Source organism: Xenopus laevis, chromosome 7L, assembly GCF_017654675.1.
Source record: "Xenopus laevis strain J_2021 chromosome 7L, Xenopus_laevis_v10.1, whole genome shotgun sequence".
Classification (NCBI taxonomy): Eukaryota; Metazoa; Chordata; class Amphibia; order Anura; family Pipidae; genus Xenopus; species Xenopus laevis.
In genome coordinates this window covers 94,746,448-94,890,626 of record NC_054383.1, presented here as the reverse complement: position 1 = coordinate 94,890,626, position 144,179 = coordinate 94,746,448, and the positions used below count along the sequence as shown (strand labels likewise).

Below are 144,179 nucleotides of genomic sequence, written 5' to 3'. Positions count from 1 at the left end.
GGCTACCAGAGGATGTACAAACGGCGGAGGCCAAACGGCTCCTTATTGAGCTCTTCAACGAGTTATTGGGCCAGGATAAAACTACTGATATCCCGATTGACCGCTTCCACAGAGTGGCGAGAGGAAGGCCGGGTAAGCCAAGAGACATCCTCTGCTGTTTACACAGCTTTACCACCAAGGAACAGATTTTGTCTAAGGCAAGGGACATTAAGAACATGAAAATTGAGGAGGATAACATCGAGCTTTTTCAGGATTTGGCACCCTCCACTGTTAACCAAAGACGGTTATTAAAAGAGGTGACGGGCAGGCTCCGAGATAGAAATATCCCGTACAAATGGGGTTTTCCGTTCTCCTTAATAGCCAGACACAACGGGAAGAGCCAACTACTACGAGAACCTGATGAAGGTGAGAACTTTTTTCGCAGTCTGGGGCTACCTCCGGTAGACCTATCGGATTGGGCTCGTTACGTCTATGGACCACAGCTACAAGACCAGCAAGAAGACCAGCCACGTGAGGGTTAATTTTCCCCTATGCTAAAGGTAGGATCCATACCGTTGCCTGGAATCATCGTTTGCCACATGTAACAATGATAGCACGGGACAGCAGTTACTTTTTCCCCCCCTTTTTTTTTTTTTTTTTTTTTCTCGGAGTTGACGATTCTTGGCTGGAATGGTTGATCACTCCTTTCCCTTCCCGCCATTTGGCCACTTCTGTGATCCGGGCTTTTTGCTTCAGGTGGGAGTGACTCATCGCTACTGGGAGTGTTTAGTATTTTGCTTCTTATCTTGGACAACTCCGCTGACGCACCCCGGAAGACAAAATTCTTTTGCCAGTACAGAATTTGGACTGTTCGGTTTCGCCATATGCTCTGGGGACTCTCCCACTGAACTTGCACGGCATTTCAAACTTTGGATGACGTCGTGGATGGGTTCGCATTATTTGTTTTATGAGTCATGTCAATTTTTGTTTTTTTTAAATGTCATTGTTGTGATAGCCAGAATATCTGCCTGCTATTCCTAATTCCCTCCCCCCCCCTTTTTTTTTTTTTTTTTTTTTGCCGCTCCCAGGCCATGGTATAGTGAAGGATATTAATGTCATTAGGCACAAAGTTTGAAGCCTCCTACACTGCTATTGTTATGCTTGTTACGATTATTTTATATCTTTCAATGTCCATTTGTTTCTGCTTTCTCGTTTAAGTTCCTGTTCCACAAATTTGCAGTTCTGATATTTCAGCGGACTATACAGGGCCTTTCCCCTGCACTATTCACTCTATATCGTACATTAACGGTTATGCATATTGCTAAGTTATCTATAAACGAGAAAACAGACAGGCTGTCAATATGATCTTTTGGCCTTTGACTTGTATTATACGGGTAAACGTCGCTCCCGCTTACAGGCATTTCCAGGTCCCGGGGCGGGACTCACGTTACTGTTGCCTGTCTCCCGCCACCTCCCCTCATACTACTCACTTTACATTGTGGGCTACCCCGGAGTGTATTGCACCGGGTGATAGCAGAGTCTTTTTTTTCACCTTTTCCGGCTAGAGTTAGCCACAACACCCCCCTGTATTTTTGTCTTTGTTATTTTCCTGGTTTCTTGCTCCCCCCCCTCCGATTATGATTGAGACTAAGGGTAGTGGCATTCAGGCTTTGGGCATGAATAGTTCGGTGCACTCTATAAACGTTGTCTCCATAAATGCTAATGGCTTGAATTCTCCCCAAAAACGGATTCTCTTGTCAGCGGAATTAAGAAAGCATAGAACCCATGTTGCATTTGTGCAAGAAACTCATTTTAAAAGGGGCCATGTCCCCAAATGGAATAACAGATATTATCCTGAGTTCTATGCTAGTGCCCCCCAGGACACAAAAACTAGAGGTGTAGCCATATTGTTCTCAAAAGGTCTGAACCTCGCAGTTGAGGATACCAAAGTGGACACTAAAGGTAGATTTGTCTTTGTTAAAGGTCGTATTGGCCAACGCTTATACACATTTGCAACGGTTTATCTTCCCAATACTGACCAGTATAGGGAACTCCTGCGCATTACTCAGGTCTTACAACAATTTATGGAAGGGATCCTTGTCCTTGGAGGAGACTTTAATGTCCCCATGGACCCTCTCCTGGATTGTTCAACAGGGAAAACCAGTACTGCACGGGCTATATGTTTAAAAATCAAACAACAGCTACATGACTTATTGTTAGTTGACGTGTGGCGAACTCAACATATTCAGGAAAGAGACTTCACGTATTATTCCGCTAGACATAATTCATACACACGTATTGATTATTTGTTTGTTTCTCAGTATGCTTTAACAGAAATACAGCATAGTCGCATCCATCTTAGAACGTTTTCTGACCATGCGGCAGTCTCTGTTAACATTGTAATACCAACCTCTTCCAAACCATACTCCACTTGGAGATTTAACGAATCATTTTTACGGGACCCAACTATAGTGAAAGAAATTGCTACGAACATACAAAATTATTTTAAGACAAATGCCACATCAGACGTCTCACCCACAATATGTTGGGAAGCACACAAATGTGTGATACGTGGCTCCATTATTGAGATTGGTTCTAGACTTAAAAAAGCACGGAATCATCAGATCGAACAATTGTTGTCTCGAATCAAACTTTTAGATACTCAGCACAAGCATTCATTGGCCCAACAAACTGCGCTGGAACTTGCTGAAGCTAGGGCGGAGTTAGGGGGCTTACTTAATGCGTATACTAACAGAATACAAACGCTGATCAAACATACATATTACGAACACGGCAACAAATGCGGCAGGTTGCTTGCTAATGCCTTGAGACAAAAACTTGCCAAAAATTATATCCCCAAAATTAAAACGACCACTGGTAAGATAGAGTTTGTTAGTGAGAAAATAGCGAAAGAATTTGAAGCATTCTTTACTAAAGTTTATCAAACTGACCGGAATCCCCATAACACAGGTAGTGCTTACCATAACTTAGCCACCACTTTTTTGACTCAACAAAATTTACCCAAATTGTCTCGGGACATTAGCCAACAGCTGGAGGCAAATATCACTCTGGAAGAGTTACAGGCAGCCATCTCCTCTTCCCCAACCGGCAAGAGCCCAGGACCTGATGGGTTCCCAATGTCCTATTACAAAGAGTTCCAACATATCTTGTCCCCCCACTTATGCAACTCCTTTAATGCCTTACAAACGGATGCTGCGTTCAGCCCCCAATCATTAGAGGCGCAAATAACTCTTTTACTTAAGCCTGGCAAAGATCCATCTGACCCGGGCAGTTACCGGCCGATCTCGTTGATAAACAATGACGTGAAATTGCTAGCCAAAATTATAATGAAAAGAATGCAGCAGGTGTTGGAAAAATTGATAGATCCAGAACAAGTCGGTTTTGTGCCTAACAGGGAAGCCAGGGACAACACTAACAGATTAATAAACTTACTGTACCATGCACAGACACGCTCTAAACAACTACTCCTGCTTTCCACGGACGCAGAAAAAGCGTTTGATCGCGTTAATTGGAAATTCATGTTTGATACCTTGAGACATTATGGTTTTGGACCCAACCTCCTTAACTGGATTCAGGCCCTTTATAACAATCCCACAGCTAAGGTGAAAGTCAATAATATCCTATCCGAACCCATTCTTATCAAAAATGGTACACGTCAGGGCTGCCCCCTTTCCCCCACGCTGTTTATCTTGACCCTTGAACCTCTACTGCATGCGATTAGAAATAACCAGGACATTACGGGACTTCAGATTGGTACCAGGCATCATAAAACGGCGGCTTATGCTGACGACCTGTTATTCGTCATAACAAACCCTATCATTTCAATTCCGAATCTTAATAATGTCTTATCCAAGTACGGGGCTGTGAGCAACTTTAAAATAAACCACAATAAATCGTATGCCCTTAACATCTCCGTACCTGGTAGGACGATACAAGGATTGTCCCTGAACTTCCCTTACAAATGGGCGTCTCATAGTATCACTTATCTAGGTCTTGCACTTACAAAAGATTACAACAACTGGGGCGAATTAAATTGCTCGAATCTATACAAGAAAGTAGACTCAGACTTGAAACGTTGGAAACTTAACACGCTTTCATGGTTCGGCCGCATAAATGTCGTGAAAATGAATATTCTTCCCAGACTGTTGTATCTTTTTCAGGCTCTCCCACTCAAATATCCTAAAGGGTGGATTGATAAATTTCAAGCATCCATCACGAGATTTGTTTGGTCGGATAAGCACCCCAGACTGGGCAGGCATATCCTCACTAGACCTAAAAGATTGGGAGGGACTGCATTGCCGGACCTACATAAGTACTATAAGGCAGCTATCTTGAATAGGGTTTTAGATTGGTCTCATCATTTGGATAATAAATTGTGGATCGAAATAGAGCAGCAGGCTACCTCAACGCACCTCTTACATCTCCCATGGATCACTAAGATCAATAGACGAATTCTGACTAAGGGTCATCCACTTTTGGTTAATACTTTGGAGATATGGGACTCTCTTGATAAAAAACAATTTGGCATCACTACACAACCCTCTACTCTAACCCCGGTCACCAACAACCCGGCCTTTCCGCCCGCTATGGATAAAGACCAATTTAAACATTGGCTAGTAGATGGCCATCTACAGATTATACACCTACTGGATAAGGGTAAACTGGTCTCGAAAGAGAGAATTGCGGAGCTCCGGCCTCTCACCCCACTCCAACACTTACAATACGGCCAGCTTCAGCATTTCTATAACACTTTAGGTGGGGACAGAATATTTAGCAGGAAAATTTCGGATTTTGAGAAGTTATGTCACGTTAGTACACCACCTAAACATACCCTTTCGGCTATCTACAAAAATCTAATAGATGACTGTCAGCTAGAGGAGCAATTATTTATTAAGAAGTGGACTAGAGAACTGAATCTGACGTTGACAGGGGATGAATCGGCAGACATGGTTAACACTTTAATGAGAAGCTCCAGATGTACCAGAATTCAGGAACTTAATTATAAAATCCTAACTAATTGGTATTATACACCTTCCAGGTTGCACAGAATGTTCCCGAACGCTACCTGTATATGTTGGAGATGTAAGGGTGGGGTTGGTACTATGTTACATGTCTTCTGGTCATGCCCATTGATAGTACAATATTGGAGGCAAGTGCTCCAATTGTGTTCTCATTTTGCTTGTGGCAGAGATCTGAATGATCCCTCATTTACCTTGTTATTTCACATGTCTCCTGAAGACAGGATGCATTTCACTAACTCAGCCCTTCCTCACTTGTTGAACGCGGCCAAACTTCTGATTCCCAGACACTGGAACACCCAGCAGGTACCGACAATCAGGGACTGGATTAGTACAGTGAATGAAATTCAACAATTTGAGGAACGGTCCGCTCGCACGGAAAAGCAATTTAGGGAATACTCTGCCCAGTGGATATCATGGATTTTATTTAAAAGCGAACAGGAGTATAAACAACACCTATTATGAAATAACCTGAACAGGATGTTTAGTATGGTACACGATGCACAAAATGCATAATATCACTACCCTTGGAGCTGTCTTGATTGCCCTTTCCTCGCTCTTCCCCTCCCACCCCCTGTATCCCCCATTGTGTGACATGGTTGTTGTTATATTGTTTACTTGAATGAGCGACACTTGTACGTGCGTAAATTGTTCTTGATGGTACTAAACTATGTTGCAATATAATGTTGTATGACCTTGTGTTTAACGAATAAACATATATTTGAAAGAATTGGCCATTCTATTACATACTACCACCCCTTTAAAAAATGTACTTTTATAAGAAACTGCCATTGCAAAACACGATAAACAAAGAAATCTTGGTTTTTTTTCTGTCCCCGGCTTCATTGTAGGTCTTTCTTAAACAGACTCCTCTTGTGAAACCAGAAATACACAGGTCTGTTCTCCATAGGAACAGAATTTGTGCGGCAGTAACGAGCCATGGGAAGGAACGATACACTTCCAGATGTGTCTTTTGCTATTTCCGGAGCACAGTATTCTAATTAAAACTCAACAGGAGCATGGGCTGCCTGGAAAGTATTTGATTAGCTGGTGCAGCCCCAAAACCTTCATGTGGTATAGATCTAAAGTAGGAAAGAAAAAGTGACAGTTCTCAACTGCCAGCCACGACTCCCAGCATCCTCGGCTCCCGGAGCTTGTTAGAAGTTGTACTTCACAAAAGATGGAGGGTCACAATTTTATCACTCATCTCTTAATATCTTTCAGATCTGAGTGGAACGTAGAATAAGTATATTTAGATCAGTGCCAGTGCATCGCCAAATTCTGTAGCTTGCGAGGATGCCCATTGGTTACGGCAGTAGAAGGGTTAAAAAGAAAGAAATATTAATGTCAACAGGAAATGATTGTCTTTGCTTATTACATCCCCTGTGTGTATTTTAGTTGGAACAATGTCAAGTCTAAAGGCATCTGCCATGCAAACATGAAGCTGAGACTTTTAACTTGCAGTCACAAACATCCACAGATTTTCTACTATAGGTATGGGATCTATTATTGGGAATCCGCAGATTTTCTACTACAGGTATGGGATCTATTATCAGCAGTGATGGGGACGAATTTGTCCCGTTTCACCACGAATTTCGCAAATTTCCAGTGAAATCCTCGAAACATCGATTTTGACGCCTACAACATTTCGCCGTCGTCAAAATTACGTCAGTGTCAAAAAAACATTGACACCGGCGGCGAAAACGTCGACAGCGTCAACATTTTCTGGCGCCGAAACGGGCAAAATTGCGCCTGACGAATAAATTCGCCCATCACTAATTATCGAGAATCCACAGATTTTCTAGTACAGGTACGGGATCTATTATCAGGAATCCGCAGATTTTCTACTACAGGTATGGGATCTATTATGGGTAGTGATGGGCAAATTTGTACTGTTTCATTTCGCTGCGAATTTCTCAAATTTCACGTGAAATTCTTGAAACTGGCAAAAAATTTGCGAATCGCCAGCGTCAAAATTGGCGCAGGCATCGAAAAAACTTTGACACCGGCATCTAAACCATCAACGGCGTCAACATTTTTTGGTGCCGGCGGATTTTTGCGGCAAATTCGCAAATTTATTTGCCGGCTGCAAAACAGGCAAATTTGGTATGGGATCTATTATCGGGAATCCTCAGATTTTCTACTACAGGTACGGGATCTATTATCGGGAATCCGCAGATTTTCTAGTACAGGTAAGGGATCTATTATCGGGAATACTCAGATTTTCTAGTACAGGTACGGTCTATTATCGGGAATCCGCAGATTTTCTAGTACAGGTATGGGATCTATTATCGGGAATCCACAGATTTTCTACTACAGGTATGGGATCTATTATCGGGAATCCGCAGATTTTCTAGTACAGGTATGGGATCTATTATTGGGAATCCGCTAATTTTCTAGTACAGGTATGGGATCTATTATCAGGAATCCGCAGATTTTCTACAACAGGTATGGGATCTATTATCGGGAATCCGCAGATTTTCTAGTACAGGTATGGGATCTATTATCGGGAATCCGCTAATTTTCTAGTACAGGTACGGGATCTATTATCGGGAATCCGCAGATTTTCTAGTACAGGTACGTGATCTATTATCGGGAATCCGCTGATTTTCTAGTACAGGTATGGCATCTATTATCGGGAATGTTTGGGAGCTGGGATTTTCTGGATAAGGGTTTTTTTTATCAGTTTTAGTCTACTAAAAAACATTCAAACATAAAAAAAAATAATGGGAATGTTTTGCTATCAATGTGTTTTTTTATGCTAGCTGTGTGAACATATCTTATAATTACAGAGAAAAAAAAACAAAACCGCCAAAAATTAAGGCATTTGCCTACAGTTCTATAATATATATATATATATATATAATATCAAAACAGGGGGGTTGTGGGAGCACTCTAAAGGCTTTAAAGTATATATATAAGTATAATAAATGCTATTGCATATGTACCCAAAACAGGGGTTATTTTGTTACAAAGTTATGATCATAAAATTGATAAGCCACCATACCACGTCAAGGTAAACCCCGAATGGCGGTCCCTAACTTGTTTTATATTTTATGTGCATTTTAGCATTACCTGTAATCAATGTCCGTTGAACGCTGTTTTTTCACTGAGGGCTAAATCCTCCCCAGCCAGTAATCAGGCTTTTAAAGGAGAGATATTCCCCAAACAAACGCCCAATTTTAAAAGCATAGGATCACCACTAATTCAAAGGGGGGGTATGGGGTGCTACAACCACTGAAGCTATGCCACAGCTCCTGGCGAAATATACAATATCAAAACAGGGGGGTTGTGGGAGCACTCTAAAGGCTTTAAAGTATATATATAAGTATAATAAATGCTATTGCATATGTACCCAAAACAGGGGTTATTTTGTTACAAAGTTATGATCATAAAATTGATAAGCCACCATACCACGTCAAGGTAAACCCCGAATGGCGGTCCCTAACTTGTTTTATATTTTATGTGCATTTTAGCATTACCTGTAATCAATGTCCGTTGAACGCTGTTTTTTCCCTGAGGGCTAAATCCTCCCCAGCCAGCAATCAGGCTTTTAAAGGAGAGATATTCCCAAAACAAACGCCCAATTTTAAAAGCATATATATATATATATATATATATATGAAATGGCATTCCCTTGTTCTGGACGTTTGTGCAATTGTTAGATCCCATAGCTGCACTGCAGGAATTGTGTTAAGATCTTAATTGATGCTTTTGCTGTATGGTGCCATGTTGTGTAGACAAGATTCTTCCTGTTAAACATCATCTTTGTAGTACTTGCCGGAGGATCAACAAGTGGCCTTGAAAGCCTATCATAGTATCTACTCATAATAAGACATAGCTGGTTGTAAACAAGATGAATGGCATGAGAGCTCAGTTTAGTACAACACATTGCATTCAGTGAAAAGAAAAAGCTTCATAAGTCCTTCACATTTGTCTCCCCCATGAAGGTTCTACAAGTACCCAAACAACCTCCTTTCTTCTGCAGTGTGCCTCAGTATTCCTCTTCCCTGGGACTATTTCATACAATTGTTTTGTTCTAAATGGAAAACAAGAGAATTAAAAAAAAAAAGAAATAGAACACATGGTGTGACGCTAACACAAATGATGTCGTGATACTTCTAATATAATCGTTTCCCCATTGGAGACTGGGTTTCAATGTTCTTGCAGGAAAATTTGACTCTGTGAAACCGTAAGTCAGAAAAGGAGACACATCAGTAACAGCAAAGACTTATTTACTATATAGTAATGGCACCGAGACATTTACATTTATATACATGAAAAAAAGCGTTGCCATATTTCTTGCTTAAAGTGACTGCGGGTGTGACAGGGCACTTTATTTGCTTTGCCCCCACCAGTAACATTACTGGCCCAACACAGAATGTCAAGCAGTAGGCAAAGAGGGGCAGAATTCACCTACAAAATCAACATTTGATGGGGGTAGTAACTGTTTAACTAAAGTAACTGTTTAAGTATGGAAATGGTGATAGAGCTCTAGCAACCAATACCTACAGAATGCTTCTAATCCCTTGACATGTTTTCAAAACCCCAGACATAAAAGTAAGGTCACACCTGGAGATTCGGGGAGATTAAGTAGCCCTTCGACTAATCGCCTCTTCTTTCGGGCGACTAATCTCCTCAAACAGCTTCTGCCTGCTATAATGAAAAAACACCTGCGCCGTTGCACTCACGGCGATTCGTTTTCCGAAGTTGCCTCACGAGGAAACTTCGGGCGACTATGGAAAAACGAAGCGCGGTTAGTGAGTGCCACTACGCAGGTGTTTTTTCATTATAGCTGGCAGAAGACAGGGGGAAGCCGTTCGGGGAGATGAGTTGCCCGAAAGAAGAGGCGCCGGGCGACTAAATCTCCCCGAATCTCCAGGTGTGATCGTACCCTAAAGCTCCACAGCCATAAATGAGTGAACACTACCCCCTGCTCTGCCAGTTAACACCTGACACCAACTCCTCGAGTCCTCTTGAGGACCTATTAACTTACCTTCTGAAGTCCACCTGTTTCCACACAATCAACTAAGAGAATATTTTCTAAAATAAGAGTCTATAGAATGTTTTGCTCCTGTGAATGTAATATGGGAATAAGTTAAAACCCCACCCTCATCCACACAAAATCATTATTCCACTAGGAGGCGCACCCTGTAGGTAATGAACCCAAGCCCCAGCAGCACAGCAGGCAACTGGGAGCAACTCATTCTGCCTTTGGTGGCTCATAACGCAAATACATACTGTAGATTTTAGTTTGTTCCTTCAGCCGACATCCAACGGGGACTTTGGGAATAATAAGGAATGTCTGAGATTTCTATATTTAGATTTTATTGTTGTGACAAATTTAGCATACTGTTTCTACTCTCTTCTTCTTTCTACTAATGCTCAGCTATCAGATTCTACACCTCGGTTCCCTCAGACATTATGCTCAGCACTAAATCACAGACTGGCATCTTATATTTCAAAATTGGTAAATAAAGTTGAGGTTTGTATGACCGAATAGTTCATGTCATCCACATATAATTTTAAGACAAGAAATCTTTGGAAAAATGATGTCTGCTCATAAATTGAAGCAGGGTTGTCCATCTGGAGGCCTGTGGGTATGATTTAGACTTCCCATGAACTGCTCAAGATCATTCACTGGAAACCCATTATTTAGAAAGCTCCAAAATACAGGAAGGCAATCTCCTATAGAGTCCATTTCAAGCAAATGTACCATGACAAGTGTGGTGTAGGTAGTAAAAGGTCAGTTTTGGCCACCACCCATTCACACCTTAGCAGTACTGATGAACTCATTTGTGTAACCCCCTTCCCAACGGAAATGTTCTCCTTCTGGTACAATAGCCTGGGTGTGATCACAGAACACAACGTCACACTGCACCAGTCTTTTTGAGCTGCGGTGTATCCATAGAAGTGTGCTGAACAACAACGCACCCATATATATATTTTTTATTTTTAAAGAAATGTCACATTTTGTAAAAGATAGCCACCTGTGCTAACATATATTGAGGTGAAAGTGGCTGTGAACTGTGAAAGTGAATGAAATCAGACCTTTAAAAAAGAAAAACAAAAAGGCTTTTAACTCCAGCTAAGCCGTGTTTAAATACTCCGCGCATACCCGGTTTTTGAAATGCATTCTATGCTAGGGTTATTGTGAGCACACAACTCCGCTTGTCATTTCCCCTGTATAGAACAAGGTTACAGAAGTCAAAACCTGCACAATATTTAAAGAAATCCTCCCAGTGCAATATGAACAGCACCCAGTATGCAGAATAAGCCACTAAGACAATGCCAAAGCAAAATGTTTTATGTTATATACATATTTGTCGTCTTCTGGATTTACATTTTAGGCCACTGTAGGTCATTTTATTTTGCTGCCCCCCAAAAGCTAGTGTGGTGACCTGTGACCCTATGTGTGTAGATGAACCGCACCTCTCACCCTTTCCACGATGCTTCTTGCCCTGGTGGTGCAGATCTCTCTAGACGGTCGACACTCGTCAGTACAATGTAGACCCTATCCCATTTTCCAGAAAGCTCCAAATTATGGAAAGACTGTCTCCCATAGACTCCATTTTTTCCAAAAAATCCAAATTTCTAAAAATGATTCCCTTTTTCTCTGTAATAATAAAACAGTACCCTGATCCAAAATAAGATATAATTCATCCTTAATAGAATTCAAAACCAGCCTATTGGGTTTATTTAATGTTTACATGATTTTCTAGTAAACTTAAGTTATGAAGATCCAAATTACAGAAAGATCTGTTATCCAGAAAACCCCAGGTCCTGAGCATTCTGGATAACATGTCCCATCCCTCTATTCAAGAAATTTACATAATTTAGAAATGATTTAATAACTCCCCCTACTTTCTTCTTCAAAATAATATACTCTGTTTGTAGACTGGGAGGAGAAGCTTAAATCAAATTTATGGGGGAAGTTTTTTTAAAAAAATCAAAAGGTATCACAGAGAGTTGTGTGAACATAAGCCTTTACCTATCAAAGGGTATTCCCTGACGTATACAAATGGGGTTTGTGTATTTTCATTTGGCATACTATGCATACCTCTTCTTTTGTATATTGAAATATACTGATTCTTCTGTGTATTTTTTCTTCAGAATGATTTTAATGGCACCTTAGAACAGTGGCCCCCAACTGTCAGCTGTCCCCCTGGGAGGGCTTGGAAAAGTTGCAGGGGGCTAAGCCCGAAGGCAATTTACTTTCCTAGATATACCAAAAACCCCAGCATAAAGGTCAGTTAGAGTGAGATATGGAGGGATTATGTCTTTGCAGGCCAGATATTTTGGAACTATGGTAGAATGATACCAATATTTTACTTCATCTATACCCATTTAATGAGCTTTTGTGGGCCCTGACCAAAGGTTGGGCTTTAAAGTAGACTTCACTGAAACTGTTTGACAACAACTGCCTTAAAGTAATGGCACACACAGTGTTCGACTGGGACACCAGGGGCCCACCCAAAAAGCTTAGACCAGGGGCCCACCATAAAACCTTAGACCAGGGGCCCACTCTCAATACTTATGTTCTTCATCTCCTCAATCAGCTTCTATTCTCCTAGTTTGTTTTCTTTACATACTATAATCTATTATTCCACCTATTTAGCTTCTTCTCATAGAAATAGGGAGTGACCATGAAATAGGCCAAATGTTTAGAAGCAGGAGGGCCCACTGACACCTGAGCCCACCGGGAGCTTTCCTGGTATCCCAGTGGGCCAATCCGACACTGCACACAAGGTGAAACATTGTGCCTCCTTGAAATTTTGGAACATATTGGACAGGGGACAAAATGCTTAAAATTGACCCTGCATTCATTTCAATGGGTGAGCTGCTTTCAGGGGATTTCCTTTCAGATGAATACAAGGTATAGATTTCCCCAGAGGGTGCCCGTAGGCCAGTGTCCTCCGTTGCCCCCTCCCTCCAGCAAGATTGCACGCATGTGCATATTTTATTAGTGGAGCGCTAAGCACCTATCACTTAGTGTTCAGTGATAGAGGAGATTAACCCTGCGGCTGGGCGGCATGATGCCCCTTCATTTTTGCCGCCCTAGGCCTGGGCCTATGTGGCCTCGCCCAAATCCGGGCCTGAAAATTATGAATGTTTTGTTCCTCTACCGAACAACAGGCACCATACCTCAACAGAAACCCAATAGGATTGTTTCACCTCCAATAAGCATAACTAATTATATCTTAGTTAGGATGAAGTGCAAGGCACTGTTTTATTAGTACAGAGAAAACTACTTTTTTGACATCTGAATTATTTGATTAACATGGCCTCTATGGGAGATGGCCTACCTGTAATTTGGAGCTTTCTGGATACTGATTTGCAAATAACAGACCTCACCACTAGGACCTAGAGACCTTGTTAAAGCTGGAGACAGTGTGGCAGCTTCCACTCGTCTGTAGAGAAACGTCCTCGCCATGCAAACTAAAATGTCGATATAATGAAGTGTTATTTCCTCGAGAATCGCTGCTTCTATGCCTGCGATTTATACAATATGGTATGTCATAAATACAAACCTCTCTATTTGTTCTCGTATGTAGTACTCTTGTTTCTGTTTCCACCCTATACGCTCTCCGAGCTGCTTAATATACAATATGCTGCATTCACCTCTGCTGGTGACACGATTCACATGGGGGATGTGAAGTTCTAGTTCACAGTTATGTGTAGGAAAGGAGTTGCCTTTGTCTTACCCCCTGTGCATTCCCAGAGCTGCAGTATATCTGGCTGAGGGGGAGGGAGGCCTATCTTTCTAATTACAGGGCCCTTGCTTCCTGCTTCTGTTTACTGGTGACATTTATTAGATTGGGAAGAAATACAGCAAGCCATATAAAGCTAAAACAGAAAAAATATATCAGTTGAGAAAAGCACGAGGGGAGAAAAAGACCGATCTAATTAACCATTTTGCTTACAATTGTGGCAGCTTCAGTGTGGGAGGTAGAGAGACACAAGGGGGCAGGGAATGTGGGAAACAAGGAAAAAGTCAGGAAAAAGGGAATTATAAGATTGTTATATTGCATTGAAAATAGAAAATGGTGGGAAAAAGGGAATACAACATGCTGGTAAATGTGGAACAAATTCAAGCTGAACAGTAAAGAATAATAGAAGAAAAAGTGATATTAATTGCACCATATGAATTTCAGTTGTTTCATACTTGCATATTGCAGATTTTTTTTTCTTTCACACTCACTTGAACACAAACTTCACACACTTGCCCATATAAACGCTCTTTTACTAAAGTGGGACATGGTGAAAAGTGCAAACAGACACTCATGCCATTGGTGCATTGAAGGGCATTATTCCTAATGTGCGCATTGGATCGCTTGTAGTGATGAGCGAAATTTATCATTAGATTTCTCCGCATAAAAACACCCATTGAATTCAATGTGAATCTGCACATTCTGCAAAGAGAAACAGGACCAATTTGCCCATCAAGCGCTAGTATACACACAGACACATACTGTACATACAGTATACACACAGACACATACTGTACATACAGTATACACACAGACACATACTGTACATACAGTATACACACAGACACATACTGTACATACAGTATACACACAGACACATACTGTACATACAGTATACACACAGACACATACTGTACATACAGTATACACACAGACACATACTGTACATACAGTATACACACACAGTCACATACTGTACATACAGTATACACACAGACACTCATTATAGAAAGTCCCAGAATCCATCACTTCATAATGGAACAGGGTGTTTATGGACCTTTTCTAAATAAACCCAATTGAATGAGCTCAAAAAGGGAGGGATATTTTCCACTTAAAGTCTAAGGAACATGGGGTAGATTATGTAGCCTCCCACTGAGTAGTGATGTAACTAGAGTGCGCCAGCCTCCTTGCAAAAAAATCATCAAAAGGGCCTGACACACTCCGATTCCATTCCTCCCGCCCACTTCCCGCCTCTGCCTTGCCCATATCCTGCTTCCACCCGGCCCACTCCCTGCCCCTCTATAGTTACACCACTGCCCCTGAGTTGGGAAACCTTTTCACACTGAAAGTTCCATTGCTTTTTTTTTGACATTTTCTAACTCAGTAAGACACTGGGCAAATTTGCTATTGGGCAGTAACCCATGGTAACCAATTGCTTTCAGTGTTCATCCTGCAGCTGCAAGAAAAATCACTATTGGTTGCTATTTGCCCAGTGTTTATAAATGAGCCCCACAGATATCGGCAAATCACCCAAAAATCTGCTCTATGTATCACTAGAATAACTGAATTCAGCCATGAATGACCTACGGACAACACTTAGTCATAATTGAAGCTGCTTCTCTCTCTGTCCAGATCCAGCCACCACCCTTTTTTACCAGACGTAGAATGTCGGCTTAGTTTCACAAAATGTCGTTTTTTGGCCAGATGGATTTCCAGGAAATGCACACTTAAATTAAAATCTGCTGGTTTAAGCCGCATATATCAGATTAGAAAGTGCAAGCTTGATTTCCTTTTGCACCTTGTATATCTGTTTACTCAGGAAGGTAGCACATCCCAAGTGACTCTACGGCCTTGCAAACACCGATGATTATCACTTTCTTTCTCTAGGCTGCATTGAGATGACATTTTACTTTACATAAGCAAAAAGATTGGAGAGAGGGAGTCTTTCTTGCAAATTTAGTTTTAAAGCAAAGGCAAACTGGTCAGTTGTTTTTATTGGGCTTATACTGATCATACATTATATAGTAATAAATATCTGCACACATCGGTCCATATGAAGTTGGTTCTCTCAAAGTGGGCAGTGAAACGTATTGCTGCCTTGCAGTGCTGGGGTCCTTGGTTTGATTCCGGCCAGGGCAGTACCTGCAAGGAGTTCTTATGTTCTGCCTCTGTGGGCATGGATTTTCTCCAGTGTGAATGTGACAGAGACTTTAGATTATCAGCTCCACTGAAACAGATGTGAATGATGTATAATTTCTGTAAAACTCTGCAGAATGTGTCTGCGCTATATTCAAATAATATCAATACGTTTTTGGAACATTGTTGGTGTTTGCTTGCTTTCATCCACAAGAGCATTAGGGTAGGGACACACTGGGCGATTTGGGGAGATTTAGTCGCCTGGCGACTAATCGCAGCGACTTTTCTCCCCGAATGCCTCCCCTCACTCTGCGCCTGGATAAAATGAAAAGTCGCCGGTGCTAATCACACACGGCGATTCGTTTTCCGAAATCGCCCGAAGTTGCCTCACGAGGAAACTTCGGGCGACTTCGGAAAACAAATCGCCGCGTGTGATTAGCGCAGGCGATTTTTCATTTTATCCAGGCGCAGAGTGAGGGGAGGCATTCGGGGAAGATTGGTCATGGAAAGTCGTGGCGATTAGTCGCCAGGCGACTAAATCTCCCCAAATCGCCCAGTGTGTTCCTACCCTTAGTGAGCTGGCTTCATTTATGCCCTAAGGGTTTATAACACTGTGTCACCTGGAGCTGTATATCTTTTAGAATATAATAATAACAAATTAACCCTTTAGTTCACACCACCGCTACAGGGACTAAACACTTTTGGCTTCGGAATGCCAATCCACACAGCCTTACTCAGACAGGGTCGGACTGGGGGGACCGGGGCCCACCGGGACTGTTGCCGAGGGCCCCCTCCGGCCACCCGTCCCCCCACTGTGACGCGCCGGGGACGAGCAAGGAAGCCGCTCGGTGCGCATGCGCAACAGCGCCGCTTGGCGCACATGCGCAGGCGGCGCTGCTCAGCGCCGATAATTTTTATTTATTTTTTTTAAATATAAATATTTAGAGACGGTTTCTGGCCCGGCGGGGGCCCATGAGGGTCGGGGCCCACCGGGTATTTTCCCGGTGTCCCGCCGGGCCAGTCCGACACTGTACTCAGATCAGTGGTGAAAGAAGGTAGTTGTAGTTAAATTATGGAAAACGGGTTGTTCACCTTTAAATGAATTTTTACTATGGTATAGAAAGTGATATTCTGAGACAATTTGCAATTGGTTTTCATTATTTTATATTATTGGTAGGTTTTGAGATTTGAGCTCTCTCAGCAATCTGGTTGCTAGGGACCAAATAACCCTAGCAATCATGCATTGATTTGAATGAGAGGCTGGAATATGAATAGAAGATGGTTTCAATAGGAAGAAGAGTATTAAAGAGCAGAGCCGGGCCAACCTGGCCAGGCGCCCTAGGCTCTGAAGTGCGTATGCGCGAAACTGCGATTGAGCTTGCATGCTCGAAACGGTTTGCGCGCATTCGCGCAAAAAAACCCAGCCGCGGTTGGGGAGAGACGGGACTGGAACTTGGGGTAGGCTTTGCGCCCTAGGCACGTGCCTACTCTGCCTACCCCTAGTTCCGGTCCTGTTAAAGAGTAGCAATAACAATACATTTGTAGCCTTACAGAGCATGTTTTTTTAGATGGGATCAGTGTGCCCCATTTGGAAAGAGAAGAAGAAAATAATTCAAAAACTATAAAAAGAGAAAATGAAGGCCAATTGAAAAGTTGCTTAGAATTCACCATTTTATAACATATGAAAAGTTAACGTAAGGGTGAAACACCCCTTTAACCAGAAAACCCCAAAGTCCTGAGCATTCTGCGTAACAGACCCCATACCCATACAAGAATTCCCTGATTGCTTGCCTACCTTCCTAATTCATTCAGGTCAGGTAATTAGAGGGAAAAGCAGAGGATAGTGGGAAGGAAGGCAAATTACTGATGTGTGCAGTATAATTTACCTCTACACATAGTGGGGTAATAGCACAATGGGGATATAGCAGATGTCATCTAACCCCGTTATTGTTATTATTGTTATAATTGTTATTACAATTCACATTTATTTATAAGGTGCTAACCTTTTCTGCAAAGCTGTACAATAGGTGGAGGTGATTCCATACAGAAATGCATAGATTGGGAGAGATTTGGATGGAACATGGTAGGGTATTTTAGAGAAGGGTGCAACTTCAGTGTGTATGTGAGTTGTATGAGTCTGGCAGCAGCATTTATATGGGATGGAGAGGTAATAGTCTCTGGAGGGTAAGGTCAATTAATAGAAGGTTACAATAGGTAGTAGGCAGGGTGGTGTAACAAAGGCAAAGAGAATGGAAGGAACTGGAGGAGGAAAGATTGATCAACAGTCTCAATGTTATGTCCAAAGCCAGATTGAAACAGGTCCAGCAAGCCATACTCAGAGGGAAAGGGTGTCGGTGAGTGTATACTGAATGTATAAGAGAAAGCAGAGAAATGGGACAAATGTTAGCGCTGGCCATACACAGTCACGTTTAATCTGCCAGTTTATACCAAAGCTCATGTCCTTATTGTGATAATGATCCACTCCAGTAATTTGAGACCTTCTTTTATGTTACTTGTTAGAGTGAAAAGTAACTAGGTTCTGAAATCCAGGACTAAATCGTGATCACCGTAATGACATGAAGCTAGTTTTACAAATATATTCAAGTGATGCTCTCATACAGAGAAGTCAATAGAGATATTAGGCTGAATGGCCATAAAAATCATTTGTAGCTTATATTAAACCTCTGCACCTCCAGTTGGGCAGCCCATATAATAAGGATTCAGTGACATGTGGAGCTTTGCACTTAAAACTGTGCAATGTCATGGTATCAATTTGAAGCTTGGGCGCTACCTTTAAGGCTTAGGATTCTTAATTGCTTACATGGTATGTGTAACACGTTTGTGGTTTTTGCAGGAGAAAGGAAAAGAATTAGAGCCGTGTTGTTTAAGGGCACCTGGAAAAACATGTTTGTGACCTCAGTGCCGATTCTTCTGCTGACTTAACATACACTGTGGTTTTCTAGCCAATGTATGAACTCCTGCACTGTCTGGATCCTTTCATAATGAACTTGTCTAGACTGCAACTGATTATTAAACACTAGTGTAGCTGCTAAGTACAGCACAGTATAGGTCTCAGAAACTATTTCTTGATCTTTCCTTCCCATTAAAATATTGAGTCAGTAGTCATTTACCACCAAGTCCAACGTTTCACGTACACAGAGGCCCAAACAGACTCCCACCAGTCTAAGAAATAGTGACTCTCTATGGAATCTTACAGTAGCCCCACTTAGTCACATGTTGTCTGACTAAGTAGCAATTTATTAATACAGGAAATGTATAGATGAACAGAAACCAGTTCAGGAATATATATATACTTTATATATACATACACACACAGGTATGTGATCAGTTACCCAGAAACCCAATATCCAGAAAGCTCCAAATTATGGAAAGGCCATCTCCCATGGGCCAATTTGCCAGCGTTACTGCTTTCAGGCCAATTTCCTAATGGGTGCAGGCGTAACTTCGATAGCGAAAAAGAGAGACGCTATCGGTCATTCGCACGCTATCGCCAGGTGAATTTTCACTCTGGCGAATGGACATTACTCTGCAATTTCACTCACATGCGGATTTTACTGAACGTTAGCTCTTTTGCCAGAATTGCCTTCGCCACCTCAGACCAGGTGAAGTGCACTGGAGTGCATAGAACTTCCTCAATATTCTGTTACTTACATCATACTTTTAGTGGAAAAAGGTTTCTAAGTTCCAAAAAACGCTGGCGTCTTTTCCTTTTTTCAGATTCATAGCCTGCAAAGTTTTTTTTGGGTAACCAGGTTCCCCCATACATTTTCTTACATATGGAACATTAACTATACACTGGGCTCATGTGTAGGGCATTATAACAACTCTATTATTAAGGTTCCCTGGACTTGTGTAATTAACAGTGGAAATATAATGTATTTGCTGCAACATATAACATAAAGACGTCCATTCAACTTTAAATTTCCTGTCGTATGCAAATTAGTCTGAGCGCAAGACCTTTCGCGAATTGGCTTAAGGCAGAAATTAAGCGAAAAGTGGATTCGACACCTGGGAAACTCCACATTTTAGTGTATTAACGTTGTCTGAGCGAATTTTCGCCTGGCAAAGTGTAGAATGGCTGTGAAGCGGTCACTGGCGACTTTTTGCCAGTTAGTGAATCTGCCCCTAAAAGTTATTTGAAAGGTGAACAACCCCTTTAACTTAACACTTATAAGATGCATTCAAATGCCTAAATCAGGCCTGATCCCCCAACATCAGAGCCCAAGTTCCCTAATGCTGTAATGTATTTGCTGCAACATATATGTCCATTAAGTGCCGTATGCAAATTAGCCTGAGCGCAAGACCTCTAACGAAGTTTCACTAGGCATAATTGAACGATAGCTCATCTTCGATTTGATTGCCGAAGTAACAATAGTGAAGATTTGCCAGCGTTCAGCGCCCTGGACGCAACTTCACATTTTAGTAAATTAGCGTTGTCTGAGCGAATTTTCCCTGGCAAAGTGTTGATCCAAAGATATAATTAGTCCTTACTGGAAGCAAAACCAGCCTATTGTTTTTTTTTTTTAATGTTTACATGATTCTCTAGGAGCCTTAAAATATGAAAATCCAGATTACAGAAACATTCTGGATAAATATGGATCTATATCCTGTGGTAACTGTATCCCAGAGAGAGCTAGATTTACACTGCAAATCATATGGCTAGGAGCTCCATTAGTAGTGTATGACCAGTGCCCATTGTTAAAAGGACTAATCACTTTGAGTGCAAGAAGAATGTGGCTACTTTAAGATTGAGGTCCTGAGCAATAGAAGAAAAAGGTTTATATAGTTATAAAGGAGGGCCTCTAATCAAAACTGTCTTTGCTTTCTCCTGACATACTGACCTATATCAAATTCATGATGCAACAGCATATCTAAGTCTTCTTCTCTTGTGGACCCACATGACTAAGGGCACATTCCTATCCTCCCAAATCTCCCAATCCTGAAACAGCACTGGTTTAACTCAGAGTGTATGCAGTGGCCCCCAACAAACGGCCACCAATAAATCTTCCTGTCAATCATTCCATTGATCAACAAAACACTCGGCAGCATTTATCTATTTAGCATTTTGCTATGTACATGTTTTTACAGCTATCCTATTCTTCCAAGAACTCATTGACTTTATGGCCATTAAAGAGAGCACATGACTACACGTTCACCTTGTTATTGCATCATTTACCATAACTAAAAGCAAACAGTCTGGTTATTTACCTTCATACTGTAGTCCAGGACCCTACGCATATATATATATATGTCTGTTTGTAACGCAAAGCATATATGCAAAGCTCTGTGCGCGTCAGCATTCTGTAACATTCAACATTTTCCCTGTTCCAAGGCATTTTAAAGAGCACCACCGAACAGCAAAATAGTCTTCTGTGTTTTCTTTATATTCACGCATGAAACATTTCTTCAAATATGTAACACAGGGAGAAATCGGCAAACACATCTATTGTAACGAGGCACTCGAGGATTAGCACCATCACCTGCATTTGCAGCTTTTCCTGTTGTACAAGTGGGTGGAAAGCCAGACAAATATGCTTCACTAATCCTATTTCTATTGTGTATATGTTGGGTTTTTTTCAGAGCAAGGTGGGTGTGTAGCCATGATGGTCTGTTCTTTGAAGTTAAACGTAAGCATTGAAAAGGAACGAGGCTACATGAAATCATTTCTAATCATTTTCCACTAGGCTGGGCCATTATGAAAATGCCTGTGAGGTTCCAGGTTGAATGTTGTCCTTAAAGTCTTGCTTATAGGACTCACAAGTAGTCTTAAGGGCTAATTTAATGTAGGCAGGGGTGCAAGTGTTGGAGCCTCAAGGGGTGCACAATTGTGTCCTTGAGATCCCACACATTTTGCCCATAGTTAGGGATACTGTGACATTTGCCTAATCAAGGCTCAAGGGTCCTCTTCTGTTGTGTGGGCATTAAATTCATTGACCCTTGATATCCATGGAACTCATAGGCACTTCTTTTTTTGTGCTTTGTCACCCCTATGTAAATGAGCCTTAAAAGGGTGGTTAAATTTAATTTTAAATTTAATATGTTATAGAATGGCTAATGCTAACTTTTCAGTTGGTTTTTGCATTATTTGCCTTCTTCGTCTTCTATCTCTCCAACTTTCAAAAGGGGGTCAATACAGTAAGGATTCAATACACTCACGGTTTGTTGTAAGTTTAAACACTTCCTTGTCGGTGCTACCTTCAGTTTGCGTGACTGTTAACTGGAAATGGAGAAAAAAGAAAATGCACTCATCCAATTCGATGCGGTGTACCCATAGTACCTCCAATATTCTATTGGTGCGGAGTACAAAAATCAAACGTTTCAGAGTCCTCAAGCCCCCTTCGTTAGTAATAAAGTACACCAAAAGGGGGTCATTGACCCTATCTAAAAACAAATGCTCTGTAAGGCTAAAATTTATTATTAGTGATACTTTTTATTACTCATCTTTTTTATTCAGGCTCTCTCCTATTCACATTCCAGTCACTTGTTCAAATCAATAAATGGTTTCTAGGCTTATTTGAACCCTAGCAACCAGATTTGTGGAATCGAAAATGGTAGAGCTGCTGACTAAAAAGCTAAATAATGCAAAATAGTTGAACAACCCCTAATTGATTAATGTGATAAATATGTGGTGTGCTGTGTGCCCAATTTAGAAGCTGCCGGTTTAGGTGTGAGGATATACATTTATAATGAATCAAGTTGTTTCAGATTACATTTGTTAACCAACATATTATGAGTATAGGACAAACACCTTGGAAGCTAGACTCTGCAATACAACAGAGACCCAACTGGCAGTCAAACAGTTATTTATTATAGTAGATTGTATGTACTGCGGAGGATAGCTTTTGTTCCAGCAATTCTATGCTATTAGATCTGCAATGCAAAAAAAATGCCTCAGGGCAAATGAATCCGGGAAACAGCTTAGTTGAAATTGTTATAAAGAATATTTCTGGGACAACATCACCTTGATAAGGACACAGAAAATACAAGGACATATGTGTAGGTCCTAATTTATTATTTCTGCAAATCAATGATGGGTGATGTATTTTAGGACCCTTATTATAGTAGATCTGACCTAATGCTAACCCAACCTGCACATATTGTATGCAGCTGCTGGTTATCTACTAACAACCACCATATCTGGAAGGATAAAAAAGAGTTGCAGTTCAACAACAATTGGGGCAGCACATATATGTATTTTAATTCAACAAGGTTAATGTACCCATGAAATAAGAGCCACTATATTTCGTATGAGGATCTCAAACGTCGTTCAGAAGTTGACAGGAACAAAGGGAGCAATTTCTCTACATGTGAAACACGTGAAGATATAGGTCACAGACGCAAAATACGAGACAGAAATGTGTGATGTAATAACAGGGATTTGTTGTCCCACAAGTGATGAGCTAATTGAATAACTTTTACGGGAAGACAGACATCATGGTTAGTTTTCTCATCGTGTCAGTTTTATCATCTGCGCTGGGGGTAGAGAGCTTTGCTGACATAATGGCTAATGGATTGGGCCACAGATCTAGATTTAATAACAAACAAATTATAAACAGCCACGTTTTCATTTTTTCACTGGGCTAATACAGGTGCCTGTGTGGAATATTTAATGGGGTGATGGTGTTTATGGCTAGTGAGCAGAAGAGGTTAGAAGGGACTTTTCAGTTTAAAGTGATGGTATACAATCAACATTGCCCAACCAATATGATTTATACACTGAATATGGGTACAATTCCCATGATAGGTGGGTCAACACTTCCTAAGCCAAGGTATGGGGTATGCTTATTATTTCCTTCTATGGAGAACCCCATTATAATAAAAATAAGTTGTTTTTAAACTGCATCTCATAGATAGGGGTTTGTTAAGTATGAACTAGTCCCTAATGCAATGATCCCCAACCAGGAACTCATGAGCAATATGCTGCTCACCAATCCATGTATGCTCCCAGTGGCCTCAAAATCAGCTGCTTATTTTTGAATTTCTGGCGTCATGTAGGCTGCCAGTCCACATAGGGGCTACCAAATAGTTAATCACGACCCTTATTTGGCATCCCCAGAGACTTTTTATATTTGACAGTGGCTAAAAAAGGTTGGGCCCACTGTCCTAGTATGTGATCCACCACATGAAGCTGGAAAAAAAGCAGGAACTTGAAGCAACTGAAATGCCACTGGTAAAAGTGGATCAGGCAAGATCTCAAACTCCAAACACTTATCAGCCTTTAATATAAATGTAAAGGCCCAGCCCAAGGACAAATGTAATTAGATCAAAGTCTGTAGCATTGTGCTATGGGTGGGGGAACAAATTACGCTTACATCATATACTCTATACATAGCACTTTTAATGAGCACTGTATAATCCTTCCATTAAGAATTCACTATTTAGGGCAATGTATAATATTTATACTTGAAAACGATGTGTTAAATAAAAGGCACAATTATAAATCTGCATTGTTCTCTTTTTTCCTGATTTCTTTATGAACCTTGTTTTACAGAATCATTTTACTCCACCTCAGACCTGGTGTAACTAGGTCGGTATTTTACCGGCCTGGCTGGTAAAAATGATGGTTGATCCCAATGTTATTAATAAGGAAAAAAGATAAATATATAGGAAGGCCGGTATTTTTTTTCCAGAAAAGGTGGCAACCCTAGGTGTAACCCATTATGGTCAACAAAGCAAGTTCAGACAAAAGAAATTCTTGAGTAAAAAGTGGTGTAAATTCATAAGTTTCTACACAGCTTTTACTCAAATACATCTTTTAACACCAGTATTTACAAATCTTTATAATGACACATTAATAGAGGTACAGGTATTAGACTTGTAATCCAGAATGCTCGGACAGAGGATTTCCGGATAAGGGATCTTCCAATGAGGTTTAATTATATCTTAGCTGGAATGAAGTACAAGGTATTGTTTTATCAAACGTGAATTATTTGGATAAAATGGAGTCTATGGAAGATGACCTTCCCGTAATTCGGAGCTTTCTGGCTAACGGGTTTCCAGATAACGGATCCCATACCTGTAACACTTCATACTCCATAAATGAAGTGGTGGACCCAGGTGATTGGGTGATTTGACACTCTAGATACACCTGGCATAGGGTTCCTTATTGACCTTCTATGAGATGTTTATGTATAAATATTATTCCTGATTATTCCTATAAATTATCACTGTAACAGACAAAGCAATGGAACAACAGCAAATGGTAATTATGGCTACCACACTGGTTAAGAGACTTATAAAAAATTTTCTAAAATGCAAAACCATAACATGTAATAGGCGGACATACCTGGTGACCTAGTTGACCTAGTTGCTCTAATTGACCTAGTTGACCTAGTTAATCTCATTGGTCTGCTTGACCTACCTTGACCAATTCTTTTAGTTGTCACTCTACTTTCAGACACTAGTTGTACTGTCTTCTCAGGTATTGATTGTACATGTGATAATGCTATATCTTAAGACATTGTGTGATGTGACAATAAGATTGTAATGTACTAGATATGCCTTTATTTTGTATGGAGATATACCGTGAAATAAATAAAGAGAAGTTTAAAAAATTTTCTAAAATGCAGATAAAGTCACTAAATGGGAAATTTTGGCAAGTCAAATCAGTGGGTGTTTTTTCTCGTGCCAAATGCATTTGAGTCAATGGGTGTTTCTTTCTTGCCTTTGCACAATTCATTTTCCTGTGAAATGCCAACACAGATTCGAGAAATTTGTTGCCAACTGCCAAGTATTTATATTATTAAAATGGTAAAGTATAATTTTGTTCAAATGGTTAGAGGAGGACAAGGTGCTCCAGAATTAGTTATAAAGTAACTCACCAAACAGTGAAGGTGGTCCATGTGCACCAGCCCCAGACCCCCAGCTTCAGGGAGCGGTACAGCAGAAGATAAAGAAGCAGGGCTGAACGACACTCATACAGATCCAAAAGACCAGAGATATTCAGTTAAAAAATAAATTTATTGGTAGAAAAGGTAAAATTATAGCTCCATCTCCATCCACCCTACGCGTTTCACACCCCTCAGGGTGTTTAGTCATGGGTTCCTGCATACTTAAAAACCAGGGCTTTCTGATCTGTGAAATATGTCAGCGTTAGAGAAAGTATGATAATAAAAAGTTTGTTATGTACAAACATCTCACCATTTTCCTTGGAAGACACTGTAGAGCCTTTCGATGATTCTATCTTGATGGTACAATCATGGCTGCTTTGATTGAACAAATTAGCCTATGACAATATTGTTTACAAGGTATTTTGTTCTTTTAAAGACAAAACCTTTTATTGAAACCTTTATTTGAAAACGTTCAGGACTCCTCATGTGGAATCAGTCCTCAGGATTTACTAAACAACATCTTATACAGTAACTCCTAGGCAGGGGCGATCTTGGCCCCTCTGCTGCCTGAGGCAGCAGCAGTTTCTGCTGCCCCCCCTCCCCCGGAAATTCGCTCTTAAAGGACCAGTAACATCAAAAAAGCAGTGCTTGATTTCTCCTCCCTGGCTCTCTGCTGCTGGATCCTTCAGCTGCCACATGAGAGAGAGAACATGGCCCATAGGAACACCGGCACTGCAGATCCGCCTCAAGTTCCTGCTGGAAGCGCCGCTGCACTACAGAAAGCACAGAATGTGGCAGCTGAAGGATCCAGCAGCAGAGAGCCAGGGAGGAGAAATCAAGCACCGCTCAATGGATGGTCGCCCTTTCGCCGTTTCTGTAGAAGACAGGAAGCAGAGTTTCTGTAAGTTATTTCTTAATAAAGACTTTGCTTTTTTAAAGTATAATTTGTGTATGTGTTTTTTTTTTTGTTGTGTACTAACGAATTTTTTTTTTTAAAAAAATTTGATGTTACTGGTCCTTTAAAGTACCAGGAGCAGCATTTTTGCTGCCCATGGTACCTAGCGGAGTGCTGCCGCCTGAGGCAACAGCCTCAACTCGCCTCATTGGCGGAGCACCCCTGCTCCTAGGACAGAGGATGATAAGAAGTATATTCTAGCCCCTGTGTTTTGTAGCTCTGTAGGCAGGGGACAAACCATTCCTAATCACCCCTCTATTAACTTTCAATTAAAAGCTTCTCCAGGACAACAAATGCTTCAAATCCTCCTTTGACATCACAATTAGTTTCCTAAACACACATACACTACTCCCTGCAGCTGTAAGTCTGAAAGCTGTCATATAAAAATGTGGGTAATGTAAGAGTTGAAAAGTTAGCTCCAGGTTTTGGAACCCATAGCAACCAATTAGCCGATAATATTTACTGGTCTACTGTTTGAACGCAATCATTGGACTATTAAAGGAACAGTAACACCAAAACATTAAAGTGTTTTTAAGGAATGACAATACAATGTTATATTGCCCTGCACTGGTAAAACTGGTGTGTTTGCTTCAGAAACACAACTATAGTTTATATAAACAAGCTACTGTGTAGCCATGGGGGCAGCCATTCAAGCACAGGATACACAGTAGATAGCAGATATGTTCTGACAAATCCCATTGTATACTACAGAGCTTATATGTTATCTTCTGTGTCTCCTGTGCCTTTTCTCCTTTTTCAGCTTTGAATGGCTGCCCCTATGGATACCCAGCAGCTGAAGTAAACACACCAGTTGTGCAACAGAACATTATATTTTCATTACTTTAAAACACATTCATTGTTTTGTGTTATTGTTCCTTTAAGTGTTACTAGACTTGCCGCAAGTGTTAGAGGTAATGTAGAAACCACTGCAAGGTATGCACACGTTTTAGTAATTTAGGGCCACTTAGTGCATGAAGCGAAGTGCATTTTCAGACACAAGCCACCCAGAATGCAGAGTTTTGTCCGTCCAAACTGCGCTGAAAATGTTCTATTATATTATTTCTGGCACCGAGTGTACTGCAATCCCAATTGTCCTGAGCCCTGGCATGTCAAAGACAATTACAACATGTCTGGCAATTTTCTGGGACATAAATTCTCTTAGATTTGTTCACAGCAGTATCCACTTGCATTAGTCTGGCAGTGGACAGCTAGCAATTTTACTCTATTATCTCTTCCGATTGTCTTTCTAGTTGTAGTTACTGCATCTTGAACAAGGATGTGAAAGATGCAAAGGAAAATTGCTTCCCCCCAGCTGCTGAAGACATAACACATATCTTAGGTTCTAGAAAGGCAGAAAGACGTGTATGGGTCCATTGAAATAAGGTAAGGTCAATGTACAGCCTTGGGCTGTTGCTATATTAACAGCATATAAAAGGCCATAGATTGAGTAGACATGTAAATATAAACCATACTCCCTTGTGTGAGTATCTCTTTAAAATGCAGAAAAGTAAAAAGAGAATTTCCTGTTCCTATCCTGACTAACACTCTTCTTTCTTGTTCTTTTTAAAGACTTGTGGTATGACAGGTCAGTGTGGCTAGAAAAAATAAGGAGCTCCTTCTCTTTGGACAGTAGGACTTTAGCTTTTTATAGCCTTCAACCAACAAGCTATACTCCAAGAAAAGAAAGCTTTGTTTTATATTATGAATAGTAACATTTTCCTCTTGACTTTTTTTCAGAGTAACCAAATAAAACGTATTTTTTTAACTAACTAGGCTCTCAGAACTAAATATCGAGGAACCGTTAGGATTGTGTGTGTTTGTGTGACTAAATATGATTTCAAACCTGATTTGCCTATTAGAAAACAAAAACATACAGTTTGATAAAGGGGATGAGACTATGGGGCAGATTTATCAAGGGTCGAAGTGAATTCGAGGGAATTTTCGAAGTATAAAAATTCAAATTAGAAGTAATTTTTTGGATACTTCGACCATCGAACAGGATACTACGGGGCACATTTACTAAGGGTCGAATATCAAGGGTTAATTAATCCTCGATATTCGACCCTCGAAGTAAAATACTTTGACTTCGAATATCGAAGTCGAAGGATTAACCGCGAATACTTCGATCGACCGATTCAAAGGATTTGAATCCATCGATCGAACGATTTTCCTTCGATCAAAAAAAGCTTAGAAACCTTATGGGGAAGGTCCCCATAGGCTGACATTGAAGCTCGGTAGGTTTAAAGTGGCAAAGTAGGAAGTTGAAGTTTTTTTTAAAGAGACAATACTTCGACTATCGAATGGTCGAACGATTTTTAGTTCGAATCGTTCAAATCAAAGTCGTAGTTGAAGGTCATAGTAGCCTATTCGATGGTCAAAGTACCCAAAAAAAAAACCTTCGAAATTCAAAGTATTTTTCATACGAACCCTTCACTCGAGCTTAGTAAATGTGCCCCTACGACTTCAAATTTACTTAGACTTCGATTTGAAGTAAAAATCGTTTGAATATTCGACCATTCAATAATCGAAGTACTGTCTTTTGAAAAAAAACTTTGACTTCAATACTTTGCCAAATTAAACCTGCCGAAGTGCTATGTTAGCCTATGGGGACCTTCTACAAACTTTTTTAAAGTCTTCACACATCGAATAAAAATTCTTCGATCCTATGCTAAAATCGTTTGAATCATCAGATTCGAACGATTTTTATTCAATCGTACGATTGCCAAATTCGGTGAAAAAACTTCGAATTCGATATTCTAAGTTTTTCAATTCGATGGTCGAATTTCGACGTTTTTTGTACTTTGAAATTCGACCCTTGATAAATCTGCTCCTATGTCAACTGGTTCAGTCATTTCATATAATTCTCACCTAACTCACTGACCATAATAAATCTCTGGGCCTCTGTACTATAGGGCGCAGTTTGTATCCATGCACTGTATAAAACCAAATGTTTTTTGTGAAATGTTTGCATTGCTGACAAAATTACTCATATGACACAATATATTTACACAATATTATATTAGAATGCATTCTGAGAGCCGAAATCAGCAGAAGGTTAATTCTGTGAACACAGAAACAATTATAAAGTCCCAAAATAAAATGTCAATGCAAAAATCATTTTGTAGCTTCAGTATCATTTTCAGATTCAGTTCGGCCAGGCACAAGGATTTGGCCGAATATTTCATAAAGGATTTGGCTGAATCCCAAATAGTGGATTCGTTGCATCCCTAATCTCAAGCAAATTTTGCAGAAAGCAAGATTGCGTCCAAATGCTGTCTAAGAAAGGTATACTTATGGTTATAAATAGGGATGCATGAATCCAGGATTCAGTTCGAGATTCGGACAGGTTTCGACCTTTTTCAGCAAGATTCGGCCAAATCCTTGTGCCTGGCCGACCCGAATTCTAATTTGCATATGTAAATTTGGGGGGTAGGGAAATCATGTGACTTTTCGTCATAAAAGAAGATTTTTTTTCCACTTTTTCCTTTCCTGCCCCTAATTTGAATATGCAAATTAGGATTCGGTTTGGTATTCGGCTGAATCTTTCACCAAGGATTCGGGGATTCGGCCGAATCCCAAATAGTGGATTTAATGCATCCCTAGTTATAAACATTGCATATTGAACTATTTTGCACTTTACACTAAGCACCAGTAAATGAGCCTTACTATATTCTGTGATCTTAAAATTAATTCCATGAGTACTTGAATAAATTTGTGACCACAAAATACATTCTGTGATATGAATATATGAAGGTTCTGTGAATTTTACTGAACTGATACAGTATAGTAAATATTTTCAATATGATATGGTAAGACTTTACAAAACTTATGTTAAATTATTAAAAGAATCATTCCATTGTGCAAAATAACTTCCCAGGTCATTTTCCCCACTTGCTGTATACATTGGGGAATCAACACTTAAAGAACATAATAGTGCTTGAGTGCTCAACGCAGCCAAACACATTCTGACAAACTGACAGGTATGACATTTGATAACTGTGTCAATTCTTTTAAACTTTCCTAACTGTCAGAAAAATGTTCTTTACAGTCAGGAAATATTTGTTATAAGGGAAAAATATCTAACCACTGGGAATCCTTCTGGATTCCCAAATCAGCCCACTTTTCTTAAAAATAAACTACATTTTAGCAGACAGAATTACTTTTTTACTTTAAACTTTGGGTTTTCACATTTAATTATGCCACACAAATGTAATTTAAATGTATTAATTCACAAAGTTCAATTTGTGTAGGCAAAATTCATTTTCAAACTACACATTTCATTGTGTATAGATAATTAATTTTGGGACTACAAAATGTTTTGTGTTTTCGGCACAATTAATGCTGTGATCATGAACTGTATTTTGAAGCTGCAAAGATAACACTGGCAACAAAAATATAATGCACAACATTTACAAAATATATTTTGTGTTCCAAAATGTATAAATAGTGCTCCAAAGCATATCCAGGTTTTTGATGAAAACGTACGTAGTGAAGTACAAATGTACATTTTTAGCTAATGCAATTTTCTTGCAAATTGCCATAGACTATTTTCCTAGTATAAAAATACCACAGAATCACACAAATGTGATGCTTCTAAAACAACTGCAGTTGATGAAATTGCTCTTGTGGTTTACTTCATTAAATTAATTGAGGTAAAAACAAAAGTCTCTGGGCATATAATGAAATAAAAACACCTTTCAGCAGTTTTGTGCTACATTTGGTGCAGGGCGGAAGCATGGAGCAATACAAAGTGCAGCCATGCTACAGGGGCTACATCTGACTGGAGCAGGGTTGTAATTATGAGTAACTGGGTCCCACAGGAAATTTTATTTTCTCCCACTGCCTCCCTCCCTTAAAGGACCAGTAACATCAAAAAAATTTTTACAAAAATTAGTTAGAATACAACAAAAAAAAACCTACCAAGACAAATTAAATTTTAAAATAGCAAAGCATTTATTAAGAAATAACTTACCGAAACTCCACTTCCTGTCCTCTACAGAAGAGGCGACACGGCGACCATCCATACTGCAGCGCTTGATTTCTTCTCCCTGGCTATTCACTGACAGTGTGTCCTCTGCCCGATCTCCTTCTCCAGCTCTCGGTGCCGATACCTCTTCCAGTGCTTCAAGTACATTATCCGTCCTTCGCTACAGTCAGTTAGCGGTGCCTGTTCTACTTCTATTTGCTGCTAGAGGAGGAGTTGATGCTTGTGGTTCTCATACTGGTTCTGCTGGGACAAGTTTCCATTCTTATTCTGTAGGATGGGACTGATGGAGCTGACTGAGGGCACATTGGTCGTCACACACTCCATCAGCCTGCAGCCGGTCCCTGATCTTCACGCGAATATCCCCAGGGCCCTGTGTTTGTATGTGTATCAGCGCGATGTACGACCCCGCCGTGCTCCTGCCGACCCCCCCGCCTTGTATGGGTCTTTGGTTGAAGATCAGCGCGGGAAGCGGGGCATCAGCAGGTCCCCATCCTCCTCTATCTCTGCCCGCTGTTCGTCCTGCATGATCTCCTCTGCTCCTCTGCTGAGCCTAATGGACCGATACAGGTGCCGCGCTCACTAGTGACCATCATGCAAGTCATCTGCAGCTGCTTCAATTTAGTAGCTCCATGCGATGCGCTGGACAGCTGTTTGTGCAAACCCTGCGCTCTCGCAGGAATTGGTATCGGCACCGGTTCGGCTCCCCCTGCAGACTGCACGTTGGTGTCCGCACGCTTTTGTTTGGAATCGATCTTGCATTCCTGTCCAGCTGGAACCCAAGCGCATCGCATGGAGATGACTTGCATGACGGTCACTAGTGAGCGCGGCACCTGTATCGGTCCATTAGGCTCAGCAGAGGAGCAGAGGAGATCATGCAGGACGAACGGCGGGCAGAGGAAGAAGAGGATGGGGACCTGCTGATGCCCTGCTTCCCACGCTGATCCTCCACCAAAAAATTTTGATGTTACTGGTCCTTTAAGCCTTGGGGAAAATGATCAGATCAGTGACAATTTGCTGCTGGTAGTAGAATGAACTTTTCTTTTACTTCAAAATGAGGTTTTTAAAATTAATTTGCTGTCACCTTTTTTCCACTGTAAGTGACATGTTCACACAGAACATTCTCAAACTTTTAACACTGCCTGTTGAAAAAAAATAAATCTTAGATTGTTGTATATCTTAGGGATATTTTTGTAATTCAGATTTCCATATATTAAAAAAAATTTAAAAAATGTAATTAACCCAATAGGATTGTTTTGTGTCCAATGTAGATTAATTATATGTTAGTGGAAATCAAGTACAAGGTATTGATTTATTATTACAGAGAAAAAGGAAACCATTTTTAGAAATGTGGATTATTTCATTAAAATGGAGTCGATAGGAGATGGCCTTCGGAGCTCTCTGGATAAAGGGTTTACAGATTATGGATCCCATATCTGTACTTTCATATTTAAGCCACTACAGTTGTGCCCTAGGAGGCTGCCTCTGTCTTGGCCCTGCTTGGTGTCGCCATAAAGTGCAGAACTATACAGGAAACTTAGGTCAGACACTTATATGTCACACGGTATCTTGCCATTCGACTGCACCCAGCAGCATTAAATATGAAATGTAAGATCAGATAAAGTCAGATGGTTTCTTGGTTTCATGCATCTACCTCTAAAGGAACAAAATTTGTGAAACGGTGAAAATTGTGAATTATGTCAATGGGCGTCAAAATTATTTTGACATGCAACAATTTTGACACGAGCAACACTTTTTATATCTGCGACTCTTGTCCAAATGCATTAAAGTCAATAGGATTCAGAATAATTTTGACATGCAACAATTTTTCAAGCAAAATTTTTTTTGCAGTGAATTTTTTCGCCAAAACATTCACCATCTGTGAAATCTGGAAATTTGCCACGAATCCATGCCTGCTGAATAATGTCAATGAGAACATTGCATCAGATTTTATGCAACACTACCTACTGTAAGGACTTGGGGGTACAGCAGCCCACGGCACAATCAGAATTCATAAGGGGGTTGTTTCTTTCTGGCAGTTTATTTTCACGTGCAGCAAAACAACATAAAACAATTCAAAATAAAATCCTTGCCACTTAATGGGCTTCTAACTAATACAGGTCAGTTTTCCTAACTACCAGGAGAAGGCCTACCACCTGTCTCCCCATAACAAAGAACATACAGGAATATATAAAATCCCAAACCTTTTGGCGATTTCAATCCCTCTCACACAGGCAGCTTTCCTGTATATTTTTCCCAGCCAGGAACTCTCCACTCTGGCGTGAGCTGCCTTTTTAATTAACCACCTGAGATACCTCAGGACAACTCAAAACACCCGGGCTGGACTAGCAGTCCCAGAACCACTCTGTTAGGAACCTGGGGCATAAATAAGCTCCGTCCTGGACTTTCCCAGGTATCCTAGTAGTGACCTCACCACACTACTCACAGTCATGTTGCACGGCTAATTTTTCACGTAATTTACAGATCAGATTTGAACATCCGTTATGTCAGCTTTAGATATGTGCAGTTATATCTGACTGAAGAATTACTCACTGATGCAATGGCTCTTGGTGCATTTATCATTGAGTGCAAAAAAACAACAATTCGGGTAGACAAATTCATCACATCAGGATCACAATAGTTTAAGGGCAGCTGTGCCTTTTTTGAAGAAAGGAAAAAAGAAAGGCAGGATTTGTTCCTCCAAATCAATATTTCTCACTAGCGCATCACCATCGCTGGAACTAATAAAAGGACTAACATCTCTACATTCACTTCTACCTGTGAAAGACTAAATATTGGCCCACTACATGACACCATATTTGTTCATATCTTGTTCTAAGTCCTCCTACATAGGAAAAACACGTTCAAGTAAAATTTCTTTTCCTATAAATGAAATATATGGATCAATCAATAACTATGTGTAGAACCTTTAGAAATGCAAGAGGATGATCGTGAAGTTCAATCACCAAGGGCAAAAGGAAGGAAGTCTAATCTAATGGTCTGGCTATACCTTTCTCACAAGTCTTTTTTTAACATATGTTTTTATTTAGTTTTCATAACAATACAAAATAAACAAACATAAAGGATTTTGGAGGTACAAAATATAGGTTCCATTATCAATGCATTCTTAGCAATTACTGAGTGTAATCCAAGCAGTGATTTCAACGTGGCTGCCGCTATCAGAATAAATCAGCATAACAATATTTCCCATATGCATAGTTTGAGAAAACATAACAATTTGTATCTAACATCCGGTTAAGTTGGTGACTCCTGGGGGGTAATCGTGGACTCTGCTCCTGTGGTCGGTGGATATATTGATCTGTTTCTTGTACTATATTGTTATTGGATAGTAATTTGGTGTCATACAACGTGATGTGTCTGAATGTGTGTATTGTGAGATATCTGGTATGTTTAGGGAGTGAGGATATATAACTCATCCAGGTAGAAAAAAACTTTTCTGTGTATTGTTCTTTATTTGTTGTAGATTCCAACCAGTCCATATGAAAAATGTGATGGAGTTTTTGTTTAACTAACGATAGTAAGGGTGGAGATGAGCCAGTGATATAGGATGTAGTTTTCCATGGTCGCTGCCATTATTCTTTCTGCTAGGTGTCTCTCAGAACGTGTAAGATTTATTTGTGGGGGAGGTATTCCAAAAATTGCCCACGTTAAAGTAAAAGAACTTGTCTGTTGTGTTAGAGATTTCCAATATTCCTGAACTTCTCCCCAGAATTGCTGGATACAAGGACAGAGCTAAAGACAGTATACGAGGTCAGCCCAGGGTTGGTGGCATCTTAGACAATTGGGTACCCATATGATGTCTCCTTAGTGGTGTAAGGTATGAATAGTGTAGTATCTGTAATGACATTTCTTGATATTTGCTGCCAGATAGAGTTTGCATGGTTTTTGCGTGGTATTGGAGTATTTTGTAAGCATCTGCCTAAGGAATTGCAGAAGTCCATTTGATTAGAAAGGTATCAGGTGTTTTGACTGACAATGCAGTCCTGATTAAACGATATTTTTGAGAAGTAGTTTTGTCCGTGTTATTTCTGGGCCACAAAGTATTTATTGGATTATTCTTGTCTGCCTGGGAAAGGTGTTTTAAGACTTTTGTAGCATAATGAAAGATTTGGATAAAAAGCATGTGATCACTGGATAGAAATGGAAATTTCTGTACCAGATTTTCCTTAGTTATTATGGTAAAGTTATCATTGATGATATATTTGACTAGTCTCAGATTTTGATTGCCAGTCCAGTAATGTCTTGTTGTTTTTCCCTATTGGGAATGTGGGATTACCGAGCCATGTAAGATAAATGGAGAGATCGGGTGTCAATTTAAATCTGCGTCTCACTGAATTCCAAGTTCTGTAAGTGTCTATAAATAGGGGGTGTTGAGGTATATATATGTTACTGTTATGTATCCAGTCCCCTGCAAAACGTAATAACAATGCTTCATTATATTCCCCTATATTTGGGAAATTTACCATTCCCAGGTCTTTTTCCTTTAGTTTGTTGCAACTTAAACAGGCTTATCCTTGGTCATTTTTGTTTTCAAATGAAGTTATGGAGCACTTTAAGTAATCTTTTATAATCTGAGGGTTTTATGCTGTAAGGTAGCATCTGTAATTGATAGAGATTCGATGTGAACAGCACCACAATATCTTGTTGAAATTTAAAATGCCATTATTGCACACTTATAGGGCATTACTGCAATGTTTCAGGCCTCAATTGGCCCTTTTTCAAGATGAAAATTGATAGAGTAATTTGGGGAATAAAATATTTTTTATTAGATGAATTCTACCCAAAAAAGTTAAATTTAATGCTTCCCATTTCTTGAGTTCTTGCTGTCTTGCTGCATGTTATCTATGCTGTGTTGAATATTAAGTGAATATATTTCCGTTTTTGTTTTGGTAATTTAATTCCCAGGTATGTTATGTGGGATTGTGTTATCTTAAAGGAAGAGTCGATGATCCTATTTGTTTTTCCCCGGTCTCCAAGTTCCAATGCTTCAGATTTATTTATTTCAAATGATTTGGAAAGCTGTGAACGTGCTAAAAAGCTGAATGGTCTCTAGTATCATGGGCATTTCCGTTTGAGGATGGTTGATAAATAATAAGATATTATCAGCAAAAGCTGTAATCTTATGTCTTGTATGTCCTAGAGGGATGCCTTCAAATGTTTTATTTAGGAGAAGATGTTTTATAAGGGGGTCTAAGGCAATATTAGATAATAAAGGAGAAAGAGGGCATCCCTGTCTAGTCCCTTGTTGGTTTTCGAATATTACGGACTTGTAGCCATTGACCGTGAGGAAAGATCGGAGTGAATTGTATAAAGCTTTGAAAAGGTTAAGCATATGTATTCCAAAATGTTGAAATTTTATAAGTCTTCTTATTAGGGATGGGCGAATTTGACCCATTTTGTTTTGCCAAAAATTTGCCGCCGGCGAAAATGACGCAGGACGCCATACAAGTCTATGGGCGTCATTTTTTCGGCGAAACAAGGCGAAAAAATTCGCCCATCCCTACTTCTTATATGTGTATGTCAAATTCTATCGAAGGCTTTGACTGCATCTAGATTTATTAATAGTCCTTGTCTCCTTTTTTCTAGGTTACAGTGATAAGTCATGGCTATGGCCTTTCTAATGGCTTGGACCGGAGGTCTATTCTGGAGGAAGCCCATCTGATTTGAGGTAAGTATGGAGGGTAGAATTCTTTGTAGTCAGCCATTATTTTTGTCATGATTTTTAAGTCCTGATTTAGTAAGGATATTGGTCTATATGAAGATGGTTCTGTGGGTTCTTTACCTTCTTTATGTATTAGAATGATTCTGGCGTCGGTCGCTTTATCCCATAATGGGTTGCCTTGTAAAATCTCATTATATAGGGACGTTAACAATGGTGTCATTTCTGGAAGTAGTAGTTTGTAAAATTCTACACCTAATCCATCTGGGCCCGTTCTTACATTTTGTGATAGTCATTGAGACTTCTGATTCTGTTATAGGTGCATCCAGGATTTCCCTATCTTGGCCTGTAAGTTTATTCAAGTGAGCTTCTTGGAGAAATCTGAGACCATTCTCTGGGGAATCGGGAGTTTGTTGGTTAAGTGTTTTGAAATGAGCTGTCATCATTGTAGCTATATCTAATGTATCGCGCGCCCATCCCGTGGGTGTTTTAAGTTTTTGGATGAATGTGTTGGCATCCTGTCTTTTAACTATGTTTGCTAACAATTTCCCTGATTTATTCCCCCAGCGATAGTATCTGTTTGCTGTACGACTCAGTTTATGTTGCATTTGCTCCGTCAATAAAGTATTAAAAAGAGCCTTCATTTCTGTGTTTTTTTTTGCTGTCAGTAAATTGGTGAGTTTAAAGATTTTATATGAATGAGTCAGCTCCTTTTGTAATAATCGATAGCTTTCATCAAATGATCTCTTCTGCTTAATCAAATAAGATATTATGTGACCCCGTATTACTGGTTTGGCTGCGGCCCATAGTAAATTTTTATCATCCCATTGTGCTAAATTATCGTCAATATAATTGGCCCAATTTTGTTTAAGGTAGTTTCTAAAATCTTCATTATGATACAGGTATACTGGAAATCTCCAATTATGTGAAAAGGGTTGTGGTTTGGACAGTCCTAATATGAATTTCATGGGGGCATGATCTGAGATATCGATGTTACCTATGCTAGAATCCTCTATCGAGGCTAGGTGATTAGTGGAGAGAAAGATATAGTCTATTCTGGAGTGAGAATTATGTACTGCGGAGTAAAAAAGTATAGTCTCTAGTATCAGGAAACAGATATCTATAAACATCTTGTAGTTGTAAGTGATTACAAAGAGAGTGTAATGGTTTGATTCTTCTCAGTGTATGTGTAGAAGATGTACCTGATTTATCCATTTATGAATCGCTCACTGTGTTCATGTCACCACCCAGAATCAGTTTCGATGCCCCCCAGGAGTCCAACCGCTGAAGCAATTCTGTAAAGAAAGTTTGGTTATCAGTATTAGGAGCATATATATTTACATGGGTATATATAGTCCCATGAATGTATAAATAATGATTAATATCTACCCAATTTATCCTTTTCCAAACTTGCTATTTAAAGAGGTATTTAACACAATCGCTACACCCCTGGATTTCGACATATAAGATGTCGCAGTTATGGAACTTATCCAACTGTCACGCATAGAAACTGTGTCTTGTTTACGCCAGTGGATTTCCTGCAAGAGGCCTACATGTACTTTTTCACGTTTAAGATGATCTAGTACCTTACGTCTGTTAATAGGAGTGATTAAGCCCCCAGCATTCCATGAGATGATTTTAATAATTTCGAGATATTTATCGGATGTAGGCTCTGTACTATCATGTGTCGAAGACATGTTAAATTAACCTATTCCCTTCCTAAAGAATACATATGTCTTTATTCTGATAGATTTCCCAGTCTGGCTGTCCCAGCGAGCAGACCAGGTTCCGGGGTAGATTGAAGTTATGGGGAAATATATTTGGTCTAAGTAAAGTTTATCCTCCAAAAACCATAATGTAACATAATAAACATAATAATTGAAAAATTTACATAACTCAGAATTTTGTGGCAGCATTCTCAGCTGTCACTACTTTATCACACCCGTGGGCTCGCATATGTGCTAAACTAGTGAATAAAAGTAAACAAAGTGAAGCAAATTATCATAACTATGCCATTTAGTATTCAAGAAAAACATTTCTCTATAATTGAGGTTAGTGTAACATGTTGAATTGTTTATCTGATTTTTCCAGTCCATAGAAAATGAACTAGCGTGAGTTTACCCCTTGAAAATACCAACCTTCTGTAGTAGGTCCAACCTTTACAACTGTAAAAAGAGAGGTATCTGGCCAAGCTTGTTGCTCTAGCTCTTTACCTGACTTTAGCTAGATGTTTGCGAGTTCATCCAAGTAAGCCAAGGTAATTCGTATTATTGTTCTCCTGATTAGCTAGTTTAGATCTTTATGGTAAAGTCCAACCGTAGCTAGACCCCTGGTTTCAAATTGTGTAGAGGAATTGTCAGTAACGGAGGGATGTCTGTAGCTAGGTGAAACAGGAGCCAACATATGAGTGACGATCTGATTCTATATAAAGGTTAACCTCTTTTCTGGATATGAAGAATCAGTCCTCCTCCGTATGTTGATGGGTTTTAACATAGTCCAGCGCTTTTTTCAGGTCCTCAAACAATTGTGGTTTGCCATCTGTTTTATTGATAAATTTTTATTTTGCCGGGTAAAGTATAGAAAATTTGTATCCAGCAGAATACAGGGTCTTACATATTGGTGAAAACTTTTTGCAGAGACTGATGCTGAATAGTCTTGAAAAGGGCATATTGCAATTCTTTTGTCTTCCTGTATGCTTCTAGGACATTGCTTTTATCTGCAAAGTTGAGTATACGAAAAATCACTTGTCTTGGTCGAGTTGTAGAATCTTTTAAGGGAGGGCCAATCCTGTGATAACGTTCAATCTGAAATGGTGGCGGTGAGAGAGGTAGTTGGAGAGCTTGGGGTAACCAGTGAGTCAGAAGGTCTTCCAATTCTTTGCCATTGTTTCTGGGACTCTTATAAGCCTCAAGATGTTCCTCCAGCTGCGGTTTACAAGATCCTCAACTTTATCTGCTAAGATAGAAATTTATTTCTGTAGCGTATCAATGATGGTTTGTGCTTTGTCAAGGTCATCCTCCAAGGATGATATACAGTCCTCCACTTCTGTCAATCACTGTGAGTGGCTGGTTACTTGTAAAACCTCCGATATTGATTCTTTTCTCACAAGTCTTTTAAATACGGACAGGGGTGATTGTGCAGTATTTCTTGGTGTGGAATAACCTTGCATTCTCTTTGATTACATTTATTATGCATGATTATTGTTGACTGGGTATATAATACATTTTAATATATCAATCAAAGGGGAAAACCCCCCACAAAATGTGTATAAATCTGTTCAGACTAAAAAAATGCACTTGTGTGATGAATCCCTTAAGCACATGTTAGCAGACACTAGCTAGATAGAGGGAAAGTCAATCCTTAGAATTTCATGCTGTCACTTTTGCATAATATATATATATATATATATATATATATATATATATATATATATATATATATATATATATATATATATATATATATATATATATATATATATATATATATATATATAAAGCAGTCCATGAAAGCACTCTGGTGCATGGTGTATCAACGCGTTTCAGCTCACCTGGTCCTGACGATGGCTCCAGGTGAGCGAAAAGCTTTCATGGACTGCTTTGAATATATATATATATATATATATATATATATATATATATATATATATATATTCAAAGAAAAAAGACCGCACTCACAGGGCTTTGTATGGAAAAAAAAGCCACAAGGGCTGTGATTTATTCCTCATATATACATATTTGTCTTGTGAGCAGAGAGAGGTTAGCATGAAGTATTTAGTGCGTGAATCTCAGTCAACTAGGGTGGCAATATTAAGTATGCTAGTCCTTCTTCTATTTTGCCTCTGTCCTTTGTACCTCTCATCACCATGTACGTCTGTCCAATTCCTGATAGGAACATTTTTTTAATGAGGCAAAAAAAAAAGAAGGCGGCAGCATGAAATTATGGACAATATAGGTCAGAGATGTGGAACCCGTGGCTATCCAGCTGTTGATGTACTATAACTCCCAGCATGCTCCAACAGCACACAGCTGTTGGTGGACGCTGGTAATTGTTGTTCAGCAGCAGCTGCAGATCCACAGGTTGCAGATCCCTGCTGTAACATAAGAAGACAACAACAGCACATAAATCGCAAATACCGCTACTAAAGTACAGATGTGCGCTGTACTCATTGCAGATATTATTATAGACAATAGGCACTGGCCTCTCATATTCATACATTCCTGCCCTACTTTTGTATGTCACTCAGCGCCCCCCCATGCAGTGCTTTATGGGATATGTTTTAAAAAAAATCTTTTTTTTTTTTAAAGCATTTAAAACCTTTGTAATTGTACCATGATATGGATCATCTAATGTGAATCATCATCCAAGACAAACTAAACCAATACCAAAAAGTATAGGTCTGAACTACAACTCCCAGCAGCCTTTGACAGATTCTGTCCCTTGAATTCTAGTTAAACATACCCATGCCCTAGATCTGCAGCCTAGCAAAGAAATATTACTATGAGTATTATCTATACTTATATTTCTCATACAAACTGTAACACTTAGGGGTTATTTACTAAACTCTGAATGCAAAAATCACGGAAAATTTGTGATTTTTGTTATATAAAATCTGACTTTTAAAAAATCATGATTTTTCTGAATTTATTAAACCACGAGGATGGAAAAGTCTGAATCTGAAAATCCGGCATCTCAGACCTGTTGAGGTTGCATATAAGTCAATAGGAGAAGTCCCAATGATTTTTTTATGTGCGCTAAGTTTCATTTGGGTGAAAATTCAGAAACGTGAAAATCGGATGAAAAAAATACGAATTTTTTTTTGAAAATCAGATTTTTTACTGCAAAGCAAATTTTCGGAAAATTTAATAATAAATAATCATAAAAAACCCAAGCGGATTTCATCGGAGTTTGTAGCAGAAAATATTGAGATAAATTCGAACTTTGATAAATAACCCCTACAGGTCATTTGCCTGCGGTATGCCGACAACTTCCCTACATAAAATCAGAGGACCTCCAGCTGTCATGCTCCTATGTTCAGATACATAGAAGTTCTGCCTGTCATAAGGGGACACGAGAACTGTAATCAGATATTTTGACTGTGCTTGAAAACCTTGTGAAACAATGTGAAAAATTATCACAATAGGAAAGATTTCTCAAAATATTATACTGTCAATGTTGTAACTATTGATCAGCAGACACTGCAACCACAGGTGGGACTGGGGGGGGGACAGGGTGGCCCAGAAAGGACCTCCATCTCTCCTGCACCTCTGGCTTCCCTGAGGTGACCTTTCCAATGTTGCCCCCTACCTTTCAGAGCTTCAAACAGGTCAAGAAGGTATTAAAAAAAAAAAAAAAAAGGTATTTTGGCTCTTTTTGCTTTTGCCACCCCTGTAACCTGAGGTGTGCTTCCACCTGAATCAAGATTCTAAACTTGTTTTTATAAGTTATTTCTTAATAAAAGCTTTACGATTTTAAAGTTTAATTTGTCTTGGTGGAGTTTTTTTCTATGTATATTAAAGGGATCCTGTCATCAGAAAACATGTTTTTTTCAAAACGCACCAGTTAATAGTGCTACTCCAGCAGAATTCTGCACTGAAATCCATTTCTCAAAAGAGCAAACAGATTTTTTTATATTCAATTTTGAAATCTGACATGGGGCTAGACATATTGTCAATTTCCCAGCTGCCCCTGGTAATGTGAATTGTGCCTGCACGTTAGGAGAGAAATGCTTTCTGGCAGGCTGCTGTTTTTCCTTCTCAATGTAACTGAATGTGTCTCACTGGGACATGGGTTTTTACTATTGAGTGTTGTTCTTAGATCTACCAGGCAGCTGTTATCTTGTGTTAGGGAGCTGTTATCTGGTTACCTTCCCATTGTTTGGCTGCTGGGGGGGAGGGAGGGAGGGGGGTGATATCACTCCAACTTGCAGTACAGCAGTAAAGAGTGATTGAAGGTTATCAGAGCACAAGTCACATGACTTGGGGCAGCTGGGAAATTTACAATATGTCTAGCCCCATGTCAGATTTCAAAATTGAATATAAAAAAATCTGTTTGCTCTTTTGATAAATGGATTTCAGTGCAGAATTCTGCTGGAGCAGCAATATTAACTGATTCATTTTGAAAAAAATGTTTTTCCCATGACAGTATCCCTTCAACAATATTTTTTTTTTTTTTATGTTACTGGTCCTTAAAACTGTAAATGAGTGGCAGCTTCGGCATCCATTGGTGGTTATCTGGTCCCCTACATAAATATAATCATTAACAAATTCAAATTAACTTTCCTAAATTGTTTATGTTCTCTTTCATAGGGGTCACAAAATCTGCTAAAAATCTAAATCCGTAAATACTCCTGCTAAAACCTGTCAAGGTCATATAGAAGTCAATGGCAGATATCCCTTTTGCAATTTGAAGAGGTTTCTTGACATTGTGATCTGCACTGGTTTTTGTATCATAATCCGAAAAAGTAGGGGTTTTCAGGTGACAATTCAAAAAAGTCATTCGATTTGCGTGTCAAATTCGAATTCATATTATTTTAATTGTCGCAGAATTTTGTTCCCACACTGACTTTTTCAATCTTATTTTTGGATAAATGAGGTATCTTCGTGGATGCGAGTTAGGTCAACTTGGTTTTATTAAAAAAAAAAGGGAAAACTTTAGTTTTGTTAATACTTCCAATAATGTTTCAGGATAACACACCTTCCCGTTCAATCAGTGGTGTAACTACCAGGGGTGCGATCACACCGAGGCCCGCACCCCCTTGGGGCCAGCTGGAGCCGCAATAACAGTTATTGTGGGTGACTGGGCAGGGGGAAATTTTACAGCGCACGCGATTCATAGGTGGGTGGGCCTGACAGGGGGCCAGGGTGCTCATTCTGTACCAGGGCCCGCCGGCAAGTAGTTCCTGCATTTTATTCTACAAAATGTTATACAAACTTGCTCAAGCCTGGCCTACTATGGTGTTTGGAACTCTGACTTAAATTACCACCAAAGCAGCAGTTTTCAGAAAGGACCCAGTCATTCTATTATTTTGTTACTATATTTTATAGGTAGCATGTAGGTTCTTCTCACTTGTGTGGATTGTAGAGATGTTGCTTTCATACAAGTGCTTCTGATTGGCTGGTTGATTTGCAGCTTTATTCTTCATAGAAGCTTTGACATATGATTGACAATTTTCTTGCTTCTATCCACCCAGAAGCTAGCAGTGAGCTATACCAGCAGATGCTGCCCCCCGGGTAAAGTGCTTCTAATAATCACTACACTTCATTTTCAGCAAAGCCCACCTGTGTGTTTGTTTTGAATTCCTGGAAAGAACAGGACCTAATATAATGTTGCACAATCAGGAACGTCCTATTGAAGAAACATCACAGGTAAATCCAGTCTAATTTCTGCCAACACCCTGGAGGGTTTTTAAAATGTTCACACCATGTTCAGATTCCAATAAATTCTTTGCCTGTACACGATCAGACAAAGCAAGGGGACATCCTGAATATCTTTTAGAATCCATGAACAAATGCTTGTGGTTTAACAATTATTTTATAAGGATAAACTACGCTAGTAACATTGCTGTTTCTCATGGACATGAGCCGTCAAATAAACAAGAACTATGGAGACTTGTTCACTAAGAGGCTGCAGCGCATTGATGGAATTTTGCTACAGTGCCACGAAGCATAAATATTTGTTCATGTGCAACAGAGAAGAAAATCTGCATCTAAGAGGTTGATTTACTAACATTAGGAAAAACAATTTTCCAACGCTCAACCGTTTTCCTTTGTAGTCGCCGCAAAATAAAAAATTGTTCTTGTGCAATTTACTATTATTCTGTCTCTCGACCTTCCCATTGGGGCTTTTTATGGAATATTCTTTGAGATCATAATTCACACAAATTGTTGTGAATTTTAGTAAGGAGCACTAGCAGCCAACTTGGTTCTGGTTTCAGTATGCATGCTCCAGCTCAGCATTGATAGCTATAGAGGTTCTGATAGTATGTGATGTGGTCAAACATGGCAATTGCTGGTATGGGATCCGTTATCTGAAAACCCATTATCCAGAAAGCTCCAAATTACAGAAAAAGGCCATCTCCCATAGACTCCAAAATCTTAAAAAATTTTAATGCAAATTTAAAAAAAATATTTCCTTTTTCTCTGTAATTATTAAAACAGTACTTTGTACTTGATCCAAACTAAAATTTAATTAATCCTTATTGGAGGCAAAACCAGCTTATTGGGTTTATTTAATATTTACATTTAATATTTTTAGTAGACTTAAGGTATGAGAACCCAAATTACAAAAATATCCTTTTCCTGGAAAACTCCAGATTCTGAGAATTATGGATAACAGGTCCCATACCTGCACCAAGCTGCACAGCTTTATATTGAACCCTTGTATAGGGCAATGGAACCCCTGGGATTTTGAGATTCGAGGCTTGAGTCTTTGTACTGATTTTACATGGCCCCAGGGCCGCCGTCAGAAATCATGGGGGCTCGTATAACAACATTTTCGAGGCCCCACCCCTCCAGGGTCCCCCCTACAAGTTAAAAAAAAAACATTGGTGGCAAGGGTCCCCCATACAAGTTAAAATAATTGGTGGTCATGACCCCATAGAAGATGTAAAAAAAAAACATTAGTGGCCAGGGGTTTAATGAAATAAAAAAAAATGGTGTTCAGTGGAACATACCTTAAGTTTGTGTGCAATGGCAGCTTCTTTGGTGGCTTTCGCACCAAAGTTCCCTGGCAGGAAAAGAAAATGAAAGAAAATATAGTTTTAAGCAAATTTTCAATATACATTGCACATATTAAATTAAAGTGCTGAAGGCAGCACCTGTCTCTTTTTGTTCTCTAGGCAGCGCTGGAATAGGGGAGGGATGCACAGGGATGACATCCCTTCACTTCTTTATTTCTGAGAAATAGCATTCCCTCAGTGGGGATGCAAGAGTTTTGAATCCCGGAATTTTCTTTTGCTCCTCTCCACTTCTGCATGCAAATAAAATACAGAGGTAAAATAAAATATAGTTAAATATATAGAAGATAAAAGGAGAGAAAAGATTGCTGGGAGAGAGATAGAGAAGTGTTAAACAGATAAAGAAGGTGGGAGCAGCAGAAAGGGTTATAGCGAAAAGGAGAGAAAAAGAAAACAGGGAAAACAAAAATAGAAAATTAAGGTATTAAGCAGCAGCAGGTTACAGAATAGTGAGAGAATTATATAAACTATTTGCAATAATCTTGGGTAATATAGAATATGATGAGGTTGTGCTATGTAATGACGCACAATACACAGGCAAGGGGCTGTGTTTGCAGAATCTGAATTGGCAGCTAGGGATGTAGCGAACCGCCGAGTATGTGTTCGCGAACGCCGTTCGCGAACACCGGCAAAAAATGCGAACAGTTCGCGAACTGTTCGCAAACTTCGAACATCCGAAAATCGTTCAATTCGCACGATCGAAGGATTTTAATCGTTCGATCGAACGATTTTTGTTCGAATCGAACGAAAATCGTTCGATTTTAGCGATCGAATGGTCGAACGATTTTGACGCGAGCGCCTATTGGCGAACGTCGCGCGACGTTCGCGAACTTGCGGCGGACGCGAACAGTCGAAGTTCACGCGAACTAGTTCGCCGGTCGAACAGTTCGCTACATCCCTATTGGCAGCCAAGAAAAGTCATATGCACAATTTTTACTTTGGTAAATCTATGCATACTGGGCATTAAACTGTACATTAGAAGGAAATACCAAAACGGTTTTCTATTAAAGTGGGTGAAACCAGAAAGTATTGGGGTGTGAGGCTTATTATAACAATGAGAGGGGCTTGTGTTAGCATGCCACGCTACGCTCGCCACACAGAGCATCCCTCCACTTTTTTCCCTCCAATTCAAGCAGTGTCTCTATGTTTGACTTTTGAAACATTTTAGCAGAATCCCACCAGGATTTTTAAATGCAATGACACAAGGGAGTTTTGTTGCCCATATATGTAATCACCTGCCAGGTAGGTGCCAAAATGCCTGAAAATACCTGTCAATTAAAGTACTGGAATTGCCATTTCCCTGCCAGAGCCCGTACTTCATTGCTCAAAAATGCTGCATTGTTAAGCTTTAATGCATGTGTGCAAGTAGGGACATGATAGTTCCAACGCTCTTTAATTAACAGTTATACCTAATTAACACAAGCTACCCACCACCACCCCTCCTCTGCCAGCGCATTTAGTGAAGAAGTATCCAGCGGTGGCGGCAGATTTTATATTTTGCAGAAAATGTTATTTACTATATAGGCACTCGAGGGCCGACCCCTTAAATATAATCAAGAGGTTTCTAAATAGCAGACTTGATAAAAAGACAGAGAAGATAATTTATATAAACATGTAGTAGATTTTGTATCCCTTTCCTTTATAGGGAATAAACTATTTTCTGCAGATGTAATATTTCAGTGATTTAGCCCATATATCTTGATCAGCCGTTAGGTGTTAGGCAAGGCAGCTCCCTGATTTATCTTGTATGTTTTCTACTATTATTGAAATTCCTGAGCCATCATAGATTTGCAGAGGGGAAGAAAAAAAAAATCCCTGTCTGTATGCGGGCTGCTCGCTAGGTAATTGTGTGTATCCATCAGATCTTGTAGTTACATGCAGCTGCAGCGACAAGCAGTAGTTTGTTTTAATAAAGCCATAAAAGAGTCTCCTTCACGTATTAGAAATCACATGGGACATCGGACCAATGAGATTACTGCGCCAGCTGAAATTCCTAGTCTATTACGCTCCCGCCAAAGTATGCAAAGGAGGGCTCTCAGACACAGAAAACGAAAAATTTTCCTATGAAAGAATCAGGTCTCTTCCAAAGTCAATGAGTAAAGTACCATAAGTCAACATAGAGAGTCTCACTGTGGGAGAACAAGGATTCTGTTCTGCTGCATCCTTCAGGTTCATGACTAATGAATTCACTTCAGGTGCAGAGGTTTTTTTTTATTTTTTTTAATGTGTCTACAGTGTCTACAGTGAAATCCAAGATCATTGCTAAGCTGCTTTTCATCAGCTTTACATGCGCATTGTTGCAAGGGGGGGGGTTTGAGTTGGCTTTCAATTCACTATTTGGACACACTGGATAAAAATAAAAAACATCCGACCATACATACAAATTATTCTTTATACAGAGTCGACATATTCTGCAGCAGAGATTATACATCATTCATTTGTCCCTGTTCCAGTTGAGCTTCCAGTTTATCATATTCACACACAGGGCTGCCATCAGAAATCATGCAGCTCTGCACAACAACATTTTCTGGGCTCCCCCCACCTTCACCCCACAGTTCAAAGGCCACACAGACATATGGTAAAAAAATAACCAGTCTGAATAAGGGCCATTAGTGACAGGGTCCCCTACACATAAAAAATACATTATTGTTCACGGCCAGGAGATACCAAATACTTTACATTGGTGGCCAGTGGAAGAAGATACCTATTGGATTAATTGGTAGTCAGGGATAGATAAAGGGGTTCAGTGGAATTTAACTTTAAAGTTCAACAGGTGGCTTTCTTCCTCCTCTGTGGTGGTCTTTATTCTTCTCTGGAGAGGCTTCTTCATTCTTTCTTCTCCGGAGAGGCTTCTTCGTTCTTTCTTCTCCGGAGTGGCTTCTTCGTTCTTCTCTGGAGTGGCTTCTACGTTCTTCTCCGGATCGGCTTTTTCATTCTACTCTGGATCGGCTTCTTCATTCTCCTCTGGATCGGCTTCTTCATTCTCCTCTGGATCAGCTTCTTCATTCTCCTCTGGATTGGCTTCTTAGTTTTTCTCCGGAGTGGCTTCTTCGTTCTTCTCCGGAGTGGCTTCTACGATCCTCTCTGGAGTGGCTTCTACGTTCTTCTCCGGATCGGCTTTTTCATTCTCCTCTGGATCGGCTTCTTCATTCTCCTCTGGATCGGCTTCTTCATTCTCCTCTGGATCAGCTTCTTCATTCTCCTCTGGATTGGCTTCTTAGTTTTTCTCCGGAGTGGCTTCTTCGTTCTTCTCCGGAGTGGCTTCTACGATCCTCTCTGGAGTGGCTTCTACGTTCTTCTCCGGATCGGCTTTTTCATTCTCCTCTGGATCGGCTTCTTCATTCTCCTCTGGATCGGCTTCTTCATTCTCCTCTGGATTGGCTTCTTAGTTTTTCTCCGGAGTGGCTTGTTCGTTCTTCTCCGGAGTGGCTTTTTCATCTTTTCTGGAGTGGCTTATTTGCTCTTCTCTGGAGCAGCAGTTTCTGCAGCACAGCCAAGCCAAGCCCAGAAATTCCCCAGGCCAGGATGACAGTTAGCCTTGTGCCCCCTGATAGTGGCTCTGTTCACACACTATGGTCAGTTTTATCAGGAGCCAATTAAGCTGCCTGTATGTTTTTTGGAGTGTCTCTCGTTCAAACCAATTGAAGGTCGCCGGGGTAATTTGGTTCCTGGCCAACTGGATAGCTGCTGAAAAATCTAAATAACTGAAGAAACACAAATAATATAAAACAACAACCAGTTGCAAATTGTCTCAGCTCTCTACATCATTTTAAAAGTTAATTTAAAGGTGAACAACCCCTTTAACATATATTGAATGGGAGTATTTGGTTCGGTATTTGTACTGTAGGACACTTATCCTAGGCTCTAAGCATCCAAAGGGGCAAATTCCCTAACAGGCGAAAAATCGTCAGTGATGGCTTTGCATGCCATCGCAACACTTCGCTAGGCGTCAATTCACTAAAGTGAAATTTTATGGACCTTTGCAGGCTATCACTTAGAAAAAAGGAAAAGACACCAGCGTTTTTTGGGACTTAGAAAAAATTTGCACTAAAAATTGAGGAAGTCCTATGCACTCCATTTGCAGAGTTAAGTCAGTTCGCCAGAGCAAAAATTCGCCTGGCGTTAGAGTGCGAAGCAACGGTAGCGTCTAACTCCTTCGCTAGCGAAGTGACGCCTGCACCTGTTAGGAAATCGGCGAAGTTCTGAAATTACGTCACACTGTCAAATTTTCGCTAGCGTCAGTCACTTTGCCCTTTACGGAATCTGCCACAAGGAGTTCATGGGTTCATTGGATGAAAAACAAGACTAATAGTATAAAGAGTAGAAATAACAATTGTTAGGTATACATCACACAAGCTCGTGGCTAATATGCCTCTGTAGCCTAATTCACACTAATAACAGAAGATTTGAAGGTTTCCTATTGCTGAATTAATTGGTTGTGTGATTTTTGCTACAAATACGATAGCCAGATAATCCCGGGCCAATATGATTATGAATGGATATAGGTTGGTTTAAAAAACTTGATCTGTGATGCACCATGACACCCAGTACATACAGTACAGTACGTGTATTTGCAGATGAAGAATTTAAGAACAACAGCTCCTGCTCACTTCCTACAGTTCCAGTTGTTTGGGCTATCAGCCTGAATGAACACAATAATTGATAGGTCCATGTGGCCAGTAGACCCATTGGGTGGGAACCGTACAGGATCGGCTTTTTCATGCAAAAGTACCGCACAATTAAAGGTATGGGATCCGTTATCCGGAAATCTGTTATCCAGAAATCTCAGAATTACAGAAAGACTGTGTCCCATAGACTCCACTTTATCCAAATAATTCAAATGTTAAAAAATGATTTCCTTTTTCTCTGAAATAATAAAACAGTACCTTGTACTTGATCCAAACTAAGATATAATTAATTCTTATTGGAAGCAAAATCAGCCTATTGGGTTTATTTAATGTTAACATGATTTTCTAGTCGACTTAAAGTACAAAGATCCAAATTACGGAAGGATCCATTATCCGGAAACCTCAGGTCCCCAGCATTCTGGATAACAAGTCCCCTTCCTGTACATAGAAATTATTTGACCTGCAGGGCAAACTAAAGATAAAGGAGTCATTCTGAGGTACATTACCTATACATAATAAATATGAAAACAAGGTAGATGAGTAAGGCTCTGCAGGTCTGTGCAGTGAGAAGCTCTGGACAATATTGTGCATTTTGTTATTCTCTTGAGTTATTTATAGCATGGAACTGACCACAGAGAGGTTTGGTATTGCATAACCAGCCTGTATATCCTGTTTATTCCTGGGCCTACTTGCTTTGTTTGGAGGGTTAACAGGATATTGCTCTTTAAGATGTCTCTGTCATTGCTGCATTGGGGCCCAGACAGGGTTTTTTGCCTTTTATTGAAGATTTTATTTAGAAAGCCCCAGAATGTTCTTCGGTGCTACACAAAAAGGAAAAATAATAAATGTAAACATTGTGACACAGTGAACCACACAAACGGGGCCCAACCTATGTTGGCTTACAGTGTACAGATATTAGTTGAATGGAAAAAGTCACAGCATGGCCTATATAACTACACATAATAACAATGTTAAGCAAAGCATGGGGCTTTCCCAAGACTGCATGAAATAACACACAAAGCACAAAGGAATATGTGCCGACTGGAAAGGCAAAGTGATTTATTTGCTGTCAGATAATATGAAGGATCTATAAGCAATTCTTACACTATTAGTGATATGGGCCCATTTATTTTTCTTCCCCTGTTAGTTACAGCTGAGAACAGATCACAGGCAGTGCACAAGCGGAGCAAAATCCAACCCCTTGATGAGCAGGTAACGGAGTCACCGGAACACTGTTAATCACTCAAGTTGGGCCACTTAAACGTTTATTCTATTTTAAGTAACTACAAGGCTACAGTGTAGGCCAGAGCTAATTGCATCCTTAAAATAACAAGAAAGTCTGGAGAGTCTTTGCAAGTGTGTAGTTTTATTATCACACTTCATGTTTCGGACCCATCTGGTCCTTCCTCTGGCACCAGAGGAAGGACCAGATGGGTCCGAAACATGTAGTGCGATAATAAAACTACACACTTGCAAAGACTCTCCAGACTTTCTTGTTATTTTATGTTACTGAAGTGGAGATGGCTACTCCATTGGTCTGTGGAAGAGTCTGACTCACTATAGCTACTGGTGGATCACTGAGGAATAATTTCCAGTTTTCATTGTACTACTAATTGCATCCTTACATCTTTCCTGCATTATGCTTACTTGGCATTGTCAACATTCTTTAGTACAGATGAGTACATTGGAAAGCAAGGTGTAAAGGCTTACCCTGATGGTTTAGTGGGGGGACGGCAGGGACGCCTGCCGCGTCTTCTTCCTCCTGCGCTGGTTCGTTAAGGGCGCGCCTCTCCTGCTTTATAGGCGCATGCGCACAACGGCGCAAAAATTCAAATATTTAAAGGGCCATTCCACTGGTTCTCATTGCCTGCCTCGACCCAGCCAGTTCCGACTACGATTCCATTTAACACCTTGTAATACGAACTTCTGCCCAAAGACTAACAGTCGTGCCCCTCTGCTTATCCAGGACCTCTAGCCTTGCACCTCTCGTTTAAGTCCTGGTGGCATCCAGGTAGCTGAGGGCTCCTCCCGAGGCCAAAGGCGGTCACACTACAGATGAAGCACGAGCCGAGACCAGGGTGCTTGGCATTTGTTCTGGTGTTGGGTGCCGACCGTGACACAAGGTCAACCAATAACCCAATTTGGTGTGTGTGTGTAGGATCATCAGATGACCACTCACCTCACTCCCCCCCTAGTGATCTGTACAATAAGCATGCAGACAGTCAGATCAGTGCAATATAGCCATCTAGAAGTGTGCTCAGCTTGAACCAATTCTATTGCCGGCCTTAGTGGACTGTATAATACTCCGTGCATGTAGAATTTCTACCATAGAATTTATGTAGGGAATGAAATATGTGTATGCAGAGAGGTTTATTGGGGAGATAATACCTCACAAAGGAATACTGACCTAGGTGGGAAATACACGGCACTGCTTGCATAAAATTAGTGTAGGGGACCGATAATTTAGTTGCCCTTTATGTTGACAGGCAGTGATCCTAAATCAAAGTTGGGAGGTAAAATTTTTTCCTTATCCTGTGTTTGTGCTTCTGGCAGTTCCATGAATGTCAAGGAGGGGTCGTTTTTCTATTGTTCAAAAGGTAGACGCTTTTGAGGCTGTTATCGCTTGAATTCGACCTGGGTAGGAAGGCAGGAGAAGATTAGAGCCAGGACAGAAATAATCCCAGTAAAGGAAATGTATTTTCATAGCTTGCTATAGGAGTGAGAGTTAAGTTCAGGGTATTAAGTAAGCAGCCTGATGCTCCTACAAGGAAAGCAGAAGGATAAGAGTCCTGGGTATCCAACCTCAGAGTAGGGATCCAAGTGTAGACTAAAGCTGGCCATAGACGCAAAGATCCGATTGTATGAATCAACGTACGATCGGACTTTCCCATCTCCCGACCCTCCACTAACCATTCAGATCAAACTCTTTACCATTCCGATCAAATAGAACAGATCACCCAATGTTCTGCCCCTGAAAGCAATCGTACAATACTTATGTCTGACAACACTAGTGACAGTCTCCCTCTGAAAATCGTACGATCGGCAATACACTAAGGCAGGTGTCCCCAACTATTTTACCCATGATCCACATTTAACTATAAAAAAGGTTGGGGAGCAAAGCAAGTAGTAAAAAAGCTCCTAGGGTGCCCAGTAAAGGCTGTAATTGGCATTTGGTAGCCCCTATGTGGATTAGCAGAAAACATACAGAATAATTTTGGCAGCTCACATGGTCTTTATGGCTCCAAAACTGGCCTTTGAGTCAGAATTAAAAAATAAGCATCTGATTTGACTCCATTGGGAGCAACATCCAAGAGCTTGGTGAGCAACCTGTTGCAAGCGAGTCACTGGTTGGGGATCACTGGACTAAAGGTGGCCATAGATGCAAAGATCTGCTCGTTTGGCAACATCGCCAAACGAGCGGATATTTCCCCGATATGCCATTAACAAACATGGCTATATCGGGTGTAATCTGATTGTTCGGCCGCATGGCCGAACGATCCGATTACGATGTGCCCTGGGTTCCGGCGGGATCGGTCGGGTCAAAATCAAACCTGACCGATCGACCAAACGACCGATCTCCGCCGGACGAAAGAAGTCGGGACACGCCACACACGATCCGAAAATCGTACGAATCCTCGATTCGTTCGATCGGATCTGTGTGTCTATGGCCACCTTAAGGGGTAGTTATATTCCAGCCTAGGTTCCACTTGGAGAGCCTGATGCGGTTAGACATTTGCAGGTTGACATCTGCAGACTAGTCCTTGACGGGCAAACACTACAACACTACAAGTTTACTGGGAGTTGCTACAGCACAATAGCACTCCATTTACCCATCAGGTTACATGAGTAATAGTATATGGAACTGACCATATAACTCTGAACACTGATAGATCTCGGGGGCCGAGATGTTATTCCTGTATGAGCCCTCAGAATTAAATACTTGTGGTTTTCTAAAATCCCCCATCCCAGTTACTGCATGTTATGTTTTACTGTAAACAAGCTGCTTGTCTACTCCTGTCTGCTGCGAAGAACGGGGATTTATTCAAGTCTGCATCTGGCTTGCTTCATTTCTCCTACATTTTATGTATGAAAAGTCTGCTGTGTCTTTTGGTAAACTCTTCTGTAATCCATATGTTTGCTATAGCACAGATGTAAGCAAAGCAATTTTTATCTGCTGCATTTATGGAAGTCTAATAGGTAGTAGTAACTGTAACACTCTTCGAGTCTAGTTAATAAAGCAGCAGGAACACTTTATGGCACTGGTGGGCCCAGACTCCATTGATGTCCTCCAAGCAAATTTGTGGCACTACTTAATACACAAATATAAACATTTGTGTATTCATTATTTCTGCTAAATGGAATAGAGTCAGTACTGTTTTACGCTAATTCTTCTTTTTGTTGTTTTTTTTTTTTTTTTACATCATTTTCTTAAATCCCCAAAGACTAATGGTCCCTAGACGATTCTTCTTTGGTGAACGACTGATTTCAGTGCAGACTGACCAATCCGTCAAATTATCGTGCAGTTAGTGGACGATCGTACATCTTCCGATTTTTCGGCTGACATCTGTCAGAAAATAGATCGGCCAGGTTTAAAAATCTTTATCGGTCCCAGTGCAATCTATCTATATTTGCAGGGCCAAGCAGGCAGCTACTCTTCAGTTTTGCTGGCAATATCGCCTGAAATGGTCTTTTTAGTTGATGGACACATCGTACATTTAAACGATCATATCGAGATAATCGTGGTCTCACGATAACGATTGAATCTTTTAAAAATCTTTACATCTATGGCCAGCTTAAGGGGCTGATTTAGCAACAATCCATATATTTTTATGAGCAATATTGATGAATACCACTCATAAAATTACACCGATCGGTTTCCTATTTATAAATTTGGTCCCAGCAAGGAAAATAATGGTCCAAGTCCTTTCTGTGTGTTTGGTTTGCACTGGGAGCAAGGATTTGAATTAGTTGTAGGTACTGCCCCTGTTAGGCTGCACACACAAGGTAAAATGTTCCTTTTGGGGAACTTAGCATATAGTAATTGTCATGAGTGGGACAGAGGTTATCCTTATGAACAGGTCTGAAGCAATATAGAACAATAGGCTGGGGACCATGGTGATTCTGTTATGTTTAAAGGAGGATAAAATGAATTGTATTGAGTAACTGATGGCTTCTATGAAATGTTCCTGTCCAGCAATGATAATACCCATCCATTAGCATTATTAGTCAACTTCATCCATTATCTGCAACGTAGCCAACATGTGACTGTGATTATTTCCCTTATGTTTCTTTACATATGTTTTCATATTGTACTGCTTCTTCGAAAGGCAAGGTTTATAATTGATATAGTATTGGCCATGGGCACTACAACTATACATCTGTTTGACCTGAGCGCTCTGTTTAGTGTTGTTGTTGTGCCTCCTTTATAGCCTAGTTTAATATGGTACAGATTACAGTTCAGGCCTGGATCACATTTTCCTTTCTATAGTAGATGTAATGATATTTAGCTTTTTTTTTTTGTTAAAAAAACAAGGTAATGTAGAATACCATTTTATAGTCTGTCATAGCGTTTCAGACTGGGCCGGCACAGGGGAAAAACCCGGTGGGCCCAGGTCTTCATGGGCCCCGCTGACCCAGACCATCCTTTGCCCAAGACCGGACCAGAATATATTGTATGTGTAGGTACATCAAATATTTCACCATGTTTTGGCAAATGCACAGTTTCTGAATGCAGTACAGTTAGGGGAAAAAGTATATATATACATACAGACACTTGTGTGTGTGTGCATAATTGAAGGTCTTTATGAGGTCTTCATTTATGAGTTTGTGAGTTTATTATGTCTATTACATGTTTATTTATATAACAGTGAGTACAATATAAGGCCACAGTACACTGTGTTCATGTGGAATTCCCTTCTTGCATGCTTCAATACATTTATTTTATCTTTGCACAAGACTTTATTGAATAGTCACTGTGAAAACTTTATAAGATTATCCAGGGCAGTTTTGGATGTCAAGAGACAACTTCAGGGACATCTGCCATTGACTTCTACATGACATTAACAGATTTGAGTTGGAATCGAATTTTTAGCAGCTTTGGGGTATAATAAATATCTAAAAATTCAAGGTTTTTATTTTTCCACAAAAATGTTTTGTTTCCCTCCTAAAAATCTCGACCAGATAAATTCGAGGTTTAATAAATGGGCCCTTTAGAATTAAGCTGGGAGTGATATTCTGAGACAATCTGCAATTGGTTTTCATTTTTTATTATTTGCTGTTTTTGAATTATTTAGCAACTCCCCAGTTTGCAGTTTTAGAAATGTGGTTGCTTGGGTCCAAATTACCCTAGAAACCCTGTGTTGAATTTAATAAGAGAATGGGATATAAATAGGAAGTAGGGTTGCCACCTTTTGCAGGGAGACTGGACAGGGGGAAGTTTTTTTTAGAGGTGTGTCCGTTATGTCAGGTACAGGGTTATGACGTTGCAATTGCCAAGCCATTTATTTAAAAGACGTCTGGATTTCCTAATTTGGTGATCTGGGCAGGCACTTTTCACCCGGACAGCCATCCTGAAAACCGGGCTGTCCGGGTGAAAACCCAAATAGGAATATAGCCAATAAAAAATAGCAATAACAATGGATTTGTAGCCTTACATTGCATTTGTGTTTTAGATGGAGTCAGTGTCAGTTGGAAAAAGTCAGAAGTTAGCAAATCATTCAAAAGCTGTAAAAAAGAAAAAAATCAAGGCCAACTGAAAAGTTGCTAGAATTGGCCATTTTATTACATACTAAAAGTTAACTTAAAGGCCAACCACCGCTTTAAGAGCTGAATCATCAGATATGCAGGTAGAAACAATAGAATTCTACCTCTATCTGAGAATTCAGCATTAATGTTCGGGCGCCCGCCTTGCCTCCCACCGCCGAATATCGCATTAAACGTTATTTCGTATGATAACATCTGTGTGTGTATGGTCACCTTCACAATGATCCGTGTGTTGTACCTTCCTGCAGATGCAACGCCACCACTTGTTCCCTATCTACTCAGCTCCAGGCTGCACGGAATCCCACCACCTTGGGCAACTCACATACGACAAAAAAGTCTGAAAATAACTTCCTATAGATGAACATTTACATTGCTGCAGTACAGTTGCATTACACATGAAATCACAAACAGGAGCATCTTTTCGAAATAAAGTATTCGCAAGGATGCCAGAATTCTAATGGTTGTCAATAGGTAGGTGTTTTTTGCCTGTGGGCAGGCCTGGACTAGCAATCTGTGGGTTCTGGCAAATGAAAGAGGGGCTGCTGTAATATGCCAAGGGACAGTGACTGTTTATTGGGCTGGTGGGGGCTGTTTTGGGCTTCTGTGTACTGGATAAACCAGGGTCTGTTTTTTGAATCCCAGTCTGGACCTGCCTGTGGGCACTGAAATGTCCCATGTGCTATTGCCTTTAATGTCACGTGGCTTTAAAGCTCTGGGAATCTTTCATATGGGTGTTTTTATTCATCCTTAGGGTTTTATACCTCGAGTTCCCAGACATGGACATGGTGTGGCCCTGCACCTTGTACGGATCTGCAGCTTGTGCAATTACAGTCCAACTTATATATACATTTGCATCTGAAAACAAATATATAGAATTTTTCACAGAAATTGTAAACGACCCAGTGGACACTGTAGAGGAATATGATTGGGGAAATGGCAGTATTTAGTGGAATAATATGTGAGAAATGTCTCCTGACCTGTTGCTGATCATGACCTCATTGTACTGCGTGTTTAGTGACAGGAGAAAGTAAAACACCCTCCCGCTTCTGAAGCCGGCGGTTTCACACACGAGAACCACGAGTTTTATTTTGCCTTCGACAGACAAGTTTTTTTCCGCTTTGCAGTAGAAAAAAAAAAGAGGCAGCGGCAGCAGCAGGAGGAGGAGGAGGAAGGGGGTGGAGGTTGTTCCTGGAAGAGCCACAGCCTGGGGAGTTGGTCACATTCTTGGCTGGGATTCAATGACTGAGGCAGACACCAACAAACAGAGAGAAAGGGGGTGGAGAAGGGAAAGAGGGAGGGGGAGTGCAGACAGAGTGCAGGAGCCATTCGAGCAGTGAGCAGCACCGGGAAGGCAGCAGTCTGTGTGTCTGGGAGAAAGAGCCCTGCTCGCTCCCTAACCTCCAGCAGTGGAACATGACGGGGAACTCGTGAGTCTGTCCCGCCCGCAACTTCCCACGAACCCCTCCACCGACGCTTTGTACTGAGGGGAAGTTCAGGCGCGTTTGTGACTCCTCAGCGGAAAGACACATTAGTGGGACTGAGAGAGAGGGACTGAGTGAGAGGGACTGAGTGGGACGCTATGGGCAGCCTCCTCGTATCTCTGGACTGAAGCTTTGGCCAGGGGATCAGACAGGACAGTGAGACAGTAACGTGTATGGACTGAGCTCTGTGCGGATTGCAAGTAAAGCCCCGAGCCATCGAGTGATTGATCAGCGCGGAACTTGCCCAGTGAGTGAGTGAGTTGTTGTTGCTGCCGCCGGGACCTTCTAGGCATGGAGACCGTGAGCCGCAGCAGCTTCCAGCCCCATCCCGGGCTCCAGAAGACCCTGGAACAGTTCCATCTGAGTTCCATGAGTTCTCTGGGCGGCCCGGCCGCCTTCTCCGCCCGCTGGGCTCAGGACTTGTACAAGAAGGAGAGCGGCAAGGAGCCCCCGGAGCCCATCCTCCATCTGCCCAGCCAGCCGCCTCCAGTCATCCCCGGGGGTCCCCTATTTATGCCGTCGGACCGCTCCACTGAGAGGTGCGAGACTATTCTGGAGGGAGAGACCATCTCTTGCTTTGTGGTGGGGGGCGAGAAGCGACTGTGTCTCCCTCAGATCCTCAACTCGGTGCTGCGGGACTTCAGCCTTCAGCAGATCAACGCCGTGTGCGACGAGTTGCACGTGTATTGCTCCCGCTGCACGGCCGACCAGCTGGAGATCCTGAAGGTGATGGGGATCCTGCCCTTCTCCGCGCCCTCCTGTGGCCTCATCACCAAGACGGACGCCGAGCGGCTGTGCAACGCCCTGCTGTACGGGGGAAGCTACCCGCCCCGCTGCGCCAAGAAGAGCGACTTCCCGCCGGGACCTTTAGAGCTGGAGCTGACCGAGAGCAGTTTCAAGGTGTATCACGAGTGCTTCGGAAAGTGTCGGGGCCTGTTCGTGCCCGAGCTGTACGGACACCCCAGCGCCCCCTGTATCCAGTGCTTGGACTGTCGCCTCATGTACCCGCCGCACAAGTTCGTGGTGCACTCGCATAAGGCGCTGGAGAACCGGACTTGCCACTGGGGCTTCGACTCGGCCAACTGGAGGGCCTACATCTTACTGGCCCGGGATGGGGTCGGGGGAGACGACGAGCAGGCCAGGCTGGGTCGGCTGCTGGATGAGATGAAGGAGAAGTTCGACTACAGCAACAAATACAAGAGGAAAGCAGTCAGGGTAAGTGACGGTCTGAGACTCACCTGGCTAATTACTTTGTGCTGTGACTTTGTCCTGCCTAAGGGCCAAGCCATACATGTGATATTAATGCCAATATTGCCCCCCTGGCCTTTTATAGCAGCAATTACTATTCCCTTCCCAATCAGTGCTCATTCCAAAAAGTCGCTGCTCCTAAAGGTTTTGTCCCAGGAGCTCCAGAGTTAAAAACCTTATCCCACTAAGGGTGATGGGAGTTGCAGGGTTATAATGGTTTGTGTTCAATGTCCTCCAGCTGTTGTGTGGTGTACAACTAGTATTTCTGCCCCAGCTATTCCCAAATCTGGGTTATCACTGTGCCCTTGCCTTTAACTGTGTACCCTCCCAAGTGACCGTGTTTTGTACAGGAAGTATACTAGAGGGCATGTACCACTTTATTGTATACACCACCCTGCCTATGGGACTGTTTGTAATCCTCTATTCTCTGTGATATATATATATTTATATAATTCATGTGAGCGTTCCTGGCATTCGCCAGCGGAATTGTTGATTGGCATTACTGTATGTCGCCCCCATTTCCAGCTGATAGTGAGATGAAGACAAAACCTACATACAGAGTAGAACAGGAATCACACTGTGGGCACTCCATAGCTACGCTAGCGTCTGTACCTTTAACACGAGGCGAGGAGATTCATGGCCATGCATGGAAAGGTAATAAGGAGTCAGGGAAGAGAACATCACCCTGTATGTGGCATTTAAAGTGACCTGATGGTAACCCTGCTTCAAGTTCACTGCTGATCCCACAGATGATACTTAAGTGCTCTTTATATAGCTGCATCTCCTGGTTACAGCAGTCTGAGGAGATAAGTCGTACATTGCAGATCCGACCATTTTTTATGTATGTACTAATATGTACCAAACAGGTGCGGGCAGTTTGCGTCCCCCTGTCCTGCCTATGTAGCTTTAAGAGTGTTGACATGTCAACTTGGGCTTCAAGTGCAGACGAGCAGTTTCACAGGCAGCCTTGATCTTTGTACCCCGTGTTACTCCTGGAAATGTGTCATTAGTTTGTGTATTTTAAATCTAGAACGCCTGCTTCCTTGCTAGTGAATAACAGTAGCCTAGGTGCTTGGATAAAAATCATACTATATTTGGCTACGTTGCCATTAATCTTTATGTGCTGGATAATTAATTCTTTCCAGGAATGTCGGTGTATATATTATGTGCTGCCCTGTGATCTGTAGACACGGCACCAGGCTGGTGGTAATGTGTAGGTGGTGTATACATAACTGGGACAGTCGCATGGAAGGCATGCCACCCAGACTGCCTGTCCAGACTGTAGCGGTTTATTTTAGGCGTCTGGACTGAGCCATCTGTGGATGCCAGTGTGTGTGTAAAGCAAGTTGGTTTCTGGCATAGATCCTTCTCTGTGGGTAGACAAGACAACACCAAAAAAAAAAAGTGAGCTATTTTACTTTGTAAAAACGTCATCCTATTTATTTCCATTACATTTTATGTTGAGATTTTTCAAAGCACATCACTGCTTTCCACCAATGGGAGGAAAAAAAACAACTACTTTTTATAAAACAAAAACAGTTCCTTTGTGGTATTATTGTAGTGAATTGAAAGCTTTTTAGCAACTGCTTCATAACGGACTTTTACATTTTCTGTCTCTTGATATTAAACATTGCTGTTTTCCTCTACTGCTGTCTGACAGTGAAAGGGTTAAAAGTTGTCCGGAGCAATAATGCTTTTTTTTTTTTTACCCTCCAGCTGTGTAAATTTTATTTTTTTTATTTAACCAATTTGATTTCTGACTATTCAGTGGATTAATAAAACGTGCAACTTGATTCCCCCCAGCTGATTATTCCTGGTGCATAATAAAGTTGCATTTACTGATCTCTTCTTGGGAGGCCAATTAAACCACATTATTGCTTAAACCTTTTTTCCCTCTCTTATTATCACTGAATAGACTCCTTCCCTATTTCCCCAGGAGTTCCTTACAACTGTGTGTCAGAGCTATTGTGGCAATGTTAACTGTAATGAGGCACATTATCTGTGATAGTTGGAGGTGGATGCATTTTTAATGGCTTGTCTATCCCCGTCTAATCAAGGATTGAGGTGGAAGCTTTGAATAGTTGTGTCTGGCAAGAATAGAGCCGTTTGTTAAGGAGGCTTGGGGGACCACAGTTAAATCCTAATTCTGATCGGGTATTGCAGCCTTCCTTCAGTTTATTGGTGAAATGGGCACTTCCCGTTCTAAAAGTGTGACTTTAACTCTTATATTGTGGTGGTTTTGGTGTATTTTTGCACATTTTCTTTTGCCCACAACAACCACTATTTGTGTTTTTGCTTTTGTACATCTCTGCTATTATTTTCGTTGGTGAGAATCTGCGTTGCCTGGTGTATCTAGTCTTCCCAAGGCAACTTGTGACCTATTGTGGGCTGTGTCATTGTAATATCGCTCTACCTTGCTTGCCTCAAAACCTGCTTGGGCTGCAATTTGTGCGGATATCTTCGACTTGCAGACTCCTCGACCACAAAAGATTGAGAAATGTTTCTGGTACGATAAGTCACAGGCTGTATATACTTTCTCTGAAGTTGAGGCTAATGGAGTGGCAGGCTCCCAAACCAGTTCAGCTTTCAGTGTTTTATTTAAAAACTTCTCTCCGACCAGGGCATTGGGTAGTGCTATGTATGGGAATATGAAATGCTTTCATTCCTCTGTTCTTGGGTTTTTTCGTGCATTTTGTTGCCACACGTGGAAGATCTTTCTATGGAATACGTTGTTAATCCTTCTTGTATCTAGCAGTGCTTTGGGATCCCGATTTTTTTTTTCTTTCCCTACAACCTCGGTTTATCTCTCTGTCACCCCCCCCCCTTAAACTTTCATTTCATCTGCAAAGATGCAGATCAAAGATCTAAATCTCATTGGACGTTTTCCCCTCTGGGCATTTCTTTCCCCCTTGCCACTCCATTTCCATCTCTTTCAGTTTTCCCAGTGAAAGGTCGCATATCTCGTGTATAAAGCACCAGTCCCACTTAGCCAGGCGCTCTTGAGATGCAGTATGAGGCACTTACCCAGCCAACATCTTCTGTTTGTACAGCTCGCTCTATAACACTTCAGACTAATGCAGCAAAAGCAGATTTCCAGCAGCTGTCACTGCCAATAAGCCACAATCCATGGTACAACTTTGTAAATGGATCAATAGTTTAAGGAGACTACGACGGAACTTTGCAGAAAACAGATTGGTAGGATGAGATTGTATAAATAAATGTGTGTGCAAGTCTTGCTTGAAACTCATTGTGCCAGAGACCTGTATTTTTTTCCCCCTCTTCTAAGCGGGCAGAAGAAAGCCAGCTATTCAGTTCAGGACACGGTCTGCAGTTAATTAGGAGTGCAATGGAGAGAGGAAAAAAGAAAAAAAAATCTCTGAAGACAGACTTCACTAACCAACCAGATTTAAAAACCTAAGCATCCTCTTTTTTTTTTTTTTTTAATCCTGCGCATTGGGGAAAGTGCTAGCTCGTAGCTTGCAGCTCTGAATTCCATAAATTTGGATTGGCTGGGCTACAGAGGAATTGACCTCTGAAAAATGTCCTACACTTGGTCTTGTTACTGCTTTTTGTTTACATTTTTTTATGAACATGTTACACCAGGATGTGTATCTAGATATATAGGACACCTGCATCTTTTTATGTGTAATTATAACATTCTTGTCTGTCTTGTTGTTGGCAGTTTACCCAGTGCATGTTAAGAAGATAGCCTTACTGAAGCTAAAATGAATATTTTAACGGTAAAAAAACTGATTTGCTCCTCTTGCAGCATTCTTTTAGTAATGTTTAAGTAAGGGCTTTGAAAGAGCAGACAGGAAGTTAAGTGTTAGGAAGTCTGGGTTAACTAGAGCAGAGACTGTGGCTTCTCTGCTATGACTGTCTAAGATTGAGCTGCAAAACAATGCTTGGCTGCTAGGGTAGCTTAGACCCTATCAACCAGATTATTGAAATTGCAAACTGCAGAGCTGCTGAATAAAAAGCAAAATGACTCAAAAAGTACAAATAAAAAAAAAAAAATGAAAACCAACTGCACACTGTCTTGGAATACCACTCTTTATAGCATACTAAAAGTTGTCAACCTCTTTAAGGCCACTCACAACATCACAAGCAGACATATGACGTGATTTGCATCAGACTAGAGTTGCAGGAGATTCTTTTGGATTAGTAGTTGGCCAGTGTGCATACAGCCCAAGGCTGCTGATTTGCACCAATGTATTGTCTTCTGTTTCCTAAATCATCTGTTATTTTGCACATTTGGCTGCAACATGGATCCCTTTATCAGCTCCTTTTAAAATGTTTTACCCTGATGTGTCTGAAGTTTTGTAAACTTTGGAATTGGTAAAAAGTTATGTTAGTTAAATAGACCCCATGAATAGGCTTTTCATTGCATTTTTGTGAATGCAAAATGCCTGGGAGCACTAGCACTGAAGACCAAAATTGTCCCCCAAGTGTGACCAAGTGTTGTTAATTTATGTACTTTCATAGATTTGTGAAAGCCAAAACAGAAACAACCTATTCTTTGAGGTTTCAGCAAATAATGTGTCTCGATGATGTCTATTCTGATCTTCGTTATTTGTTTTATTTTGGGCTGTGATCTGTTTAGGAACTGCACCTCCAATCGACACATTTATCCTGCTCTTGGTGTCTTTAGGGACTTGTAAATTTGCATTTTGGCACTATGGGAGCCTGTAGTTTGGTTGGATATAAAACTGCTACATTGGTCTTTCGAGCTATGCTGAGCACAAGCATACAATGCTTCAGAACTGGAAAGAAGATTGACAAGCGCACATGAGCACTAAATTCGCACATTAAGAAGCGTTGTAGTGATGGAACTCTGCCCAATAATCAATCATTGTCAGCAGGATGAGGCTTTCAGAATATTAAGTGGTCATTCAACAAATACTTGTTGCACCATAGAATTATCACAGTCAGAGCCGGAAGCCTGCAGACTGTTGAGATTGTATGGGGTTTAGGTGATTAGACATTCCTCAGAAGTCGCATTCTAGGTCTGGTTGAGCTTGATATTAATTGCAACCTTGGTTGCACTGAAAACCAAGTACTTCATTTATTATTATTTTTACCCCAAAATTATTGCTTAAGTTGGCCATTCATAGGCCAATACAAATCCTGTTGGACAAGATGTGGTATGTTGTGGGCCTCGCCCAACCGGTCTCCATGGCCCCCAGTATGATCATATCGGCCTGATTTGTTCCAGCACGTGGGTGGCCAGATCTGGCAAATATGCAGAAGTGTATAGCCAGCTTCACTTTGCTACATAGCTTGTTGACTGATTAATAATAATAATTATGTATGTATGGTAGTAGTACATTGCTAATTATGCTGTAGACATTCTTATATAAGCATATGGGATTTTTTTCATCCAACACAAGAAATGTCAGTGGGACCTCCCTTGTTCCCTGCAGACCCAGAAAGTGCATTGCAAATGTTCATAGTTTATTTTTCACTAATCTTGAGTTATAGGCAGTGAATCAGTGAAAGCATTAGGGCTGGGACACACTGGGCGATTTGGGGAGATTTAGTCGCCTGGCGACTAATCGCAGCGACTTTTCTCCCCGAATGCCTCCCCTCACTCTGCGCCTGGATAAAATGAAAAGTCGCCGGCGCTAATCACACACTGCGATTCGTTTCCCGAAGTTGCCTCACGAGGAAACTTCGGGCGACTTCGGAAAACGAATCGCCGCGTGTGATTAGCGCAGGCGATTTTTCATTTTAGCCAGGCGCAGAGCGAGGGGAGGCATTCGGGGAAGATTGGTCGTGGAAAGTCGCGGCGATTAGTCGCCAGGCGACTAAATCTCCCCAAATCGCCCAGTGTGTCCTAGCCCTTAGGAAATGTAAATCCCCATGAAAACCTTACAAAAGTAAATGTGACTGCCAATCCTTCAACATTTCGCTCCTCATCTTCTCTCCCCCTCCCTCTAATCCATTCATCCTTTACATTTCTTCGCTGTAGGCTGTTTACACCACTCCTTTTTTTTTGCCTAACACCCAAACAAAAGAACTGGAGAGTGACTAAAGGAACTTGAATTTCAGGCTGCAGCCACAAAGCGGTGAATGATTGATTTAATATCAAGCAGGTGTGCAGATCCCATTCATTCATGTCTGGTCATGACTGACTCAACAGACTAAATAACTCTGTACCAACTTAACAAATTTACTAATTTTTCTGCCAAGCACGCCCCACAGTGTGTTCTCTCTCTCTCGCAGAAGTGGGCCAAGTCCCTAGAACTGGGAATTGCTGCAGTTCTTGTCTGTATACTTGTGGTATGGGGCCATTTGCCTTAAGAGGGCAAGGTTGAATGCTAATCAGCCCCTGCAGGGCTTGATTTCTTTCCTAGCCATTTGTAACACCTCATGTGTTAATGAAATCCTTCTGTTTTGCTCACAGGTCAGGTACAATTCTCACCACAGGGTGTGAGAGACCCATTTGAGAATGGAAATAAGCTGTAAAAAGACAACATGGAAACTACATTCTTTCATTACTAGTCCTTAAAATCAGTTGTTGTAAAGAGAAATTTGCATATAATCATTTTCCTTTTTTGCACGTTGAGCAGAACACAGCCAATATTAGCAATAGAATAATTAAGTGAACTTTACAGTCATTACAATGTAAGCTCTTGCCAGCCAGACCCTCCCAATAATGTCTCCTAACAATATCCAATTGTCCGATTGTGTATCAAGTTTGGTGAAATGTTTAGTCTGTATATGTAAATGATATGGTCTTGTTTCCCCTTACTTTGTAAAGCTCTACAGGGCATATATAATAGTATTAATAATAAACATTGGTGGTCCACTATTAAAAAAAAAAAAAAATAAAGTAGGGGGATTACATGCAATACATGGAATGTGTACATGCAATTTTAATCTGCAAAGCTACATCTTGAAAACAAAACATATGAATTGTGTCTGTTATATTTCGACTTCCCAGTTTAAAAATAAAAAATACAAAAACAAAAAAAAGTGTTTATTTCGCATGCCTTTTTTGTACTGCAGTATAATGCCTTTATTTAAACACAATTCTTTTGTTTCTAATCCTGATGGAATTATAGACCCTGATATAATTATGGAACCTACTCTGTATCTCTCTCTGAGAAGAGCAATATGGCTCCCAAAAAATGACTACCGCATGCATTATTGTGGGACTGTGTTTAAATCCGCAGGCTGATTTTAGCCCTCGACCTCTCGCAGAATCTGCTTGCATCCGGAGGCCTTTTTTGTGCTCTAGCGCAAACAGACTCGGTGGATTTCACTCGAAATACAAAGTCTCTCTGAAATCCACCGAGTCTGCACCAGAGATAAAACAAGGCTTCCGGACGCAAGCGGACAATATTCAGCTTGTAGTTGGGCCGTTTGGATGTAGCCTAAAAGAATAAGAAAACATGAGCCTAAAAGTAATAGCCGGATTATTTGCACCGGTGTGGGCGCCCATAGCAACCTATAATAAGCAAGTTAATAAATGAAAGCAACAGTTGGTAACTGCACTGGTGCAATTCAGCACCTATGTTAGTTAATTATCTCCATAGGGAGAGGGCTGATGATTAAAAATATAATCATTGAAGGGTCTGAAGGGAAGGTGAGTGGTGAAGTGCGTTGGACTGTGTTGTTGTGGCTCTGAGCCCTGGAGGCCTGTTTGGGATCTAGCTTTCCCCTGTCCAATATATATTTGAAACAGAGCTTAATCCCTCACAAAATTATGCTTGATGCTAAATGCCTGCTCATCCTTGAATAAATGCCAGAGAATTGCTCTTGCATGTATATGTTGCTTGTAAGGCACAATAAAAACAGCCATAAAACAAATTCAATTAGGCTTGTGTCATAACTAGAATCTTTGTGGACAGTGGAACACCTCATGTGGTCATAGGTGGCTTTTTGGAGGTAGTGAGCATCTGGTGGCAGAGAAATGCTGCCTTAGGCTAGTGCCATGCTACTCGGATCCCTGTTTCTCAGAATCCGCTGCCCTTGATTCTGGGTACTTCCTGCACCCGGAATCATTATCTCCGTTTGGGTGCAGGCAGGTGCGGTGGATTTCGCAGCAGAGGATGAGCGGCGGGACAGAGAATACTATCCTTGTCAGCTTGTTTGTCCTCAACCAAGGATGTATGATGTATGTATGTGGGCATTGGCTACCCACCCTGCTCAAAGGCTCCCTATGCTAACTGGTTAGGTCACCAGGACAACACAGACCTATTTAAGAATTAAAGTAGTCCAGTTCTGTTCCAGTGTACTTGTGGATGTAATGTGGTTGGCTGTATGTCTATCGAATTGATATATTAAGACTTGAGCAAATTTCACCTTGAGACCCACCTCCGTAACCTTTGGAAAGAGGCTACTTGCTGTTAGAAGCTGATATTTACTGATATTTAAGTTTTATCTCCTGGAAAGCTTGATGGATTCAGCATATTTGTGAAGGGAGGGGGAAGGGTGTGCCTCCGCACACAACACTTGCTGTTTAGAGGAAGTGTCGCACACAGACACACACTGAAATATATGGCAGCAATGCAATGCAATGATAGTATCCCCCCCCCCATCTCTTTTAGGTGCGGTTCCAAACGTTACATTTTCTATATTGCTTATTTTTAAACCTTGCACCCGTAGCTGGACATATGATAGCAAGGTGTGACCCATTCAGCTTAATGTTCGCTATAAAGAAAATCTATTCCGAGGCTGCTCTGTCTGCGTCCTGTCAAATCGGATGCGCTTCCACCTTACTGCAGCATTATAACTTTTTATCTTCTCTAGTTGTTCTGCTGCAGTGCATCGTGGGATTTACATTTCTGCTGAATGGGCTGCTTGTTTGAGGGGGAGGAAGTGAGCTCCCTGTAGGATTGAGGGGGATGGGAGGGGTGTCCTGTTTTATATGCAAAGCACAGCAGTTTCAAAGAGACCAAGTGGATAGTGAGAGAGAGGATCTCCCTGCACAAACACAGGGGTGCCGTGGCCGATAGACCAGCTGTAGGCATTGTCAAGTCTTTTTTATGATTGTGTACATTTTGCTGGAGCTTCCCATTATTATAAGGTAGTGGTGTTGGCATTGTGTCCCTGTGAAGTGCACAAAAGTGAGCCTGAAAAAGGAGCATTTAACTTGCTATTTAATAGGATGCACTCCTGGCCTGCGTGCTTTTAATAGGGGTAGCTGCAGGGGTCCGAAAAGCCAGGAGTTAAGAGGTCTCCAGAGCAGCTCTGTGAAAGGCAGCAGGTCAGAAACTGAACTTCTTTTCATGAGGTCTGGAAAAAAAAAAAAAGAATTTGGAAATGTGCTGCTCCTTTTCTTTCTGCCACTGTTTCAGCCTATTCACTGCATTTTTATGGAACTGAGGGTTCTTCTAAATGCTTCATTATGCACAATAGAATTTAACCACATGAGGGGTTATGTAATAAAAGGCACTACGTTTACTCATGGGCAGTACCCAATAGTAACCAATCAGAATGTAGCATTTACTGGTCACCTGTTTAAAAGCAACCATCTTTTTGATTGCTATGTGTTACTGCTCCTGGGCAAACTAAGTGCCATTTATTACATTTGGGGGTTAGTTCCTAAAGCCCTCCCTAACAGATTGTTTCCTACCTGGCACTTATAAGGATTATATTTTAACTGTCTGATTTTCTTGAAGGGGTAAGCAATATTGTCCTGCTGGATAACTGTCAATTTTGTATTCTTCGTGACAGTCACCCTCTTTTCTCCTCCAAATGTTTTGCTGTTGTATATACGCAATTCCTACCTCGTGGTGCCTCGTTCTAATTATATTTTTTCAGTCTGAGTAGTATGCAGATTCAGTCGTTAAGTGGGAGATTTTTTAATTAGCAGTTCTAAGTTCATGTGCGAAGTGCCTCAACTTAATCACTTTTCACAGTTTTGTTGTTAATTTGCTATGTTTTTGGTTTTTCTGAGAATGTATGCAGACTGTGAATTTTTGTGCTCTACAATCGACTTGAAGAATAAAAAAAAAAAAAGCGAGAGCACTTGTGACCTCTGTGGCTCCTGTTATGGTTGCTGTAATAGATGGCTGCCAGTAAGGGTAAGGACTTCATTCGACTTCCGAAAACCAAGCTCCGCAAGTGCCATCCCGCTTGCGACTTCTCATTGTAGCCGACGGGAAGGTAGGGGAAGGCACTTCTTGGGAGATCGCCCCAAAGAAGAGGTGATTTGTCGCGCTGGGGCGACTAATCTTTCCGAAACTGCATGTGTGTCCTTACCCTAAAAGAAAGGGCTGGTCGTTTAAGGAAAGTTCCTTAGCACAAATACTTTTTTGTCATTGGGTACCACATAAAGCAAATTTGCTTTGTTTAAAACTTGTTAGAAACACTGTTTGTTTGTTTTTTTTTTTTTTCCAAACATTCTAGCCTGTGTTATAATGACAAATTGAAATAATTGCCCCTATGCTTTATTGTTTCTTATAAGCAGCTCACTAACCACCCCAACAGCTAGTATTCTATTGAGAAGCATCAGAGGAGAGGAGAAGTCCAGTATTTGGAGTATGCAAAGTAAACTAGAGAGTACTCAGGCGCACAGGGTGTAGTAAGAGCTTTTGAAGTTCAAGTATTCTTTGTCCAGTCATGGGGGTAAGAATGTGGAAACAAAAGGGACAATTCAGGAATGTTACAGTACCCTTTGAATGCATTGAGATCCTTCTCTGCCGTTAATCAGGGTCATGGGCATGGCATCGATTTCTATCTTTCTATCCTACCTATCTTGCTTGCAAAAATAAAGGCGCCTGGGAAATTCAGACATTAATCATAAAAAATGGAAGTACAGATGTCCATGAGCATTTCCTTGAGTCTGCTGAAATACCTCATTGCCCGTGCTGTTTTTTATATATATATATATATATATATATATATATATATATATATATATATATATATATATATATATATATATATATATATATATATATATATATATATATATATATATATATATATATACACTACAAATACGCAGGATTCCCATAACTGTACCTTTGCTATAAGTTAAAATCAAGCCTTCTAATGCCTATCCTGGGCCGATGAAGCCATTTCCCTTGCATTGCTTGCCTTCTCAACACCATGCATATTCAAGTGACCTCCTGCTGAGAAAATCCATAATATCAAAGGAATGCAAAGGTAACCCATTTTACCAGAGCATGCTATTTCAGATATAACAAGCCTCTGTCAAAATATGAATACTTCCCTATAAACAACATTGTCATTCATGTAGAAGCAACATTTATTTCAGATTAACATAAAAAATCAAAAAAAAAAACAATCTGTGATGCCAAAGTCAAAGCTTTTGTAACTGCTTTCAACGGTAACACCCAGCATTCTTAGCCGGCCAGTATATCCACTAGTGTTATTGAGCTACTACATTTAGAACATTAGTTGCAGTTGATCTAAAGCTAGGGGATTGCATCATTGGTCTTTCATATCCAAAAAAATTTTTTCCAGACATGAAGCTCTATAGTGCTTGGGGATTACAAAATCTGCAGTAGCTGAAGCACTAAATATTTCTTGTAGTTTTAATCATAAAGACTAGCAGGAATGTTGATACATTGATTTAAAGCACAATTTAGAACTAGTAGTGTGGCAGCTATTTCCTGGGATCTACCTTGCTAGGACTGAGCATGTAGCATGAGTGTATGTCACTAAACTTCTGCTATCCATTAGTGAAAGAGATGTTTACGTTTTTTTTTACTTTTTTTTATTATACATATTTGTTCTTCTCATGTCATTTATAGACAGAACACCTGTTTCACACCACGTGGTCAGGAGATCCCCAGGCCATGCCTATGAATATCATTTTTTTTTTTCGTTTGATAAGTGAGCAAAGCTTTCTGACAGTTAAAGAACTTTCCCAGACAGCAATGGAATGCTTGTATATACTTTATAAGCCTCGATTCAGATTCCCGGAAACAGCTGTATCAGACAAACTGCAGTGTATCCTGGTAAATCCATCCAAAACTGAAACCTATTTTAAAAGCATTATATAGTGTGTTTTAAAACCACCAGCATCACCTTAAGTAAGGTCCGATTTAAATTTGGGCTAAGGATGGTATACCTTCTGTTAGAACTCCCTAGTATGTGTTACAAATAATCTATGAGCGTTTTAGCGCACTTTTACCCTTTTCCTCCTTGGGGAATTCAATAAACTCTATTTTTACACTTTGGTAAACTTATTTGGTCTTCTGTAAACGTGTGTTTCTTATTCATGGAACTCTATAAAAGATGAATGTATCTGCCATTGTGTGCTGAGAAAAACAGTTGCTCGTATGAACACCGCTATAGATTTTAATACGTTGACTGTTGGTATGTTTCTGAATATTTTAATTTTACTGCGTGTGCGATTGTGTTGCCTAACCACAGGTTTCCTTTACAGAGCAGAAGGGGTTAAATTAGCGACAAGTTCTTGCTGAACTATGTGAATGTTCTGAGAGTTTATTCTCGCGTCTTTACCTCTCATAGGACTGAGATTGTGAATAATTTAACAAGTGCAGGCAGGGTTGTCTACAGAAGCCACATTGTTAGAAATTCTCCAGTCAGCAGACAGCTAGTCTGGGCAGGCGGTGAGGATGCTTTAAAGTCAATATTCCATCAACTTGTCTGTTAACTGTTTCAGTAAAAGAAGGTATTCTGCACCAGATGTTCTGGAATCTGTATTAAAGGGGAAAGTACTGAGGAACATGATGGCAGGTTTAATAAAGTATTTTTTTTTTCTTTCCATTACATCTATATCGAAAGTGGTACCAAGTATGCATTGGTCACTCTTGATCAATCTAAAAACTATAACTACCAGCATCCTTATGGTGGCTACTTTAGTATTTTAACCTCAGGAGCAGCTAGTTTAACCTGTCCGTATTCCCTGGTTAACTCCATTGTATAGCAGGCCCGCTATTCAAGTAGGGGCTTATGTTTGAGTGTGCTCAGAGGGCACTGACACATGGCCTTCTCCCTGGAACAGAACAAACTCTGCTGTTTCAGGCTTGTCAGTGGCACGCATCCCCATCACCCCTTGTTTCAGATCCCAGATGGTAAAACACAGCAGGGAGTAAATAGGAAACAATTGTGCCTTTTTATGCCTAATTTAAGTCTTCTCTGTCTGTCCATCTCTCTCAGTCCCGGTTTCTTTTCTTCTCCCCCTGAATCCTTCTCTAATGATCAAATTAGGCTGTCTATTTGTAAGTCTTCAGGGGAGGAGCACTTTAAATGAATCCACCTTACTGCACACATTGGGCAGTACTCGTATCTTGCCTCTGTGGGTATTTTTATATAAATAGAAACCGCGTCAATCACATTGTGAAATGCAGGGTTTTTAGGATTCTTTTTATTGACCCCCTTACATCCGGTAAATATTGTATGAGCTTTGAGGTTGTATATATTGATTTTCTATAACAGAACACAGAGGCTATAGCAGAGACCTTGGTTGGTGGATGTGATAGGCTTCTATTTAAGTGCCTTTGCTATGTAATTTATTAGTTGAGGCTGGTTTACTTTAGATTTTGTATCTGGACATTTCCCTGATCAAAATGGTTTGCAGTTGCACATAAATGGGGCAAGAAATAAAAGATAAGTCAAATCTTTTTTTTTTTTAATAGCTCTTTGCACGTATCAATCATTTATCATTTATTTTCTTCCCTTATGCTTTCTTAGAGGGGAGGTCTTACATCTCCTGCACACTGTGCAGTGTTCCCCCAAGTATCTGGGGACCCAGCCTGTCCAAAGTGTGCTGGATTTATGGTGGGATTTCTGCTACCCCTCTATGACCCAGACCACTGCCAAATGCTGGCCACTGCTTTTCTTTCTAGCTTCACATGTTTGAATCGGAGTGCTTGGTGAATTGAAAAATTGAAAGGATTAATGAATTCCCTGGGTGCTGGGGTGACTGTCCTTTTGTCTGCCTTTGTTTTATGCTTTTGAATATTAATGAAAAGGGGGTGCTGGGTCTAGTTACAAGTCTCTGGAGTTTCAAAAGGTGAAGGGGGGAGGGATTTTTTTTTTTTTGTTTTGCAAATATTGGCATTGATGAAAACCTGTGGGGTTGTCGGGTTTCTTTTGACCACAACAGTGGTTTGTTTGTAATAAAAACTACACTTTGGATTGTGAATCTGTATTTTTAATTAATCCATGTATCTATTATTCTAGTATATGTTTATTTGAAATATATGGGCAAAATCTGTTGAAATGAAGCATACGCTAAGTGAGTTTTGGGCATTGCATTGCAGCTAGAGGAAAATATATATCCCGGAACTAGAGAAGCAGATTTTAGATTGTTTGGTGCAGCATTTTATTTGTGTGTGTGTGTAAGCTTAGGCCTGCAGGCCCCTTGCTTATTTCTTATGTGCCATATGTAACCCCCCATTACTGGGACATTTGGCTGCCTTTTTATCTGGTGTAGCTTCCAAATAAACTTTATCTGGCACGGGAAGCTGCTTGATATACATGAATAGAATCCAGTGTTCCTTTGTTAGGGAAGCTCTCCCTTTCCTCCTACACGGCACTCAAGCTCAGTGTGGTCTGTGGGCTTTTGCTTGGGTGCATTAAGGGAAAAGTGCTTGTTCCTTTCATTTTATTGAGCAACCTGCTATTTACATCTCCCAACATTCTCCTTAATGCACTGACATTGTAGACTTCATTTAGCCTGCATGGAGCCTGCAAAGCCAGTTATGCTAAATCAGTCACTCCTGGTGGCCTTATTATAAGGCTTAGCAACTTTGTGCATTAGTTGGTTGGGGGGTCCCCAACCAGACTTTTGCTATCGGTTTGTGTTTTATTGTTCAGAAAAGCTTTTTAATGTCCTTATGCTTCTGACCACAAACAAATTGATACTGTAAAATTTTGTAGGTCTTCTTGACCTGTGCTGTTTTGTTTTTTTTTATTATTATTATTATTTTGGTTCTTTGGTGAGAATTGTAATATTGGTGAGAAGGCGGCAGAGGAAACTCCAGAATCTCATATGACAAAGCAGAACCTCTCAGGCCTGCTACAGGATGTAACTCAAGTAGCTGGAAATAACGTGAGAATGGTAAACAAAATCCAACTACTCCCTTGGTAATCCTGCTATCCTCTTCAGAGACTTCAAAATGATCTAGCTCAACTGTGTACGAGGCACAACCCAGGCAAGGCTGTATTTTAAACATCGCTCACCTAGGGGTTTTTTTATGAAAAGTCGATTTTGTTTTTTTAAAAAAATTTTTATACTACAAATAAACTCACAACTGGAATGTTTTCTAATTTATGAAAAAACTTGAATACTTAAATTGATTGAGTTTTCTGCAAAAAAAAAACACTGAAAAAACCCTGAACATCATGAAGGCTGCAAACCTCCTCAAATGGTTCAAGAGACCCCTGCCACTGACTTCTACATGACCTCGACCGGTTTTAGCTACAGTATTTTTGGATTCGAGCTATTTCCAGCTTCGAGGTATAATAAATCTTAAAAAAAACTCCAAAAAATTATTTTTAACCCAAAAAATTCAAGTTTTTACTGAAATCACACTCAAAAATAACCCCCTTAATATTATATGGCATTCATATGTGGTCTCACCTTGCTCACTAGGATTGTTCAGTGTTCAATTACACAGTGTTTAGGTGCAATTTTCTTTCTCTAATGATTGTGTGTTCTCTGCCCCCTCCTCTCTGGAAAGATCTGAGAGCTGATGGGGTCGTCTATTATATCCTCTTGCCTGATTTGTACCAAGATCTTTCCTTTCTGTCCCTGCCCACTGGCTAGCAGAAGGAATCACAAGGGCTATTTTAAGTAAGTGCTTGCTTAGGTTGAATGGCTACTGCTTTGGCTAAGAATAGTAACGTGCTGAGAATGAGGTTATGTTTGTTACTGGCTCGACAGAATTCAAGAAGTTCAGCATATATACAGTGCTCTTGGTCATTTGTGGTTATATGTATAATTACCCATTATTGCATTCAATAAATAAAATGACCATTTGACATCTGCAGAATATTCTATTCAACTGATGTTTTTCAGCCTTCAGTGCTGCCCAGTTTGTGTATATTAGGCTGTTTCTCACAGACACTGTTTTAATCAGGAATCTGTGAAAACTTATGTCATACATACATTTTTTTGGGAGGTTTAGAGAATCTTTAAACCATTGAAACTACTTCGGGTAAGGTCACATCTGGAGATTCAGTGTGATTTAGTCGCCCAACGACTAATTGCCTCTTCTTTGGGGCTTCTTTCTGTGTAATATAGTTTTCTCCTTGCCCCAGTTAAAAACAAGAAAAAGAATATCTCTTGGAAGCTTTACAGCGCAGGCCTGGCACCAAAACACTGGTGAGAATTATTGTACAGGAGGATTTGGGAATTTGGGACACTTTTTCCCTGTCTAATCATCACAGCATTCTAAAGTATTAATACATTTAAATAGGTCACAATAAATACTGAATTTTATCTTTACTTTGCAATTCAGAAAAACATGTTGTGTCTGACGGATGTTCTTTGATACGAGACAGGGAGATCTGTGTCTCCACCAAGTCGGGTTGTTGTCTGTTCAAGCTTCCTCTTTTCATTAATATTGCTTGTTTCAGCTGAGCAAATGGACTTCTTGTTTTTACTAAACGTGGCTTATTGAAAGTAACAAAATATCGAAAAAAACAGACTTACTAGGCTTACAATCTTGAAAAGAAACGTGCCTTATTTTCCAGTAGTGCTGCTAAATAAAAATAGAATTATTTTTAGAACCACAAGGGTGCCAAGAGCTAGTTTGAGTTTTTAAGGCGATTACACATGGAACGTTTTATTATGTATGCATTTTCTCACCCCTCCAAGCTTTTGCTTTATTCTTATCACTTATGCCTATGTTTGGCAACTATGTTTAAGCTCTATAGGATGACTGACCATTCTTTTTCTCTAGGGATCTGCCTGGACAATACTGGTGCAGATTAAATTGATTAATCATTAATTATACTGTGTCCCATCAATGGCCTTGGTGCATCTTCAGTTATTAGAAGTAATTTAGAAGGTTCCAATGAATTTTAAACCACCACACTTTAGTCTGTAATACCTTTTCAGTGCAGTATGGCTCTGGACTTTCCTATTGGCATTAAGAGTTCAGATATTGTTGTAGGGGTAAACCGCATCCTGCACTGATGTCATAGTTTGAAAATAGAATATATAGAATTATTCTAGAATTAAATGGCAAAATGTATCCTCATCTTAATGCACTAATTTGATTCAAGTAGTGGTGTGCTCATGAGTCTGCCTGGCAAAGAGCCGTGCTGCCTGCAGCTGCTATGGAATGCTGCAGTATATTAGGTTTGGGCCATACAAGTGACTGTTGTCTGTCTCACCAGATCCTGCGTTATTAAAGCTGGTGAGATATATTGCCACAATTAAGCACCTTGTCTGGCCCCAGCCTGATCTCCCCTGCTAAGTCTCAAGATGGAAATATAAAATACCGATAACATAAACAGCGCTATATAAATAAATGATGATGATAAACTAAAAAGGTGGCCCTGTGAATACAGAAAGCCATGCACGTGTCTAAAGCTGGCCATAGAGCTTGAGATTTTTAAAAGATCCGATCCTCATCGTGAGACCACGATTTTCTCGTACGAATTGACCATCAACTAAAAAGACCAATTTGCCACGAAAACAAAGGGTAGCTGCCTGCTTGGCCCTGCAAACATAGATAGATTGCACGAAAAATCGTAAGATGTACGATCGTTCGAATCCCACTAACCGCACGATAATTTCGAAGGATTGGTCGGACTTCCCTAAAATCGGTTGTTTGGCAAGAACAATCGTCGCGTCTATGGGGAGCTTTATTTATGTTCAGTTAAAAATGACCGACCCTTGGAGGTACTTTTGGAAGAATATATGTTCACCCACCCTCCAGTTAGAATTGCTTTCAGGCATAGGTTAGTGACATTTGTATGGGAGTTTTATGGAAAACCACATATATTGTCGTAGGAGTGAACTTTAATGTATAGATTAAATTCTAGCAGTAGGAGGTACAAACAATGATTATGGTCAAATTTAAAAAAATAAATAAATAAATAAAAATGATAAAACTAACCCATGTAGCCTAGCCTGCCTGACATAAATGTTCAAATCTGTCTGACAAATCATCGGATTTCCATGGTCCAAAGTGATTAGAATATAGTGATTTTATTGGTAGGTGTATGTCAATTTAACTCCTGCATTGTTGTGAACACATTGCTGGCACTGCTGGAAGCCGAATGTTGTGTCTTTTTCAGACCATGACTTTGAGCAGCATCATAAAGCACACGATAGCAACACAGCAATCTGCGAAGGTCCTTTGATTGTGGAGCTGTTTCCACACAGTACACACAAAGCAAAGCTCTGGTCACTATCAGGCCAGGTCACAGCTGTTTATGGTGTTCTCTCTGCCCTGCTGAGTTCAGGAGGGCTATTGTTTATATTGACTTTTGTATTCAGTTGGATGTCTGACAGCTCTGTGGCAGTCTCCTTATCACATGATTCCCATGGTTTGACCTGTCAACAGAAGGGCAGGTCATCATGATAGGTCTGTGCCCTTTAACTGCTTTCATTTCCTTTAGTGAATGTAGCTACATGTCTGAATATATCTTATATATTCGGTATATCAAAGAAATAACCCAGTTAGTTATTTTGAAACAATAACAAAGATATTCAATGTTAACCTAAATTTAGTTGTTTTTTTTTAGCCTGTGCACACCCACACTATACATAATCTAATGCTGATGCCTAAAAGAATTCCTATTGCAATTGCAGCATGAAGTATACCTTCAGCCATCTACTGTTCCATCATCTTGCTTCACCTTTAAGTTGACTGTTCGTTTGCTATAGAATCCCCTATTCTTAACAACTTTTCGAGTGGTCTTTTTTCGTGCATTGTAGATTATTTGCCTTCCTCCTCTGTGTCTTTACAACTTTCAAATGAGGGTCACTGTCTGACCCTCATAGCCAGAGAACTATTGCTCTGTGAAGCTATAATTTCATTCTGTTTTTATTTATTACTAATCTTTCTAATCAGGCCCCTCCAAATGATCTTCCAGTTCCTTTAAAACAACTGCCTAGTTGGTAGGGTATATTAGACACTAGCAATCGGATAGTAGTGGAAATACCAAACCGGAAAGCTGCTAAACAAAAAGTAATACAGAGACCACGGATAATAAAAAGACCACTGTCTGCATTGTACGTAAAGTGTAGATATCAACTATCCCATTAATTCCTTGAGCATATGTTTTTTATATTGCAGTCAGTGGTTAATGTTCTTCGTTTTCAGGCGGATTGGTCACCTATTTATAAAATGTGTGGCTGCTGAGGGGTGTGCCAGAAGTTTTGGTTGGTTATGCCATGCTTGTCAACCATTACTCCATGTCAGATTTGTAGTGTTTACATTAACTTTTGTGGGTTACACTTTAGTTACTGGATTAGTGATGTTTGTCCATGCATAGATTCATTTCCATCAACAGTGGATGGGTTCATTGCCAGCATTAGGCCTTTTCCTTGCTCTTGAAGACATTTTCTTAAAAGTGCCTATTTCTGTGTGTGGGGGTGTTTAATAAGAAGAGCTTTATTATTCTAAAACATCAAAGTAGCCCCCTCCCGATCTACATCCCATAGCCATGTGTGTCAGATGGTGAACTGTTAATTTAATTTAATTATCTTTGTCCTGGGACCTCGAAAAGCAATGTGCTGTTCTCTCTGCTGTGTCGGATTTGGGAATGTTTTCTTTTCAGCCACTGCACTCCAGAGACCAGGGAGGATCAATTGTAAAGGTTTTTCTTTTAGAATTCAAAAAAAATGTTATGTTGAAATCTTTTACAGTTTTATTTTCTTTTATAATATCTGCCTTCTTTATATTGGGCAGGGGCAACCTTTCATGTGGAACTACATTTCTCACCATTCTCTTGCCATCAGAGCTTATGGCTGCTATTCGCTCATGTTCTAAGAGAGTCTGTGGGTGTAGGTTTTTTAGCTATAAATCATTAGTACAAAAATCCAGCATAATTCTTGTGTGGCATGTGGACTTCCCTATTTTTTCCCACCACCTGCTATATGGCAGTCTATATTCTAGCTGTAAATCAGCCCACCCCCTGTGAGGGTATAGTCCTTTTATTGTGTGAGCACCTAAAAAAAGTTTTTCTCATAAATTCCAGCACCTCCACTCCATATTGCTGTGTTTCTGCCCAACGGTGTAACAGAAAGGATTCATTTAAAGATCATGTCCCCCTTCTTTCTTGTACCCCTAGAGTCTTATCATGTGTCAGTTCTTTGCAGCAGCTTATGCAATTGTCTCCTAAGCAGGCAGGGTCATCTAAGGCAGCTGTCTTGGTCTGGCAGCTTTTTCGTCTCCTCATGGAGGCTGGCTAGAAGGATTTGTTTCTATTTCTTTTTTTTTTCCAAGGGGCACATTGAGGCAGTTAGACGCATTAGACTTAAAACAAAAGTTCATTTCATTTTTTTCTCTCTCTCCTCCTGGTCTTGGCTTGCTGCAAGACATTCCCCTTTCAATAGCAGATTGGAACATTTTGCAGTGCAGGCTTTTTCTTTCCAAGGTCTGCCTGGTTCTGTTTCCTTCAGCTAGTACAAGTGGTGATGTGTGCGGCTTGTATTATTTTGTCACTGGAGAAAGGGTGGTGCCCACATTGTAGCCTGCTTTCCCCCCACCACCCGCAATTCCTTCTCTCTAGGCCAATTCTTAACCCGTTACTTCATATCCTCTATTTGTTAGGGGGCTGTTACGTGTATTGTGAATGCCATCCAGATGGAAATAAATTGTAGTTTTTTTTTAAATAAAAATTTAAACCATTTCGACATTGTGTTTATTAATATATGGTCAAGCAAACCCCAACCAAGTACCAGCCCAGAGCTTTAATAGATCAGTCCGTAGGAATATGCCCCATCTAACTTGTAAGTAAAGGGCTTGCAAAGTGTAATTAAACTTTGAGAAGCTTTAGAGATTAGTGGGTCCACCCAGGTAACCATTGCTTGCTTTGGCATTGAGGATTTATCTTGGTTTTAGAGTGAAAAGCTGTGGTTGGAAAGAGAGGGGCCATTCTTGGGAATGCCACATTTCGTGCATTGCGCGGCTCCAGTTCTGAAAAGCAAGCAATACATGACTTTTGCTCTGTCTCGGTTTAGTCAACTGTAAATTGAGTAATAATAGACATTGAACCCTTCGGGGAAAGTAGCTCTTTGATCTAATTTCTTTGTTGCCGTGCTGAGCGCATTAACAGTCCTTCAGGAATTACAACCTATGATTATGACAATATGCAGAGCTGGCCCTCATTTTAACTGCTTAGTAGCGGGCAAAGGCAGCCAAGAAAGACTTCCCAGGGCTAAAGGGCAGGCGTGTTCAGTGAAGATGAAGCTGTAAATCGTTACTAGATTTTGTCTAGTATTCCAGTGTTCAAGATAATCCGTGTCTGCTTTCCTGTGCACTAAAGCAACCTTTGGTGTATATATACCTGATGATGTTTTTTTTTATTGTATATAGAAATATGCACTGCAGCCCTTGCCCCACTGTAACCTTATCCCCAGGTAATTACAATTAGACGTACAAATGTCATTTGGCCATGTTCCAGGAACTTCCCAGAAACCTGTGTTTATGCTCCTCTGTATGCTCATGAATTCATGTTGGTGAGTTATTGTCAGCCGTGCAGCCGAATCTGTTCTGCAATGTCTGTGCTGCAGCTGTTACTTGACTACAGTTTCCAGCATTCTACCACAAAGTACTGCTGTGCTGGGGGTTGTTTGTCCCAGACATATAGGAGAATATGTTATAGCTGTAGTTTTGTTCTTTTTTGATCAGTGGACAGTAAGCACAGATTCATGCTGGGAGGGCATTTATGGTTAACTAAAAAGCTACGCGTTTACCGTTTTGTAGGCTCCGCATCCAGCCCAACTATCTCAATGTCCGACTGTAATTATCAGGATAAGCCCTGAGGTGTTTCCATATAATCAGTTGTATAGATTTGTACTGGTACATTCAACCCACCCCATGAAACAACATGGTTTGTAAGAATAATATTCCGTTCCAGTTGTGTTTGTTTTGAGTTAACCTATTTATAGGCAGTATGTTCTATAACAGACAATGTACATTATAAAGTGCCCCATCTTAGCTATTTTTATCTTGTTTTGCAGTGATTTAACCATTTGAATCTGGAAATTCCTGCCATGCTTTTACTCATACTTCTTTGTAAAAGTTTTTTAGATGTTGCATTCCTGTTGACTCATATGTAGGTCATATCCTGCAAGGGGTTAAACCTTGTGGACTCTTTGGCTCCAGCAGGCTCATTCATATGGTTTTTGTTTAGCTTTAGGATGTAAATTACATCAGCGTAATATATAAGCGGATATATCGGCCCTTCTGCTGGCCAGATGTTGGAGGCATTGAATTGAAAGAGGGGGACAAATATGTAAGGGGGGGAAAAGGGGCCCCGTTTATGCAGAGGATTTACTACTATGCCTGAAGCACATTTGAGCAGACAAGGGTCTAGGCGTTCATTATAGAGGCCTGCCCAATTGCAGAAATAATGCCAATAACACACACAGACGTATCCTTTCTCAGTTATTTCTAGCCAGGAAATGATGTGAAATACTTGGTGAGATCCTGCCCAGAAGAGAAACAAGAGGGTTGACACAGGCTTGAATTAATACAACAAAACGCAGTAAGATTTTTAGCTATCCTTGGCAGAGGCTGTATCTTCAACATTGCCATGAAGAGCATGAAATTAAATTCATTTATAAAATGATGAAAGAAGCTCTATCAAAGCCTTACACATGGGCAGACTCAGAAGCATTGCTAGTGGGCTTTAGTGCTAGCCTGGAAATACATAAAAAGCAACGTTGTCTTTATTTCAGAAGTTTAACAATGTATGTTTCAATATTTTTCTCTTTTTAGTCTTTTCTACAGTGACTTTAGGCGACTTCAGAAAACCGAATCAATGCTTATGCCATCCTCCCGGCAATTCACATTCTTGCTGGTGGGAAGGCATTTCGGGGAGATTAGTCGCTCGCAGTAGCGAAGATTAATCACAGGCGACCAATCTCCCTGGGTGCCACCACCCTAAAGCCAAGGTTATAGGCACAGAGACCAAGCCCTACATTTTAGCACAGAACTGGTTTCCTGGCAGTCCAGCGACTTCAGAAGTGCATAATGCAGCATAATGCCTTGTAAATGCAACTGGTACATAATCTGTGAAAGTGGTACCTTTTACTTGACATTCTATGGTATAAACACATCCTAAATCTTTATGGTTCATTGCAGGAAGCTAAACATAAATGCATTGCCGGCATAGCTAATTATGTGCAGAAAACATTTCTGTTCTTTAGAGAACAAGATCTGTAGTACATCTAATTCTGATCGGTAGGTGTGTTGTGACTGCTGTTTTTCAGTCAAGGCAAGCAAAATGGTACTTTCACATACATACATACATACATACATACCTACATACATACCTACTTACCTACATACCTACATACATACATACATACATACATACATACCTACATACATACCTACATACCTATATAAAAAAAAATACATCCAGAAAATAAACATCCTGCACAGTCAAACAAATAATTTTTGCTATTATTTGCTCTCTAGTGTTTTAATATATGAAAGCTAATCCCTAAATTAAATGGAATATATTTTCTCTTTCAATTACAACATTCAGTGTTATTGCTTATAAGATTTCAGCATGTTTACAAGAATTTGTATGATGTCCAGATTGCCCTTGGCACAATTCAGATACCATCATTATCGAGAGACTTCAGGGGAGGAAGCGAGTCACATTTATACAACTCTGTAGTTTTCACTCTATGTGGTTTCAATTTATTTAACCTGCAATACTACAAATTCTGCTCTTTGTATGTGCGAGACCCACGTATGGAGGGTCCTCCTGCCCTTTTTATGTATGTGCGGGACTTGTGTATGACTTGATATGCTTGTGTAGAACTCTGCATGGAGGATCTGTGTTTTCATTGACGTAAAGGAGAAATTTAGTGTGTTGTTACTTTTCTAAAACTGAGAACAAATGGGGATTTGGCAGTACATTTTGTACTCTTGATGTAACACTACTGCATTCCAGACAGCAGATCTTTTTAACAGCGTATAATAAGGCTACCGGATCATGAGAAAACTGGGGGGGCATTTCTAGCTAGGAGGGCTGCACTGGCTAAATTATGTTTTGAATCTGATGTGTGCAGCACAGCAAATTGCATTAATTCGAAATGTGCATGAATTTATGAATTGTAAAGACTTGAACCATAGACACATGGCACACGCAGTATGTATTCATATATAAAGTTTGCCTATACACATATTATAGTTTTTCTAGGTAAATACAAAATGTCCACCCACACAGAATGTAAAAGCACAGCATGTTCCATAATCAACTGGCAGTCAATACAAAGTGTGGAAAGGGTTAAAGCTGTAGCCCTATTGCTTGGCTATGAGGTCAGACAGTCACTGGATGACAGGGCCGGTGTTTGACATCTGGCAACTGTAGAACAACATGGCAATCCACATTATTATTATTTTTGGAGGGAATAAGGTTTTGGGAGGGGCAAGAAAGTGTTGCAAGTTAAACATACAGCTGATGGCTGTCGCCAGCAGACACCTTTTTTTGGCTTTCCTTTAAGTCTTGGGTGCAGAATACAGGGTCAAAAGTTCAACCTGTCCATTTTCCTGCCCCTCAAGATAGAAGGTTATAGGGAAGGGGGAGGTGGGGCCTGGAATTCAAAGATTGTAAAATGGTTGTTGTTTGCTGGACACTCCTCCAACTCTCCCTTCCCCCAACTCCCTTCTTTCCTTTCATAGCCTTACTACTACTGCTTTATCAACCATCTCATTGTAAGGAGACATTGCTAAAGGAAAATTTATATTATTTTAATACCTTCTGGGAAAAGGTCTTTGTATTCAGGGCCTGGATTTTATGTAGCACTTGACAGGCCACATTTAAAATACTCCCACCAGAGTGGAATCGCATTTCCGTACCACACGCCGACAGACTCATACACACGCATATACAAGGGTCTTTTTAATCAGATGCCGGTTCAGCCAGTACTGTAGTATGTTTTTGACTTGGTCCCCTAAGCCCATGCTAACATGAGGAGAACATACAAAATCGTCACATTACCATTGTCTGCTACAATTTATTTTAATTAGCAAGTATGCCATAGACTGTAATAATTGGTGCTGGCAAATCTGACCCGTTTTGATGAAAATTCACAAAATGGCAAAAATTGCCATTGACAATTATTTTACGAGCAACATTTTTTCGCCCATTGGCGTCTCTGGGTGTCATTTTTGCTTCAAAATTACTAGTGCTGTTCCATTTTTCCTAGCTATTATTTCCACATTGGATACAAACCTTTCCAATTATACATTCTCTTGTAAGATGTATGTCTTTGATTCCTGCAGACTGAAATACACTGTGCTTGTCAAAGAGCAATCCAGCATTTTTATTTAGTCCCCCATCCCTTATAGGGAGTGGAAATATTGGCATGGCCACTATCCAAACCAAGGTATTGCATACTTAGGTGTTCACATTTAGTTCTCTAGATTTGAGTGGTTCTATAGACTTCATAATTGTGATAAAATCCACCTCTTATTATTTTTCATTGCCTATATGTACAAATTATAATTATAAATTCAGTTAATTTCCTATTGAATTTTTATTATTTAATTGCACTTTACAGATTATTTGTGTGTTTTGTTTGCTATTTTTTCTGATTACAAAACCTTAAAATGAGCAAACATTTTGGAATGCAAGCGCTACATCTGTTCTGTATTATTGTGCAAACCCAAAGTGCTGCCAAAATCCCTCTGTTCTGCTTTTTTGTACTACAGGAATGTTTGTTTTTGATGAAACCACTGTTGTCGACTCGTATGCATTAACTCTGTGTGGCGGGGAATAAAATATCCCTATGATGGGAAGGTCTTGTGTTTTTCTATGTGGTAAAACTATAGACACAGTACTGTTTTGTACATTATTTGGGTTTGTATGAAAATGCCTATGGTTTCCAGAAATATGCATCAGGTTTCTACATAACAGCCATTTTGTCAGGATGTTGTCTTGAAGCAAATTCTATACTGTTTTGTGAATAAGCATTCCTTGATTCCACCCTGAGCAGTTTCTTTAGTCCTTTAACCCTTTTTGATTTTAGTAATATGACTGAATTGTGTTATTACACTTCATGTAGTATTGTAGTAGTCCAAAGCAAATATGAATAACTGTGTCTCAATAGTATTTCCTTGCCAAGCTGACCGCAATGTAGAAGCCATCTTGTATTTGTCTATATGAATTTTGTGGTCACAGCCTCATTGCTCCCGGCTTAATGGCTTAAAAATTAGTGGTGAGCACAACTTTCCCTTTTTTGTTATAGGAGCCATCATAATGCACAGAGGGCCCGTGTGGCCAAGTTATATGTGGTAAGCTTAATTATAGGATTTAGTATGCTTTCACTGTTTTCATTGAAAAGGGGAAGAAAATTGTGTTGCGACCTATTCAGCCAATGCCTTGTTTTCTCCAAAATGTGTACGTTTTTTACTGGGCAAATAAAAAATACACTGCCTATTTAGGAAATTTGGTAAACATTTGCTTGGATCTAATAACCTATAGCAACCACTGAGATAGTTGTCTTCAAATCGTAAATGTTACTGAAGTTTGCATTAGAAATGAATTTTAAACTCTCATGGGGCAGCTATTAAAACCTGATTTGAAGTGTCACACTCTCAATTTTTTTTTAAATGTCAGTGTGACATCGGGGAAACTATGAATTAGGAAGGACAGTTGTATCTGTCTATGATACATTTCCTGGATGTACAAAGCATTTGGTTTCTCTGCAATTTGTCAGTATGAGAGACATTGTTCATTCTAACTTCTCATAATGACTTTTTAATTTTTTTTTTCTGCCCATGACATCATTGGGTTAATTAGATTTTTTTTTTATTTTTTTGCCCCCATAGCACTGTATCAAATTTACGATTAAAGCTGTGTTCATTTTTTTTTTTCGTTTGGCAGGGCCAGAATGAAAATGTTTCAGATAAGGTCTGATAAAAAATACAAGTACAAATGAATGGATTGTATTGGAAATAATTATAAAAGCATTGCTTCAAAGTCAAGCATGTCGAGCTAAATGCTGCATGCATGGAGTATGGAGCTCTTGGTGGCTTTTGCTGTTCTCTTTGCCACACATGTACTAAAGGATAAAGTTGAAAAGTTCAGCTTTTTTTTTTCTTTTCTTTATTATCTCCATTTGTGTTCTGGAGGTGACCTGGCCTAAGGGCATCAGACAGGTCAGTCGTTATCTGTTTTACAGCAGTGTCTGTCTAAAGGACAGCCATCTATTTATTCATTTATTTTTTTTTACAACCTCTGCTTTTAGGGAACCCATAAAATACTTTCCCCAATCAACAAATAAGGCAGACAGAACTACAAAAAGAGAGGGAGGGAGATACACATTTATCATTCAGATGTGACTGATCATGTTCTTCCATGTCACACGTCTTGCTTCTGTATACTTGTGTACCTATACAATACTAGGAATTTAAAATGCTATTGCTTTTCTGGAGCACTGTTCTGTTCAGATTGATCCCATGAACTTACCATGTAAGTGTCTGTTTTATGTCGCCAAGTCTTCTGAGAAAAACAGCAGCCCTAAAATGGGAGCTGGTGTTTGCAGATTGATTTCTTTTATGCCTTAGGATCTCTGTGTATATGACACTGGGCAGCTGTGATTGCTAAGTCTGTTTCCCACTCTATGGGGCATTTATGGGCATTTTTGAGCTGAAAAGCACAAGTACTGGACCAGTCAAGCGTTTTTATTCATCTATTTTCTACATTCCTGTACATAAATATTATGATTTGTGCATTTTGTAACTGCAGAACCACTTGCTTTCACTTTACCACTTTCAACCTTGATTTAATAGAAACATTTGTGCAGCTCAAGAGTGATTACTTAGGATTTTGTGCCTAGCCCATCATGGGAGATGTATGAATCATGGTTTAAGTTGTAATCCGCCCAGAGTTTGTCTATTTCAGGTTCCACCCTGTGTTCTGTGAATTACAGTTTACGCGTGTACATGTGTTTTCCATGAACTGATACTTCTGAAAGTCACAAATGCACCTAAGGGAGAGCCACTGGCTGAATTGCACAGCACCTGTGCTCATGTCTTAGAAATAAATACTATAGATGCAACCAAAGGCATTACAGCAATTATAGGTAGCATCGGACTTGGGCTATGTAAAACACTTATGTGGGATGTAATGTAGTAATAAGGACAAATCTATAGCATCCAGTCAGATGTGAGGTTTCACTGGTCAAGTAGAAATCATAAGTTAACTTGTGTTTGGATGCCTTAGATCAGCTCTGTCCAACTTCTGCGGTACCAGGGTCCAGAATTTTTCTGGTCTACGTGGTGGAGGGCTCATAATAGAAGTCAGTGTTGGCCACTCCCCCTTTTAAACCACACCCATGTTATCACAAGAACTTTTAAGACACTATCCACGTTAAATCCATATGCCTCCTCCTCCCCTGTGGATGATACAACACCCCCAGCACATAATTAAACAATTTAGGGGCCCCTAACAACAATTTCCATATGCTAACAACACCCTAGATCAAACACTACCTACTCACGTCCCACAGGGAGTGTAGGGCAGGCAGAATATGGCACACAGGGAGCATAGGGTAGGCAGAGTATGGGACACACAGGGAGCATAGGGCATGCAGAGTATGGCACACACTAGGAGCATAGGGCAGGCAGAGTATGGCACTTTCATTCTGGATCTGAGGCGTGAACAGTACAGGGCTTTAGGGTGTGAACAATAGAGGTGTTTGAACAATGCAGGGGGATCACGTGTGCAATGCATACATTTATAGCCTGAATTTGAGGTGTAAACAATACAGGGGCTAGTTAATCTCTGTACTGATAACTCTTAGGTAAGCAGTCACAGCAGGCAGATATATATATATATATATGATCTTCATAAAAACGTTAATAGACGTAGAATAAACCAATGCTTTTACTCTGCCTTCTTAACATGTTCTAACAAAGATTTGTTATTCTCTTTTCTTTTATGTTCTGCTTGTGTCCTGTGCTGTATGTGGGCGAACAGGTAAGACTTGATTTATGTTCCTTGTCAAAAACTTGCACATACATAAAATACAATTGTAAACCCCTCCCCTTCACAAGAAAATGCATCTTTTTTTCACATGGGGCTTAAAATTATAATTATTAGAAAATTCTGTTTTTATCTTGCTGTACAACATTAATTACCATTTACTATGATGCTAATAGAGCAAATTAATTCAAGTACGATTTCCTAGTTCCTGTATGACATGCGTCTGTTTTTCATGGGAACAGATAATGGCTACAAGAGCACACAGGGCATGGCCATAACTGCAGGAAAAGTGTAGAGGTGCTTTACAAATCTATTTTCATTTCAGAAAGGCGTTTGTTGGTCTGGAAGGGAAATACTACAGATGACTAGTAATAATGAAAAAATACAAAGAACAGTATATATTCAAATGGAAACTTGCACATATACGCTGTTCTTAAAGGGCTTGTTCATCTTCCAAACACTTTCAGTTGAGTTGTTTTCAGATTGTTTTCCAGAAATAGGCTTTTTTTCAGTTGCTTTCCATTTTTTATTTTTTACAGATTTTTACAAAATCTAAGTTTAAAGTTAAATGTTCATGTCTCTGGTGTTTGAGTCTGGCAGCTCAATAACTCAGGTGCAGACTCTAAACTGTAAAATTTCTTGAGGTTAAAAAAAAAAAAGTAATTTATTGGGATTATTCATGGGTTATTGAGTGCTTAATGGAGAGTTTAGGCACAGCAGAAAAATGACTAAAAACTCATTTTGGTTAGTCTGTAAGATTGAACTGGCTACATGTAATATAATTTTGGTGGCATATGCCAGAAGAATAATTACCATGCATTAATCCAAGCTTCACTTCAAAGCCTTTAAAGGTTGTGGTGCATCCAAAAATGCAAAACTGCAATGCTTTCTCCCCTGGCACGTAGAAATTGCCATCATTAGGCATAGTTTATAATCATTAATCTAAACATAGTGAAATACAGGGTTGAAGATCTTAAATGCCTCTGGTCTGTGTGGAACTTCTTGTAAGCCACAGAAACCATGCCTATAAATTGTGCAAAGTTTTGTAACCATTGACAAATAATTCGGGAATCTGTCAACAATCTTAGCATGCCTTTTCTATATGAGTGATAAAAGGTGACTGGTACTTTACCCTTGGTGAAGTACAGTATTTCAAGTCTCCGAACACCTTGCTTCCATCCAAAGCCAATCAATGCGTAATTCCAAAGTGTAGGTGTGGATATAAAATAGCGCAGAGGTTCTGCTGCAAAAGGTGCCTTTATTCACAATCCAGCTTGCTTGCTCTTTATCAAGTTTTCTATCTATCTATCGCTATCTCTCTCTATCTCTCTCTATCTCTATATATATCTATATCTATATCTATATATATATATATATATATATATATATATATATATATATATATATATATATATATATATATATATATATATATATGTGTGTGTGTGTGGTAAGTGTCTTCTGGTGAATGGAATGTTGAAAGTACGGATTCTGGCTAAATATTGCGTTGACCTTTGCAGAGCTTTTACGTTTAGTGCAGAGTACAGGGAACAAAATGGTTGCATTGTGAACGAAAGACGTACCTGTATAAAAGTTAGGGATGTACTGAATACACTGTTTGGGATTCACCCAAATCCGTCATGAAAAATTTGACCGAACCCCTAATTTGCATATACAAATGAAGGGCAGGAAAGGAAAAAGTGGATGTTTTGTGATGAAAAGTCACGTGATTTCCCTTTTCCATGCCTAATTTACATATGCAAATTATGATTCGCTCAGCCAGGCACGAGGATTTGGCCTAATCCTGCTGAAAAAGGCCGAATACTGGATTCAGTGCATCCCTAATAAAAGTGGGAAATTAATTTTAAAAAATAAAATCTTAAATGAGCACTTGAACATTCTGGTTGTTATAAAGGGCCTGAACAAAGGTAATAATGCCAGGGCCTTAAAAGTGCAGGTATAACACTGCAGTTTGAAAATATTCCAGCCCTTGCAGCAGTGGAAAGAAAATTAGTTGTTTATTTAAAGCTCCCCATAGTCGCGACGATTCTTCTTGCCGAACAACCGATTTTAGGGAAGTCCGACCAATCGTACAAAATTATCGTGCGGTTAGTGGAATTCGAACGATCGTACATCTTACGATTATACGGCCGACATCTGTCAGGAAATTGATCGGCCAGGTCAAAAAATCTTTGTCGGTCCCAGTGCAATCTATCTATGTTTGCAGGGCCAAGCAGGCAGCTCCCCTTTGTTTTCCTGGCAAATTGGTCTTTTTAGTTGATGGTCAATTCGTACGATCGGTCTGAGAAAATCGTGGTCTCACGATCAGGATCTGATCTTTTAAAAAATCTCAACATCTATGGCCAGCTTAAGTCTTACAAACATCATCCTCTGTAGCCATGAAATCAGTCGGGTGGGGGGGAAGACCAGTTGACTCACATCTGCTTTGTGCTGTGTCCTGTCCTGTCTGCACCTTTTGCCAAATATTTCCTCTTTCACAGTTGAGAAATGTTGCAATTTCCTAGTTGGTGGTTTTTGACCCTTCTCTTGCATATCCATTTAGTTGGAAGACATATAAATATATATATATATATATATATATATTATGAAGTTCTCGTGCATTGTGAAATGTGGGACAGACACATTGAATAACCTCGGCTTGCTACCATAGCAACTAGAGTTTTGAAACCAGATGGTTCCAAAATGACACAATGGTAAAAGAACGCTGGAAACAGACTAGCATATGAAACTGTTTAATATCCTACTTCAGCCAAGACGGGTCCCTCTATAAAAGCCAATTGCAACAAGGATTTTTTTTTATTATTAATTGAAAGCATTTTAGTTTTGTTTTATATTATTGTATATGTATGTTTATATTTTACGTAAATAATATGCTTTTTGTAATTGCATGGTGTTAATTTGCTCCATGCCCAAATAGAGAAACCTGGTAATGTTAGTTCTGTAGTCTCTGGCATGACACATTAACTAATGAGCTACTAGTGCATACACCAGTGACAGATCATATGTCTTTTACTGGTCTACTATACATTTGTCATGACTTGTTCTTTTGAAATTCATCATATTTTAGATCTAATGTCAACATATTTTGTCTGATAACAACTAGTTAAAACCTTGTTTCCTTGCCTTTGTCAGGCCCCTGTGTACTCTTGTCGAGTGTGTATACTCAAAAGATCTGCTAGCCTGTACTTTTCAACTCTTTGATTTATCCATAAAAGCTGTAATTGCAGTCATAAAACTAAAGTCTCAGGGTCCCTGGACAGTGAAGAAGTCAGAGAGCAGCGAGGGGGCAAAGGGCAAAGGTCAGTTCATAGTGTGGTTGACCAGGATCAGCTCAGACAGGAAACCACTAGACTGAACCTTGAAGGTTGTGGATTTGCTTCCCTGATTGTACTTAAATATTGCACTTTACCAGCTCATTAGAATGCTGCCTAGCAAATCCTATTAGTATTAACCTTTTAACTACCTGAATAGGGACAGAGAGCAAGGACTATAGAAGTCATAACAGAACTGACAGTATTGATACTAAAATGTTGTAACTGTTTGCTTTCAAGGAACAACACCTTTTGCTCTTCTAAAATGACCTTTGAGTGAGCTATTATTAAAGACTGTGCAAATGCATTCTGTTCCCTGACCCGATCTATATCCCTCCACTAACAGATGGACTTTATTTCTTGTATTGCTTAATCGTTTGCCCGTCTGCAAGTGCGTTGGGGAAAGCCACTGTGATTTCATCAGCCTAACAGACCTGATGCTCTTTACTGGTTATCTAGAATTTAATCTCATCAAAAAAAAAAAGAAAAAATGTTCCAACTTTATATAGATCCTTTAACAAGTGTCTGTTGTTTTGGGTTTCTGCTTGCATACCCCAACCCCTCCCCTATGCAACATAGAAGTACATCATGCCTTTTGAATGTACTTTTGTGTGACAATGGACAAGGCAGAAAGAAGTGTGGGCATGGTCATGCACTGCTCGCAAAGTTGAACTTGAAACCTCTGCCTTACAAAAGCAGAAGTAGCAGAGATGGAACTGTCCACCCACAGTTTCATCTATGTTTCCTGTGTTTCCCCTGACCGCATCCCCTTGTGGTTAGCATTAGACTTGTGGAGAAGAAAAAAGGCCTGCCGAGAAACTGAAAGTCTGTTAGCTGGCCATACTGTACTGCAGGTTAGCCGTCTATTTAACTGCTCCTCCTGTTAGATTGTGTATTGAGGTTTTTACCCCAACCCCCACATCCCCTGCAGTGCTGTTAACAAGGTCTTCAAAATATATGTATAATCCTGGGTGCATTATCTGCTTTCGAGAGTGCTCTCCGTCCATTTGAAAGATACTTGCCTAGTGTCCAAGAGGATCTGGTTAATGTGTATTATAAAGGACACACTACCATCATGTCTACATTATCTGACTGCATGAACTAGCAGTGCTCCATTTTATTTCTCGGCCATCTGGTTAACTGGCTGTCAATTATGTAACATTTACCAGATCTGCGCTGCTGCTGTTCTTAACAGTATTGTAAGCAGCAGCAAGGTAAAATAGAAAATATAGGCTGTTTAATGTCTGCTTGTAGCAGGCCAGATGCCCTGCGTATGTGTGTGTAAGGTTGGTGGCCAAACCTCTAAAATTGCTCACTACATTTGCACGGTAAATGTGCCGGAGCACATTTTCGCTTTTTGTATAGAATTGCGGGATTACGCAGTTGTTGGTAATTTTGGCTTTTGTGTTTTAGAAAGACGAGGCAGCGAGCCCCGTAGCAAATTGTGTGGTGGGCCCCAAGGCCGCCTAGGTGCTCCATTGGTTTATTCAATGCTGATTTAGCTGTGCTGCTTATGGAGGGTATACTTTTATCACCCTATAGTTTACGTGTGTGTTATTTCATCATTTGTTGCACTTTTAAAAAAACAAAACCCTTAAAACAAGCCCTTGATGTTTTTCTTCCTTGTAGATTTTTCAGTGACTGCTAGGCGACATGTCTGCATTGTGTAAACCTGTTCTTTTCTAGTGTTTTTGCTTTTGTACTTGCTGCTTTTTACCATGATAAAAGCACAGCCATATTAGTTGTGTATGTTTTGGCTATATCTGCAGTTACTGAGCATCTTTGTTCCCAGAAGAGCTTGGTGTCTTGGAAATATTACAGAAGGGAATAGTGATTTTTAATAGTATTGCAGGGCTTTGTGCTGATCTCGTCAATCCTGCAGAATTTTTGAAAAAAGTTTGTAAAATTGCCGACATTGGTTTATAAATGCATCCATAAAATATGAAATAGCCCTAGTTTCTCTCTTATAATACCGTGTTGGAGTAGAGTAAAGGACCAGAAGCACGTTCTTGGCTGATAAAAAAAAAAAAAATAATAAAAAAAAAAAGTACAACCAAAAGCCCATATAATGCAAATCGTGCCTTTATTTTAATCTTGGATTGTATTATGCCATTCAAATGTGCAATTGCAATTATTCCTGATCGCCACACATAGAAATTCCACTGTTCACCTTGCAGTAGCAGCGCTGTGCTACAGCTTTAAGAATTTGTGCATCATGCGTCAGCTCCAGGCGGCAGACAGTTCTGGCAGACTGTGGGGAGAGAAGAGAGAGGGAGGAGGCGTGTAGAGGTGGTGTGGAGGAGGAAGAGGAAGGAGGGGGCACGGAGGACAGAACAGCCACAGTCTGGGCTTCCAGCCTCCTGGCTAGACTGCAGAAACTTATAATTGAGTTCCTGAGCTGTGCCTCCCCTCCCTGCAGCTCAGCTGAAAAACACCCTGGCTCACAGCCATGCCCTTTCGCAGTGACCTTGCCTGCAAATAGCAAGAAGGAATTTTTACAGGCAGTTTGCACTTGGGCTAGAAGAGGACTTTGGGAAGCTGGCAGAAACGACAGCAGGGGTAAAAATGCCTTTTTTTTTTTGTTTCCCCAGATGTTTTTGGCCATCTTATTCCTCAAAAAGTTCGCTTTTTAAAATGACCGTAGCTTATTGCAGATTTTACACGACAAACATAACCTAAATAAAATGGTTTCTCAGTCACATCGCTTGCCTTCCCATGATGCACAGTAGTCCACGAGGGGAAAAAATAGGGAAAAGACGATAAAGGCCACAAGTTTAGTGACTGACTCATAGAACATGCATGTAGCACAGTGGATGTAGACAATTAAAGAACTTAGTATATAGGGAATAAGTATAAGGATATATGTCACCGAGGAGTCCATGGCCAAAGGCTGACTGCTTTTATACAGGTCGTGTAACTCCGCGGTTACTTCTAATATCCTCATATTTTCCAACAAGGAATACATTATTTATTATAATACACAAGTTTTAGTGAGTCGTGTGACAAACATGACATCACTACTCATCGTTTATAACTGATGACATCACTAGTCACCGTTTATAAGGATACTATTTACAAGATATTCATGGCTTTTGTGTATTATACTGTATATCAATAACATCCTTCCAGCGCATCCCCTGTTAACATTGGAATGCAGGGCAAAAAAACACAAGAAAAATGCATTCCTTTTTTCCATTTTTCATCTTTTTAAAGAAAGAAACATCATAAGTCAGTAAATCAAGTTCCCCGCTTGAAACTCACTCTCAAACTTTCTGCAGGCACTTTCTAGTAGCCATGCAAGGTTTCAGCTATTTGTAGTGAAAGGTAAAAGGTGAATAATATTTGCATTACCTCCGTTTTTTTCTTCAATATTATGTTCTTGCGAAAGCATGAATAATACTTCTTGAACCATGCAGATTAAGGGATGCATTGAATGGATTTTTAGGGTTAGGCCAATTACTGCCCCCACCTTTCCCCACAAAAATAACAGATATGCTTATTCACCCTCTATAAATTCAAGGCTTTGAATTCACTCTCGTATAAATTTGTTTGAACCTTAACTTGTGAAAGGAATCCCAAACCAAATCCACTATTTTAGTATGTCTGGATTATTAGTTGTAATTTTCTTCAACCCTATGCATATTTATAGGGAAGCAATATACATTCACATTCATACGCTTTACTGAAAGATTTTCTTCAAGCAATGGGACAATAACTTGAGCAAGATTTTTCTGGAGCTGCATGTAGCGGTCTCCTGCTCTGAAACATATGGTAGCCTGCCACCTGTTTTAAAAGCCTAGTGCAGCGAAGGCTCAGCTATGCACACAAGGAAGTTTCAAATCTATTTCCCCTGATCCCATCTAACTGCCACCTGCTCTGCAACTAAATCTGGCTAATCCTCAAAGCTCCCCTGGTGGGGCACACATAAGGACTGAGCTCCATGCAGCGAACTACACTATATAATGCACCTTTTCTGCAAAAGACTTACAATGTGCAAAAAGTATGCCATAAATGTTGTATGAAGCATGATTGTTTAGTGTAGAGTGTTTTAAATGAAGTCGGTTTGATTATGTGAAGAGGAAATTAATTCTCTCTTTGCTGAGGTTTCTGAAAATAGTGGTTCTGATTATGCACTATTGTCTATTCGGGCAGAAAACCGTTATATAATTTCTTCCAGTTTTAATTAGGGGTGCACAAAATCCATCATTTTTGCATTTGTCAAAAACATTGACAATCCTTGCATTTGTTGCATCCCTACTGAATTGTAGTTAATCTTTTGTTTTAGAAAATATATTTTTACATGTATTTTTCCCCCCTCTCTATATCCGATAGAATGTTCATTTTTCATGGCCTTTCTTAGGGCTTCAGAACATTTCTTGCAGTTCCCTAGGGTATAACTTCGAGAGAGAGAGGCAGCAGTTGGTTTTCTGATTTTAATATCATTAAGACTCAACTTATCCATGTATACATACATATAGCTCCCAATTTTTCCCAGTGTTACTCAATGAATGAGCTCCGTTAAGCTTGTTTTCAGAGAAAGCTGGAATATATAATTTTATGCTAGTTTAAAGGCATGGTTATTAATCTTGCATCTGATCAACTAAATGCTCTCTGCTCTGTGGGTCCTGAGAGCAAAATCAGGGCCCCAGAATGAATTGTCTGCCAGCAGAGCATGACCCAGTAAATTATCTTCAAATCAGACAGCATTAAGCCATCCTTATACTTAACTGCCAATTGCATATTAGTGTCGCCCCTTCAAGAGCTGAGGCCATTTACAGATAAGGATAGATTAGTTCCCTCAGAGGAATATCATAGTCTGAGCTGAGGTGTCAATAGCAATTTAGCAAAGACGCTAAATCAATATGAGAGCCGAGTGTTCTGCTCCCCTCCGCTGCTGAATGTACGAGCTGTATAGAAACATAGTAAAACATTCCCTCTCAGACAGCACAATGTCATTTTCAATGCGGAAAGAACAAAACTCTCATTTCCTTATGTGCCACTGAATAATTGCTTTGTACTCTTCAGTCAGGGTGTCCTTGTACTTAAAGATGGCTGTATAACACATTCAGATGGAGAGTGCTTTAAGAGATTTCCATTAAAAAAAATGACATGAACACTTCCTGTACCAAGCTAATCTTATATTATTAAAGGATCTTTTTATTTTGACTTCAGAAGTTGTTCATGGCTCTTCTTTTATCCTTAATCATTTTTATTGGGCTAGCATGTTTGGGACCCTCTTAGTATAGTTAAAATCATTATTCATGTTACGTTTATTGCTAAGCGAATTGAAAATTGAAATGGCGGTAATGCTATATTTACAAATAATTAATTCATGAAGTGTGTGCGATGAAGAACAACGTTCATAATGTTATTCGGATTTTTCCATTCATGTTCTTGCATGTTATATATTTCCAATTCTATTAATAACCTTCACCTTGAAACTATTTTTTTTTATGCTGGTCTCCCTTCACACGTTATATAGTTTGCTTTAAAGATATGTTCCATGTTGACTGAAAACTACCAGGTTTTCTAATAATCTTATCTGCAGCGCGAGTCATAGCAAAGGGCAACTACATGTTTTCAACAGTCTGGCTTTTACTGCTGGGCAGCTTTTCAATGTCGGTGCTTAGTATTCTGTAGAACAAGAACATTTTTGGACTTAGCGTATATGGCTGGCGTGGACATTATTTAGTTTTCCATGGCAAACAACATACTTTATAGAAAGAAGACCCTTATGGCCTGGCATAATGACCCTGATGAAAGGTGTGCTGCCGGGTAACGAAGAGGATAATCTAAATAAAGTCTAGATCCAAAAGAGGGATGTTGTTAGCAAGTGAGTATGCTTCTTTTACCACAGGAATTTGTTTAGTCTTCCCTGTCACTGCAAATTTTCCCTGCATTTTTTTCCATGTTAACACTGAATGGAAAATACAGAGTGATTCAGAAGTAAAGTATCAGACTCTGCGGTGCTCATGTTCGTCGATTTCTAGCACTTTTATGCACTGTGGTCAATTCAAATGGAATGAAAGCGACTCTGTGGCTACGTATTTCTGCTTTGGGTAGAAAAGCTTATTGTTAGTGCCTCGTTTTTCCCATGGCCACATTTCAGAGACGGGTTTCTTTTTAGAGCTTTTTCTCACACGTGTCAGCTGGCACATCAAGGACCCTCTATATATTCACAAAGAAGCCCATATTGTTCCATGAGTAGCACACACGAATCTGACAGAATTCCATGTTTTTCTTTGTGGATGTAGAGAAAGGGAATCAATATGGCACCTTCTCCCATATGAATAAATACAAATATACAGTGAAGGAGTGTTCTGGGCACACAATAAGCTATACCCTCATACTGTACTGTCTAAGGGAATCAATATGGCACCTCTTACCCGTATGTGTAAATACAGATATACAGTGAAGGAAGGGGGTGGGGGGCTGTTCCATTTCTTTGTCCTCTCATTCTCTCCTTGTTTTCTGCTTGCCAAGAATGCGGGGGGGGGGGGGATACACTCAGGAAATGCCTCTTCTTGTTCTCTAATGACATCCCCAGCTGCACTTGGATGGGAGTCATAGCAGAGTAACTGGAGTCAGATTGGTGGAAAGTTGCCTGTTTGCCAAACCAAACTGGGTCCACCAGAGCTTTCTCTGCATACAGATATGGTTATATTTTGCTTTCTCTTTTTAAATGTATTTCTTTTTGAGTTTTTCTCCAATCAAGAAAAATGCTTTCTTTTTCTCAGGTCCATGAATTTTATGTAGAAATAGTCTTTTTTGAAAATTGTAGCCGATACTTGCCATATTGTAGTGCTAGGTAGCTGTGAATTCTATAACTGTTCTATTGTAGGAGACAGATTACAACCTATAAATGTTTCAAGCTGCTTGCTTCTTGCCTGCCACTTTCCTCCAGTCTCTCAGTGGGTATAAACTGCCAACTACTGATTTACAATACAGCTGAGGATGCTTGTTCTGAAATTTTCTTTCATTCGACAGTATGCTTATTAAAAAAAAGTGTTCCAGTGGAGTCTGATAGTGTGGTATTTTAAGCGAAGAAAAAAAATCAGGTGGACAGTGATAATACAGTCTGGAATTTTTGAATTGGAGCCCCAGACAAAGCAGAGAGCGAAAGGAAAAAACATAGACATTTTTTTATTGCTCACAGCAGAGGTACAGTATAATGGATGTAAATCAAGAATGTACAGCCTTGCAAAGGTTCAAAGTGTAACTAGGTTGTGCATAAAAAAAGGAAGATTTTACGTTGCTTTCTTGTTTTAACTAGCTTGTTACATTGTTTTTGGTATTTCCCTGCTTATATCATGAATGCATTTTCTTGAAATAGGCAGCAAAAGCTTGTTATACTCACAGCTAATCCTTTTATAAACATATTAAAAAAAATTCTGGATTCTGTCAAAAAGAAAACTGCTAAAATCACCCTTAATATGTTAGGCAGGGCTGGCCCATTTTGGCGTTCATAGAAACTGATTGGATACCTCCGCCCTGAAGGCAATGGGATTGATTTTTGGCCTAAATGCATTCTTACTCTACTACATATTCATGGATAGCCTTTAGAGTGAGCTTGGGGCCAAAGGCCAGTTAGTTGTTTAATGTTTTTATGCACTATTTTTCCGTTCTACAGTGGTGCATAATATGGTTATTATATTGGCCACAAATGCGTTTGGACCAATGAAAATACCCTTTTTTATCCGTGTTTTTCATCTTAAAGACATTGTTTTTGGCAATTTTCAGGTGGTTAAAATTACTGTATGTAAAGCAGTGAAAAATGTATATTTTTATGAAATGTGGTAATCTTAATATAGTCTACGGTCATGCAACCTTTAGCGCCCTCTTCACATTGTGATCCTGGTTACCAACGATTGACATGCCGTCCTTCACGCTCATTTAGAGACTTCAAAAGTGATGATGGCCTGTGGAACCAGACTGTACTCTGAAGTCAGAAGAATAAAACTGCCTTTTGCAAACAGACAATAAAGCTTTGACCTAGTTGTCTGAAATCCCCAATACTTGAGCCTCCCCAGAGCTGGAGAAGTCTTCCCTGCTTTTTCTTTACACCAGGAACCAAACTATCACTTCAAAGAGCCAGCTAATTTTCCTATAAAACATCAAACTGCCAGCCACATTTTATAGGTTGTTCTCTCCATAAGCGCCAGCATGTTTAAACTCATCATTATCTCTGAGGCCTGGCGAACAGCAAGTCAAAACCTATATGTTTGCCTTGTGAAGTAGAAATAAATGGCAGGTATTCATTTCACTGTGGGCTTTGAGATCATTTGGGAACTTTTATAGGTAGGTTGCATATTCTTTCATTATTAGCTGTTAAAAGGGAATGTGGCAGCTTCCCTTCCTTGGGGCTTTATTTTACACCTTCAATGCTGGATCTTCAATTGAAGAACTGATTGATTCCTTGGATCATTGAAATACACGACCTTCTGAACTAGTTGGCCGATTTGCACTGCCTTCAAGGTGCTCTTATGTCACAAGAACCACAGAGGGCTTCTGTCTTTTCAGAAGCAGAATAATCCGTTGATGGGACTTCAAACCAAGGCCCCATATGATGCGTATGGCACTAACATGATGTCAAAGGAAATGCACTCTCTGGCCACATGCTGTCAATCAGCCTTGATTCTGGTTGTCATTCGTTCATCTGGCTTATTTCTTTGGATTATGAAAAAGTGTTTACTTTCTATAGTTGGGAGAGGAAAGTACATTATACATGGGTATAACAAGTAACTAAAAATATGATCATAGTGTTGTAGAAAAATTCTGCTGTGAAGATATTTTGTCATTTTTGTTTGGAAATTTGCAAGTTTTAAAACTCATTGTAAACTTGCTCCTTTTTCCTTTTGTTGCCCTGTATTAGGAGACCTGACTCCTGATAAGTATGTATACGTTGCTTTTAATCAATAAAGATTTTGCCTTCAACTACTTGCCACTTTATACCACAGTTACTGCTGTATGCATAACCTGACATTTTAAAAATTATATAGCAAGCCTGAAAACCTAAACAGAAGTTATTTTTGACTCATACCAGCATTTTCTCTTCCTCCTCCCATTGTTTTTTTGGCTCTGGGTGCACGTTGTTCTTCTGTTTCAGATATTGAATTTTAAAGATATCCATCTGCACTTGTTTTTTTTTTTAATAACACATGCACCCTCCATTCTGCCTTGCTAGCTTCCCAAGAACCTATAATTTTGCAGCCATGTAATGTGCTCTTAAAAAAAACATTTTGCAGGGGTTGGTTTGTCGCTGTATGATATAGGTTTTTTTCTTTTTCTATAATCTGGTCCAAGTGACTTTTTTCTCGCTTTCATTCAGCCATGCCTTGTATATTGTTTTTCTTTATTAACTATCTAGAATATTTTATTTTTGTTAGGGTTTTACTATTATTAACTCATTTCTTTTTTTGACCATGAAGAGCTGATGAATATTCTGCAGCTCCAATTGGCGCTGCTTTTGTAACCAAGGCATGGGCACATGGCAGGCCTTTCGTGGAACCACATCTCCCAGAATTCTACCAGCAGACAGAAAGTTTAAAAAATCTAGAGGAATAGATTTTTGCATTTTTTTCTACTAATAAGCCCTTGATAGAGGTTATTCTGTAGCACTTCTATTACTACCTCTTAACTTTTATCAATACCACCTATACAGAACTGCCTCATTTGATATGATGATGCATAAAAACAGTGTTAGACGTTGTATTTTCACTTGGTGATGGATTGTAGTGCTGATATTTTTATTCTCATGTAAACTGCATTTCATGTCATTGAGGGACTCTTGGGGGCAGATTTATCAAGGGTCGAATTGAAAATTCTAATTTTCTAATTCTTTTATGGTCAAAACTGTCAAATTCAATTAGGTAGATATTGAAATTAGAGTCTTAAAAAAATCGAGATTCGAGTTTTAAAAAACAAAAAAATCTGATTTTCGAAATTATACTCTGGCCCCTTAAGAACTCAAATTTGACTATTCGCTGCCTAAAACCTGCCAAATTGCTGTCAGTGGGATCGATTTGGAGTTGTTTACAGCCTTCCAGACATTTGAGTTTTCTCTGGAGAATCCGAGTTTGAAAAATTTGATTTTTTGAAAAATAAATTTCAAATTTATGGGAGTTTAGGGTAGTTTTTAAAAACTTGCATGAATTTGTAATTCAACCTTTGATAAATGTGCCTCTTGATATTCCTACCAATGTTCACCCTAGGCAGTGCAAGTGTATGATATCAGCACGCCAAAAAATTTGATTGTTCACGCACAATTTACGGCTTGTATGGGTCAATCACATACCCGAAAGCATCGCTGACACTAGCAGTTGTGTATGGGACAACGTTATTGCATCATTACCAATTATAGTCGTCATTGTATTTTTAGACATACATCTCTCTAACTCATGGTGAAAACGGCTTGTCAATGAGCATCTCAGCTGTTAGAGGAGAAATGGCTGCGTGAGTGTGCCAGTCACCTCTTCTGCACACATCTTTGCTTTCACATAGAGTTTTGCATCCGTCTCTATGAAAGCAGATTTTCACGTCATGTACCAAGGTGTACTGTCGGTTCAGAAGTGGGCCGTCACTGGAGAGAGAACAAACATTCCCCTTGGTAAACACAGGCCTCTGCCTGGCAGCCAGTGCGAGACTAGAGTTTATTTTTATTTCTTGGAATTCAGCAGACACAAAATCTCTGTTAAATGTTAATGTTTCAGAAGACGCATGGATCAGCATTCTACTGTGGCAGTCAAAAAGGAGGGAGAGATGAGAGGGGGAAAAAAGGATTATGGGGAATTGAAAATTAGATAGTTTTATGGCCGTTTTTATTATTATTACTCCTTTTGCCATCTCCCTCTATTTTCTGTTTTATTCCCTTGTTTTAATCTCAACCTCTGCCTTCTCTTTTCTCCTCTTCTCTGCAAGTAAAGCGGATTAGCCCTACTATTTAGCACTTCACTTTCAGGGTGGAAAATTAAATCGACAGGTTGAACAACCATCCGATTATTCTATTCATTCTGGTTTCATTTAAAACTTCAAACTGGTAAAGAAATAGACCTCTGCTTGCTTTTGTGCTGCACGGGAGAATCTTTAGCAAGGAGGATCATGCTAAACCACCGACTGAAAAACTTTACTTAATTACCCCTTTTAGGGTTGTGAATGGCTGCAGCATATTTGTAGGCCAGAAACCAATTCTATGGGGCATTTCTGCTTTTGTGGTAAGTGGCAGATTATAGAACTCCAAAGTCTTTAGTAGTACACCGTGATGGAAGGAGCCTAAAGTGCTATTCACAGGCCCAAGTAAGAGTTTGATTAATATAATTGTTTGGCGAGAGTGGGGTTCCCCGTCTTTCCATTTACCACTATACGCCATATTTTAAAGCATTCTTGTCCATAAAACCAAGCCTTTTGAGTTCCTACCACACAATTCCAGAGATGGAATCATCAAGAGGCAAGCAAGCAGGGGACATTTATTGATTTAATACTGGTCACACAGGAGCTGACTTTGGGAATATTTATCTGACTGGTGTGGGGGGGGGACCTATCGCGAAAATAAGAATTTAATATAAGTTTCCTCATATTGAAATAAGAAACTTTCTAAATGCAATCAATTAAAAATTCCCAGTTTCTGAAATAATGATGTTTATATTCATTATCCCTCTCTCCACATCGGTTTCTCTTCATTCTGTCTTCATGCAGGAGTTGGGTGTCAGATGAATGATCCAATATATCTTATGGGGGGGGGGGGCTCCCTTTCCTAGCAGATGAATTAGAGCTCACTCAAATAACTGATTCCAGTACAAACAAAATCTAACAAAATAACTGCCTTTTGCACAAATTCTGCATGTAGAGAGACAGGATTTCTGGCGAGTTTAATAGTGAGCTCTAATACATTTAGGCAAAAGGAGCCCCCCTGTAAGATGTATTGGATCATTCATCTGACTCCCAACTCCTACATAAAGACAGAATGAGGAGAAACAGATGCAGAGAGAGGAATAGTGAAGATAAACTTGATTATTTCAGAAACGCTGCATAATGTTTAATTGAATATATTTAGAAAGGTTATTTCAGTATGCTGAAGCTTATATTAATTAATTTTCGCGATCGTTCCCCTTTAAGTATTAAGCTTCCCACTTCTTTTCTAACTATAGGCAGTGCTACCTATGCTGTATGGAAGGCTTCACCAAGAGCTGTTTTACTGAGGCTTAAAATACCAGAGTAAACCATTTGCTGATTTGTCCATCTTTTTGTCACACTTTTTACATTTGGGCATTTGTTTATTGTAGCTTGATGAAGTGATGATGATGCCCACATAGTTTGTGTGTTTGTAACCATAACGTTTGAATAGGGGCCGTGTCAATTCACTTTTTTTGGTTGCAAGGTAAGCAGTTCATGTTGTCATAGAGGCGTTTCCGTTAATCTATAATAAATCATGTTAGACATATAAAGTAATAAAAGATACATTTATGAGCTATATGTTAACTTTAACCAGTTAGACCTGAATGATATATGGCTTTACTAGGCATGGCTAACACATGTAATTTGTGTTCCTAGACACTGAAGTCGGTAATATTTATCTGCTTAAAGATTCATTATATTTATTTAGAATATTATACAAATGTGTGCCCCATATGTTGATGAGACCTGTGTGCTGCTTTAACAGTCTATACGTTGTGTAAGTTTTATTTCACAATCATGGCCAGCTAGCATTTGTCTGTGTCTAATAACGGACACCTTGTCTTAAGGTCTCTTTAGTTTTTTTTGTTTTTTTTTATCGGTCATAAAAGTGCATTTAAGCTGGGCAGCCATAAACAAGAGCCACGCTTCCTTGAAGTTCATATTAAAGCATTCTCTTTTAATTAACTTGGATTCCTAGTATATAACCCTTCCAAGTGTTGTGACCACAACATCCTGTGTTCCATGCTGCCTTTCTCATCTTGGGTAACATCTCCTTTAATCCTGGATGGAAAACTTTGCTTGTTTCATATTGATCCTTTGTAAGGAAGGGCAGGGAGCCAAAAATCCATTAGCATGTACACCCCGCAACTATGGGTGTAACAACTCTGGAATGTCTGAGGCTAAACAGCTTTAGAATCTAAGAAAAAGGCTCTCCTTCCTCTTGTAATCGTTGAATAAAGAAGTCTATTTTACTCAGAAGACAGTATTATAATGCTGTCTGTAAAAAAAAAAAAAAAAAAAGATATTTTTATTTGACTGTATATTGGCTTTTTTGCACTCTTTTATTCCCAGTTATCCCTTGAAAAGTTAAGATCCAGTAACAGGCACTGTTGTCAGTTCATGTACAAATTATTTAAAACCAAACATTTCACATTACATTTTACACATATATGACATTGCTTAATACTGTTTTTTTCCCAGATCTAAGCCTCCTAAATTTGACTTACATTATTTTATGGGTCTCTCTTTTAGAATGGGCCCTTCACATATTCCTACCCAGAATCCATTGAATGTGAATGCTTTTTCATTGCTAGTTGGCAGAGAAAGAGCAGTGAAGAACTGAATCCTGTGCTGTGCCTTTTGTTATGAGCAAGTTTTCCCCATGCTTCATTGTATCTGGTCATCAGCTTGAACAAAGAGTTAAGAATTAGTGTCGTCCTTTTTTCAAAAGGGCTTCTGTTTTAATGGCTCTTGTCTAGCCATTTACCTCGGATTGAACCTCCAGCCCAGAAACAGGGCTGGAAATGACCCTTATGGGCTCCAACCATCTTTCATAGCTGTGCACGCCCACTAGAACACTCATGAAAGCCACTGACCTCTTCTCACCCCTTCCACTCTCCATGGTGCATTGTTCCCGCATGTTTTCCTTTTGAGCCACAACTTCTTTATGCTTTTTAGTATCCCATGGGGCAGTTTGTTTTCCTCCGCTTCTCTTTCTACCCGATAGCAAAACATTTTGTACATTCACTATAAAGCATGCAATATCAAAGCATCTTCACTTCACAGTAAATCAGATCTGCTCCTCATTAGTTTCCCTAGTGTACTTTTTTTTGTTTGTTTCGATGTTGTCTTTAGATATTTCATGTGTCTATGCTTTTGTTCTTTATACTTTTTGTTAATTGATTTTATCTTTTTTTGGTCAAATTTGGCAGTTGTGTAAAAGCTTGTTGTTTGCATGCCACATAAATACACTGCAATTCTCAACATAAAGTGCTTCCATTAATTATGCAGTTTTCTATGTTTCCACTGTTTGGCTGTCATTCATCATAGACACAATTGGAACAGCAACACCTAGTGTGCAACTGATAGTACTGTTGTTGAAAATGTTGTGCAAAATCTAAATCTGCCCAGTACAGGCAAACACAGAGAAGCAGTGTACAGTTCCTTTAAATAATCTGTCTGGAATGGAATTTACAGCTCACTTTTAATGCTGAATTAGTTCCTGTAAGGGAGAGAATAATATGTTTCATTGTATAAGGGGAAATGGTGCTGCATTATTATATTGCTGATCACAAAATAGACTCGACAAATACATGATCTCCTGAATAAATGCTAATCTGTATGTGGTTATATTTGTTTTGCCTTTTGCTAGTCCTGGTCTTAATGTTAGAAGTATTTTCATAATTATAGGTTGTCCCAGACAGCACTTCCTTGTGGCTTTATTGAAGCAGCAGAAGAAAAGGCATGGTCTTTGTGAATTATAACGTATCCCTTTACTGCTGGAGTCCTCCTTTTGCTCTCTGCCAATCTAATTTCATTTAACACTCCTTGCTGAAGTTTTTAGTAGGGTTTCATGGGTACTGTGCAGGTGTGAATTTTGGAGGGTAGCCAGGAATAAAGTAAAGAGAGGCCACATTGTCGCCAAACCTTTTGAATCTCTGGCAAGACTCCCAAGCACCCACCTCCCTCCCTTCCACCCCCTTCAAGGAGCAAGCGTACAGGGAAAAAAATGGCTAGACAGAAAAATTGATTGTTCATGTAATTTGATTTGACATAAGGCAAAGTGGAACGGGAGGACAGGGAAAAAGCTACAACCTCAGCACTGCATTAGCAGGACTGCATTGATGTGAAAGAATTTATAGTTGCCCTATTTCTCTTCAGGAAGCACATTTACACAATCCCAACCAGCAAGGGTCAGAGGAACCTCCAGCAATATCAGAATGAATGCTCCCTCTGTAGTCTACGATACATTGTAGATTTATTCTGCAAAGCCCTGGATTGCAAACAAGAATAGATTTCATTGAGAACGCACACTAGGCAAGTTGCTTAATGCTGGTCGATTTACCATTGCCCTTATTAACAGAGCTCGACAAATTGCTTGGAAGGGGCTGAGCAGGACTGATTCAGGCACAGAGATGTCTTGTGCAGCCTAGCAAATGTCGGGTTTTTTTTCTTTTCTAGATATGACCTTGCAGTTGTGGTTGGTGGCCCAGAAGTGAAACTGGATCCCTTAAAATGTAGCTTTTCGGTGTTTGGAAGGCATACATTGATTGATAGGATACACAGCCAATAATTGTGCACATCTAGCTTATTCATTTAATCACTGGGATCTCTTGGGAAATGGCTCCTGCAAAGTTCCCCAGCAAGCATCTTAACATTTCTCTGGATGCATACATAGGGGCCCCAGAATTCTTTGTAATGTTTAAATTCAATGCGTTTCTATTTAGAATGTTTCAGGCAAGGTGTGCAAATTATTTCCCTCTCCATATATAAGAATGCTCTGAGCGTAGACTAATATAGCCTATAGTTCTCTTAAATTTTGTAAAGTTTGTTTTTGCTTTAAAATCCCTTGTCAGCAAAATTAGGTTTACTCTCGTTGTGTGCTTTTGTGTAGGTGGGGTCTGCTCTTTAGTAACGGCAGCCTTCGAGTTCAAGGTGATGATATGCAAACAGCGGCCTTGTTGCCTTGGAGTTTGTACTTGCCAGTGTTCCCTGCTGTACTACAAACCCTTTAGAGATAAACACATTCCTGGAAAACCTTCCACAAGAGATCTAGCTTCATAGTGCAACCAGCTAACTCTCTCTTGATTTGGAAACCATTGGGTCACGGGTGGGAACCACACATTAGTTTATTGTTCAAAAAAAGTATTCCGGTTTCCTAATGACTTGGCATCATCATCGTGTATGGACCGACCTGGAGTTGGATGGGTTTCTAAAGATCATACAGCACCACTCTAAGCAAACTGTTGTCACCAAAGTAGAGCATTGGTGGCCCTGACAACTAAAACAATCCTCATCATTCATATATCCATAAAGTGCTTAAATAAACAAGGGCCTTGCAATATTTTAACAAACAAGTTGCAAAATTAAAAATGTGATCAGAGGGCCCTGCTTGAAAAAGCTTACAATCTAGATGTAATTTAATAAACTATTTTTTTTTATTTATTTTTTAGAATTAGAATTCCACAAAAGCCAGAGGTCTGCAAATATAGTTGTTACTTAGTTGTAATAGCTTATGCTCTGTATATGTGTGCTGTTAAACTTTAGTAAAAAAAGAAATTGCAAATTTCCCTCCACTGGGTGTAAAGTTAACTACTTTGCAAGCTGTATTGTGGAAACACTAATATTAACACCAATTTAAATTTCTTAAAAATACTGGGGATCAAAATCACCTCCAGCTGTATGTGTATTTGTTGAAGCTCTAATCTGCAGGCACATGTCTGATGTTAAAAGGTTTTAGCAGTGCCTTCAGCTCATCAGCCCCTTCCCTCTGTCCTGGAAGCAGACATTAAATGTAATTGGTCTTGAAAGGGGAGGTTTAATACAGCAGCCTGACCTGCAAGGACTGAACGATCTGTCTGGGATTTGATCATTATTTTGACCCAGGCAAATCCTTTCATCACTGGGAAATCTGCTTAGTTTGAAAAGTGCTTCCCCTTGAACCTGGAAATGACATTCCTGAGCATTAATTGCCACAATAAAACCAACTCTCAGGGCTGCCAGATAAACAATACAGTGTCCCAGACAAGTAATCCCTGTAGCCCTCCAGCTGTTGAATTATAACTGTACTTCACACACATTTTTTTTTAAGAGAATAATGGGTATTCAACACCCCTGTGCTAGAAGAGACCAGCTTTTACATAATTGTGGGTGGGCAGATTTTATAATATAGTGAATAGTAATAGTGAAAAGTACCCCCTCTTTTAAAATATAAGTATATTATAAGTTAGAGTTCAGCGACCCTTGAAAAACATTTTTTATACTGGTCATAGAACTCTGCAAAAGGGGGTACTTTATTATAATACACAAGTTTCAGTGAGTCGTGACAGAAATGACATCACTACTCACCGTTTATAACTGATGACATCACTAAGCACGGTTTATAAGTATATAATTTACAGGATATTCATGGATCTTGTGTGTGTGTATATATAATTTATGTGGAGGAGTGTGTGTATGGATGCTGGGTTTTCATTTGGAGGGGTTGAACTTGATGGACTTTGTCTTTTTTCAACCCAATTTAACTATGTAAATGTATTATAAACGCAATAATAACAAGCAACAACACTCCTGGTGATTCTGAAGCTGTTTTCCTCTTTAGTTGTACAATTCACCCAAAGTAGCCATAGATTTGCTGCCCAGTAATGGTTGAATTCACCAGTCAGGGCAAGAGCACAGAAGAATGAATATCCATTATAATTTGCATACACCTACAGGATGCTTTTTACTTTTACATTGTGACCTACATATATTATGAAATAGATGGCAAAATCTGATTCATAGCTTTTCTGCTTAATACAAGAGAAAATAGTAGAACGTTTCCTTGAGAAAGGGTTAAGAATGCATTGTAAAAAAAAAAAAAATTTTGGTTAAATCCTGAGACTTTACAGGCGCCTGCGAGACTGCCATTTCAATCTCCCGCGAGCCTTGGCTTGCTGTATATGTTGTTAAAGAGCTGCACACTGTGTGTCTAAGCACATGCAGTATGCACCTAAATGCTTTCAGCAGCCCTGTTAAGACTTGTTCTGTCCCTTCAAGCACAGAGCAAATTCAAATCACACTGCACCAGATAATTGCACAGAGACTAGCAGACTTTTTCTGGCTCCCCCTGGGTGCAGCTTCTTGAACAATGGACACGTGATGTTCCTAATGGCAGCCAAAGAAGCTTTGCAAGTCTATAAGAGTTTAATTGCTTGACTGCTTTGTCCTCAGAGATGCTGGGGAGACTACCAAAGTCTTGACAATCACTTAAAGTAATTAAGTACTTTCGAAAAAAAAAAAAAAAATTCCCTGCACTGTTTTAGGACTGGTTGCTGGCGGTAAATCTGCCTAATGGAACTGCAAAATGGAGGCGAAGAATTGTTTTTTTCTTTTTAATACACTTAATATGAATTGTTGTTGCCTCAAACTTTTTACTTGTAGATCACAAATGTTTTATTTTCTTAATAAGTTTATTGCATCTAGGCAATATATATTTTGAGGGGGTTAATCTATTTTCATCCCTCATTATTTCTTTTCCAGGGTGCCCAGATAATCTTACCTAAGCAGTAATTATGTCCATTCGTAATTTGTCTCTACACAGAATTAGCAGCACACTTCAAGAATTCAATCTACTTAGCTCTGTATAGGTTTTCCAGCTACTTCGCATCAGTTACTTACAAGCAGCCCTTACAGTTAGGTACAAAAAGTATCACTATACCTAGACACAAATGGGTTGAAGCATCTTGTAGGTACATGTAAGAGATATCTGTAAGGGTTATTAGGAAGCTGTAAGAGATACTTTGTAAAGAAGACTGGCTACCTGCAACACTTGCATACCTTGGAGTGAGGATAGAGATGCATCAACAATTACGAGCTAAAATTATTTATAAAACTGCTGTAAATCTCTAACTGCACAATGCACTTATAGGTTATTAAATCTTCTGTCAATTCTCAGTTTACGTAGAGGAGGCTTAATTCTCACTTGGTAACATGGTATATCACTATACCATATCAGTCTAGTCTCAGACTGCCATGGAACATGTTTACAGTCTCTGCATATTAGTGCAACAAGGCTAGGCATTCTGAATAGTTAATATAAAAAGCATTTACCTTTTGTGTGCAATTTCTTAATGCTTCCAGGAATGAGCAAAATCCTAATGCAGGCCAGGCTAGTATCTCTTAATCCCAGATCAATACAATTTTATGTCCATTAGTACTACATGCAGGTAAGATATAAGCTTCTCGGCAATTCAGTCTACAAAGGGACATTTTGCTTTGTGCACGGTGACATTGATGGCCAATTGCCATCTCTGCTGGGATCCATAGCACTATTGTAAATGTTTCAAAACATATCTCATCTTTAAAGAACAAGGTATTAACAGATTCATACATGTATTAAAGCGACCATTAAACATCCATTTCCAATTATGTTTATTATTTCTTGCTGATCTAAACAAGGGTTCTCCTCTACCTGTGAGATGGATATTGCTTTGTAAAGCCATGCGTTCAATTTGGTCAATTTATTAACTGGTAGTATCGTGTGTTGGCATTTATTGATCAGATATATTTTTAGGCTGGTGAGAGCAAAGGAACAGAGTTATGCAGATAGAAGTGTCTCTTTGATAATATATTTAACTGGCCATTTATAGAAAGTTACTATAGATCTTATCCAGCATCATCTATTTACTCTTTATAATGGAACCATTGAAAGAGATGAACTTCTATGCTCTCTGCTCATAGGTAGAACAAACAGCAGCTTTCCCATCAACAGAGAGGTCAAGTCCTTAACAAAGGATTTTAGGGCTAAAGATTTGATTAGCCCAATATCATCTACATACTGTACTTGGTAAAGATCCACTCATTTGGCAACCTCCCAAACAAGCGTCTCTTAGGGTTAGGGCACACCTGGAGATTCAGGGAGATTTAGTCGCCTAGCGACTAATCGCCTCTACTTTGGGGAGACTAATCTCACCTTCCTCACGAGTAAACTCTTGGCAACTTCAGAAATCGAAGCACCGCAAATGCATAGGTGCCGGGGGGTTTTCATTGAAGCCAGAGGAAGACACGGGCAAGCAATTATTGGAGATTAGTCGCCCCAAAGAAGAGGTGATAAGATGCCGGGCGACTAAATCTCCCTGATTCTCCAGGTGTGCCCCAACCCTTATAATGTATGGCCAGCATTAGTCAGTTATATCCTCCTAAATGTTTTGATGGAACTGCATTTACATATATTCTATTGTCTGTCTATAAACAAACAGGAGCTACTCAGAGATAACCTTGTCGGATCATCCCAGGAGTGTGGCTGCTCCTTTATGGTGCAGTAGCTTACACAGATATACCCTTCATTGTTATCTGCAAGCGTACCAGGAGGGGAAGGCTATCTTTATCTGCACTCTTCACTTCATGAGAACGTCTCTCATAGATGTGAGCATGCTTATGCTAAAAACACAGAGTACATGGTGAAAGGAAGTCTTTTTCCTTTGCCTACTAAAAAAAAAACAAAAAAAAACTTTGTTGCTTATACTTTTAGTCTATTTGAGCCATTTAGGCAAAAAATGTAACCAGTGCCTGGGCCAAAGGCTCTCTCTGGCAATTCCCCCCCATGTCATCTTGATGGAGGAAATATTGATTCAGCTGAGGTCTGCATGTAAGAGGAAATATGTATATTCCACAAAGCGGTGCACATCAAAGGAAATGTCTGTCTTGCACCCGGGTGTGTGTTTTTAAAGGAAATATCAGTCTTGCACAAAGGTGTACAAGGGAGGGAAAGTCAACAATGTATTGTAACAGTTACCCTTCAATAGGTTACATGCACAGATCTCATTTATGAGATACTACAAAGCCTTCAGCTTTCCAAGGAGAAACGGAGTACATTTTTATTGGCACTGTGAGAATATTTATATATCTGCTATAGAACTGTTACACAGTGACAGCAGTATCAGCACTTTATCTTTGGATACAGTTATTGGAGGGCTTCCGGAGAACAATTTAAGATTGAATGGGTTATTAGCATATTCTTGAGTTTTAGTGTGAGTGTGCGTGTGTGGTTATAATACATATGATGTGTGTGTATATGTGATTATAATACATATGATGTGTGTGTGTGTGGTTATAATACATATGATGTGTGTGTGGTTATAATACATATGATGTGTGTGTGTGTGTGTGGTTATAATACATATGATGTGTGTGTGTGTGTGTGTGGTTATAATACATATGATGTGTGTGTATATGTGATTATAATACATATGATGTGTGTGTGGTTATAATACATATGATGTGTGTGTGTGGTTATAATACATATGATGTGTATGTGTGGTTATAATACATATGATGTGTGTGTGTGTGTGGTTATAATACATATGATGTGTGTGTGTGGTTATAATACATATGACATGTTGATATTGCAGAGAGTAATAATGACCCGTCTATACTATCCATGGATTTCCATGCAACCCAAGAGAATGAAACAAATTATTTTCTCTGTTCCGGAGCGAAAACGGCTGGACATACAGCCTCTGGGATTGTAAAATCTCAGTGATCTTGTTAGGTGCCCTACACTCCCTAGAGGGGGATATGATATGTACTAGTATAGCTTTAGAGAAATGTAATCTGTGTACGATTAAGCACCACTAATAGAGAGAGAATGCCCCCAGCTTTATCTTCTAGGCCCCATTAGGCGCTCAGATCAGTCCAGCTGCTTATTACTCATTTCAGTCTACATCATTTTTGTGAATAGAGGGGTCTGAGATGCAAGGGAAAGGGGAGACTTCAGACCAGGAAAGGCCATTTCAAAAAGGCTATTGTTTTCCCTTGCTGTATCATCCACACTTCAGACACTGAGTGGCTTTGATTACACACGCTGCCTCTCAAAGTTTAGTGGTGAAGTCTGTTTTGTCTAGTACAATGGTATCCAGACACTGCTTCCCTGAAAGCAGCTGCGTGCTATGCTGTGTCCTCTTCTAAGGGCCAGATCATTTGATTGTAAGAAATTGCTCTTTCCCCCCCCCCTGCTCACTTTAATCACAGTGCTGGCTATCCTTTTAACCCTTTTTTTGGCAACAGCTTATTCCATTATGCCTCCTGAAACATTCCAGATTGTTTACAGTTAAATCATAATACTTGATTCTAGACCTTTGAGCCAGCCGACCTAATCCATTTGCTAAGGTAGTTTTTACCGGGGAAAAAACACCTCTGTATTTGACTTCAGGGTTCACTTGTCTTTGCAGAATTTTCATGCAGAGGATCTGACTTCTGTTCATTAGTAGATTTTTTTAATGTTTCGAATTTTTAAGTTTAAAGACATAAATGTATATTCTAGTAAAACTAATGCCTGGCATTGTGGTTTTGCTATCGTTGTGAACCTTTACATTTTTCTCCAGTCACAAGTATTGAAACAGGAAGGCCTCACCCTAAGACTGCTTTAAATGTATCTCTAATTTCTATGGCTTGTGATATCTGCGGAAATAAAGCTGTCAATCAAACTCTGACTTCTTTGCACTAGGACACTAGGATTCGTTTTGGGATTTGACCAAATCTCAGCATTTTTCATTCAGGCGAATCTGAGTGCAAGCTGAAAAAAAAATTTTGTGTGCAAATTAAGATTCGGTTTGGGATTCGGGGCACCCCATAATTGAATTGATCACAACTTTCTAAATCGATTGGTAAATCTTAAAGATGAAGAGAACATTACTTCTATTTCTTCTATGGCTAGTCACCTTTAAGACAAGGGATCAGCAGTAGTTTTCTTGGCAATAGTTTTGCCGATTAATACTTTTTTCCTTACCATAGAAAAGCGTTCTAAATGTTTAATTATAGGCCTTGAATATGTGCCAAATGGTGTGCAGAGTTTCCCAGTTCTAGGTCACTGGTTCATATTTCCTTGGTTATAACTCAAGTTACCATAATCCACATCTTTGGTAGAATCATAGTTGATACTATGAGGAGGCCAGACCAGAAACCATCACTTATGAACCTAATTCACCTGTCCTGCTTGATGTTGAAGTGGAAAATTCTATTAAAGGAGTTTCTACAAGTTAAAACTTGCAATAAAATCTTACCAGTGACAGTGATTTGTTGTTCCATCTTGTCAGTTGGCAAATATCATGGATAAAATGTGTCGTATGTGTGTTTAAGGAAAGAAAACACAAGAAAATTGTGTTTACTTTAGTTCATTTTTATAGCTCTTCAGCCGATCAAAACCCGAGGAAGACCTCTCTTTGCAAATGTTTTCTTAGCAGAATTCCCTATTAGTAGAAGTATGGACTTGTATGCTTTGTCTATTCTTAAGATTTGATGGAATGTCTCTCTATTCAGGGGCGATCCGTGGGCTATTGCTGCCCCTCTTTTCCACGCTAAAAAGTTTACCGTCGGAGCAAGTCAAAAGTGGCTGCACCGCTAGCGCAATGAGCGATCTATCGCTAGCCGAGTCGGAAACCAGAAATTCGGCTCTTAGTTACAGGAGGCAGCTTTTTGCTGCCGCTTGTAACTGGCCACTCACTGCCGCCTGAGGCAAATTTACATTTTCAGCAGTTTGGGTTAAACTGAGGGGAAAGCAATTGTCGCCAGTAAGTTTTTATTTATTTTTTTAAAGCTTTAGCATGATTTGCAGTACATCCATCAAAACACTTGTGGAAAAGTCAAAACAAGATTTGGCATCCTACACAGTATCCAGTGCAGCTGTGGCAGGGTGAAGTCATCTACATAACAACCATTACAAATAAAAAAAACACAGTCTGCCCTGTTCTTTCCTGATGTGCGTCACATAAAATATATTCCTTTTAGGTTCAAGCCAGTCATACATTTGACTTAAGCCTGTTAGTCTGGTGTGTAGTTTTTGATATCCGCTCAAAAGGCATATATGCGAAGATATAGTTTAAAGGATGGATAAGACCATTCCGTTGGGGAGCACTAAAGTATTAAAGCTCATCTCAAGATGTTGATCTGTGTGTTAACATAAAAAAGACCACCCATGCATTTAAAGGCTATTTGTGAACCAATCGTGAATACCGTCCTCTGCCCAATCATTCTGACATTATTGAGATTTTATGTACATCAACATCTGTGTGTGTGCTGAAAGGTGTTTTAGTTTATTGATATAAAAATTGTAAAATGACAGTCTGCAATTCTAATATGATGTTTGTGTTTTCTTTTTAGCTTTCCTCTGAGCCTGTTGCTAAAAAACCCAAGGCTGATGACTCCATCATCCATTCCCCTAGTTCTGTTGAAAAAGACAAGTCATCCAGTTGGCTACGAAACCTGTCCAACACCAACAAGGTACCTCGGTCATACCCCACCTTACAACTGATGTTGACACTTATAGGGAAACTATGAATTCCTTTGACGATTAGACATAACATATATTTTGCAGTGCTATAGTATACCTTCTACGTTCCCTTTTCTTCTCTGCTGAAAGTGTTTTGGCCTATTTAAAAATAAAGTAAGTGGATCTGCAAGGGCTTAGGAACTCTGCAAACCCCACAGTCATGGTCATATCATCACTCTTATGAACCTCATATTGGCAGGCAACAACTGTATTGGGTTTTTCATTTAATCCAACTCATCATTTCCAGTGAAAGTTGCTAGGCAATATGGTCCAACATGACGATCTAAGGAGAGACTGAGGCATGTGCAACAGAATAAGAGACAAGAAGTTGGAAAACCGTTTTTATAAATTAGATGCCTTTCAGTTTTGCATTTCAGTGATTCATACAAGACACTAAATATTACTATTTCTTAATTCTCTTAATTCAGTTAGACTTGGGTTAGATGGGTGGCTCAAGTTTGCTTCCCACGGGAGCAAGCTGAATATCATAGGAAAGGCATCTAAGTTGTACACATGGCCTTAAGGGAAAATAAACTTGGACTTTTGAACTCCCTCGAAAAAGTCTACAAAAAAGTAGTGTGTGTAAACGCATAAGTGTAGCATAGATTGTATATCTATCCTAAATCCTAAAGGATTGTCTGTAGGACACCACTGTTCTGTTGCTATTGATGTGTATGATGTTAAAAATTGATATAAAGAGCCAGCACAAAGACTGTCAAATTGCTGTATTTAATAATGCAAAACTTTAATAATTATATGAGAAGTAAGTTCTCCATTTTCTCTGAAAATGTCCATATTGCTGCAAGCACTGTGGAGGCATTGTTGGAAATATTGACTTTCTGTAACCTAATTTCTCTTTTCAATCACTTTGTTTTGCAATGATTCTCTGTTTGTGCTAAAATATATGTATCTGTCTTTGAAATCCAGCTGGTTATCATGTAATAGTTTCTGCATCACACATGATGGATACAGATTAATTTTTGAGACAGCTTTGACCTAAAGTTTGTTTCTATTTCTCGATGATAGAACACAGGATACGTCCATCCACGTCAGCGTCTGTCTGCTTTCCGGCCCTGGTCCCCCGCCATTTCAGCAAATGACAAAGAGTTGTCTACTCACCTACCAGCTCTGATTAGAGACAGGTAACACCATTGTTTATTCATTTCTACTGTCAGAATTCTGATGATAACAGGTTGTTGAACGTACTGTATGTAACGGCATTCTAGCTTGACAGTGAAAGTTTTTAAAACAGGGTTTTTTGTTTTTATTTTTTTATTTTGCAGCTTTTATAATTACAAGAGCTTTGAAAATCTGGTTGCCCCAAATGTTGCCCTGACACCACCTGTTCAACAAAAAGTGATTACAAGCCCACCATGTGTACCAGCGTTACCCAGAAGCACTCAGTCATCAGGCAGTCCTCCACAGTCCCGGAAACGGAGGCCTACTGCAGAACTGCCCATAGTTCCAGAGGCACCAGCACCACCTGCACCAATCAGGGAAGAAGAGAAGGAGTCAGAAACCGAAATTGAAGTTGAAAGCAGAGAAGAATGTATGTGTGAGTTGACCATTTTTTTCTAGAAGTGCTGGACATTTTTTCTTTCATATCTTCATTTGCCATTTTTACATTTTAAACATAGGGTTGTGGAGATGCAATTGAATATGTTGAGGTTGTTGCTACTGCTTAAGCAGGATAAAAATCTGTCTTACTGTGCATCCATTCCTTTTGTTTTATTTGTTATAACATGATATGCAAGTACAGGATTTGAAATTTGTGCATTCACCTGATTGGGCAGAACCTGATAAGAATCTGAACTGTATATCAATATTTAGTCGGGAATCCATATCTGATTTCTGTGTATCAGCCAGAGGGACTTGCTTCAGTTCCACATGCAATCAACATGCAATAAGTTATATCCAAAGATATATGTCCCAAGGCTTTTCATTAGTTAAAACAAAATATTTATTTTATAGTTGCATTAAAAATACGATACATACTGAGCCCACATGGCCCACCTTACGCATCTCATACCCTCTCTGAGACACCTATGACTAAGTGCCGCAGGGTACGGAACGCGTAAGGTGGGCCATGTGGGGTCAGTATGTATCGTATTTTTAATGCAACTATAAAATAAATATTTTGTTTTAACTAATGAAAAGCCTTGGGACATATATTTTTGAAAGACTCTGAACTGGCCACATTATGTGAAAGTCTGTTTTAATTTATTACCCATGCTATGATCTGGAGAAGGTAGATACAAATGATAGTCTGGAAACAGTCTCAGGGCAAAACCAAACACATTTAGTGAAAAAGTATGAAATTCTTGAGATTTTTTTCCAGTTAGTTGAGCTTATGTTGTTTGTAACTCGTATATGCAAATAACCATTTAGTAGAGCCCTTTTTTATTTAGCCTTTCTGCTTTCGAAACAGAAAGCTTTAGCTATGCCTGGAGCAGGTAAAAACTAATAATTTCAGACCATGGATATATATCTTTGTTCCTAGACTTTTGATTTTGACTTAATCTAGCGCTCTTCAGTAGACCAACAAAATAATTACGTTCTCTCTCTTGTTCCCACATAGTTACCTCTTCCTTGTCTTCGCTATCATCTCCCTCCTTTACATCCTCAAGTTCAGCTAAGGAATTAAGCTCCCCGGGCATGCTAGCACCAACTATGATCAACACATCGTACGAGGTGGCTTCTCACAACGACCAACACAGCAGTGGATTGGAAGCTGAACTGGAGCACATAAGGCAAGCCCTGGAAAGTGGTCTAGATTCCAAGGAAGCCAAAGAAAAATTCCTCCACGAAGTTGTAAAAATGCGAGTGAAACCTGAAGAGAAACTCAATGCTGCTTTACAGGCCAAGAGAAACCTTCAGCAGGTAATTCCACATTCCCAGTGGAAGTGTATACACTTCACTTTAATAATTCTTTACAAGCTTGTATTAGACCTATTTCTGCTTCTCACATTATACAGACTCTACTTAATTAGTTTTGCCCTTGCTTTGGAGAACCCAAAAAGGTAAAATATTCCCTATATATCATGGGAACTTAGTGAGGAACTGAGATTTCTCCAGCTCCAAGATAACTGTACTTTAGACAGGAGACCACTTTGCTCCTTGCCATCGACAAGATGAATCATGGTTGTTTCCTTCCCTGCGTTTGAGTTTCTAATTCTGGTCAAGAGAAAGTCTATGCTGCTGCAGAGCTAACAATGGCTTGGCTGGGATGTTAGATTATTGCAAGGGAAAAGGATTTCCCATGACCTAGTTGCAGGGTGTTGCTTAACAGAAATATGTTGTTGTGCATGCTGGTATCTGAGCGAGAGGGGAAGTGTCACTTCTGGTCCAGTCCTCCATTCCCATATGTCATTCTGTCAATCTATTTAACAACAATACAAATTGGGAACTATGGTAGCTTATTATGCATTTGTATTGGACTGCAAGCATGTTTAGTGTGCGGAATTCCTGTTTGTTGTAACTACTCAAAAGCAATAGAGCAGGTTTAAATGTTGGATGTGTCATTCTGAAAGTTCTCTTCCTCTGTGCTTTTTTTTAATTTATTTTTTTTATGGCAGTTACATATGTATTTTGCAATTGTTTCTGATATTTCATATATATTATCACTGTTGAATTCAAAAGTCTAGTCTCTTGGCACTTCATTAATCACGGATCAGTACTGATTTATATTCCTGATATTTTCCTTGTTGCAGGAGCTGGAGTTCTTGCGAGTTGCTAAAAAAGAGAAGTTAAGAGAGGCGACTGAGGCAAAGCGCAACTTGAGAAAAGAGATTGAGCGTCTGAGAGCAGAGAATGAAAAGAAAATTAAAGAAGCAAATGAATCTCGGTTACGTCTGAAAAGAGAGCTGGAGCAAGCCAGACAGATTCGGGTGTGTGACAAAGGCTGTGAAGCTGGCAGGATACGGGTCAAATACTCTGCACAGGTAATTATTTATTGCTTTCAATGTAAAATTGCATCTTACTGAAATGTTTAATATCTGATTTTTTTTTTTCATTCAGTCCAATGTTGGTTGGGTAAAGTGCTTTAATCTTCCAGTTTTAACAGTCTTTCCGCAGCTGGGCTTGCTCCTGTTAAGTTTGTTTGTAAGTCTTTTGCAGTGCAGAAAAATAAAATCATAAAAATAAATGTAGCATTCTTTGAGAAAGCTTAGAGACGTTGCATTTCTTTGAAAATGCTCAGTCAATAACGGGAAGGGGTGTGGACTCATTCTACTGATGTGAGACATGCCAAACTAGGAGACCAGAAGCAGGAAATGATGTGGACTTCCTCTCCAGCACTCGGCTGATAAGAGGCATCCAGACTAAACATTACTAGAGTAAGAACTGTATTAAGGGTGTTAACCTGCTTACTTCCATCTCTGCAAAATACAAAGCTGCAGCTGGGTCCTGATCAGGAAACTTGGCTTATCAGAATGTTTTTCTAGCCCAGAGTTACCTTGAAATCCCAGCGTTGCCTGTCTCCCTAATGATGATGCTTATTCTAGGTACTCTTTCTTTGTCCACAAGTTTTCCCAAAACCAGTTCACATGCAATTTTGATTAATCTGTCATCTAGCTTGCACACATTTTGTGTCCCTTGTGCAATAGGAGTGCAATGAATGGGGCTTGTGCTGAACATAACATTGTATCTTGTTTTCATTATGAAAAATCTATATTTTGGATCTGGTGAAGCCACATGAAATACTAAATATATTGTCTTTAAATTGCAGATTGAGGAGCTACAGTCTAAGCTTCAGCTTGCAGAAAATGACAGAGAACAGCTACGGACAGATCTAGTACAAGAACGAGAAGCCAGAGAACACTTGGAAATAGTGGTGAAAGATCTCCAGGAACAGCTTTGGTCAAAGACCAGCCATCTTCCCAGCAGCGAACACACAAGGAAAGACATTGAAAACTAATTCAAAACTTTAAGAAAAATAAATACCTTATCTATTCATATACAGAATTCTACGTATATGCACAGGAAGAGGAGGAGAATGCGCGATGTATGCATGAATAGGTGCATGTGTGAGTGTATGGAGCGTGTGCCTTGGGGCACGCTAAAAACAAAAAAACTTTCTTACTAATCAGAGGGAAAATGTTACTCTATACAACAGAAGCACTGAACTATGCCTCTTTTAAATCCACACAGCACAACATCTTACTGTGCCTCAGAGTGTTTATACAGAGTCCTTTTGGCTCTCCAGTGAAACAATTTTTTTTTTCTACAAGTCAACTACAAGAGAACAACCGCATCCAGCAAAGCTAAAGCACGCAAACCTTGGACAGTCCTTTTATACTGTTTGTTGCTTGCTTGGAACACTTTGGGATTTACATTTTCTTATAAGCTATTTAATATAAAAAAGATATATTAAAATGATGAGGACCTTCTAAAGACTGTGTATTGAAAATAGAGGAAAAAAAAAAACTTATCAGACAAGTCCATTTTGTATAATGGACTTGAAAACCTTGATGCACAATTTTATCTGACTTGTTACAAGCTTTGGGGTTTCTTATAGAAACACTCCTTATTCCCCAGACCCCCAGTCTCCATACTTCTCATGTCGACTGTGCAATGTACTTGTAGCAAGCAAGCCATCACTATTATTCCCTGTCATTTATAGACTTTTCTGCAATGATTTACTTTTCCATCAAACAAACAAACAAAAAATATTCTGGAAATATTCAGTGTGCCCATCTTGGTTTTTATTTTATTTTTTTTAAAGGCTTTTTATATAAATATATATATATCTATATATTTTATTTCACAAGGACAAATGTGTGTAACCATATAGGGGATGCTAACAACTTTCCAGGGCTACAGAGAGAGAGAGAAAAGCAAAATGCTCGGCCTCACTGACCAGTGTTTCATCGTCCCATAAAAGTGGAAAATGATCTGCAAAACCCACCATCATAAAGGGAAAAAAAATCTGAATGGATCTTGTAACATAAGCATGGACTGTCTAAGAAAGAATGGAGCTAGTATTTGGAGATATAGAGATATATAGATATAGATATATATATATATATATATATATATATATATATATATATATATATATATATATATATATATATATATAATCTATTGCATTTCTGGTAAATGTTCTTTGTTACAAATATTTTTGCTGAATTCAGTATTTAATCTTTGTTCACCCCTCTGTGTGCTAAGGTGCTCACCAATGCTTGTCAGCTTGGCACAGTGTGGAACACCAGAAAGGGCAGAACAAACACTTGGGGGCTGTAGATATTGGAAATATAAATTGCTATAATTTTGAGAATGAGGCCTCACCACTTATGAAAACAAATTCCGTGTAACATTTCTGTACTCTTTTTGTAATGTACTTATGTATTCAACTTTTAAAACTGCACTTTTTTTGCGCTGACCTTTTCAGTCATGCATATGGAGTCAGAGCTATTATTTAATATAAAATATACCAATAAAGCACAATAAAATATGCAATAATACCTTCCAATGCCTCCCCATCAACCCATTTGACTCTCTTAACTGATATGTGATGAACTAACCAGTTCAAGCCATTATATCCTGTAGGGCACCAGCATGTGCACCTTGGGACATCATCCTAAACATGGTTGACAAATGCATATAGAACAGTTCACACTTTTAATTTTGTCATATATCTCTAAACTGCGGACAAATGTGGTGCCCTATCCTCAAATTATAGTTATTTAGCAACTAAAATGAACACACTACTCTTTATTCAATCCACTCACATTCAGTAACTGACCGATGATAAAGTTGGCTGGACAACGCTGTTGATGATGGCATTTCCAACGCTACAAAGGGTGTTAGCGAAAGGTAGTAGCTTTGTATATGAATATGCCTTGGGAATGAGTTGTAAGTGACTTGATTTTTATTGGATCAAATCATGGGAGGGGAAAAAAGGTTAACAAGTTGGCATTTATATAGACAGGTTAAAATTCAACCCCTGTGGGTAAACATTTCTAGTGGTTGAAATTTTGAAAGGCTTTGTTTGTGTTAGTTGTTTTTCCTCTTTATCATTGATGTCTCCTTTGTAATAAAAAAAAAAACAACAGTCTATAAACAAGTGTAAAAAAAAAATAATTGAAATCCCTTGTAAACATTTAATAGCCAATGCCAGAATTTACCTTAAATAATGCAAGGCACCAGTTGAAGAAAAGAAATTGCAGAGTGCATTTGGAGAGAGAACTGTGCGATTGTATATGCACACGTATATACTATGTGTGTTGGTTGGTTGTTTTTTTCCACACTAAGCTCCATACATTAAAGTTTTTGTCACCTAGGACTGCAAAACCTTTGATGGTTGGGGAAAATATGTCCAAATCATACCTTTTAAGTGAAGCATTATTGAAAAAAACAAAACAAGCATGGGTTTTTAACTTTCAGCTTGGTCGATGTAAGTGTTACCACTCTTTGGAGAAGACTTAATTTGTGTTTGTATTATTAAGTGGCTTGGAGAAATATCAGATCCTTGCTCCTTAAGCTGTTGTGAGCCACATTTTAACCTCATCTAGGTGCTGGAAATTGTAGTTTGTGGGCAAAAACCTTGGGTTTCACACCTGGCAGCAGCACCACTGTTTTTCTTACAGCTTTTTACCTTGGAAAGCAGGATTAATCCTGACCATGAAAGCTTTATCTCACCTTTTGAAAACTGATACAAAAACATGGAAGCTTTCCCATGTTTTTCAGAATTCTGTTTTATTCTAGACACCGTTTATTGGTAGAGCCGGCATTGCTTTAATATGTTATGCAAATAAGTAACTGAGACTGTGTTTGGATGAACCGAATCATGGTGACACCCGGCTCATTGTACAAATAGTATCAAAGTCTTTATAACAGAAAAAAATAAAACTTTTTTTTAAATATTGAATTTTATGTAAATGGAGGATGGCACCCCCTAATTGAAGGCTCTTTTTATATTTCTGAGTTTTCAAAGCAGATTACAACCTTTCTTTGATACTTTTGTCTTGGCGTTTGCTAAAAGCCCTTCTATTCATTTGTTCATGTACAATATATATGCGAATGTAAATAATAAACCAGATGAATGAATAATCTTGCCTAGGCTTTCCATTTAGAGGTGCAGTTCCACTTATTCCAATTATAGCTTCTCAACACAGACTTTCTTTTTAAAGAAAAATGTATATTGTTTAATGTTATGAACATTATGGGAAATTCAGAATATTACTAGTTTAGACTGTTGACCATCATTTTAAAGCAAAGAATTATTTAACAGCAAAGTTTGTTATCCTGGATAAATAAGCAGTAACATAATGACATCCTATTTTGCCGTATGTAGGAAGCCCTGGCAAAGAAATGTGTTTAAACTTCCCAGTAAAGTAAAATTCAATCAGTCAAACCTCTTAAATAATGAAAATTTTTTGTAATATCCAGAATGTTGCGAGCTATTCTATTTTCTATTGAGTGAGCAAAATGGCTTCTACCACCTATTCTGTATAAGTTTGTCTCCTGCCAGAGTTCTTTTCCTTAGCTAATGAAGCAATGTACATTAACTGATTACAGTAGATGCCTCCTGCTCTAAAAAGTGTCACTGCACCTTTGAATTTTTCTGATGATTTAGGTTGATGGACTGCACACACAATGCAATTAAGTCAAGCATTTAAGTGTTTCATATTTCGCTGCATGTCTCCCGAGAATCCATCATATTGCTGCTTGTGGGTCTCTCAACAATACACAGTTGTAGAATGTACCAAAAGGCCTCTGTCATCGGTCTCCATGGTTTTGTATTTTTCAGTATCTAGGTGTCTGTGCAACTCTTCTTGTACCCCCAGTTATGGAGACTTTTTCTAAAGCAGCTGAATGATTCCCCTTTTTCGTACAGTGCACTGCAGGCCATGATTATCACTGACTTTTTTTTTTTTTTCATACATGGTTTATCAGTTTTTATTTATTTAAATTTTCTGCATTAATTAAAAAATAGTTAAAAAACTCAAGTGGGCATTAGTGATTTGGATTCTTTTTGTTGTTGCATAAGTCAGTTTGCAGTATACTGTAGCTTCCATCTTTTTTCTTCAGCCTTTTCTTCTAGTGATGGGTGAATGCTGTTTGGTGCATAGTTCACCCTTCTATTGTTTTTATCTTGCAGTGCAAACGTTTCAGAATTTTTTTGTAGAATTTCCAAGCTGGCACCGGGGTTGGGAAATTAATGTCTTCAACTTGATTCTAGACTCTGGGCGTTTAATTGACTCCACACCGTCACTCGTTGCTTGATCAATTTTTACCTTTACGCCAGCATGTTTTATTTCCGGCTCTAGGGAAATGTTGACCCGTTTATTTCATCATTTGAGTGATTGTAATAGGTCATAAAATCACGTATTAATGAAAGACCAAGATCTTGGATGAGTTATATTTTTGCGGCCATGCACGAGAAACGCTTTGTCTTTAAGAAAGCTGCTAAAGCGAATCTGCTTTGATTTTAGAATACAGTTTTTACCTGTTTTCACTATTTCCCATGTGCAGTGCCTTGCTTCCTTGTGGATGGTTGTGCCTTCAGATTAGTCTATAGCATCAGTTATCAGAAGTTTTCTCTCTAATTAATGTCAGGAGCTTTCGGCCTAATAGAAATGCCTCTGCCATTGATCACTTTGATGCTCTAGGCATTAAAATGTTTCTCACTACCGGGCTGCAGTATTCCAAGGTACTGTGCATCCTCTGTTGTTTTGTAATAGGGTAAAAGAGAGCAAAAAAAAAAAAAGCCATAGATACTGCTGCCTTTTGTGAGCAGCTTAAAGCTTGAATTCCTGGAAAAGCTGCCCTTGGATTTGAACCTGAGGCTTTCTTTTTTTTAAGCTGTCAAAAACATCTTTTATGTTGTGCTAGAAATCCTCCTGGATAGATGGTTACTTTCTAAACCATTTTAATACTTTTCCATGCATATTCTTTTAATGTAACTCATTTTAATTTATGGCGTCTGAAGGGCATATTTACAAAGGTGCGGAAAAATTCGTCAATTTAAAAAAATGGTTGGTGTAAAATGATGTATTTCTAAACCTCCGTTGCCCATTGATGAACGCTGTGATATCGATAACAGAAATAATTCGCACCTGAAATTATGCCAACATTTTACACCACTCCAGATGCCAAAAGGACACATTTTTAGGCAGGAAAAAGCACTGCTGTTGTGTAAAATTGTCTACAAAGCATCTGCACCCAATGCCAGATTTATGCAGTATTTCATTGTTTCGGACCATAGACGTTATCAAAAAAACATGCACATTGTTTTGTTTTATACGTTTTATTTTTAGCTCTGAATATTTCCAGTGGAGCACAAAGAACAAGCCTTTCATTCCCACGCTAGTATGGCACAAAGAGTTTGCACCAACAGATACATAGCCTAAGCTACCCGGCTATACTTTATTTAGTCTGTCAGAACAGTCTTAAAGCAGCCGATGTTATTTGGGCGGTAGAATGTTAGTTCTCTTAAACTGCTTTTATATGATGATTCTTCTATTTTCCCCTGTTTTAATACACAAAGGGCTGTCCAAAACATTTGGTTGTGGGATTGATACTTTTAGAATACTATTTAATAATGTATGGAGCTCTTAGGAAGAATAAATGATAACAAAAATACTAACTTAGGTGATACCCCAGGGCCTCTAGTTGGCATAGCTCTACCATTTTTGCACCGGTTTTGTTGTTCCTTTAGTACATGACCAAACTTCAGCAATGCGGATTCGTGACAAAAACCGAATAAGAGAATTACCCACTACCTGGTTTCTGTATATAATGAAAGCCGCTCAAGAGCAAATGTCCTCACGAACATTTTGCCTTTTTTACAGAACTGCAATTAACTGCATTATTGCACCTGTTTTCAGTAGAATGTCAGGCATTTTTATATTTATAAAAAACAATAATCTGGAAAAGAAAGCAGGAAGGTTATGTGAAAGATAGAAGTGCAGACTTGGACATTTGTGCACCATAGACATTGTGCAAGGAAATGCCATCTTGACTAGAGACCTAAAGGTTCTAGCCGAATATAAACCCTTGATCATACAATCGCTTGATGTGAACTTCACAAATTTCTGTCTGTGTTCTAAGCAAAGGGTGGCTTTGTGTGTCACCACTATATGCACCCCTCTCAGATTCTCAAGCCATTCATAAAGAGTTTACCAACTCTTCCTCGTCTTACACTCATTACCTTAATAGATGTGTGTGTATTCACTTTATTAAAACAATGTTAAATGAAAAAAAAGAAAAAGCCCCTCAAAAACAAAAGGAAACTTAAACCAACAGCAATAACATTCATATCTATTCGACAGATAAAATTGTAAACCTATTCTACTTTCACAAACTAGCCAATTGTACAAAGAAATATTTTTTTGTAAATAGATTTTTTTTTTTCCCTCACTGTTGTATTATAAGTGTATATTTTCCTTTTTTTTTTTTTTTTTTTCAAATGCGCTTTATTACTTGCTAATTGTCTGGTTTAATTGGTTGTGTTTTTAACTCAGAAGAATCTGTTAGTGCAGTTTATAAATGTAGGTTTAACTTTTTTTTCCATTACATTTGTCCATATTTTCATTGTAAAGTATTATTTTTTTAAATGCTTTTTTTTTTCATCATTTCTCACATTTTAGAGGGAGTTTTTTTTTTTTCTACCAGAAAGATACAGCTTACTTTTTTTCAGTTGAAAAGACATCTTTGTTATAGCCAATATCATTTCAACACATTTTATCTTGTTTTTATCCTATGCTGCTGCTAATGACAATATTAAAACTTACTCTACTATTCTAGAACTATTTTTATGTAATTAATGTATGCTTCTCCTGTTTATAATTGCCTGATTAAAACAAAAAAAAATAAGAAAAAGCTTAGCATATTTATCTATTTCGCTGTGTACCCCCCCTGGTCCTTTTATACCTCTTTTTCCAGATCCTATGCCCTCACACAGATAATATTGTAAAATAAAGGACTTTATGAGATTATGTATGAAAATAGCTATGCTTATATACCACAGTGACTGAATGTACAGTGTATAGACGCATTACCTAAAATAAAAATTGTCCATAAAAAAAATCTGCTTTCCTTGTACTTTTTCCATCTTGAACATGAACAAATATCACCTTCAGCTTATTGATGACATGGTAAATATATAGTTAGTTAGGATCAAGTACAAGGTACTGTTTCATTATTAAATAGAAAAATGAATTTGAATTATTTGATTAATTTGGACTCTAAGAGATGGCCTTCTCATAATTCTGAGCTTTCTAGATAACAATTTTCCAGATAACAGATCCCTTAGCTGTGCCGTATTAAAAGACGTGAAACAGAGCAAGAAATGTGGAGGATCCAAAAACATAATCTTAAATCTCTTAATGCAGACTTGAAAAGCATAGTTTAGTTTAGCTAAACATTCTACAAATCGGTTTTTATATTTAAAACCCATTTATATAGTTTTTTTTCTGGGCAAATTAAACATGCCTGGGAGATTTTTGTAGTGCTGTACATAAATTTGATTATCTGTAGATATTCTTCAGAAGTGGATTGTCCTTCCCCCTATTACTCACCAATTTCTGAACCAATATCTTCAAGCTGCTACCATCATAACAGGCCCCTACCCATTTGAAGTAATTACGTGCCACAATAGATCGCAACCAGTGGATTTGGTTTCCAGATATGATATAACTTAATTGAGGGTATGCAATAAGGTATAATTGTTACTCGCCACATTGAGGAAGTGGCCCACAACCTTGAGCCCTCAGCATGGGGAGCGGATAAACCCGAAAAATTTAATGGAGCAGGCATTCAAAGGCAATCTTCAACCAACAAAGTTGCTTTGCTTCAACAACCTGGTGGAAGATTGCCTTTATTTGAGTGCTAGGTCCATCGAATTTTGAAGTTGAAGGATTTTACGTTCAGTGCAGGACGACTGGGATTAAGTTGCTCCTCTCTGGAAGCAGGACAAACTAAGAACTGTTTCAGCTTCTCCTCACGTATCATCACCTCTTCCTTCAGTTTTCTTTTAGTTTGTCCTGCCTTGGAGGCAGCATTTTCCTTCTCCTAACAATATTGACTAATTAGAGCTCCATGCCTAAGTCTTGCACTTACAGGTAGAGTCTATTATTGACCTAAACACGTAGGAAAGTATAACTAATGGGTTGAGCCTACCGTTGCTCCCTAATTATTACAATGGAGCCTTAGTGCTCCCTCCTGAGTAAGGTATTGCGTGCTCCCCTACTGATTGCATTGGCTGAGCCCAATATCAACACTGTGCTGTGCCAGAGTGCTCCAGCATTGTTGAAACCTGGATTATGGACTAGCGTGCTCCTTTCGGTGAGCCCTAAATTCACAGAAGTTCATAACCAAGTCTGGCGCGCATTCACAGAAGGGCATAGCAAGTTCAACGCACAGGAAAGTTCCGGTAACCATCTTGGAACTCCCTCATTATAGTTCCCTTGGCAGTGGCCATAATGGGACTCTAGTACAGATTATAGCGGACAGCACTGGGGGCAAAAGCGACTTTCTTAACCAAGTCAAGAGACCCAGATGTGACTTCCACAAATGTGACTGTCATCGTAAATCAGTATCCTTCAATGTCAGGTCTAGCAGACAGCCAAGACAACAAACACAAGACCCTCCACCAGTCAGCATGGCAATCACTACAAAGGTCCAACAGGAAACCAGCGCCCACCAAAGGGTAGGATTCCTGATGAACTCCCACCTGTCAAAGCACATTCAGGTTGGAGGCCGATTGACAAATTATTTACCAGCCTGGCAGGCCTCCATCACAGATCCTTGGATTTTAAACAGTGAAACAGTTACAAAATTCACTTCCTCAGATGACCTCCACTGAGCAGATTTGTACCCTCACTAATCCCCATTCTACATCACAAGAAGCAGGCGCTCCGCTCCATTATTCAGGAGCTGCTAAACACAAAAGTCATAACGACAGTATCAAGAATACACAGCTTCAAAGGTTATTATTCAAATCTTTTTTTAGTTCCAATAAAAATGTAGGTTTTTGCCCAGTGCTCAATCTGCACCCACTAAACCAGCTTATAAAATACGAGCGCTTCAAAATGGAATCCCTACAAACGATTCTAAAAGCCCTTCAACCACATACATATATGTCAAAGGTAGACAAAAAAGACACCTACCTTCATGTACCAATTCATGAAAGTCGCCAACGCTTTCTAATGTTTGCAGTAGGCAAGCAACATTTTCAGTTCCAGGAACTTCCATTCAGGCTAACATCAGCTCCCCGAATATTCTCCAAAATACTCAATGCACTTCTAGCAACTGTGAGGGTGCAAGGTATCCCAGCGACAGCATATCTGGACGACATTATAGTCACAGGTCAGTCTCAGTTAGTAACAGAACAACACATACAGACTTGTACCCAGACCCTGGTTCAGCATGGTTGGCTGATCAACCACAAAAAAAGCATCCTAAAACCTACCAAAACATTGGAATTTCTAGGCATGATATTAGACTCCAACCAAAACAAAGTCATTCTTCCGTTACCCAAGGCTATGACTCTACAAAGCATGGCCAAAACATTTATCAACCTCCCACAATGGCACATGGCAGCCAGCATAGAGGTGGTCCTGTTTGCGAAGAGACATCTCAGACCACTGCAGTGGGACTTTCTCCATCAATGGAACAAAAACCATCAGAATCCAGACCAACTAATATGCCTATATATAATATAACAGGAATCCATCAAGAGTCTTCACTGGTGTTCACATCTTACTCACCTCCAAAGTGGCAGAAGGTGGGACTGGCCAGTACAAGAGGTTATCCAGTCTTACCGGATGGGGTGCAATTTGGCCACCCTGTGCCAAGGGAGCTGGACCCTATCAGAACCCAGACTACACATAAACACACTGGAGCTAACAGTAGCCAATGCACTACGCCTCTGGCAAGAAAGTTTACTCTACAAGCCCATCTGCATCCAGTCCGACAACGGGATGACGGTTGCATACAAGACGGCAAAAGGAGTGCAATGGCACTCAAAGAGATCATGGACTAGGCAGAGACCTGCCAAGTACATCAATAATAAAAATAATAACAGAGAGATGGGGAACTCTGTGCATCGACATAATGGCTACAAGGCTCAACACCAAGTTACTCCATTTCATGACAAGGATAAACGATCCACAAGCAGAAGGAGTGGACGCACTAGTCAGTCCCTGGGTAGGCAAATTAATATATGCCTTTCCACCCATTCTGTTTATTCCCAGACTGTTACAAAAGATCCAGATCGAGGGCATTGCAGCCATAGTAAAAGCTCTATACTGGCCGAGACACATTTGATTTGCAACCCTCATACAGCTGTCCATAGACAGACCATGGGTGCTGCCAGAAATTCCAAGTCTATTGTCACAAAGACCAATCATCGCAGAAAACATTCAGACTAAAATTAACGGCGTGGCTATTGAAACCCAACTCTGGCATGAGAGGGTTTTCACCAACTGTAACAAGAAAACTACTAGCAGCCCGCAAACAATCCACGTCAACAGCTTACTATAGAGTTTGGCAGAACTTCATTGAGTGGAGCCAGGAACATCACCTGGACTGGTCAGTTTGTCAATCTACTTACTGCAAGATGGAGTTAGATTAGGTCTCAGCATCTCAGCCCTTAAAGTGCAAGTTTCAGCATTGGCGGTCTTATTCCAGAAACAATGGGCACTACTACCAGAGGTGAGACAGTATTTCCAAGCCCTTTTGCGTCTTCATCCTCCACGAAAAGAACCAGTAGCACCTTGGGACCTTAATTTAGTTCTCACAGCACTCCAGAAGCCTCCATTCGAACCTATGGCTTCAACATCAATTCAATTAGTCACTTGCAAGACTATTTTTGCTTGCAAAGTATCAGATTTGTCGGCGTTGTCATCCAAATTACCTTGGACTGTATTCCACCAAGACAAAGTGGTACTCCAGACGGTACCATCATATCTTCCAAAAAGGACTTCAGCCTTCCATATTAATCAAGAGCTGATAATTCCATCCTTTTGCCATAAGCCTTCCAATCAAAAGCAAATAGCCTTACACAAGCTAGATGCAGTTAAGCCATTAAAGTTCTACCTATCCAGAACTTCAGAATTCAGGAGAACAGACTCTCTTTTATACTCCATGCTGGAGTCCAGAAAGGACTTCAAGCATCAGGAACTACTTTAGCAAGATGGATAGTTCAGGCCATAGCTCAAGCATACCGTTCAGAGGGTAAAGAACCATCTTCCCATCTAAAAACAAATTCCACAAAGAAACTAAGCACTTCTTGGGCGTTCCACAACCAGGCATCAATGGACATGACTTGCAAGGCGACAACATGGAGTTCTTTGCATAATTTCTCCAGATTTTACAAACTAGATGTCCTAGCTTCAGCCGAAGCAGCCTTTGGCAGGAAGGCGCTGCAAGCGGCAGTGGCACTTAGGTCCTAAAATTTAGTTCCCCCCTTTATTTTTGGACGGCTTTGGGACTTCCCCAGTGGTCCTGCACTGACAGGTAGGGCCATACAGAGAAAGAATGATTTATTTACCAGAAAATACTTTTCTTGTAGGCCCGTACTGTCAGTGCAGCATTTTGCTATGCTTCCTAAGTAGGATAGTTAGGGTTCTAATTGTTCTCGACCGGCAGGCTTTGGTACGAAAAACTGAAGGAAGAGGTGGAGATACGTGAGGAGGAGGAGGAGCTGAAACAGTTCTTAGTTTGTCTTGCCTCCAGAGAGGAGCAACTTAACCCAGTCAGCCTGCACTGACAGTACGAGCCTACGAGAAAAGAATTCTCTGGTAAGTAAATCGTCCTTTATCGATGCTTATTCAAGTTATTGATATAGTGTGGGTTAGCATTTCTAGTGCCTTGCATCTATTCTCATTGGCCCGCACATCTTCCCGATACTCATCCATCTGTTGAGGAAACCTATTCAAATTAAAAATGTTATCATTATGCAAATTTTGTTCTATTTGTACTGTTAATTGTACTAAAGAACAAGCTTTACGTTAAAAATGGTTTTCCTTCAGGATGGTCCTGTAAGTTTACTAGGAGGACCATTTAGCATTTACTACTTTCTGTTGGCTCTTGTTGGTCGTCATGAAGAGATATTTTGAAATCCTAGCTGGCATTAACATGTGATTCATTGACACAATTGCATGTGTTCCTGATGTGCGGTCCGGAAAAACTCAATTCGCACTTAACCTGCAAAATGTTGCCATTGCAGGACCAGCACCCAACCCGTACCCGCATCTTCTTACTCTGTATGTTACTTCTGTGAGCACCTCTGATTCCAAGACGGAATATTCGGGAGCAGAGGAGGATTGTACTTTCCCAGTCTGACCCACACCCAACCCTAACCTGCAATTGTTTGCCAAATTTCAACCCAAATATGTTCAACTGGTGGTCAACCTGCACATCACTAGTTCCTGAACATGCTAAGGGCTACACTTTTCTTGATGGCTACTCCAGTTATATATAAATTCTGCTGGCTTACAATTATTTCATCTAAGCATCTAAAAGGGTAGTATACCTCCATAATAAGTTCAATTAATTAGGCCTCTGCTGAACATAATGTTTGCTTTTTATTGTAATCAAGACAAATTGCTCTTAATAATTCTTGATGTAAACAGGACAAACAAAGACCACCTACACAATGGACGTCTGCTTATCTATATGCCAAAACAAACGCAAGAAATTAAAAGTGGTGGGGTAGTTTATACAGAGCTCATGATCTCCATTTAAACTCATCATCAAATATCTGGTTTCAGCTGTGATCAGTAAATGTTAACAGCTAACTGGTTGCCACAAATGACTAAACTTAGTACATACTTATGCCCCATATGTTTTTAAAAAGCATAACATTTTCCAAGATGCAGTAACCCTTAGCAACCAATACGATTACAGGTGACCAGTAAATTCTACCTGCTTATATGATGTTTAGCACATAACCCCAAAAGATGTGGAGGTGATATAAGATCAGTATTGTTAATTGTTTTTGTAACTGTGTAAAATGGCCCTTTTTTCTTTTTCTTTTGTTGCAATCCATATTATGGTATAAGCTGTTTTGCACACCAGGCATCAAAGACAAGACTGCATAATAGCAGCAAGGCAGACTAATATCAACGGTGGTAGCTATGTTATCAAGTACATCAACTGTAAGAACTTTAAAACCTGATGTTCTCTTTTTTAATCTGTTATGACATCCTGTTAGAGAAGCAGTAATATGAAAAAGGAACTTTCAGCCCCACAAGTTTGTTCTAGAAGGAAATAGGTTTAAAAGTTTAAAGACACTTTATATCTGAGTGTATAGCCTGCTGTCAGAAGTAGATCTCTTTTTACAATCAAAGCTGAAGCCATTCACTGGACACCTCAGAACTGCCGTAGTCCCCATTTTCCTTTCCTTGTGCAAATAACATGCTGCCCTCATTTTTATATTGCTGTCGTGTGGTTTCACATATAGGTTTAGTTTGGTTATAAAGGGCCACCATCACCTCATATTTCCCTGCTGCCATCGCATATAGATGTCTTTCTGTACAGACCATGTATCATTTAGGGAGGTGTCCCTTACTGAAGCTATACCTGTGGGAAAAGTCTAAAGGATATTTTTGACTGGTCACACCTCCAAGGAGAATCACATCTTACTGAACCACCTGATCATCTTGTGAGATGATTATAGGCTAAGTAGCAGGGCCAACAATAGAATTAATGACTCCCTATGTCTTTGTTAACTGAAGGCCCTGCCAACAGAGCAGAATTGGGTCCCTATTGAAAAACCCTAATACTTAGGGGCAGGGCTGGAACTAGGGGTAGGCAGAAGAGACACCGGCCTAGGATGCAACAAAAGGGGAGTGCTGGAGAGGTACCTGCCTTCTGCCTACCCCTAGTCCATGATCACTGCTTTCCCCTGCCTCCCACCTCTCCAGCGCTTTCTCCCCTCCCTTCCGAAGTGCTATCCCCTCCCATCCTGCTCTCTCCCCTCCCTTCTGATGATCTCTCCCATCCCTTCTGATGATCTCTCCCCTCCAGTTCTCTCTCCCTTTCGACGATCTCTCCCCTTCCTTCCACGCTCTCTCCCCTCTGTTGCTCTGTGCATGCGCGTGCAGTCAGTCGAGGGGGAGCGTGGTGGCCGGCCTAGGTCGACCAGTCAACTTGGCCCGAGGCTGCTTAGGGGGTTATTTATCAAAGGTCGAATTTTAGAGTAATGTGAATTTTTGTAAACTCTAATAAATTCTAAATTTTATTCACAATTCGAATGATATGTTATTTATGAAAAAGTTTGAATCAAATAGTCCCGACCTAAAAACTTGAATCTAATTCCAATTGGATAGTTTTCCTCCGGAAAAAAAAAACCTCGACTTTTGCAATTCAATTTTTTTTTGGACAATCTATTCTTTGATGCTCGTCAAATTTTTTTGTAACATTTTTTTTCTCCTATTGGAGTCTATGGGGCGTTATTTTCGAAGCAAAACTTGGCAATAATTTGGTTCATTACTACTGTTAACATCTTCAAATAGTTCAAGGGACCTCTGCCATTGACTTCTACATAAATTCGGAAGGTTTTAGGTGGAGAATAGTCTAATTAGAACGATTCCCTGGGTCAAGGTGTGATAAATCCCACATTTAAATTCGAATTCAAGTCGGTGCTTTTAAATTTGAATTTGTGAGTTTTGACCAAAAACAAATGTGAGAATTCTAATTTACCATTCGAATTTAGTAAATCTGCCTCTGAGAGTGCAGGATTGACCAAATTGACCATTTACCTTTGCCAAGCCTCATAACATCCAGACAAACCCACTTCCTGCCCAAACCCTAGCCATTAATTTTGCGGTCTATGAACTGGACCATCAGCCTTCCCCACGATGGAATCCTAAAATGAAAGGCTGCAGAAGGACATAACAACTGCCATGAGCAAACCTGTACTGCATACGCTATATTGGGCTATACCAGTGTCTTGTTGAAGCACACGCGGTGCTTCGTTTTCCGATGTCGCCCGAAGTTGCCTCATGAGGAAACTTCGGGCGACTTCGGAAAACAATGTGCCGTGTGTGCTTTAGCGCAGGAGACTTTTCATTATAGCGGACGGGAGGACACGCAAAGGCACTTCGGGGAAAACTGACGACAGGCGACTAAATCTCCCCGAATCTGCCCGTGTGTCACAAGCCTAAAGGATAAGAATTCCCCTCCTGCAATCTTTTAGTGTAATACCTTGATGGCTTTTCCTGCACCCCCCCCCCCCCAGAAAAAACCTTTGTACAGCAATCAAGAGTGAAATCTGATTCTTTCTGAATACGTTTGTAGTGTCTTTTGAAACCTTTGAACCTTCCTTACAACCTTATTGGTGTGGAAAAATCATCATTATCCCATGGGGTCTAATAAAAGTGCGGAAGGATGAATACATTAAGCTCTAAGAAAAACAGTATCTTGCCATGAGCACCAACAAAGACTGATATATATATATATAATACATTATACACCATATGTAACCTGTAAAAAATATCCCTATAAAAGGGGCTTGGCGTAGTAAGTTGTGTCACATGATCCATTGAAACTTGTGCCTTTTCAGGTTTCATGGTGAGGAAACCCTCTGTGACTTATGATATCCTTGTAAAAATGCTGCTTGCATATTCTTTATATATTTACCCCTGAAGATGATGCATTTTGAATATAAACTACATGTTTACTATGGTTTCATTGTTTTTCTCTTACAAATTAGTTTGCAGTTAGGGTCAAATACGAAAGTGGATGTCATTATTCTGGTGTTTATGCTTTATGGTATTCTGTTTCTGTAGACTTCATCAGTTCTGCATTGGATATTCTGTACATTTCCTCAATTTGTGGCTGAAATATGAGTATAACATAACAGAAACATGCTGTAACAGAGGACATAGCTGTATACTGACATCACTAACAGCTTACAGTTTTATGCTAGAACCGTGATTTGTATTCTGTGAAGGAGCAGGGGATAAATGCATGCAATATGGCTTCTATTAAAACGGTGTGTTCCTATTGCAGCTGGATGTTGTAAACTGAACTAAAGATATTCCTTGTGTAAATAAGGAATGTACCTCTATGCATATTATAACTATACCAATGGTTCATTTACTTTCACCCTTCCCTGAGGATTTGAAGAAGCACAAAATGCTTAATGGGTACTATATTTGCTGTATTATATTTTCTTAAGCTGGCCATTGATGCAAAGATTGTACAATCGAGGATCGTCAGTGGAGAGTCCCAACATTTTTCGTCCCACGGAGATCGGTCGTTTGCAGATAATATCTCTGCATGTATTGCCGATCCTACGATTTTCAATGGGAGACTGTCCAGCAACACAGGGGGGCCGTGGAGGTAAAAAAACAACAAATACAGGTATAGGATCCCTTATCCAGAGACCCGATATCCAGAAAGGCTGTCTCCCATAGACTCCATTTTATCTAATTAATACAAATTTTTAAAAATGATTTCCTTTTTCTCTGTAATAATAAAACAGTAGCTTGTACTTGATCCAAACTAAGATATAATTAATCCTTATTGGAAGCAAAACCAGCCTATTGGGTTTATTTAATGTGTACATTAATTTTTAGTAGACTTAAGGCATGAAGACCCACAATACGGAAAGATCCGTTATCCGGAAAACCCCAGGTCCTGAGCATTCTGTATAACAGGTCCCATACCTGTATTCCAATATATAATTTAAGGGTGTCCTACTTGTGAACCTTCAACAATTATTGAAACGCCCCTCCCCACTCTGGGCTGAGATGACTAGAGTTGCATTTAATAACAGCTTGAGAGCCGAAGTTCCTATAGTTCTGTTGGTTCTTTCTCAGCCTTTAGTGATAAATATTACAGTTTATACAGGTATGGAATACATTATCTGGAAACCCATTATCTTGAAAGCAACGAATTGCAGAAAGGCCGTCTCCCATAGACTCAATTTTATCCAAATAATCCAATTTTTAAAAAAATATTCAAACCTAAATCAATCCTGGCATATAACAAACACATGCTTCATACTTCTCGCAATCGTTCCCTTAAAAAATACAGTACAGGTATAGGATACATTATAAGGAAAACCGTTATCCAGAAAGCTCAGAATTACAGAAAGGCTATCACCCATAGACTTTGTTTTATCTAAATAATCCAAATTTTTAAAAATTATTTCCTTTTTCTCTGTAATAATGATACAGTAGCTTGAACTTGATCCCAACTAAGATATAATTAATACTTATTAGAAGCAAAACCAGCCTATTGGATTTATTTAATGTTTACATTATTTTCTAGTAGACTTAAGGTATGAAGATCCAAACTACGGAAAGATCCATTATCCAGAAACCCCAGGTCCCGAGCATTCTGGATAACAGGTCCCATACCTCTAATCTATCTATATCTGTCTAATATTTTGGCTTGAAAAATCTCAAAATAAATATACTCATATACAAATATTTTTTCTTCAGAAATCTAGATAAAAGAATAAACTTTTCTAGTACTGAGGACTCACATATCAAGTGACTATTCATATTATGCCTTATATACAACTCTCCCTCTACACAGGGGCAATCAAGAGCATTTAATCTCCTGCTCACGGCGCTACAAAGCAACGGGGAGACACATTTGTAATTTGTCCTGTGTTCCATACATTAGTATGTGAGGAGGAGCCATTAATGTTTAGTTGAAGAGAATTTAAGCCTTATTTGTACTGATAACTTTGTACCAAAAACATCTTTCTTTTGAAAATGTATGTGCTTACAAAATATGAATTACTATATTAGTAAATAAACAGCAGGGGGGCATGTAATGTGCATTGATTATGACATACCTTACTATCTAATTATTCTCCAGTTTTAGTTGTAGATACTTTATAAGTTGCAATTTCTTTGGCCTAGGGTAATTCATTCTCCATATACTATGAAAAAATCATATTAATATTAAACTATGTCCTCCTACCTTACTGCCTAAAAAATAGTATGTTTCTCTTTAAAAACATTGCTTGTTATAGTGGCAGCAAAAATAGTAAGCTCATGTCATCCAGTAAAAGAAAATAATTGATTTTCTTCTCTGACTATTGATCGTGGCCTCTAAAACATGTTTGTAAAACTATGTCATAAACTATGAAAAGATCACTGTTACATGAATATAGTATACACAAGGCACATAATAACTAGGAGATATGATGTTACATGTAAGCAGAAAAAGTAAATATTTTTATTTAAATCAAGCTAAATAGTTACACCGTATTTGGAGTCACATTTGATCCATTTTTATTCTGGTGATAGTGTTTTGTATTCAGAATGTGGCAGTGATATTAGTTTTTCTGGGGTTATTCCCAGATCATCCATAGGAGGAGTGTATCTTAAAATCATGAGGGACCTGCTATCTTATAATAGAACCTTTGGAAGCAGGAACAGCATTCTTCACCAGCACCTAGAAATTAAAAATTTATTCAAACAAATTAGCTTTTGATAGTGGTTATCCCTTTAAAACTGTAAAGCTACTCTACCGTATACTCCATATACTTTGAAAATTCAAAATTCAAATTCAAATTTTTTTATGGTCAAAACTGTCAAATTCGACTAGGGAGTTATTCAAATTTGATTTGAGTTTTTTAAAAAAAATTAGATTTTCAAGATTTATCATACTCTGGCCCTTTAAGAACTCAAATTTGACTATTCGCCACCTAAAACCTGCTGATTTGCTGTTTAAGTCAATGGGAGAGGTCCTGGGATCAATTTTGAGTTGTTTCCTGACATTCAAGTTTTTTCGATTCGAGTTTTCGGGTCTATTTTATTCATCCCAGTTTGAAAAATTCTATTTTTTTTTATAAATTTCGATTGGTCGAATTTCGAATTTATGGGAGTTTAGGGTTTTTTAAAAACTCACATGAATTCGGAATTCGACCTTAGATAAATGTGCCTCCAAATGTTAATCTTTAACCTATACCCAGTAACACTACACTGAAGTTTGCTTTTATATAAAATTCCATATTTTATGGAATTCTGACACATACATATGCAAAGTAAGATCTACATTTACAATACATACAGACCAGTGGTGTAACTAGAGTGCGCTGGGCCCCCCTGCAAAAAAAATCTCCAGAGGGGCCTGGCACACTCCAATCCCCATCCTCCCACCCACTTCGCCTGCCTCCGCCCACTTCACCGACCCTGCCCACTCCCCACCCCAACTCCACCCACTCTCTGCCAACTCCTGCCTCCGCATACTCCGCAGGTGGAATGGAGTGTGGCTGGGGATTAGGGTTTTTTTATTAGCTATAGAGGAAGCAGACCCTACAGTCCAGGCCCCCTGTTCCCCGGGCCCCCCTGCGACTGCGGGGTCTGCTTCATCTATCGTTACGCCACTGATACAGACCAAATGCCTTCTTGGCATACCTGTTAAGGAGACATTTTCTGACTGCCGCTTTTATGTGGTTTAACAGGGGTGTGGCTACAAATACTCACATTTTTAGAGTAGATAGTAATGATTTTTCTACACACACATGTGAGCACAATAGTGTTACACCACTCCTAGTATTTTTCAGCTCAGCCAATGGCTCATTGTCAAGGACATACAAAATACAAGTGGTTTGTTGTGTCTTGATGAAGACTCCCTGCATGGGTTGAAAGTATTGCAATTTCTCTTCAGTGCTATAAGGCATTTCCTAAAGGCAAAACAAATGTGCGCCATTGTGCCTGCCATAATTATTCTGGATACATTAAAAAGGAACACAGTTGTGTGTGCTTCAGTCGCTCTATGGCTCCCAAGGGATCATGCATGATTTAGCAACAAGTAGCAGAGGATTGGTACAAGGGTGCTTAGTAGAATAATATGGAAGTGCAAGGAGTGTGTTTGGATGCAAGTACCTTCCATGAATGGCATCAAGACTAACTATATACTGTTATTGGTGCTGCAGTAGTACCTACAATCTCAGAGGAAAATGTATAGGGAACACTCTTCATACCTACAACTGCTGCTCTGGAAGACTCACATCAGTTGTCTCTCTGCCCATCCCTAAACAAATACTGTGATGAAAATGATAGATCATTAGTGTTTCATATATACATAATTAACAAGCACATACTGTAGATTCATTCAGCTAAATATCACAGAATCCTTTCATGCAGTAATCACGAAGCTCTTTCAGCCTGGCCAAGGAACCATAGCTGCAGAAATAACTACTTGTTGGGACGGTCTGACTAATGTAATGGTGTTTTCTCAGAGGAGGCAAGCTTAGCATAAAGAACCTGGGAAGAAATGTGTTGTTTTTACTGTGTATTCCTATGGCAACTCATCCTTAAAAAACAGTCAAACCAGGGTCAGTTCCAAATAACTGAGATGTTACACAACATATTTCTGAAAGCTTTTGTAATCAGTGCTGTGCTGTGAGTTAAACCTGTAATGTGAACTCGTAGTAAACAGGTTCAAGACAGATTTGATTAATTACTGATACTTCTTAATATAAACAATAACTGGCCTTTGTTCATTTCATTCACACAAGTTTGTGTACTAAGCAAACACTGGCGTTACAGTCATTTTTCTGTCTGAGGCAAGCAACGAGCTGGCACCCCTCCCTCAAAGTTCTATTTACACAGAGAAAGCGTGATGTATTAGCTGCCTTGTACTAGTTACTTGTACTGCCTTGTACTAGTTACCTGAATGTTATCCCTTGGAAAACTCCCGTGAGACGACCACCCAGTGGCATTTCGTTTTGATTTGTTCAGTGAATTGATTTCATTTCATGAATTTGATTTGTAATTTTTTTTTAAATGAAAATGGTATTTAATTGTAAAAAATATGTATATGGGGACCAGATCATTCTGATAATTTGCCTTGAGACTTGAATGGAATGGCCAATAGTCATTTTGGTTGTGTATGTCTCCTGTCCAACATGAGACCTTGGATTGCACCATAAATGACTGCCCAGAACCTGGCTAAACAATGCCCTTTGTTGGCATGGGTAAGGGGTAATCATTCAAACTCATAGCCCTCAATCCACAGCAATACATTTTGGGCTTTGTAAATAATTCCTCAATACATAATAGTTCTTCTCCTCCCCTGGAAAGGGACTCAAAGCAATTCATAAGTTTTATCTCAACAAATGGTAACAAGTAGAGGTGACAAACTGCTTCCTAAAGCCGTCACTAGCAACTGCTAAAGGCAACATGGGTGCCTTTACCAACATGTGTGGGTATATGTGGTTATACTCTGTCTTGACCTGTTACATTCTAATGATGATTCCCATTAACAACAGATTTATCAAGGGTCGAAGTGAAAATTTGAATTTTCGAATTCAAATTTTCACGTTTTTTTATTGCCAAAACTGTCAAATTCGACTAGGGAATTTTTAAAAAAAAACTTGAATTCGATTTTCAAAATTTATCATACACTGGCCCATTAAGAACTCAAATTCAGCTATTCACCACCTTAAACCTGACGAATTGCTGCCTCAGCCTATGGGGGACATCCTGGGATCAATTTGCTGCCTCAAAATCAAATTCAATTAGAATTAATTTGAATTCGATTTGAGTTTGCAGGTCGATTCCATTCACCGAGTTTGAAAAATTAAATTTAAAGTTTTAAATAACTCCCATGAACTCGAAATTCGACCCTTGATAAATCTGCCCCTTACTGTAATAGGGAGGTGGATGTCCAAGAAGGGAATAAATGATTACTGTCCTCTTGTTTTGGTCCATTGAGGTGTTACTGAAACAGTCTAATACTTTCAGGCTCATCTTGCTCATGGACAAGATAGTAGAAGTCAGCACTCAGCAATGGAAACTTTTGCAGTTGGGGTGCACGTCTCAGGTAGCCACTTCCATCATCTTGCTCATGGGTCATGGTCTGGTATCATGTAGGGCAGGGGTTCCCTTTTTTACTTGTGAGGCACATTTAAATGTAAAAAAAGAGTTGCAGAGCAACACAAGCATAAAAAAGTCCATGGGGATATCAAATAAGGGCTGTTACTGGCCATTTGGTAGCCCCTATATGGATTTGTATCCTATTTTGTTCCTGTTTGCTTTACTACAGCTTTTTATGAGTTGTACTATATAGTTGCAAGGGTACTACTGTCAGTAGCAACATGGTAGGTTTGTAAATGGATAACTAGCAGCAGCAAGCCACACAAAAACACAATTATTCAAACATAACAATAACAATACATTTTTAGCCCTACAATTAATTTGCTTTCTGGTTTGTTTGGGTCTCTGACACAAGCAGGTGTAAAGTGCATTAGTGGATGTACCCTATATAAAAGCAGTCATCAATGTTCTGAGAACATTATAGCGTCTAATGCTTAAACAGTCATTGTCCCCTCTTGAAATGTATCACTCAGTATCTGTTCGGCTTGCCAGGCAGGACATTGTATTGGAAGCACAAAACAGAGTAAGACAGAACAAATGAATCACCAATGCTCAGTTATAAACATAACAT

The 144,179-nt window shown here is 39.5% G+C and overlaps 1 protein-coding gene across 2 annotated transcripts; it reads left to right on the top strand.

Annotated features, from left to right (window-relative positions):
• Positions 1-58,613: 58,613 nt before the first annotated feature.
• On the top strand, positions 58,614-128,840 carry ski.L (SKI proto-oncogene L homeolog). 2 transcript variants are annotated; one of them, XM_018224412.2, is made up of 7 exons: positions 58,614-60,158; positions 116,639-116,758; positions 117,834-117,949; positions 118,091-118,362; positions 119,386-119,687; positions 120,518-120,748; positions 121,534-128,840. In XM_018224412.2, the coding sequence occupies exons 1-7, from the start codon at positions 59,235-59,237 to the stop codon at positions 121,720-121,722; spliced, it is 2,154 nt and encodes a 717-aa protein (XP_018079901.1). In that variant the 5' UTR covers positions 58,614-59,234; the 3' UTR covers positions 121,723-128,840.
• The last annotated feature ends 15,339 nt before the right edge of the window (positions 128,841-144,179 follow it).

Excerpts from the sequence above, each read along its gene's own strand:
- ski.L (XM_018224412.2), top strand. The coding sequence starts at position 59,235 with ATGGAGACCGTGAGCCGCAGCAGCTTCCAGCCCCATCCCGGGCTCCAG. Across the intron at positions 118,363-119,385 it reads AAGCAGAGAAGAATGTATGT|TTACCTCTTCCTTGTCTTCG; the intron begins GTGAGTTGACCA and ends GTTCCCACATAG. Across the intron at positions 120,749-121,533 it reads GGGTCAAATACTCTGCACAG|ATTGAGGAGCTACAGTCTAA; the intron begins GTAATTATTTAT and ends TTTAAATTGCAG.